The sequence below is a fragment of the Engystomops pustulosus genome, chromosome 7, assembly GCF_040894005.1.
Source record: "Engystomops pustulosus chromosome 7, aEngPut4.maternal, whole genome shotgun sequence".
Lineage (NCBI taxonomy): Eukaryota > Metazoa > Chordata > Amphibia > Anura > Leptodactylidae > Engystomops > Engystomops pustulosus.
Window position 1 is genome coordinate 144136356 of NC_092417.1, and position 110832 is coordinate 144247187.

General features: G+C 41.8%; 3 protein-coding genes across 13 annotated transcripts; 2 read left to right on the forward strand and 1 right to left on the reverse strand.

Moving 5' to 3' along the window:
- Window positions 1-7059: 7059 nt before the first annotated feature.
- On the forward strand, window positions 7060-64962 carry LSP1 (lymphocyte specific protein 1). 2 transcript variants are annotated; one of them, XM_072118096.1, is made up of 13 exons: window positions 7060-7424; window positions 46897-47043; window positions 49127-49373; window positions 49588-49685; window positions 49832-49949; window positions 51967-52041; window positions 52626-52669; window positions 53268-53349; window positions 55054-55188; window positions 55973-56071; window positions 56152-56226; window positions 58672-58750; window positions 63401-64962. In XM_072118096.1, the coding sequence occupies exons 1-12, from the start codon at window positions 7345-7347 to the stop codon at window positions 58744-58746; spliced, it is 1275 nt and encodes a 424-aa protein (XP_071974197.1). In that variant the 5' UTR covers window positions 7060-7344; the 3' UTR covers window positions 58747-58750; window positions 63401-64962. The 2 variants fall into 2 exon arrangements, with proteins under 2 accessions (XP_071974197.1, XP_071974198.1); XM_072118097.1 differs by lacking the exon at window positions 7060-7424 and adding an exon at window positions 41712-42065.
- On the reverse strand, window positions 60410-68889 carry PRR33 (proline rich 33). The gene is made up of 2 exons (XM_072118095.1): window positions 68750-68889; window positions 60410-62117 (listed from the first exon to the last, which is right to left on the reverse strand). The coding sequence occupies exon 2, from the start codon at window positions 62107-62109 to the stop codon at window positions 60484-60486; it is 1626 nt and encodes a 541-aa protein (XP_071974196.1). The 5' UTR covers window positions 62110-62117; window positions 68750-68889; the 3' UTR covers window positions 60410-60483.
- Window positions 68890-69611: 722 nt separating this feature from the next.
- On the forward strand, window positions 69612-104257 carry TNNT3 (troponin T3, fast skeletal type). 10 transcript variants are annotated; one of them, XM_072118100.1, is made up of 17 exons: window positions 69612-69764; window positions 72260-72295; window positions 73080-73093; window positions 74680-74694; window positions 76912-76926; window positions 77843-77869; window positions 79938-80003; window positions 80579-80599; window positions 95650-95668; window positions 96073-96118; window positions 96875-96991; window positions 97631-97708; window positions 97813-97926; window positions 98066-98175; window positions 98654-98744; window positions 100855-100895; window positions 103993-104257. In XM_072118100.1, exons 2-17 carry the CDS (start codon window positions 72276-72278, stop codon window positions 104042-104044), a joined length of 846 nt encoding a protein of 281 aa, XP_071974201.1. In that variant the 5' UTR covers window positions 69612-69764; window positions 72260-72275; the 3' UTR covers window positions 104045-104257. The 10 variants fall into 10 exon arrangements, with proteins under 10 accessions (XP_071974201.1, XP_071974200.1, XP_071974202.1 ...); XM_072118099.1 differs by lacking the exon at window positions 100855-100895 and adding an exon at window positions 102296-102336 and having other exon boundaries at window positions 69613-69764; XM_072118101.1 differs by lacking the exon at window positions 100855-100895 and adding an exon at window positions 102296-102336 and having other exon boundaries at window positions 69613-69764; window positions 79941-80003.
- Window positions 104258-110832: the final 6575 nt, after the last annotated feature.

Consider the following 110832-nt stretch of genomic DNA (forward strand, 5'->3'; position numbering starts at 1 on the left):
ATAAGAGACTTCTCCTTTGATAAGAGGGTGAAAAATTGGGCACAGTTAGGCTGCTGAACTTAAGCACAGTAGATGTATTCGATTCTTTCATTGTACACAGTTGCAAAAATTGTGGCAAATTTGCAAAAATTACTTAGCACATATAAATGTTCAAAGGATGTGAAGAAAGTAATCAAGCACCAGCCTTGATGGATGATTTAAAACATGACTTATGACTTTATTGAAAAAAACATTTACAAAGAAGCATCGGTTCAGGAGTAACCACTAGATTGCAGGAAAGCAAAAAAGAAAACAGCAAACCCATGTGTTTCAAGCTCTTACTCTAATATATAAAGCTGAGTGTATGTGTGTGTGTATGTATGTATGTCTGCTAAAGGAATCTGTACCGTCGCATTTACAATCACCACATTTTCCTCAGCTGTTGCCTGTGACTCAGGAAACGTCTTAGACCAGGTTTTGAGATGAAATTTTCACCCCGTGCTTACCAAAACCCACTTATTACCCCCCCATATACAGGAGCCATTGTCTGCTGCTGTGGCAGTTGGAAGCTGAGCCGTGATTGGTTGCTGTTCTACCACAGGCCATTAATATGAGCTCTGAGCTGTGATTGGTTACAGGGACAGACATACAGTCACTGAAAGAGACTGCCGGCAACAGACAGACAGTCACTGGAAGAGACTGCTGGTGAGAGACACAGTCTGAGACAATCTATAGAAACATATAAAATATTTTTTGTTAACCCATTCTATTTTGTTGAAGCTAAAAGTAGTTATTTACTATCCTGGGCAATGCCGGGAGCTACAGCTAGTATATCATATAAACATTGTATATATCATATAAATGATCCACTGCACAACACCACATATTTTCTCCCGCCCCCCCCCAAAAAAAATTGAGGTGTATGCTGGATTGTCATTGTGTGAAATTATGTGGAGCCTTAAAGGAAATCTACCATTTGTTTTTATGCATTGTGAAAAAACATACCTTGAGAATGCTGTAGCGACACTGATGCAGAACCACATCTTGTTTAATCCGCAAACTGAGTGGTTTTGCTCAAAACACAATTATAAAATTCAGGACCTTGGGGAAGCTGGGTTCTGTCTGGCTGCCGTACATAAATACATTACTTCCACATGCCTTAACTGTCCAAACAGGACTAATCAACCTGAGCTGGATGACTCCTACACAGCAGCTGGGGGATGGTGCAGTGATTGATTACTTCTTCCTGTCAGGGACAACACAGTGATTACCTATTCTCATCAGGACAAAGCTGAAGGAGTGCATTATTAGGGTGAGGAGAAATGCAGGAGTAGGAGTGACAGAGCCTCTTTAGCATAATTTTATAATAGTTTTTTCAGCAAAACCAATCCGTTCAGGGATCAAACAAGATATGTTTCAGTATCAGTGTATCTACAGCATTGTACGTTTGGTTCACAATGCATAAAAACAAATGGTAGATTACCTTCAAGATGTTCCTGTGACCTGAACTGCAGTATTGACACCGATACATATAGGAGATCAGGGGGTGGGAAGTCAGCAGTAAGTAAGGAGGAAATGGAGGTGAAATAGATAAAGTTTTCTTAGCTTTGTGGTCAGTAGCGATAGTATCCACATGACTCAGAGAATGAAATGTGTGAAGAGTATTCTGCTGCGTATTCTGCACAATCTACAAAGGAAGTACCAGACACCAGTGATGCTACAGTAAACCTGAACTTAAATGTCAAATGTTTAAAACATATATTTATGGTGTTAGTCGTAGTATATACATAGTATGCTCTACCAGCACAGAACTAGACTGGATAAGACCAAATTGACTTGGAAGATCTGTAGACAGTTTTAATGTGTTGATGTTTGCTTCAAAACATGTAATGCGTTGTGGAGCAAATATGTCAAACCTCTTTCTTCTAAACTACACCACTACTTGTAATACCTAAACTTGCCATGATAAAGAGGGGGGTACCACTTGAAACATGTTAGCAGTATTATATCTACCAGTATATGATGTTTTGAAAAAAGCATAAATAAAGACTCATCTTTTCATAAGAGGTGCGGAATCCAAACTTCTTTAGATAAATAAGATTGGAAGCCCAATATTGGGAGGGATCAGAGATATCTGTATGTTATATAATGCTGTAATGATGTAGATCGGCGGTCCCCAACCACCAAGCCATGATCCAAGACTGGGCCGTGGAACACTCAGTCCCGGGCCGCAGCCAAAAGAAATATAAATAAAGAACTGCATACTCTCCTTCGATGCTCCTCTTTGCCCCACGGCTTCCCACCAGACAACCACAGGCACATCTATGCGCGCTGCCAGTGCGCACACACTATGACGCACCCATTTACATAACAGTGAGTGCGCACTGGCAGTGTGCATAGACATGCCTCTGGTCGTGCGCCAGGAAGCGAAGAGGAACCTGGAGCTGCAGGAAGAAGAGGCGCGTCAGAGGTAAGTATACAGTTTTTTATTTTTAAGGGTACTGCGATGGGGACATTTCTTTGGCGGCCAGGAAGGGGACGTTTCTATGGGGGCTGCCAGGGAGACATTACTATGGGGGCTGCAATGGGACATTACTTTGGGGGCCGGAGAGGGGAGATTACTGTGGGGGCTGCAATCGGGACATTACTTTGGGGGCTGGGCAGGGAAGATTACTGTTGGGGATGCAATGGGGACATTACTATGGGAGCCAGGCAAAGGGAATTGCTATGCGGGCTGTGATGGGGACATTTCTATGGGAGCTGGGCAGGGGACATTACTATTTGTGGCTGTGCCTTTTTGAGGAGGCCCTGCTTTGGACATTTCGTTAGAGAATAGCAACTGCATTTTCCACCCTAGGCTTATACTCAGACAAGTCAATAAGTTTCCCAGTTTATTTTGTGTGTAGAATTAGGTGCCTCAGCTTTGATCAGGTCGACTTATACTTGTGTATATGTGGTATAAAAAGCGGGACCAAGGTTCCGGTCCCGTTAAAAATGTTAGGTTCAGCCAGTCCCGAATACCAAAAAGTTGGGGATCACTGCTGTAGATGATTCACACAATAAGTCATGTGTCTTATAATAAAAGTTGTAGTCTGTTAGAAGTGTTGAGCTTGCTTCCACACTTTCAGTTCCTGATTTGTTAGGATAGGGATGGGTCAGTCTGGATCCTACTGTCATGGGTTTGACTTTTGGCACTAACCTGAATAAACTACAACCACAGCTCAGATCAGTCATGTTCCATACCTAAAGTTTTAGCTTTTGAGAGATATAGCCTTCACTGAGCTTTGGTAGTTAACCCTCAGTGATGGATATATTGCTGAGCCGATGCCGGTTCAGCTCGTCACCAGAGCTGAGCAGGCATCATGAAACACAGGGTGTAAGCCGACTGTGAGTCTTTAACCTTTTAAATGCCTCCTGGTGCCCCCCCCCCCCAGCCACAATTGTTGCAATGGCGGCCCTGAGATATGATCAGGACCCCAGGACTGTCCACAGTCACAGTGTCAGTCTAAGCGTGTGCATACTGCTTAGGGTAGGATAGGCAATTAGGAAGAGACAGCTGGGCGGTCTAGTTTTAGGACTGTCCGTGTTTACCTTCCTGTCTGTTCCCTTACAGCAGTTTTTATTAAAAAAAGAAAAATTATTGACCACTTATAGATCTTAGGTCATGTTGAATCTAAAGAGTTAAGCCCTTTTTGCATTTAACCACTGAATTAGTCCTTGGTCTCAGCCGTCATGTGCCTTTTATGCATAAGAGACGTACACAAGTGGTGGGTAAAGTAGGGATAGGGCACAATTTTATTGAACATATGTTGAAACTTGTCTAACTACACATAAAATTTGCAACCTGCTGAGATGGCTTAATAGTAATGTGTGATGGCACACAAATAATTTTCTGTTCATGTTGCAACCTTGACAGGGCCGGATTAAGATTGGTGGGGACCCCTGGGCGCAAAATCTGGTGGAGATCCCCACTGAGTGTAGCACACATACGCGTCCTCCTGCTTCCTTTCCACTATCCCAGCAGTAACACTGCTACATACAGCCGCCTTGCCCCCAGTAACACAGCTACATACTGCCCCCTCGCCCACTGTAACACAGCTACATACAGCCACCTCGCCCCTAGTAACATAGCTACATACAGCCGCCTCGCCCCCAGGGGGGGTTTCAAGCAGGGTTGCTTGTTCGGGCGAGCCAGTGGGGGGTTGGTGGCTCGGCCATGCATGGCGGGGGATGGGTGGGGCAGGAGGCGGTTACCTGTGCCTGGGGGGGGGAGGCGGAGTCTCCTGTGCCATGCGGGGCGGGCAGCAATGGGCGGGCGGCTCCGCCATGCAGCAGTATGGATGGGTGGGATAGGCCATGCAGGGGGATGGGCAAGCTGGGAAGCAGTTATCTGTGCCTGGAGGGGCGGTTGCAGAGGTGGAGTCACCTGTGCCGTGCGGGGCGGGCTGCGATGGGTGGGCGGCTCCGCCATGCAGCGGTATGGACGGGTGGGGAGGCCATGCAGGATGATGGACGAGCTGGGAGGCGGTCACCTGTGCAGGGAGATGGGCGGGGAGGCGGTCACCTGTGTCTAGGGGCCTGGGGTGGTGGGCTCTTCAGGAGGGGGTGCGCGGGAGGAGCGGGGGGGAAGGGGTGAGGTACCGGGGCTCGAGCAAAAATGGCAAAACACAGAGATTGCACAATATAACCAGAGAAATAGCCATATAGCCATACTTCCATCAGTAAAGGGCTCCCTCATTTATACAACTAAGTAATCCAGCAAGGCAGTTTTTTATTCTTTGTATAGTGAATAATTATATGATTGTGTAATATTTTTGCTGAACTTTTTGGAATATCTATTTCAATATCAAAATGTCAGAATATATTTACACACAAAACCCAAAACCATCTAAGGCCCAGTTAATTTTTTTTTTTTTTCTGTATCGTCTGGGAACTTGGGTAGGGGAAGGTAAAAAATATTAATAATTATTATTTATTTATATAGCGCCTACGGATTCTGCAGCGCTGCACAGAGCTTGCCAAATTAGTCTCTGTCCCCAATGGGGCTCACAACCTACCAGTATGTTTTGGACTGTGGGAGGAAAAAATGGAATACCCGGAGGAAACCCACGCAAACATGGAGAGAACATACAAACTCTTTGCAGATGTTAACCTGGGTAGGCCTTGAACCCAGGACTCCAGCACTGCAAGGCAGAAGTGCCCTAATTAATTAACCTGAGCTTATACAATTTGATCAAAATGTAACTCAGAACCTTGCGTTTGGTTTAATAATGTAACCTAGCGGCTATAGATCGTTGTATAATGTGTGGATTTGCGGTCCAGATCTTTTTCTTTCCAAATTTTGGCATGTTAAAAAAGTAGCATGCACTTCCCAATCTGAAGGCCTATTACACTACCTGGTGTCTAGCATCATTTGGTGGGTGTATTGCACTACATTACACTAGCCAATGCAGAGTACATGGTTAGAGGAGCAATGCTCTTGAGATCCAATGTACATTGACTGTATCGCACCAATGGTGAAGAAACCAATAATAGCTATGGGGCCCAGACTCTCGTAGTTACGCCCCTGGGGTTATTATAAGGCTTTGGTTGTGAGCAGATATGACTGCAGAGGGGTGGCAGGTTAGATGTCCTTAGAGAAAAAATAATAGGTGGATTTGATATGTTTTATGCATATGGGTGATTTCATGAGGAGGGTGGTTGTATATAGTTGACATCTGTAAGGAGGCTTAGTGCCCCTCAACAGATGTTGAATATGAGCAGAATGGTGTCAGATTTTGAAATCTCCTGCCACACGGGATATTTAAATTAGAAATATTTAGAAAATTGATATATTTGTGTTTTTATGCTTGAATAGCTTTAGTTAGGTCTATTTTTGCTAATTGGTTTACATTGCAGCCAATGAAATCCAATTCTAGTGTTGGTGTCTAAAGAGTCACCGTCATTTCAAAAAACTTTTGATATGTTGTAGTGCAGGTAATTTTAAGCCCTTTTGCATTTGGATTAGTTACCCAAATCTTGCTCCTTCCTCTTGTATTCTGCAGCCTTCCTCCTGATATCAGTGGCTCCTTAGATAGCTGTTGCTAGGCACATTCCGTCTTCACTGAGGAGCAGACTGTGGAGGGAGAATGAGACACCCCCACTCTCCTCTCTCTGCTCTCAGCTGATTACCTCATGGCTCAGTGCTCCAGCACTCAGTCATGTGCTGCCAGGAGGACTAACTAATGTAGTAACAAAACAACTACACTTATCTCTCCCTCAGCTTCCCCTACACTTGTATATAAACAAATAATCCATACAGACACAAGATGCAGCCCTCCCCTTTCCCATCCCCTCACACTCCACAGCAGGAAATGGCAGGAGAGACTCTCCAAGTCTTCAAGCTGTCCCCTCATGTGCTGTGCTTTTGTTTTAGATAGGTAGGTAGGCAGGTACATAGATAGATAGGTAGATAGATACATAGATACATAGATAGATGATAGATAGATAGCTATGGTGTCATTGGTCAGCAGCAGGTGCTTGTGATGAGGTGACAGGAGGCAGGCCCTGTGTGATTCCTGCCCGCTGTAGATAACAACATGGACCTCCCCTACCAGCATCTGCCTGGGGATCCATCACCACACATACTTCTATCCAGCCACTCAGGTACCAAGGGATCCAGCTGCCCTCACACTGCAGCCCTGGTGGGGGCACGTTGCATTATCAGCATATTTTATGACGTGACTTTTTCGCACCAGCTCTTCAAATGAAAATTCAGAACATAAAGCTATAGTATATAGAGACAGGAAATGATAATAATGTTCAGCGCTGACCCTGTGCAGACTGCCGGTATACGTGTACTCACAGCATGCATGACATGCCCCTGCTATGTAAAATCAGCAGAAGGAATCAAGATGAAGCACAACTACAGATAATATTATATAAAAAATCTGCACAGAATTCTCCGGCTCTGAACCGGTTCTGTGCATCTGGCTGATTTACATCCTGTGTGAGCTGTGCAATATGAAATACAGAAGTGTAATATGTCCACAAACCACATCCTGTACAATGGTACGATGGTGGGGGGAGAAGGAGACAACACAGTGTGACACAACACAGGAAAGAAGACGGGAGAGATTTGCACTGTGGCATTAGTCAACGCATACACTTACAAGTATCTTTAGAAAAGAATCAAGGAGTAAGACAATCTACCCAGCGCTCAGTCTAGCACGGCTATACAATAGGCACACCCCACTGCAAAATCACATCTGCAAACACCCATATCACAGACATCTGGATCATATTGTGAGACGCGTGCACCCTGCCACACCCTCACACACAGCCTAACACTGCTACACAGCGGCACGCTGACTGTGACACGACAAGATGTCAGACAATGAGGACACACAAGGACAAGATGCTTGCGAGGAGCAGACATTCAATGAAACATTGGAGGAGACCCAAAGGTGAGGAAAAAAGACTTTGACCCCTTTGTGCCACAGCCATTGATAAGATTCATGAACTGATGCAGAGCACAGCTGCCGTCTCTTTACATCAGATGGAGCAGAGATGAATTTGTCAGTTAACTCTTAAATGAAGCCCTGCAACCACAGGATACATATTGTGATACAATGTTTACTGAACTGAATGAATAAAGCAAACTCAGCTCTGCTACATCTGTGTATGGACTTTTAGGCCTGAGGCTGATTCTGTGCCATATTTAGTGGATCTGCATCCAGACAATTATAATCTGGATGTGACGGATGTTAGATGACAGAGGAATGAGAGCAATTCCAAAAGCTCTTGATGCAAAGCGCCAACGCACAGATCCACCACAAGCACAGACTTCTGCCACTTGTTTATGGAACAGCTGTGCTCAATGTGATACTTCCATGTGGTCCTAACAAAACAAGAAACTTGTCCAAAATATTCAGCTATAATGGAAGCTCTTTTTTTTACTCATGGGAAAAGGGATGTAGTGCATTACAAAGCTATTTAATCTATATGTGATAGGAATTAATGTATAACTAGTACTGAGAAGCTTCTTTTATTATGTTCGCTATTCCATTTATTTCTTGCAGCCTTTGGATTTTAGGTATAAATAGAAAGTCACAAACTATGATAACATTCCATCAACAGGTGCTTCCAAGAATTCAGGCAGAGCTAGACGTAGGGTGCTACTATGTTCCTCAAATGTCAAAATGTGTATTAAGTGGTGAGGGTGCGTTCACACGTTGCAGTTAAAACTGCATCGCAATTAGTTTTGGGTTGGTTTTAGGTGGTATTACTTATTTTAACAAGTGAAAGACATCACATCAAGAGGTGAATGACATTTGTGGAACAGCTTTCTCCTTCAAAATCAAATTCACCCGTTCAGTTCATGTCTTTCACCTGTGAAATTGAGAAAACTGCACCTAAAACCACTTCAAAACTGATCACAAGATGAAAATCCAAGGTAGCACTGTGTCTTGTTAACCCAATGAGGGGGAGTGCAAAGTCCACAGGTTTTTTGTTAAAAACTACTGAATACAATTGTAGAGAGCTCAAAAGTTTCAGATATAATCCAAGGTGTTTATTTCAAGTGTGGTGACGTTTTGTCAAGTGCATCTGTTTCAAATTTGAAAAAGGTCTTCTTCACCAAAACGTTGCCACAGTAGAAATAAACTTCACCTTGGGTTTTATCTGAACCTCTAGAGCAGGGGTCTCAAACTCAATTTACCTGGGGGCCGTTGGAGGTAGATTCTGGGTAAGGCTGGGCCGCATCAAGTTTTCCACACAAAATGCGCTTACAAAATATCATTATTCAGATTCAAATGTCACGGCGTCTCCCAGCGCAAGGAAAGCCCCAAGCTGGGAGACGTGTTTTCTCTATGAACGGTCCTGTGCACCGAGGGGTCCCAAGCTCCTACCGCACTGAGCCCAGTCAGGGACACTCCATTCCCCCCCCCCACCCGGTACTTGCCTCCCCGTGTCCCTCCCATCGAAGAAGATGAAGTCGCCGCTCTGACCTGCACCAAGTGCGTTCAGAGCGGCGACTTCATCTTCTTCAAGTACCGGAGGGAAGGGGATTAACCGGTTACGGGCCCTTTCCTGTTTTTTCATGTCCATTTTTCACTCCCCACCTTCAAAAAACTATAACTTTTTTATTTTTACACGTAAAGAGCTGTGTGATGGATTGTTTTCTGCGTAACAAATTGCACTTCATAATGATGGTATTAAATATTCCATGCCATGTACTCGGAAGCGGGAAAAAAATTCCAAATGCAATGAAAATGCATTTGCGCCATTTTCTTGTGGGCTTGGATATTACGTCTTTCACTGAGCGCCCCAAATGACATGTCTACTTTATTTTTTGGGTCGGTACGATTAAGGGGATACCAAATTTGTATAGGTTTTATAATGTTTTCATACATTTACAAAAATTAAAACCTACTGTACAAAAATATTTTTTTTTATTTTGCCAAATTCTGGCGCTAATAACTTTTTTATACTATGGTGTACGGAGCTGTGGGTGGTGTCATTTTTTGTGAAATTTGATAATATGTTCAATGATATCATTTTTAGGACTGTACAACCTTGCCCGTGAGCCCTCTCCATGCAGCGCGACCAGGTGGGGGCCGCAAAATATTGTCCCGCGGGCCGCAGTTGGCCCGCGGGCCGCGAGTTTGAGACCCCTGCTCTAGAGTGTTGCCTGTTTCTCTACAATTTTATACATCTATCAATATACCTATATATATCTATATATATCGATCATCTATCTTATTTATTTATCTATCATCTGCAATGTGTTTATTATATGATCTACGATTGATTTCAAGAATTGAAATGTAGACATAGCTTGACTCTGGCACCTGTCAAGCTTCTCCATCCATATTTACCTCCCATTTCCCGTCCTTCCTTCAGCTACTGTGACCCTTCACTCTTTATCCTCACCTCCCACCACCTCTATGTACACAAAATTACACGGACACCAGTTTTCTCGGTGGATAAATTTTGGCCAAAGCAGGCATTTTATTAATAAACAACAAATATATAACAACATTGATTACCAATATAAATATATATTCCATATATATATTTGACCCTGTATGAACATTATCCCGCGTAGGAAGTCCTTGAAGCTACAAAACATTACTGCCAATCTGCAAACAATATCTCCCTTTACCCTTACCACTACCACAGGTTCAAAGACACTTTATCAACCCACAATTGGCTGTATATGTACACATATCATTTTCCACCACTCCCCAAGACATCACCCAGCAGGTGCCCAAATATCCATACCATAAATTGTACACCTTTACAGGATGTATGTAGAACAGGCCACCCTGTTCCCCAGTTTTCCATATCACCACCAACTCCAAGGACCTCCTAACCTGCCATAGATGTCGTGGCGTTGACGCCACCAAACTGCCATCCCCGGTTATAGAGCAGGAGGACCATCAACAAAATTGAACAAACTAAGGCTGCATTCACACTACAGTATGGGGGACGTATATGTGGCCGATATACGTCCCCCATACACTTCTATGGGCTCGCGGCGCCCTACGGGAGTGGTACGGTGCCGCACACGTGCGGCACCATACCGCTGCATAGCCCGGGAAAAGATAGGACATGTCCTATCTTTTCCCGTATTACAGCGCCGCTGCCCTACATCGCTATGGAGAGGGGCGGGGGTGAGCTGCGCTCACCTCCTCCTCCTCTCCCCGCGCTGCTGTGTGCCCACCGTGCCACGGTGCGGCGGGCTCACGGCAGTGTGAATATAGCCTAAGATAGGGAGACAGATAGTAATGTATTGGTCATGCCGCATTAGTATACTGTAATTGTGTTCATCCCTATGTGATTTAATACCATATATCTTGTTGGTAAATATTGAATGAAATCTATTGTTCATCTCTCCAAAAGACAACATTGTCTTGTGTCCCCTCTGGGGTGGGATCATTTTGTAACCAGTTTCTCACTTTGTTACAATAAAGTACTTATTTTTGGAGCTGAGCAAATTGAAGTGAGAAAACAATGTTCAAAAGTAAAAAAAATAGTGCATGGGTCTAAGGAACCTAGCAAAACAATGCACACAGAACATATTGCAGCACATGGCAGTGACAATTGTTTTATGTCTGTGGGGTATTCATTTTCTTTTTGCAAGACATGTTTTGAAGATTTTAAGATAGCTGACAATAGCCTCACCTGTGAAATATCATGAGCTTACCGTACATCTGCTTCTACACAAGAGCCACCAACAAATATCACAGAGGTGGATAACACTTTTCTGCTGACATCTACATTTTTAACATAATTTCAAAAGATCTTAAAGGAAACCTACCACCACAAATCTACCTATAAAGGTAGATCGGGTGGTAGGTGAATCAATGGGACGTGAGGATAGCCCTTTTAAGGGCTAATCCTCACGTCCCCGCACTGTTTTATAAACTTTTATTACCCTAATATGTTAATTTACTTATGCGGCTACTGGGGCGTGGAGTAGCCGCATCTGAGGTTACACGAGGCGGCTACTCCACGCCCCGGTAGCCACATTACCCCTCCTACTCACCATGTTCGGCGCGCAGCTGCTCGTAGCTGCGCGCCCTCGTCCGCCGATCCTGCCGTCTGCGCATGCGCAGAACAGCAGGCCCGCGCCTGCGCAGCCCCGGCTTCAGAGCAGTGACCGCGCAGGCGCGGGCCTGCTGTTCTGCGCATGCGCAGACGGCAGGATCGGCGGACGAGGGCGCGCAGCTACGAGCAGCTGCGCGCCGAACATGGTGAGTAGGAGGGGTAATGTGGCTACCGGGGCGTGGAGTAGCCGCCTCGTGTAACCTCAGATGCGGCTACTCCACGCCCCAGTAGCCGCATAAGTAAATTAACATATTAGGGTAATAAAAGTTTATAAAACAGTGCGGGGACGTGAGGATTAGCCCTTAAAAGGGCTATCCTCACGTCCCATTGATTCACCTACCACCCGATCTACCTTTATAGGTAGATTTGTGGTGGTAGGTGCCCTTTAAAGGAAGTGAACCCTTTCCTGCCTCCCTACGAGGTTACTCAGGATCCTATTTCTACCAGGATCCTATAATTAACACCACGTTGTTCACTGTGAGTCAGGAAAGGGTTACAGACAGTTCTTACAAGAACTAAAAGGATCAAAATACTAAATTATGATTAAAAAAATTGGGATACATTTGTGTCATTTTTTACAAATATAAAAAATTGGGTACAAAACCAAGACAAAAACCAGCTTTAACGTTAATAACTCAAACCTGGTTAAAGTAAATCTATCACCAGGATGAAGGATGGTAAACCAAGCACAAGTATGCTTGGTTTACAATCCTTCATCTAAGTAGTAGCTTCCTTTAAAAGTTCAACATTTCACCACAATAACCCAAAAGTATTTTCAACCCAGTATTTCTATTTTGTGAATACATTCATCAAAATCTAAATAACAAAAAAAAACTTCAGTGTATTCAATAGAAAATCAAAAATCTTTAATAGAAATATGGTCATGCCCTTGCTCCTACCACTAAACACTACCAATAGAATTGTGCCAGCTACATGATAATTCTCATGATATAGTCGAAGTAACTTCTGCTATGACAGTGCCAGGAATTATGCTCATGCATTGTGGCCCTATAGCCCATTGGAGATATTTGCTATAAAAAGTTATCAATTTTAATGGATTGGTGAACACATGACTGAAGGGAGGCCTAACACAAACATTTTGGATGGTATTGTGGTCGAGAACTAAGATCCTTACGGAGACTTTGCCAATTACAGCCACCTTGCAGCCGTGTGCCGACTTATAGCCATTGATGCTCCACTAGGGGATTCTGGAAAAACGGCAAATATTTTTCCCAGATGGGATAAGGAAAAAATTGCATTATCTAACATTCCAAAACCTATTATATGTTCTATTTCGTGTCTTTAGCGAGATATGGCAGACATGAAGTATCATCCAGATGAGCGCTGTTGCTTTGTGCGTGATATAACAAATACAAGAGAAGGTCAATCTGAGATTTGGTCAAAGATAACCCCATAAGAGATAGAACTATCATGATGTATACATATATAATATCAGCTGTAATGTTTCTTTGCCGGATGTCTGCACAGTTTATCTTTGTGAGATAAACTTTACTAAACTGATATCTAGAATGACGGATGTGAGTGCAATGAGAGTAATAATAGGGCTAAAATGAATGAAGAATGTAAATTACAGGAAATGTTAATTACACAATGCACTTTTCTCATAAGGAACATAGGCAGGGGACCAGTGCTGTAACTAGAAGCTGATGGGCCCCAGTGCAAAGTCTGTGCCGGGCCCCCACTATAATGTATGGCTTATACTACTAGTCTTCTCATGTGGGAAAGTGACACCTTAAGGGCCCCCTAAACCTCTTGGGCCCAGGTGCGATCACAACCTCTGCACCCCCTAAAGTTACGCCCCTGCAGGGGACTTTGCCTGCTGAATAGGTTTATGCTCTACAAGGACGCATTGAGTTACACTCCCCCAGAAACCTTTGAGAGATCCAACTCATTCAATAGTTCATACTACAACTAAATTCCCACCTCCACTGACATCAATGGGAAGAAAAATATTAAGAGAGGCACATGACACGGATAACATAAAATCCTAAATGCATTCCCGTTACTCATCAATGGACAGTGAATACTGACAGACAAATGCTGTAAGCGCTAATAATGGTATAATGAAACAGAAACATGTGACTGCAAGTTCATTCAATGTCATGCTCTGTTCCAGGTATATATAATAACCCTTAAATATAGTACAAAATTGTTATCTCCTCCATCCCCCACACAGAACTGCTTCTCACATGGCATTAAGTCTGTGCCATCATACCCATTGTAGGTAGCCACCAGTGGCGTAACTAGAAGCTGATGGGCCCCAGTGTAAAGTGTGTGCCGGGCCCCCGACTATAATGTATGGTTTATAGTAATAGCTTCTTATACGGGAAAGTGACACCATAAGGTCCCCCTAAACCTCTTGGGCCCGGGTGCGACCGCAACCTCTGCACCCCCTCAAGTTATGCCCCTGGTAGCCACACACGTGGGACAGCTATCGTTTAAGAGCCAGATATTCTTCCCCACCCCTATGGTACATAGGGTGCCCCTATCATAAAAGCACATGTTCTGAAAAGGAAAGGGTTGTAAGCCCCAGCCAGACACCTCCATTGCTTATTTTCACTGGAAACAAACAGATCAGGCGTGTAGAATTTGACGTGTCCAATCCTGGGACACCATAATATCTGTAAGATAAGCAACAGTAATCCAATGTCTATGGACACCTTTATTCTCTCATCTGTTAAAGACTCTGTATAGGGAATCAGTGAATGTGTATTTTGTGCTTAAAGGGCGATCCTGTAGTCACACCCACTGTAGCAAAGCCACACCCAATGAACATGTAACCACAACCCCTTTTCATGCAATGTTTAAAAAGTGTTTAGAACATTTGATATCTATTGTGCAAGGTAATTGTATGCAATGTGATTCTATAATAGAACGGACAGTCGTATTTTAGCAAAGAATTGTTCCCCTCAGATTTCCATATGTTCAACTTTATAATTTTACCTGTTATCCAAGGATTTCTATGGCGAGTCAAGGTGGGCATGGCCTCCTCTGGCTGAATGCAACAGTAATGTCATATGACCAGGGTGACATCATCGCAGGTTCCTTAGCCTCCCCACATATGCAAACTGTATACCAAGTATATATCTCATGAAATCACATCATATCACATGAAGCCTCTATGGAGAGAAGCAGAAGTCCATACAGGCTGCTGTGATATTGTTTGTGGTCAGATATTGTGCATAAGGAACAACATTTGCTAATATTAAGAGAATAAAGAACTTGTAGTGATGTCATCCTGGTTGACCCTGGTCAACATTAGGCCATGCCCTTCGACTCACTCTATAGATCCCTGCATACCAGGCAAGTTTATAACTTTTATGGGGTTCTGAGGTAAGCAATTTTTAGATAAAAAAGACAGATAGCTACTAGGGCTCTATATGAAAAAACATCCACACACCCCTCCAGGCACTGATATGGGATTGGTTATAATGGGGGTCGTGCAGACAGCAATGGTTGCGCCACCACCCTCCACTGTCCGGAACGCTGCAGGACACGGAATGTCACAAGAAATCACAAGTCCTGCTGCCCAGAGGGGGTCAAGGGACCCGCAGCTCTTATGGACGACAGAGAAACTTAACCAGGGGGGTATAATATGGGTGACCCTATTAGGATCTTATACTTACCCTGGTAATTTATATTTTCATTTTTATGCTAAAAAGGAGCACTGCAGTTCACAACACACAAAGTTGTTAGCAAAAACTGAAAAAGCTGAAAACTACTTTGTAGACATTTTCCACCACTTGTCTCCTGGCATTGTTCTCAGCCTACGCCTGGTCCATCAACACATTGTACGCCTTAGGGATGTATAAGTGTGATCTAATAAAATGTAAAGTAATTAGAATTTGTAATGGTAAAAGCTAATGAATTCATGAGAGGCTTCACATCCACACAAGTGTCCACAGGTATGTAAGCCAGTAGTGAGATCATACATGTGATGGGACCCTGGAAATGTGCATGCGTCCCGGGTCAGTGGATAAACTTTATTATCATAAGCGGATTGGATCAGTGCTATGTGATATATAACAGGATGAGCAGAGGAGGATAGTGTTGGATGTACAAGCCACATGCACACATCTGGAGCCTCCACCCTGCACACAATGACTTCATCCATGACCTCACTGACTCAGCTGTCGAATTAACTCGCTCAGTCAGCTTCCTTATAGACTCAGCTATGCACGCAGGCTATCATGTTCTGCTTCATGTAACCCATTCTGTACCAGAAAAGGCTTCTACACGTTTCAGTTTCAAATTACATTATTGCAAGTACAGCAGAGGGTCCGTCCCTTTTTTTTTTTACCTAGGTCTGTCCCAAAATGTATTTTGATAGTGATCAATAGCTTCCTATCAACACATAAGTACAGTATGTACAAAACAAATTTCCGCTGAGCCAATGCCCCTGCTTTAGTGTTTTTTTCCAGACCTACATTGATAATGTGATGAGAATTATTTGTGTGACCACTGCACATCTCCCAGCTTTCATAGGAGGGAAAGAGGGACAAAATATGTGGTGTGTGTAGTGTGGCGCAGAATTTTTTTAAATCCTAAGCCACACCTTTTTCTCTACCCCTCACTGCAACCCCGCACAGTTTAATTTCTCCCTTAGTGACCTCTATCTCCCCCTCACATCCCCCTTTCTTCTTCTACTCATATTGTATCCGCCCAATATTGTGCCCCCCAGAAACCACTCACATTAGAGTCCATCATATTGTGCCCTCCCAGAAGCTACCCCACTTCTTTGATCCACCGCTTATTTTGACCTCTCCAGAAACTTCTGCTCAAATTATGCCACCAGTCAGCAGCTCCCACTTATATTATATCCCCATAGCTGCTCCCCCTGATATTATATCCCTCCAGCTGACCCCCCCCCTCCCATATTGTGGTCACCTCCTTCTTCCCTTGTTGCTGCTTGATGAAAAAAATAATGCACATGGTTACTCACCTCTCCCCATTTCCCCACAGCAGCTCCTCTCTCCTTCACTGTTACTTTGTGTAATGATGAAGCCAGAAGGCAGATGATATCATCACATAGCGCCTGTCGGCTCTGCTACACACAGCAGTAGCAAAAGCATAGAGCTAAAGCACAGAGCTGATGGCTATCTGCATTATTTCTGTATTCCACTCTATCAGCATCTGGAGGATGCAACAGAGTAGATGTCCCAGGACATACCTCCACGAGAAGGTACAGAGCCGAAAACCAGGTCTTGTCCTATTGGATCTGGAACATTTGGGAGGAATGATTCATCACATATTATACTTGCAAGCATCACATATGAGGCCAATTCTTTGCGAAAGTGATCATATGGATGTATGCAATGCAACATTCCCCACTAGGGTCTAGCCTTTTCTTGTGGCCTGGAGGCAGCAGGGGCCCAGAACACTAAAGTGGCTTCCTAGTGCGGCCTTGGGCACGCTGGGGTCACGGTGCTTGGTACAGCCTGGCAAGTCTCTAGTAGGTGGTATGTGTAATAAAGTAGTGTAACTAGTAGGCTGGGGCAACCCCTAAGGTGTCTGTAGGATGAGTCCCTGGGTGATGGATGGGGAAGCCCTAGGTGGTAAGCAGCCTGTATCCAGGGATCAGATGTAGGCAACATTATGCACATCAACTTAGAGTTCTTTATTAAACAGCAGGCAATGGCCAAATGGCTAACAGCAGATTTCTAAGCTGGAAGAGTCATGGAGAGCCAGTCCAGAGGAAGATTATGCGCAGCCTGATAGTAGATGCAGGCTGGGCTGGTGCAGATTGAACTGAGTTCGGATGGTGGAGCTGCAGTTCTGGGCTTCAGTCTCCGGACTTGCCCTGTGTGCTAGGCAGTAGGCCTGAGGCACTAGAATTTCCTGGGATGAGGACACCAGCTGTGGCAGACAGACCCTGAGGTCCGGTTCTGTCTGCAGACTAAGACCTAAGAACAGACTGACTCCAAGATGGAGCCTCTCACTCTGACCATGTGCTTCCACCGAGCAGGGGTTTAAAGGAAACCTACCACTTGTAGTGGCAGGTTTCCGATGGCAATATCGGGCACCAGCTCAGGGTGAGCTGGTGCCGGAGCTTATTTTAGTTAGTGTTTTAAACCGCGGTATCGCGGTTTAAAACACTTTTTAAACGTTGTAGCCGGCGCAGGCAGGTACGCGCTCGGCGCTTACCGTGCACGCGGCTACATAGGAAGTGAATGAGAGCCGCGTGCACGGTAAGCGCCGAGCGCGTACCTGCCTGCGCCGGCTACAACGTTTAAAAAGTGTTTTAAACCGCGATACCGCGGTTTAAAACACTAACTAAAATAAGCTCCGGCACCAGCTCACCCTGAGCTGGTGCCCGATATTGCCATCGGAAACCTGCCACTACAAGTGGTAGGTTTCCTTTAAATACTCTGCTGGTCAGGTGGTAGCACCTCTCCAATTACCTTCAAGCTCGTGTAACAGAAACATCATTGGACAATTACATATCACAATGTAAACTGTTGCCTTGCCAGGCAGTAGCTACAGCTGCAATTACACAATATACTAGGTTCTAGAACCATCCTAGCGAGTGGTTCATGACTCCCCCTAAGGGCACATTCACATGGCCGTCTGCAGGGACGTACATGCGGCCGCAAATTTGTGGCCGCATGTACGTCCCCATAGACGGCAATAGCGGCGCGGCGCAGATACGGTGCCACACATGTGTGGCCACCGATCCGGGCTGCACACCGCAAAAAGATAGAGCATGCTCCGTGCGCCGCTATTCTCTATGGAGGGAGGAGGGGCCACCTCCTCCTCCTCTCCAGCACACGGCGGTATGCCTGCACGGTGGGTATACCGCGTGTGAATGGACCCTAACAGTTCCTGACCTGGAGAGGGCACTATTCGCAAGTACCGGCCTGCCTATGCATTGGCAGGGGTGTTGCATAAGACTGAAAGGTACTTCAAATGTGGTGGGGTTACTCTGGCTCCTCGATATTTTATACTATTTCATGCTCTACAATCCGTGTTAAAATCCCTCTCCAACTGAAAACAATGGGAGGCCTTAGGTCTTTTTATCACAGTAAAAAGAGCAGCACGGTGTCCTGCATAGTAAGCAGTTTTAACCCAAGATATGATTTTTCATCATGTCAAAGAGAATTCTAGATTTCCAAACACTCTAATTATGCAATATTAAAAGTTGTATTTAAAATGTGTAAGAAATTCTGTATAAGATATTATAACAAAATCTGCTGTTACAAATTTACATTTACATTTAGAGTAACCCATTTTTAATGAAAAGTGAGTCAGTAAAATATACTGTTTTTTCACGTTTGCTTTATAGGAAAGTAGTAATTTATAATACTGACTGTTCCTTGGGCTCTTTCTCACTTTCACCCATTCAATAACACCAAATTACACCTGGGCCCTCCACCTTACAGCCACTGACAAGTTTCTTTACCTCTTTCCTAAAATTATGATCATGTATCATCATTATGTATCTAAAAAATCTTATTATTCCATTGAATCATCTTTTTATACTCTTTTTATGATTGTGTGATCTATGGACTACCTGGGTGTCTACTGGAAATCATTCACAAATGTGGTAAATTCTGGTAGGACAGAGCAGGTCAGCAGTAATTTGTGAAGATGGACCCTGTGCAATATCTGTTCCAGGATTACAACTAATTTTGTATTATGCAATAACATAGTGTAGGTATAACAAAACATTCCTGAGTAACCTCTGTATTTTCAGGTGGGATTCACCTTGCCCTCTGCCCCCGTCTGGTGGATCCTGGACTGTTTCTAGGAGTCCTGTGACAATAAGAGAGGTTGATGGAGAACATATGGTTCATTCCCCAGACCTAAATCATATTGATTATAGCGTATTGCTGCCACCCTGCAGCTATGTCTAATATGACGTTATGTAATGCTGTGTTTATAAAGTTGTTTTTAAATGATTCTGTAGTCCAGAAGTTAGTAAAAAGGTTCCTCCCTGGGTCTGGTGTGGAGTCTACCTGAGCTCAGCCTGCTACCAGAAAAAGTTCCTGCTCTACTATTTTACTGCAGTTTGATTCCATTATTGGAATAAATGATTGTGAGCTGTATTCACCTCTCACCGGGGGTGTCCATAGGATAACTGCATTTACCATTGTGGGCTTCCCTTATACCATCAGCCTTGGGCTGTTACCAGTGGGGAGAGTCGCAGGGGCATTCTTACAGCCACTACTTATAGGCCGACAGGTGTGGCAATAGTAACAGCAACCAGGAGGGGCCACCGTAACCTCTATGCTAGGCCTCAAAACCAAGGCCACTCTACTCGTTGACTATAACTCCCCATTCCCTGTTAGGTCCTAGCATTCTCCCCTCATAATAGGAAGAGACACGTATGGGCCCACTAGGGCTTCTGGGCCTGGATGTAACTTCCATTCACTTTATTAGAAGCTACAGTCACTACACTGTAGCCATCTCTCTTGAACTAAACCTTCACCTTGGTTTACAGTGAATCTCTGGAGTGCTGCCTGTTACTCTACACTTATTAGTAAGAGTTTTGTGTCAGAAACCTGCTGCCTACAGACGGTCCCCTACTTAAGAACACCCAACTTACATACGACCCCTAGTTACAAAGGGACCTCTGGATGTTGGTAATTTACTGTACTTTAGCCTTAGGCTACAATGATCAGCTGTAACAGTTATCACAGGTGTCTGCAATTAAGGTTTATTGTTAATCCTGGTTCTTATGACAACCCAACATTTTTAAAATCCAAACCTACAGACCCTATCTTGTATCCGGGCACTGCCTGTATTTCTATCTTTTTACCTACACATCAGTGCTTGTTTAGATAAAGCTACTACTTTGCAGCAATGCAGTTTGTGGCTCCTTCTGTCTTCTCCCACAGAACTGTCTTCTTAGTAATTTCCTCTACTGGGCGTTATTTTGAAACAAAATTTGCCAGTCGGGGAGCCATAAACTTCCTAGTGGCAGCACTGGCCACAATTAACATGGTTAATTGACACAAACCAATGCGTTTCAAGCATACATGAATATGGTGGATTGTCTTTAATGGGTGCTGGATCAGACTTTTTTCTACTGTTGTAGTTTGTAGTCTATGTTTGGGTCGTCAAACTTTATTACACTTTTGATGAATCAGCCTCAATATGTATAAATAAGACCTCCTGTTATACATGCGCTATATAAAATGTGTATACATATTCTATGTACTATATAATATATGTTTGTATATTCACTGAATTAAAAAGAAAACAATTCCAAACATTGAGAGCTGCTTGTTACAAGAGGCTCGAAGTCTCCTAATCCAGAATGCATCATCCCCAGAGCTTGTTATGATCTCCCTGATGTTAAACTTAGTAACTTCTCTCCTAAGGCCTGTGTGGAGTTTTTGGAAGGGGCAGTTTAAGGAGATGCTGCGATTAGGGACATATGCGTCTTGTGGTGACGGACAGTGACACAAGGGCCGGCTGCAGGGGTATCTTGCCAGCTCTGCAGATCTTAGCTCTGAGGCCTTACAAGGAGAGGGCATGGAGGGGGGGCTGGGAGGAATGGCAGGTGATATAGTGGAGCAGAGGGATCCATGCATGTTTTAGGTGACGTGTAAGGCTCCAAAATATCCTTCCACACACCATCATTCACTGCTGCTAGCAATCATCCGTTTAAATGCAAAGAAATGATAAGCATTCAATTGTAAGCTCTGCTGGCACAAACTCTTAAAGAGACCACATAATCCTTCAGGAGACAGACAACACGTTGACGTCACCTAACGGATCCCAATCCAGATGGTGTGTCCGGCTTGTGAAGGGTTAATAGGGCCTGGCCATTCTTTTGCCCCAACAGATGGTAATGTTTAAAAAAGAATAAAGCAGACAGTAATATATCACTTTCTAAGAGCAGCTGTCCTGGCGGCTGGGGGTGGCGCGGTGATCCTTTATAACTCTCCAGCGCTGGCAACTTTATACATTTTTCTCACTAATGACTAAATTAATACTTAGTAAAAATAATATTTGCTTTCTGAAATTCAGTTCTGGTGGAATCATGAAATCTCTATATACTATCCTGCAACTAGCAAGTTTCAGGAACCCATAAAGGGATATTACGGTCATTTAAGGTTATCTCCTATGTACTTTGTAGGAAACAGTTTAGAGAGTAGGGGTCCCTTGTACCCCTGAATGAAGGGAGTAGCTGCTTGCATACGTGGGGCTTCTCCACTCACTTTTGTTGGACCGGCTAGTGCCTGGCTATGTCTAGTAGTCACATAGAGAGTAAATGTAAATCAGTAAATTAGCAACAAGCTACATTCAGATGGGAAAATGGGTCCCATTCCCCTGATCAGTTGGGGTATCATCATTCATCATCATTTACCCGCTATCTAACATCCATTTTCTACACATCTCTTGCGCAACTAAGTGTAATCTTTTTCTCCCTGTTGTCAGCCAATGTAGAGGAATATTGTAGTATTCGTTAATGGGATTACCCCCCCCCCCTTCCAAAACTCCCTTTTTAGACATGTCATCCAGTAACCGTGCTCTTTACTGATGATTAATTGTTAATAAGCAGATGGATGTCCTTGGTTTGGCTGGCTCATTTGCATATTTTGATTCCCATGGAGCATTGCCTAAAACACAAGTCCATGTAGTGCTGTGTCTCTCCAATGATAATCAGTAAAGCTTTGAAAAGGAAGTCTAGAAAATTGCAGCCCTCCTTTATCTCAGAAATCTCTAGTTCTGAGAAATTCGGGGGAGAAAAATCTAATTTTTTAAAAAATTCTGAACGTACAAATTTGTTTTCATAAACATATCAATTGCTGCATCAAGATGGATATGAAATTATTATAAAATGCATTAATAACTTCTAACTCGTAAAATCACAAACAAATGTATTAGGTGACATTACATGTTGCAGCCACTGGGTGGAGCACTTGTCAAGCCTTGTCACCACTGCCCAGGTACAAGCAGAGCTATTTGCCATATGACATAGAGCAGATCAGCTACTGAATATCTGCAAATACCAAATGATGGGGGGAGTGATAAAATACTGTGCGAACTGATACTGTAACCAGCACTCCAAGGGTAAAGGAGGCTGACATCCTGGACTTGTAATAGGGAACAGATGTTAACAAGAGGGGCTGTTAGGATAAACACAGGCTTCCAGCTAAGCTGATTCTGTGTCATTCAGCTGTAGATGTGTCATTGCATGGATTCTTCATCTGGCCACAGATCTAATGACTTTTTGGCAACAGTTAAATGGCATTAAAAGAATCTATGTTGTGTGGACAGTATATTTGTATGGCTTTAAATGTGGGACCTTATCCCAAATGTGGACTAATATGTTACCCCGCAAACACCTTCCACAAATCTCGTTGAGGTCTTCATTCTTTTACACTTGATTATTATTTCTTTGGACTATAAAGAAGTCATTTGATATGTTCATTCTGCCATGCCCTAAAGTCAGAGAGATATGGGTCATGATGATATAAAATGGGTCCTCATTAGCAAAGGGATGGGAGAAGGCTCTGGATGCCGTTACCAAGGTGTAAGGCCAGTGGCACATGACAGTGGTCACTCCGTGAATCACAGACTGTGCGCCAGACAGATTTCACAGAATGTCTACAGTGCAGAGATAGGGACTTCTTGCATCATAGTGATAATTTAAATTAAGCAGAGAGACGCTTCTTCTCTACAAAACAGTAGCTCTAAGGCCGAATTCACACAACCGTAAGGGGACATTTATACAGCCACAGTATATATATAGGCTGGCAATGGGAGCACAGCACTGTATGTAGCGGCACCGCACCATTCCGTTCCCGGGAAAAGATAGGACACCATGCGCGATATATCTCTCTCTATATATAGAGAAGGGAGGGAAGGACAGCAATCCAAATCCTGCACGATAGTTCATATAGTTTGGTGCTCGCAGCAGAAGATCCTGGTACATGAATCTTTACTTCAGAACATCGATGGAGGGAGCCACAGCACGCGAAAGTTTCCAAAAGTATAAAGGCTTTATTTAAGGCATAGAATACGCGACGTTTCGATTCGCAATGAAACTTTTTCAAGCATTGGCTCCCTCCATCGATATCTCTCTATATATATACACTCACCGGCCACTTTATTAGGTACACCTGTCAAACTGCTCGTTAACACTTAATTTCTAATCAGCCAATCACATGGCGGCAACTCAGTGAATTTAGGCATGTAGACATGGTCAAGACAATCTCCTGCAGTTCAAACCGAGCATCAGTATGGGGAAGAAAGGTGATTTGAGTGCCTTTGAACGTGGCATGGTTGTTGGTGCCAGAAGGGCTGGTCTGAGTATTTCAGAAACTGCTGATCTACTGGGATTTTCACGCACAACCATCTCTAGGGTTTACAGAGAATGGTCCGAAAAAGAAAAAACATCCAGTGAGCGGCAGTTCTGTGGGCGGAAATGCCTTGTTGATGCCAGAGGTCAGAGGAGAATGGGCAGACTGGTTCGAGCTGATAGAAAGGCAACAGTGACTCAAATCGCCACCCGTTACAACCAAGGTAGGCAGAAGAGCATCTCTGAACGCACAGTACGTCGAGCTTTGAGGCAGATGGGCTACAGCAGCAGAAGACCACACCGGGTGCCACTCCTTTCAGCTAAGAACAGGAAACTGAGGCTACAATTTGCACAAGCTCATCGAAATTGGACAGTAGAAGGTTGGAAAAACGTTGCTTGGTCTGATGAGTCTCGATTTCTGCTGCGACATTCGGATGGTAGGGTCAGAATTTGGCATTAACAACATGAAAGCATGGATCCATCCTGCCTTGTATCAACGGTTCAGGCTGGTGGTGGTGGTGTCATGGTGTGGGGAATATTTTTTTGGCACTCTTTGGGCCCCTTGGTACAACGCCACAGCCTACCTGAGTATTGTTGCTGACCATGTCCATCCCTTTATGACCACAATGTACCCAACATCTGATGGCTACTTTCAACAGGATAATGCGCCATGTCATAAAGCTGGAATAATCTCAGACTGGTTGAACATGACAATGAGTTCACTGTACTCAAATGGCCTCCACAGTCACCCGATCTCAATCCAATAGAGCATCTTTGGGATGTGGTGGAACGGGAGATTCACATCATGGATGTGCAGCCGACAAATCTGCGGCAACTGTGTGATGCCATCATGTCAATATGGACCAAAATCTCTGAGGAATGCTTCCAGCACCTTGTTGAATCTATGCCACGAAGAATTGAGGCAGTTCTGAAGGCAAAAGGGGGTCCAACACGTTACTAGCATGGTGTACCTAATAAAGTGGCCGGTGAGTGTATATCTCTATGGAGAGGGGCAGGGGTGAGAAGCGCTCACCCCCTCCTCATCGCCCGTGCACTGCTGTGTGCCTGCCCTGCTACGGTACGGCAGACACAAGTCACTGTAAATTCACCCTAAACTGTATTCATACTACCCATGCATAGTATAATTTCCCCCTTAGTCCCCTCCATCCTACCCTCACATTGTGTCCCCAGCTCTGTCACATTGTAGCACCCTCTTATTGTGCCCACAGCAGCTCCCCCTTTTCCCCCCATCTAATTTTACCCCCCTCTCACTGTGCCCCTACCAGGAACTCCCCCCCAGTGGCTTCCTCTCTTGTTTTGCCCCTTCCAACAGCTCCCCCTCTTATTGTGCCCCCACAGTAAAAATAATAGACACATAAACTCACCTTTCTCTGTTCCCATGCAGCAGCTCTTCTCTCCTTTGCTCCTGCTGTATGTAGCTCTAAAGCCGGCAGATAGATGACATTACCACATCGCATTTGCCGGCTCTGCTACACACAGCAGAAGCAGAGGCACTGGGGTAATGCAGGGAGCTGCCAGATCTCTGTATTATCACTGTCATCAGTTATGTCGGTGTCCAGAGGATGGATCCGGGACAGTAGGGAGGATTGATTTAGTGAATCCTGTCCTTTGCACTGTGGTCAGTCTGTGAAATACAGCTAGGGTACGTGGACCGACCACTTCCTGGTGGAGCGGCACTTCCGGGGTAAGCTTCTTACTTCATTTATTATTCTATACCCACAACATTGTTAAAAATACATATTCATGATGGGGAGGGAAGGGCGACAGGACATCACAAATTTGATTTCCTCAACAATTTGTGATATCCTGTTGTCCTTCCCTCCCCATCATGAATATGTATTTTTAACAATGTTGTGGGTATAGAATAATAAATGACATAAGAAGCCTATCTGAGTGCAACTCCACATTTTTCTATGATTTTTTTCTGTTGAGTAAACTTAGTAATTGCGGCTGGAACCACTACCTGGGAGGATAAGAGTTAACATATCAATTGTATGTAACCAATGATATGATGTGTTGTTTTTGTAAAGCAAGCTGGAAGCTGATTGGAGGGTGCCGCCACCTCACTAGCAGAGTATTAAAACCCCTTGTGGGTGGGAGCACATAGCCTGAGGGTTAAGTCAGCATTTGAGAAGCAAGTCCAGTGTGCAGCTACTGCAGAGCTGCCACCCAAACACAGTACCAGGAAGCAAAGGTGTCTCAGGCCAGCTGCCTGACACCTGTAGCCAGTCAGGAGACTAAGCCCCAGAGCAGAGATCCACTGCCTAGACTTGGATCCATCTACCTTCCCAGCCTGAAGTTACTACCAGGCTGTGAGCAACTCTTCCTGCACACCAGTTATCTCCTACCAGCTTTCCAGCCTGCTAACCCTGCTGCTGTTAGGCTGTTGCCTGCTGTTTCAGTTCAAAGAACTGTGAGTTGATTTGCACAATGTGCCTCCATGTGATGGCTGGATCAGGCTGCTTCACCATCAGATGTGACAGTGCAGATGTAGCAGTGGTGATGTGACAGTGATGATGTAGCAGTGCTGATGTGACAGTGATGATGTAGCAGTGCTGATGTCACAGTGCTGATGTGACAGTGATGATGTGACAGTGCAGATATAGCAGTGCTGATGTGATGGTGCTAATGTAGCGTTACTGATGTAACAGTGTAGAAGTAGCAGTGCTGATGTAACAGTGTAGAAGTAGCAGTGATGATGTAGCAGTGCTGATGTAGCAGTGCTGATGTGACAGTGATGATGTAGCAGTGCTGATGTAGCAGTGCTGATGTGACTGTCCTTGACAGTTTTTTCTGGTAGTTGAATTTTGGTCCTGGAAGGCAGTCACCAGCATGTTCTTTACTCACACTATACACTATAATACACTATATAATACACTATAATAACACTGTTAAGTGATCACCCAGAATATGTTACTGTTTAGTAGTAACTGACCAGGATGCAAATACTTCATGTATAAAACTTTAATTCCAAGGTCACTGTGCTAAGACTACACAAGAAGTACATAAGTGGTATGTATGGGAATGCTAACAACTGCTTGTTGGATGCACGTATTATAGATGAGCTGTGCAGAAAGTGTGTGATATCCCAACTGCTGCATGCCACACATTACAATCATATACTGTATAGCAGCAGAGCTGACTACAGACAGCAGATGAGCACAGATAAAAGCACATACAGATATGCAGATGACTAGCATTTAGTAAAGGGTTTAACCAGTGTTTACAGACCCTTCTCATATTGTGGGAGCCCCCCTAGAAGCTGACCCCTGGGAATTTCACTGCCAGGAGGCAGCCAATCCGCTGAGGGCTAATGCTTATTTTTCCTGCATTCCATTTCCTCCCAACGGTGTTCAATGAGGTTAAGGTCAGGTCTCTGAATATTAATCAGGTCCCCAGACTGACCAAATCAATATTTATGGACATTGTTGTAAGCACACATATATTGTCATACTGAAACAGGGGACATAGATTATTATTATACATTACAGCAGCATCTAGTGTTTTACTGTCACTATGTTAATTTGCATATACAACAAATAATCTAAAAATCTATATACAAAAGGGGTTGGTTTTCCCTTTAAATTAACAAAAAATCAAGTACATTTATTAAACAATGTCATATCTTTTAGTCAAATGATCAATATTTCAAAACACATATCAGTAATACCGATCACTATTGGTGGACGCTCTTGTGTGTAGGTTGAACAAATAATCTATGTCTTCAAGTAGTAAACCCTGCTTACAACCTTGCAACCTTATATCCGAAAATTATAGGGACTTGAAATCTTTCCTGATCAGGGGCAGATTAAGACCACCATGGGCCCTGGGCTGTATGAATATTACAACCCCTACAAGTCTGGAATCACTTCCTACATATGGTACTAGAATCAAACTTTTTGGGAATGGAGGATGTGGCCCTTCTGTCTGCTTTCAATCTGGTTTCAGGACCTTTGAAGGACTTTTTATCTTAAGCACACATGTATTGACTCCCAATTAATAAGTATGGTGGCAGACTGGAGTGTTTTCTCAAGGTTTTGTCAAACAGACCATTTAGTAGTTTCTGCCTCACCACGTTGGAATGAAATCAGTCTTCAGCTATAATCTTAAGTAAAATATATAGAAAACACTTGGCTTCAGGGATACAGCACTCTGTTAAATTCATGAGTGACAAATGTACATTGCGTGGTAGAAGCCGCTGCATTATTCATTGGTATAAACTCTCAGCGTTAGTAGCAGATGAGAACCATTTGGCCCACCCAGTCGGTCTAATCCTGTCTATCCTAAACGAGTCCCAGCTACCTCACATATAGAAATACGTCTTTCATGACAACGTTTTAGTTGAATTAAAACTCTGAAAATACTCTGAAAAAACAATCTAGCCATAGAAATATAGCTTCTAAGTCTGGTTCAGATGTGAGTAGGCCAATAAACTCAACTCATATACAACACTCATAGACTGTAAGCTCTTGTGTCACTCTTCATCCTCAGACGGTGAGCTCTTGTGTTATCCCCTCATCCTCATAGACTGTAAGCTCTTGTGTCCACCCTCATCCTCATAGACTGTAAGCTCTTGTGTCACCCCCTCATCCTCATAGACTGTAAGCTCTTGTATCACCCCCTCATCCTCATAGACTGTAAGCTCTTGTGTCACCCCCTCATCCTCATAGACTGTAAGCTCTTGTGTCCCCCCCTCATCTTCATACACTGTAAGCTCTTGTGTCACCACCTCATCCTCATACACTGTAAGCTCTTGTGTCACCCCCATCTTCTCCTGTGTTATCTCCTCATCCTCATAGACTGTAAGCTCTTGTGTCCCCCTCATCCTCATAGACTGTAAGCTCTTGTGTCCCCCTCATCCTCATAGACTGTAAGCTCCTGTGTTATCCCCTCATCCTCATAGACTGTAGGCTCTTGTGTCCCCCTCATCCTCATAGACTGTTAGCTTTTGTGTCACCCCCTCATCCTCATAGACTGTAAGCTCTTGTGCCCCCCCCCTCATTCTCATAGACTGTAAGCTCTTGTGTCCCCCCTCATCCTCATAGACTGTAAGCCCTTGTGTCCCCCTCATCCTCATAGACTGTAAGCTCTTGTGTCACCCCCTCATTCTCATAGACTGTAAGCTCTAGTGTCGTCCCTTCATACTCATAGACTGTAAGCTCTTGTGTCACCCTCTCATTCTCATAGACTGTAAGTTCTTGTGTCACCCCCTCACCCTCATAGAGTGCAAGCTCTTGTGTCACCCCCTCATCCTCATAGACTGTAAATTCTTGTGTCATCCCCTTATCCTCATAGTCTGTAAGCTCTTGTGTCACCCCTCATCCTCATAGACTGTAAGCTCTTGTGTCACCCCCTCATCCTCATAGACTGTAAGCTCTTGTGCCCCTTCACCCTCATACACTGTAAGCTCTTGTGTCACCCCCTCATCCTCATAGACTGTAAGTTCTTGTGTCATCCCCTTATCCTCATAGATTGTAAGCTCTTGTGTCACCCCCTCATCCTAATAGACTGTAAGCTCTTGTGTCACCCCCTCATCCTCATAGACTGTAAGCTCTTGTGTCTCCCCCTCATCCTCATAGACTGTAAGCTCTTATGTCATCCCCCTCATCCTCATAGACTGGAATCTCTTGGGACACCCCTCATCCTCATAGACTGTAAGCTCTTGTGTCACCCTCTCATCCTTACAGACTGTAAGCTCTTGTGTCATCCCCCTCATCCTCATAGACTGTAATCTCTTGGGTCACCCGTCATCCTCATAGACTGTAAGCTCTTGTGTTACCCCCTTCATCCTCATAGTCTGTAAGCTCTTGTGTCACCACCTTATCCTCATAGACTGTAAGCTCTTGTGTAATCCCCTCATCCTCAGAATGTAAGCTCTTGTGTCATCCCTCATCCTCATAGACTGTAAGCTCTTGTGTCATCCCCTCATCCTCATAGACTGTAAGCTCTTGTGTCACCCCCTCATCCTCATAGACTGTAAGCTCTTGTGTCACCCCCTCATCCTCATAGACTGTAAGCTCGTGTGCCACCCCCTCATCCTCATAGACTGTAAGCTCTTGTGTCACCCCCTCATCCTCATAGACTGTAAGCTCTTGTGTCGTCCCTTCATCCTCATAGATTGTAAACTCTTGTGTCACCCCCTCATCCTCATAGACTGTAAGTTCTTGTGTCCAACCTTCTTTCTCATAGACAGTAAGCTCTTGTGTTACCCCTCATCCTCATAGACTGTAAGCTCTTGTGTCACCCCCTCATCCTCATAGACTGTAAGCTCTTGTATCACCCCCTCATCCTCATAGACTGTAAGCTCTTGTATCACCCCCTCATTCTCATAGACTGTAAGCTCTTGTGTCACCCGCTCATCCTCATAGACTGTAAGCTCTTGTGTCACCCCCTTATTCTCATAGACTGTAAGCTCTTGTATCACCCCCTCATCCTCATAGACTAAGCTCTTGTGTCATTCCCTCATCCTCATAGACTGTAAGCTCTTGTGTCACCCCCTCATCCTCATAGACTGTAAGCTCTTGTGTCACCCCCTCATCCTCATAGACTGTAAGCTCTTGTGTCACCCCCTCATCTTCATAGACTGTAAGCTCTTGTGTCACCCCCTCATCCTCATAGACTAAGCTCTTGTGTCACCCCCTCATCCTCATAGACTGTAAGCTCTTGTGTGACCCCCTCATCCTCATAGACTGTAAGCTCTTGTATCACCCCCTCATTCTCATAGACTGTAAGCTCTTGTGTCACCCGCTCATCCTCATAGACTGTAAGCTCTTGTGTCACCCCCTTATTCTCATAGACTGTAAGCTCTTGTATCACCCCCTCATTCTCATAGACTGTAAGCTCTTGTGTCACCCGCTCATCCTCATAGACTGTAAGCTCTTGTGTCACCCCCTTATTCTCATAGACTGTAAGCTCTTGTGAGCAGGGTCTTCACTCCTATCGTTCCATATGACTGTTTGGACTCTGTAATGTAATATTATATTTGTATATGTCCACTGAGATTTATAAAGTGTTACAGAACATGATGGTGCTGTATAAATGAAAATTATTATTGTTAACACTTTGACCTATGACTTTATAAGCATCATAAATCCTTCAACCTTATTCTGTACACTAGCATCATGCCCATTCCCCCTGGAGACCATTCTGCTTTTCATGTGAAAAGCAGCAGTAAGTCAGTATTTAGGCAAGTAATGAAGCTATAGAGAAATATATATACAAACACAGGATTCAGCTCACTCAGATTACAGTAGTCTGCTCACCTTAATCCCTCTCAGGTGCATGGTACTATGCCTAGAAGATCCATGTACTTGCTGTACATGTAACTTGTGATTTCGCACTGTAGAGAAATATTCAGCGGCAAGAGTTGCATTCTTCTCCTTATTCTCTATTCTCACTACATTCAGAGAAGACATCTTGAGAGTGTAATCACTGGGTAAAGCTGGTACACAACCAATCCTAACTCTATCTCATATCTGAGCTACTCTATCGAAGAACCATCATTATGTAGGAATCCACCTTACATGGAGTCAGGCTGCTGTATCTAAGCATCAATGGATCATGTTAGCTGGTAAAAGTTACTGACAGGCCTAAGGATAAGATGCTTGGGGGCCCCACGTGAAACATTTGTCCTGGGGCCCATGATTCTTATGCCCTTGACTACAGCTGATCACTATTATGGCATGAGACTGCTGAGGTTAGTGTCTTTCTACTTCGGTGATGTATAGACCACTGATTCTTTACTGCTGAAACCATGTTAATAAATTTCACTAGGGAGGACCAAGTGGTCCGTTTATATAACTTCAACAGCCCCTTTAAATAATTTATCTTTATCTCAGTAAAAAGAGGTATTTTCTAGTTACAAGGCAAATGTGCTGTAGTGTTTCTCAATCTCCCATAGATGTGAATGTGTGCTACAGGAACAGTGTTCATCGCTCCACTATTTTGTTATTGTAACATCCTTTCTCTATAATAATAATTCCTTTATTTATATAGTGCACACAGATTACGCAGCGCTGCACAGAACTTGTCATTCAGTCCCTGTCCCCAATGGTGCTCACAATGTAATCAACCTACCAGTACGGGTTTTTTTGGAGTATGGGAGGAAACCGGAGGACCCGGAGGAAACCCACGCAAACACGGAGAGAACATACAAATTCTCTGCAGATGCTGACCTGGATGGAACTATTATGGGTGTTACAGAAATAACATAACTGTTCCTATAACTCCCATCCACCAGGGGTATTCACATCATGTACTATAAAACAGTGCTTAAGTCATCATTGGAGGGAGAACAGCCAGGATTAGATAAAACCTCAACTCCAGCTTATTATTTGTGTTGCAAGGACTTTTTTTAGGCGCAAGAACTGTGTGGTCTATTAGACTGATTTTGCATTGTGATGCATGGGCTTTATAAAATGGCTCACTGCCGAAAGCATCTGAAATTACTCTACATTCAAGAGGGAGAAACAGAGCTCAGTAGACTTGAGTCTAAATGTGCCACAAAAAATATGCCAAACTAAAGAAACTAGATGAGAAGGAAAAGTGTCGGGATTCACAAGTTCAGCCAAAATTGAGCAACTAAAAAAAAAATAGGGTTGAAACAGAATTTAATTTGTGGCACCAACAAATCATAAATAAGACACACGTGGTGCAGCAAAAAGAAAAATGGCCGCCAAATAACTTGCAGAAGTCCTATAAAATGTGATCTGCAATATGTTTAGTGGCCCCATCAATGTCCAGATACACACCTAAATCAGATCTAGGAATTGTCAACTAAAATCAGGTCACTATCTCTTTAGAAGTAAGTTGTTCTGTTACTAAAGACATTTTCAGCTTCCTCAGTTACTTTGTTGTTACCCGTTGCCTGGTGTTTTAGTATTAGTTTGGGATATAAATATCATGGGGAAGTTAAACTACACATATCCTGCTGATGCCTTGGAAAAACATTGCACATCCATGAGATCACTAAAACTCAATGGGGCAATGTATCACTGCTTCTACACCAGTTTTCAAAGTGCATGAACTGGTGCACCATTTCTTATTCTGGTGCACTTGGTTTAAGGGACGTGCAACACATTTATGTCAAATTTACAACATCAATGTTGGCGGCCGGTCCCTTACTGCCCGCAGGATTGTGTTGTGGCGTGCATAGTGCAGCCGTGACACAATACTGGCGGAAACACTTCATAAATACATCTGCGTCCAGTCTGTACATGTATTTATGTGCAGTCTATGGCAGAATTTTGGGACCAATACATAATAAATGTGACCCAGTGAGTTGCACCTTGTGTGACTCTTTCTCCGTCAGAAAGTAGAGAGGTCCCGCTAAATGATCGGCAGTTAGCAAACACTGAGATATAGGGGGAGATGTATTATTATCGTATCTGCGCCTAAAAAATGCTGAGATATTTTATTTTTTTGGGCGCAGAATTGTTGCGGATCATTTATAATGAGTTTGCGCCAGAAAGAAAAGATGTTTCCGACTATCCTGACTCCTCTGTCTTTTTTTGTTGGCGCAAGTGGGCATGGCCTAACTATTCCACATTATCCGTCACATTTATGTGTATTTTGTCGGCATTTTCATGCGCAATTTTTGGCGCACAATAGACCAGGAAAAAAATGGTCAGAGAGCAAAATTAAGGCGCAGTCCATGTAAGATTTTGGCGCACATCTCATTGATTTTTATGGCGCCCGACTGATTATTACCGTCTACCCATTATTTGCTTACAGCCGTGCGCCACTTTAATACATCGGGCTGTGCTTTCCGGAGACTGATCTCCGATGCCGACAGCCGCGCTTGTGCCAGAATTAGTAAATCCTCCCCATAGGCTCATTTGGTGAATATAGCACACGGGAGGCACACTGGGGCACATTTACTAAGGGCTTTGTGCCAGTTTCTGAGAGACTTTGCATGTTCTTTTCGGTGTAAACTGCTTGCACAGGTATTTGAGAAGTTTCTGCACCACAAATGTGGTTCCGGCATGTTGCACGCCCTATGTTAAAGGTGCACCACATAAAAGTTGGTGAACTCTGTTGGGCCACTGCAGGGAAGCGCCACATTCATGATTTCTTGCACACGTTCTTAATCTGTCGCACTGAGCATTATACACGGGCAGAGCACTTTTACTGCAGTTTCCCACATTCTTAGTAAATGTGCCCTACTGGCTCATAGTGTTCTTTCCATTTTTTCTACTCCATTTAGGGCACTGGAAATACACAAAGGCAAGATGTCAATATTTCTTATCTATAACTTATATTTAAGTATGTTATTCTTCCTACCAACATTTAGCAAAAATTCTGGAGAGAACCTGCCCCGGGCAACTGATCAGGTTCCAATGCGCATAATTTTCGAGGGGGTTCATCTTAGCCTCTATGCTTGCTGCTGCCTGCTTTAGCTACTAATATTCTGTGTAATATACAGAGTCTGGGATCCAAGTCACAAGTGCAACAATGTTAGTTTCCTGAGTACAAATGTATTAATGTACATATGAATGTGCATACATATAAGGTTATGACCAGCAGGGGACGCACTACTGCTGATAGTAAAGGAACCAGAACCTGTACTAACTGGTCAGTGTCTTTACTGCAGAATGTGGCACATGTAATTCAGTATATTAATAAGTCGTTTGAATGTGGTTATTTCTATTACCCCTATTCCACCAGTCCATAGGATTATTTACTGGGTTACATATACATATTATTGGATAAGATTCTTCTTATAAGACCAATCTTTATAGGTAACTGTATGTCCACCATGTACATAGAGAGCGCTAGGGCACAGGCTCTCCTATTCCCCCACACCGGAGAGCTCCACGGATATAAGGGATGTATCTAACTCTGTACATAATTACTCCAGACATGAAAGCACTAACAGATAAGATCTAGTTACCAGACCTCAGGGGTGAAACATCTGGTGCTTTTCTAGAGAAACACTTTTTCGTGTATGGTTCTATGATATTATGCAACCAGTCAGTTCTTAGAAATGAGAAACTATGGTTAAAGGGGTTTGCCCAAACTTAAATATAAGCCCTTGATATTTTTTCTTTCAGAGAAAGAGAAGAGATTTATAGTGAATGTGTTCCCAATTTTAATTTTGAATCATAAAAACCTGATAAACAGCACGAACTGCACTATGTGTAGTTTGCCTGTGTAATGTGCAGGGGGCGCCAGATTCAGGAGTTCTGGCACACGTTCTTATTTTTGGCGCACCTTTAACATGGGGCGTGCGACACACTTCTGTCAGACTTTGCATGTTAAATGTGGCGCACGGTCAAGCTAAGCACTGGAACACCCCCTTCAGAGCAGAAATTTGGGTCACATGATGACTAGTGCAGGCGTGACACAAAAGGGTAAAAAATTTGGTGCTGGCACTACTTAATTATCTGTGCAAGCAGTTTGCACTAGAAAGAATGTGCAAAGTACGACAGAAAACTGGTGCACGGCCCCTTTATACATTCTACTCTGCATTTCCAGCTTTATGACATGCTGCCTGCAAATAAGACACTACAATCTACTCAGCTTCTACTACTTTATAATATACTGCCTGCGGATAGGACACCAGATGCAATCTACTCAGCTCCTCCTGCTCTATAACATACTGCCTGCAGATAGGACACCAGATGCAATCTACTCAGCTCCTCCTGCTCTATAACATACTGCCTGCGGATAGGACACCAGATGCAATCTACTCAGCTCCTCCTGCTCTTTAACATACTGCCTGTGGATAGGATACCATGAGCAATCTACTCAGCTCCTCCTGCTCTTAAAACATACTGCCTGCGGATAGGACACCAGATGCAATCTACTCAGCTGCTCCTGCTCTATAACATACTGCCTGCAGATAAGACACCAGGTGCAATCTACTCAGCTCCTCCTGCTCTATAACATACTGCCTGCGGATAGGACACCAGATGCAATCTACTCAGCTCCTCCTGCTCTATAACATACTGCCTGCGGATAGGACACCAGATGCAATCTACTCAGCTCCTCCTGCTCTATAACATACTGCCTGCGGATAGGACACCAGATGCAATCTATTCATCTGCTCCTGCTCTATAACATGCTGCCTGTGGATAAGATACCATGAGCAATCTACTCATCTCCTCCTGCTCTATAACATGCTGCCTGCGGATAAGATACCATGAGCAATCTACTCAGCTCCTCCTGCTCTATAGCATACTGCCTGTGGATATGACACCATGTGCAATCTACTAAGCTCCTCCTGCTCTATAACATGCTGCCTGCAGATAGGAAACCATGTGCAATCTACTCCGCTGATGGGGCACATGTATCAAACTTTTGGCTTGCCTTTTTCATTTTGTTGTGACTTTTCATGGTGCATGTACTCATCTGCAACTTTTATGGCAGAGACAGTCTGCACTGTGATCTCCTGAATCCAGATGTGACTTTTGTGACTATTTAAAAATAACTTTGGCCCTAATCTAAGGCTGCCCCTGACGGGGTGTAGAAATTAGCTTAAAGCTAATTGAGACTTTTTGGGACTTTTGATTTAAAAAGTGGTATCAATATAATAAGTGTATCAATAAGGAAAATCGCTAAGATATATCTGACCAGCAGAATAGCCAAGTTAAAAAACAGGTGGGCAAAGCAAAAACATTGATACAATTTCATTCATTATTAACTCCTTAACGCTTCATGATGTATCGGTCATGAAGCTGTTGTGGAAGTATGAAGAGGGCTCACGGGTTGAGCCCTCGTCATACAGACACAGGGTTTATTGCATATTGCAGTGTTAACCCTTTGATTGCCGACAAAGAAGCAGCCAGTGGACTTTGAAAGATGACCCCATCTCTGTTGTGATGGTCGCTCCCCGTGATGTCATCAGGGAGCATAGATCTGTTGCCATGACAGCCTCAGGTCATACCAAGATACTGGCTGTCTCGTTTCAGCCTATCTATAACTATGTGCGATTTAGAAAATCCCCATATACTACCACACTTTAGTATAGCAGCAGATGGTAGGATCAATCAGACAAACTAGGGTTAAAATACCCTAGGGGGTCTGAAAAATAGTTTAAAAAGTTAAAAACAAATAATAAAACCTAAAGTGATATAAAAATAAATAAACAAGTTAAATCATAGACATATAATGTATCACCATTTCCCAAAATGTCCGGTCTATAAACATATAATAACAGTTATTCCCAGTGTTGAACCAGTTACAGAAAATAGCATCCAAATATCCCAAATGCCTCTTTTTCGCCATTTTGCAACATATAAAAAAATGTAACAAAAAGTGCTAAAAAGGTCGTACAGTCCTCAAAATGGTAGAAATCAAACCGTCATCTCATTTCGCAAAAACACCTTACACATCTGCACAAAAAAGTATGAAAAAGTTATTAGCGTCAGCTAATAAATCCTGTATAAATTTAGTTTCCCCATGATCTTACCAAACGAAAGACTATAGTAGATGTGTTATTTGGAGCTCACTGTGAAAGTGGCAAAAACCGAGGCCACAAGAAAATGGTGCAAATGCGTTATTTTCACAGATTTCATCGCATTTGGAATGTTTTTCCTGCTTTCCAGTAAAAGGTATGAAATAATAAATACCATCACAAGGCAAAGGGCAAAGGGCAATTTGTTATGTAAAAATATGTCCTCATACAGCTCTGTACATGGAAAAATTTTAAAGCTATATATTTTTGAAGGCAGGGAGCGGATAATGAACGAAAAAAAGGCTGTGTCCTTTTAATGGTTAAATGAAGGTCCCTGGAGTACCCAAAATTAAGCGAAATTAAGCGAATTAAGGCTCCCATGTTATTACACAGCCTGAATGGCACAATTTAAAGGGGCACTGCTCAGGACCTTCTGAGACATATTGGGGCTCATTTACTAACGGTCCGCGGAGCGCATTTTCGCCGGGTTTCCCGTCGATTTCTGATTAGCGCTGCATTTAACAGGGGTTTTTGGTGCACGCGACCGGATTTTGGCGCATTGGCGCTGGCTTTCACGCGACACAAATCGGGGGCGGACGTCAGATGATCCGATAGATTCGGACAACCCGCAGGATTTAACATCTTAAATTGTGTCGCAAGACACGCACTTACAAGCATCGGGAAGAAGAAGGTGGTGAACTCCGGCGGACCTCAGTGGGGAAAGTGAGAGATGAAGGATCATGGGCGCACGATGTTGGTGAATCGCACCGGACTTCATCTTCGTCGGACCGCCCGGATCGGGGATCGCAACAGGACCAGGTAAGTAAATTTGCCCCATTGTGTCATGCTGCCTTCTGGCTGATGGAGGGGGACACACAGACATTGCACATCCAGTGACCTCCAGTCACAACCATGGAAGTGCATGGATTTGCACACCAATCTAACATGTGCTATGGGAGTGGTTGTGACTGGAGGCATGTAGGCAATGCAGCCTGAAGGCAGTAGGATAGGGAACCTCACAGGAAGTGCTGAGTCCTGCTGCTCGTGGTCACGTGAACTGTCGGTCTCGGCAGCTTTATACAAACTTTACCAAAGTAAATACTATATGGGTGACCCAATTATAGTCTTGTACTTTCTCTGGTAAAGTTTTGAGTCAAGTTTTGTTTTAGCACATAAAAGGTCATCCTGATAATGATCACCTATCCATAAAATAGGTCCTAAATGTCAGATAAGTGTTGGTCCTGCACTCGGTATTCCCACTGACCAACATATTTGTACCTAGAGAATAAAGATAGATTTTATTAGTCCAGTGTTGGGAGTCAGCTGGTCCTTATACATTGATCCTTATGGCAAAGTCATGAATTTTTTTTTACTATGAACAATAACATATTTAGTGAGAAATCTAATCCATTTACTGATAGAGGCTTTATACAATTGTACTTCACCACTCAATGATCTCTAAGATTAGATACTTAACTATGAGAGAATTGATTATGTAGAGTATTAAGCTACGTCAGATGGCCCCCAGATGGTGCACGTTCTTCACTTTTTGTCCCCCTCTAAAGTTACATTTCTATGTAATAATACAGACTGGTCAAACCCGGAATTTTCTTGAACAGTACAGTAGATATCCAGACAGCCGTAGTAAAGCTTTCAAGCTTGAGAAGTCAGTGTCTCGCTATGACGGTCTGATAGATGTATCTCATCATATTCATCCCGTACGGTAATATAGGTTCATAGCAATACATATTGCACTGTAAATCATAATGACATGACATGAATCATCGCTCTATCCAGCTGTTTTTCTAGTGATTTCGACCCTGAGGAAAAATCTTCGAAATGTGTCGGGCTCGAAAGTGATGTCAGGGACTATGTCTGACAGGGTTGATCTCACTACTAATCACTTGTCTTGGAATGTAAGATCACAGAGTGTATTACACAATAAAGGCAGTCCCCAAATTGAGGACACCCAACTTACAGATGACACTTAGTTACAGATGGACGTCTTTGACCACTGTGACCTCTGGTGAAACTCTCTGGCTGCAATGATCAACTGTAAGGTGTCTGTAATGAAGCTTTATTGATAATCCCTGTTCACATGACTTTTTTGAAAATCTAATAGTCATTGGGACAAAAAATTTCTTTCCTAAAATATACCTGTTCCAACTTACATACACATTCAACTCAAGAACAAATCTAAAGAATTTATCCTGTACGTAACCCCGGGACTGCCTGTATAACTTACTGGAGTGTTCTCATTTATAATATTAGATTAGGGAAGTGCTTTTTAATCAATTTCCTAATATATTCTCAATTAAACACAACATGCAATTCACTATTGTAAATTCTCAGATATTCTTCCTATAATACATGTAGAAACGGCATAAAATGCCATATGTTAATATAAGGTTGGATTTGATACAAGGATGGGTCACAATTTTCATCAGTATCTGTCAATGACATAAGTTTAGTATACTCTGCTGTAAGATTCAATGGGGCACATTTACTTTCCCGGTCCATTCGCGATCCCGCGGCGCGTTGTCCGACGTGGATTAGCGCCTGCCAGGATTCACAGGTCGTGCATCCGATATCCAGCAGGTGTTGCTGCTGCGCTGAGGTCCACCGGAGTTCACCTTCTTCTTCCCGGTGCATGTAAGTGCGTGTCAAGCGACACTAATTCTTTTTTAAATATCTGAATCCTTCGAATCCTTGATCCTTGGGCTTTTTCCGATGGCCACGCCCCCCGATTTCCGTCACATGCAAGCCGGCGCTGATGCGACACAATCCGATCGCGTGCGCCAAAATCCCAGGGCAATTCAGGGAAAAACGGCACAAAACGGTAATATTCGGGAAACCCGGCGATTCGGCCCCTTAGTAAATGAGCCCCATTGTAGTCTTAAGGAATTTAAGTGTACAAGCATAGGAACGTGTGCTGGTCTTGGGCTGCGAATCCATTTTTGCTGTTCATGGGTCATCATTGTGCAATCCATTGCCGAGCCACATGTCTGAAATAAATGGTCCATTTGTCAGCTGTATGTCATCCCAAAACTTTGAAGGATCACATGATTGTGTTCACACATTCACACAGCATCTAAATTTTTTTGTTATCCGTATTTTTCTCAGTCCCATAGGCTTCTATGGGAAGCCCTGAGTTGCACAGAGGACCAGCAATAGGACCTGCTCTGAGTTTTCTATAAACCTCCCATTTATCTGTGATAAAAACATTCACCTGCATGGGTTCATTGAAAGTATTGGGGCACATTTACTTACCCGGTCCTGTCGCGATCCAGCGGCGCGTTCTCCGTCGAGGATTCGGGTCTAAAGTCTATTCACTAAAGTCATGCACCGGTTTTTCCGAATCCGCTGGGTTTTCCGACGGCCACGCCCCCGATATCCGTTGCATGCATGCCGCCACCAATGCGCCTCAATCCGATCTCGTGCGCCAAAAACCTGGGGTAATTCGTCACAAACCAGCAATTTTCGGTAAGACCGACGAAAAAGAGCGATTTGGACCCTTAGTAAATATGCCCCAATGTGTTAGTTCTTATTCACATGGTCGTAATTGTGTCCGTGATTAAGCCGTACAAATTGCGGCTAGATCGCAGCCTGAATAGAAGTTGGGACTTCAGCACCCAGCCACGGTGCTGTGACTGAGCCAGGGGGCCGCAAGATATAAGCCATGTCCGATATTTGGGTGAATTTAAGGCACAGCCACTTGGATTTCAGTGGAGTACTGTACTTGGTTGTGTGAACAAGGCCTTAGTGTGACATAATTTTAAAAAAGGATAGTACATGGATGCACATATAGCCTAAACGATTTTATTCCCTATCCTAGATTACAAGTATATGTAACTGAGAGTGCATCTAGTAGAGTCAGGAAGAATCTATGAACATTTATCTAAAAGTATGGGAACCTTTTATATTAAAAAAATCTGATTGAATTGATGATAACATGAATAGACAACGATACAAGCTAGCACTAAGTATGTAGTATAGTAGCGCTATCAACATTATTGTCACAAATATGTACCGTCATTTTCTATTCCAAAATATAACAAAATTCATTGGTAATTCAATTGTGTGGATTCTAACGGAGAAAAAAAATGTACAAAGAAGAAATTTATTCTAAATGACATAAAAGAAAGAAGCAATAATATCATAAATAATCGAGCACAACCACATGGTAAATCCAGGCAATAAAGCACGCCTGACAGAAAGTGGAAAAACTGAGAGAAATTGCAGTAAAAAGAGACAATATTAAGCAGAGAAATGAGAATCCTTCACAGCCAGAGCAATGGCCAAGGATCTAGGAAAATACAGTTGCTGAGATACAGGGACTCCCCCTGAGAGTGTCTGAGGGGGAGATACAGAGACATATTGTCACCCCCCTCCCTCCCCTTCCCCAAACACAGGGGCAGGGAGGGTCCTGCTTCCTCTTACCTCATATCATCTCCCCCTGACTTCCCAACACAGGAGGAGGGGGAGAGAAAGAGAGAGCAAGCCTGGAAAACAAAAGGAGGGCAAGCAGCTGCTAAAACTTCCTGAGAAAGGGAGACAGGAGCACAGGACTAGAGAGAGGGACTGAAGAACAATGAACCCAGATAGTCTCATAAACTGATAAGAGAGCCATTGATCATACAGGGGCTGATAGCAGGAAGGTGTGGAGTGGGAGGGGTGTCTTGGTGCTCTGGATACAAAGGATAAGCTGAGAAAGACAATTAGGAACACATTGGATTGAGCAAGAATGTCCACATCACTCCTGAGAAGAGATTCCAGCAAGAAGAACCTACAGAATCTACTGAAGTGAGTAATTCTATTCATCATGTCCATCTCTCTTATGATACAATCAATGAGCTTTGCAAATAATAATTGTATCAGACTAAGCTCTAAAATTGTATCACTCATGGTGACAGTCAAACCTATAAACTAATCAGTCTACAACTGTATCGCCTATGGTAACGTTCCATCATGTAAATTCATTGTCTGTGGTATGAAGGTAGTCTTTCATTGTATTGTGTATGGTATTATATAGGATTTTCATAATTTAGCTTTATTGATATTTGTATAGTTATCACAGTCCAATGACTCATTGGACTATAATACTCAAATCAGTGGTGATTTATTCCGAGGAACGTCAATCACAATAGTCAAGGATTCTTAGTGGACAATTGAACAGGTCGTAAAATGCTACAAAATTATCCTTCATTGGTTAGTCCATTGATTATCAGAAAATCAATTGATTCTGGAAGATCAATCTACCAGAATTGTACAGGGCATATTGGTTCTAATGCTTAGGTCAAAGCCGCGAAACTGGATATCTGATGAGTTAATGGAAGAGATTTCAGGTAAAGTAGAATAGAACAATGCCCCCCTGGAGAACATAGCGTTACTGTGCGGTGTGCTATTGTATGTAATGAAGTGGCTGCAGTTCATTCACAGCAGGGGGAGAATGAATGGGCAGAGGAGGAATTTAGCTGTGAGCTTGGGAAACAACATGTTGTTAGAGATAATAAGGAAATACAAGCGTGGAGGAAGGAAGAATACAAGTGTAGAGACGTGAGGAGGATGTAAAGGAATTCGAGGTGGTGGTCATGTGCCAAGGCTTGGACATATATGTAGGTAGATTTAAAGATACTGTACAGAATCGCGTCATAGGGTGAGGGCTTCTAATAATTGTTTGGTTGTAGGATGAAGATAAGTGATGACTGTCAAGGTTCTACCCATCCATCTGTTCCGCTATTTATTTCATATGGTTCATCATCATGTTCTGGAATCTTTCAGTGATGATGGGATTGCTGGAGAGAGATGGAGTGACACTGGAGGGTCTGTTTAGACAGCTATAATCTCTTTGTCAACCATCAAAGATTTCAATGATAAATGTGTTGGAACTGCTCCATCCATCCGCTCAGCCCTGCACACTGTAACGGAGTGAGGACTAAGATTACGAGCTGCATGATCGTATGTATCCTCTCAATTTGAAATATTTAGTAATAGTAAGAAAATATACAAATCCTTTGAGTATCTTAACATACAACATCATCACGATAAGCTCATCCAAGTATTTCTATGTATAACCTACTACTAGTGCTACTCGATCTACTGATCTAAATCTCACTGTTCATGTGAGGATTCTGTTACATACAAACACAAAAAGATAGATCCAACAATCCAAATAGTTTTTCCTTGGAAAGTGGATTGGAAACAATGACATATTATATTATATATTAAGATTAGACACTAACTTACTTTGCAGCTGGTACTTTTCAAGTGAATGTGTTTATGTGGGACATGGGCCAGTGACAATACTGGATGATATGGGTGGGGTGTCATCAGGAACAGACGGACAGTCCTCTCTGCGATTATGGTCAGCATTAATGTTACCCTATAAATCTGAGTTGTCACATATTTTGGCATCAGATGGAATACTAATCACATTTATGCTTCTAACAGTCCCAATGAGGGGCATTTATTATTGACTTTCCGGTGGTTTTTTTCCCCATTTGCTGTGTCAGTTGCGCCTTATTTATGAAGTGTTGGCGCCACTATATTTGTACTATTCCGACGCTCATGCCTTCGCTCTTTGGGTGCACAACTTGGGCACAACTTTGAAATCCTGACACCTTTCCTCTGCTTCTAGTTTTTCAACACTTTTTTGGAGCAATTTTCTTCCGCACACTTAAAGCTGATCTATGAAGTTCTATTCACCTTTATGAATGTGGAGACAATTCTAAACCTTTTCGATACTGGGTCAATTCATTAACCCCTTATGCCACAAACTTTCATCCCTGTGTAAATTATAGCACAATTTGTGAGCCAAAAACATGGACCCTGCGTCGCAATTGATAAATGTCCCCCAATATGCCTTGTATATAAAGGTGGTGTGAAATATCCTATAGGAAACTTGTAAGAAGGTTGGAGGTGTCGCAGTATAACTTTAAAGGGGTCCTTTTAGTTTACATGACATGTCTCTTTCAATTTCAGGGGCTATAAATGTATGGTCCAACCTTTTGCGTAAAAACAGGCAAGCAAAAGTTTGGTGGTTTTTCAAAACAACGCAGGCACGGGGCAGGAATTCCCCCGTAACCACCAACTCCACCAGCCGCGGTGCCCCTCTATGCCACGGAGGTGGCGTATTTGCTATTTAATCGGGAATTCATGCAATGCTCAAAAATATACAATTGTTTCATAAAAGCAGTGATAAATCTCCCCCTATGACTAGAGAATAGAGATGAAATTTGGGAAGTTCGGTCTAGCAACTATGATTGGCCAGGAGTGTCCCCTTATCCATTCACAGCCATGGCTAGTAGCTATGGGCCTAAAGTTTAGTGATGGGTCATTCGCGAACGAGCCAGCACAAAGAGCAGGACTGGAGTGAGCCCCCTTAAGTGAGCCGATGTCTCTATTAACCCCCCCCCCCCTAAATGTCTCATCATGCCCCCTTTAACCTGATAAAATTGGGTTAAAAGTGGAGTGGTGTGGGGTGGCCTGAGGCTCTCTATTATATATTATTTAATAGCCGGCTCTTCTTAGTGAGCGGAGCCTAATGATCCTAATGACTTCCTTCACTAATAAAGTTGCCAAAAATGTACGAGTTGCACAGGGCTCACCTGATCCCAAGTTTGAATCTACTCATCTCTAATTATTACTGACCTAGTGGTGATGTGGTTGAAGACCAGATGGGTTGGCTCTCAGGAGACCTGTGTTCTTGCAGGACAATATCATACATTTTTATACTGCGGGAGCAAGTATGGCACTACTGAATGTAGATTACCACGCTTTGTTATCTTCCAGGGCGGAATGAAGCAGCTGCATACATTTTTCAATGCTACACAATGGGATAGGGAGCCCCCTTGTTCTATTGATCCTAGAGAGACCTTGTGGTCAGACCTCCATTGATCACCTAATCTATGCTCTCTAAATACAAAGTAAACATTGTCACTCCTAACAGTGCAGACGCTAAACTTCCTGGCCTTATTGATGCTTTCATAACTGGGCCAATTTATAGAATTAGAACCTAGGCATATTGCAGGGTTCTCTAGGCCTCTTGTGGGGCAACCCAACACTATGCCCATTATAAAACTGCATAAAAGCCTATTATTTTGTGAAGGCTATAGCGGCCGTCTTGTCAATCCTTCTCCTTAGCCATTTCCTTTGTTAGAATGGGATTCCACAGGCTGAAAGCTATCAATCCTTGTCTGTGCGCAAACCACGAACCCTCCTACTTTCCTCGCAACAGCGATCACTACGCCTGTCTGTCAGCGAGCCCTGAAGATTAACACATCCTTTCAGATCAATGCCAAGTTTTTTGTCAGATGTGGACTGTGATCCGCTGGCAAGACTCCATGGGCAAGAACAATAATCTATTAATCCTCTTGATGAAATAAATGAAGTAGTGTAGATTATAATAATATACAGATGTAGCAGAGCCGAGGCTGTCTCTCTGGGACTGCTTATTTATACAATGTGATACCTCTTTGTAAAACAGAACGCAAAAAGTTTTCCAATTGTTTTGTTTAAATGTGTAAATAATACATTGTAATATCCTGAGGAGTGTCATATGACAAGCTTCTGCATCTTACACACCCGGGTCTGCTACATTTACCATAAATGCTGTGTATTCCCGTTGGACGCAGAAGCATGATATCATTATAGGGTTGTATAAACCACCCCTTATGTTCTGGTCAGAGGTCAGCAGGATGCAGAATCATGAGAAGACATATGTGTGCAATGCCAGGAGTCGCACATTCCTGGGAGTGGATAGGGCGTGGTAGGGGCACATCTTATGTCACTGCTGTCTTACTGCCAATCTGAATTGCCTATTTCCACAGCTACTATTGGGAACTTTAGGTCAAAACTAAAGGAGGATGTCCAATTTTGGATTTGCAGCTTGAAAAAACATCTTTGTTTTTTGGATTTATACCATGTGTGAAGAATGTTGCTGCTAGTACTCCCTAACCCCTTGCAAATAGAGTATGTAGTATACAGCCTATGAGTAATCCGTAAAGCGGGTCTGACTTAGACATGAATGGAATTACTGGGGTGGATATTGATCCATTAAAAAGTATAGCATTTAGTGCAGCCGTGTACTGACTACTTAAAAATGGGTCAGTTTTCACTCCTATGTGCATCTACCTTCAGTGACCTGTAACCGAGTATAAAAATCTGAGTGACATACATCCTTTTATTCACACTATGCCCCTGACCAATTTGGGGTTTCTATCCACCTGTTCACAACATGTGGTCCCCAGAAGTTCATAAGAGAGTAAAATTATTTCTATTTCCTGTTTCTAATGGAAAATTATTTCTATTTCCTGTTTTCAAATGGAAAATTATTTCTATTTCCTGTTTTCTAATGGAAAATTTACTGCTCCATATTGCTAAGTATGAGCTAATTCACATATGAACTGCACAGGTGAAAAAAACCTCACAGAACTGACAACAAAAATCAAATTAATTAAATGAATCAGTATTTTTTACTTGGAATAGAACTATTTTAATGAGCATTATCTCTTTGAGTCCTCGGCTCTTCTCCTACAAGACCTCCATGTTATATGTATTGATTGAATGTTGTATGCAAAGTCCTGTGATCAATATTCAGATTATTAATCCTTGTGTTCTTAATTTTATTTTCCAGACTGACCACACAATGGAGTGTGGAAGATGAAGAGGAGGCTGCCAGAGAGAGGCGCAGGAGGGAGAGGCAGCAACAGGACCAACTGGGCAGTGAGGGACAGTCTCCAGAGGACGCCAATGAAGATTCCTGCTCTCCATCAGATGAGCAGTAAGACTCTTGTACCAATAGACTCTGCTGAAATCTGCGTAATTCCTGGCACAAGACCAGGAATTGCTCCTATTTTCCTTACAACACCACCACACCAAGGGGGCATGGAGGGTCATGAAGGGGGAGCAGCCGGCAGTGGTGTGTGCTGGTGTAGGGTGTTCCTAGCCTGCGCACAAACTATATAGGCTGATTTGGCATAGAAATGACATCTGCCCCACAGATTTATCAGGAGGCCGGGGATAACATCATCCACTGGCGCACTGGGCATATCTGGGCAAGTTCCCGGGCCCAGTGGGTCGGTGGGGCCCACATAAGGCTGTACATAAGGAATCCGTAGGGTGAGGGGATCTTATATAAAATTACTATGAAGGGGCTGTTTTAGTTTTTGAATTTGTAATGCCGCCACTTGAGTTCACTGCAAAGGGGCCTACTGAGGCTCTTTCATTCAGGGGCCTACTGAAACCTGGAGCTGACCCTGGCTGTGTATGTTAATTGAAATGAGAATTTGAGGCAACATTTACAAAAAAAATAGGGAAAATAAATCTACTTTCATGATTCTGAGAATGTTTCTGATGGTACTGGAGATGAGTATTTCCCAACCATTTACCATGGGAGAACCTACTGTTGCTTTCATCCAGGATCCAATGGACATTATGGTTCCTCCACATGTATGGTTGGGAAACTTTTGGGCGATTTCCACATAGTGGAGAAAAATATTATTACCCCTTTAAGCAGATGGTGCCATCTGGATGATAGACAGGGGGTGCTCTATGCCCTGGTACAGTTATTAAGTATTTATTAATATACATAATTATAGGTTATTTTTCCAGGAGAACATATTCTTACATATTTTTTCACCTGACAGCACCTGTTACTAAGCCCATGTTAAGTTCAGAATGTGACCTGAGGCCGGGTCTTATGTTCTTCATGTCAAGAAACGCTGTATTTAGACCATGAATCAAACACGTTTCTGACTAGTGTCGCAATAATTATATCTATTTAGACGGTAATTCATCTCACATATTTCGTCATACAAATAGAAATGTGTCTACAAAAAGATAAAATGGAGAGTAAAAGAAATGTAATAGATATTAACTTCACAGGAAAAAATCAAGAAAGTAATTTTTCTACTGAATTTGGCATCTTATTTGTTTAGTGGATTATTAAAGCGAGTATATGTATACATTATGCATGATACATTGGCCTACATTTACTAAGAACAGTGCAGAGTGTACTAAGTGCGGTTCGCCTGCCAGTGCAGGGTGCGCCAGTTTCAGGATTTCTGGTGCCCGTTCTGCATGAATCTGGCGCCCTCTGCACTGCCCCGACAGAGTGTAACACTTTCTTCTTTGTGCACCATGGGGTGTCTGGCTCCTAAAGTTTTAGAATAGTTGGACAACCCTTTTAGGACTCGATGCATTTGTGTGCAACTCGAAGTGGATCATATTTTAGTGTTGCCATTGATTTAAGTCAGTCCTTCATAGTCAAGACATTGAAGATCACTGTGTTACAACCTCTTACATTGTATGCATTGTAGAAGAATATAAGACTGGATATTTATAATTAGAGGGGAAATTTGTCATTAGGAGGCTCTCTGTTATAGTTCTAAGACTTCCTTTGGAGCTCTTCTGCTTTTCAGATTTATTAAAGTGGTGTAGGCCCATTAATAAATCTCTCTGGGATTTTTAAAAAATAAACACAAAATAGCCGCAAGCAGAGTAAAATAATTGCAACATCAATACACCAGTAGCGAAGTGACGTGACCTTGTGACTTTTTTTTTGCAATTAGTTTAAAAAATCGCAAATCACAAATCTTGCTTTGCATGGTGTTGCACTAGTAGTGGTTCTATGTTTAAGCCACTATTTCTGAGTAGCGGGAAAAAGGCCCTTGTGGTTTTTTGGCTCCTAAAAAATAGCAAAAAAAACCTCTTTGCAATTTTTTTTGCCATTTTTTACACCAAAAAGTCTACGATAACTCTCCCCCAGTGTTACTAAGGTCTACATATACAAAATACTTATACAATATATAAGTATAATGACAAAAGGTTTTCTTCTCCATAATGGCTTTGTTATGTGATTTTAGTGCAGGACTAAAGCCGGCTGGACCCTGGGAGACCGAGGAAGATGAGGGATTTAGTGACTGGTCACAGAAATTGGAGCAGAGGAAGCAGAAAGGCGCCGCTCAAGCCACAGAAGAAAGAGAGGAGGTCACACCCACAGAAGAAGAGCAGAGCAGAATTGTAGGAACTACAGAGGATGAGGTTCAAGATCTACAGCCAAAAGCAGAAGAGGAAGAAGATGAAGGGACTTCTCGCTTTGAAGCAGTTGAGGTATTTCTGCCAACGTCTCAACAGAGGCACTCCTGTCCAGGATAGGGGACGACTTTCTGACCATTGGAGGTCCCAGTGGTGGATAAAGAGATCAGGGGTTCAATTTTAGATCTGAGCACTATATTTCCAGAGTATCTTTACTATATATCAGCAAGGTATCTTTGTATCTTACCAAATATGATAACTATTTCATTTCCTGCTTTATTTTCATCAGTCGAATGAGGAAGCAGATCCCTGCAATTATGAACACAGCAGCTACGAGACCAGTTCATCAGAGGCACCGATCACCGCATCCAACCAATGGGAAACAAGGTACAAGTCTCTCTCTCTCATATATATATATATATATTAGTGGTAGGGGCTATGCCATGGTTAGCAGATTTAGGATTTAAGTTATTTTACAAATATTATTTGTCTTTGTCACCTCAAACCCCATTATAATTTCTTTGGTTTTTCAGAGAAACTATTGATAATGAAGAAGAGGACAGAAGATCAAGCCCATACCCAAGAGAAGAAGCTGAAAACTTTGAGCAAAGAAGAGAAAAAGAATATTCATATGAGACATACAATGATGAGGTAGGTCCAAAAACAAGTGGGCCTTGTTCCCAATCAAAGCAAAGACTGGTCTTGTTATATACTACCATAAGCATTGCTGTTACTAGAAAAAAGAAAGCTAAAGTTTAGTTGTCTTCAATCATCCCCGTGCACAGATCTGTTATGTAAAATTATGTCTACTGCGAATTTAGGGTTTACAGTGAATTATTACTGCAGTGAAGTAATCAACCCTTGCACTGGTTACTGTATATACTCGAGTATAAGCGACACGATTATTAGCTGAGGTGCCTAATTTTAACACAAAAAACTGGAAAAACTATTGACTCAAGTATAAGCCGAGGGTAGGAAATGCATTTTACCCAGCCTACCCGAAGTATATAGCTAGCCATCACATGCCCCCCAGTATATAGCCTGCAGCCCCTGCCCCCCAAATATATAGCCTGCAGCCCCTGCCCCCCCAGTATATAGTCTGCAGCCCCTGCTCCCAGTATAAAGCCTGCTGCCCCCTGCCCCTCCACTCTATAGCCTGCAGCCCCTTGCCCCCCAGTATATAACTTGCAGTCCCTGCCCCCCAATATACAGCCTGCAGCCCCCTGTCCACAGTTTACAGCCTGCAGCCCCCTGTCCACAGTATACAGCCTGCAGCCCCCTGTCCCCAGTATACAGCCTGCAGCCCCCTGTCCACAGTATACAGCCTGCAGCCTCCTGTCCAAAGTATACAGCCTGCAGAATACAGCCTGCAGCCCCTGCCCCCCAGTATACTGCTCTTGCCCCCCAGTATACAGCCTGCAGCCCCCTGTCCACAGTATACAGCCTGCAGTCCCCTGTCCACAGTATACAGCCTGCAGCCCATGCCCCCACTATACAGCCAGCAGCCCCCTGCCCCTAGTATGCAGCCAGCAGCTCCCTGTCCCTAGTATACAGCCTGCAGTCCCTGCCCACCACTATACAGCCAGCTGCCCCCTGTCCTTAGTATACAGCCTGCAGCCCCTGCCCCCACTATACAGCCAGCAGCCCCCTGCCCCTAGTATGCAGCCAGCAGCTCCCTGTCCCTAGTATTCAGCCTGCAGCCCCTGCCCACCACTATACAGCCTGCAGCCCCCTGTCCCTAGTATACAGCCTGCAGCCCCCTGTCCACAGTATACAGCTTGCAGCACCCTGTCCCTAGTATACAGCCTGCATTCCCCTGTCCACAGTATACAGCTTGCAGCACCCTGTCCCCAGTATACAGCCTGCAGCCCCTGCCCACCACTATACAGCCAGCAGCCCCCTGTCCCTAGTATACAGCCTGCAGCCCCCTGTCCCTCCGGGAGGTCCTCTTCTAGCCATCGATGTTCTGGATTCCTGTCTCCGTGCGGTGCTGTCACTCTAGTCATGACATCAGACGAATGCTAACATCACGGCGGTGCACACAGTAGAATGGCACCGCATGGAGACAGGGAGCTGGATCTGAATGATGAGATCTTTAATATGACACATATGACACAATATGAAGCATCTTTCTAGGGGCCATAGAACAAAAGATGATGGTGTCTGAAGGGATACCACCTCTGTAACCACTAATTTTGACTCCTCTCATGTGAAAATGAGGCGAGACAAGTCATATTTGCCTCACTTTGGGGGAGATTTTGCATTAAAAAAATCAGAAAGCAGTGAAATTTGCAAAAACGTATTTGTGCCGTATTGTGGGCTTGGATTTTACGGCTTTCACTGTATGCCCCAAATTACATGTCTCCTTTATTATTTGGGTCAGTGCGATCACAGGGATATCAAATTTATATAGGTTTTATAATGTTTTCATACATTTACAAAATTAAAACCTCCTGTACAAAAAAAAAAATTCTTCATTTTGCCATGTTTTGGTGCTAATAATTTTTTCATACTTAGGTGTATGCCATTTTTTATATTTTTCAAAATGGCAACCTAACATGCTAATGATTTTTACTGTTTATTTATATTTCTATGAGTTCTAGGGAAAGGGGGAGTGACTTGAATTCTTAGGTTTTTTTAATGACATGTTTGTTGCATTGTGATACAGAGAGAGTCTGGAGATGTGAAAAGACAGTCAGTGAGCAGCGATGGAGAGGACAGTGAAGCCAATATTACTGTGAAGGTGAGTTCTGATCACACTTTGACAGATGTCACACCAGAGACATGCAGAATCATCAGCGGCACCTGATTTTTCTTGCTGTGAATTTAAAAACATTGGCAAAGCGCAGGAGAAAAATATATAAATAAAACATCAATTCACCCACAAACCCTGTCACCTACCTAACAAGCAGCATAAACATTATTGGTTAGGGACTTCTGGTTGACAATCACTTTCACTGCACAGGAAAGATGACCAAACACAGAGGGACAAACAATAGATAATAGTAAAGGGGTCATCAGAAGAGAGGAACGAATGATGTTTACAAACTGTAAAAGGTGGAAAAGGTGACCATAGCATCACAGTTAGAGAAAGGGAATTGGATCAGTTGCACTAGTTGGGCTTGTACTTCTGTAGCCTAGAAGAATCACCATGAAGGATCCTCAATTCTGTATTCATAAAAAACATATAAAGGACAACTAGATAAAGCGTTACAATAGGAATCACAAGGTAATACATGCTTCGAATTAGTATTGTGTATCTTGTTTCTCAGTATGTAAAATGTTTTACAAATATTTCACACATTTTTTTGTTTTATGGATATGTAGGTTACTGAGAGAGCAGAGGTTCTGAATCGCTCCATCCAGAAGAGGTAAATTCTAACTATTAAAAAAAAACTATATTGTTACATTTCCAGAAATTAAACGGGTTTTCCCACGAAAGAAAATTCTGTGAATAATTCCTAGAATTTAGGAGTATTTTATGACATTCCTTCTTTTACATATTGTTATAGTTATCATTTATCTCTTTTATAGAGATTTTTTGTTACATTTAAATATTTTTTATTGTCAAGATATCTGGTAATAGTTGGGTTAAATTACAGTCGGAAGACAATAGTGACAGCTGTAGTAGTCTCTATATTGTAAGCTATCATACAGAGAAATAGGTAGAGGCAGGGGAGCATTCATTCCAGACAGGCCAGGATTCATGCACCGCAGTTCTGTCATGGTTTGGCCCATGTATGTGGTCCATTGTGTCTCTTCCACATACAAACAAACCAGAACTACCAATTATTCATTATAGTTGCTGAGCACTGGAAGGTATGTTTTACACTATCCTCTATATATACATTTTTGACCTTAACTCATGTTACATATACATATTAGCTTAGTCCATTGATATAGGGAATGTCTTACTTATGCCCCCCCCCCCCATCTTATCCTTATTTTGAATTATGATCTTACCTACAGCAATAGTATGAAGAGAAGTGAGCCACCTCTCCCAATAAACAAGATTGATGAGCGTCTGGAACAGTACACACATGCTATAGAGGTATGGAGATACTTTTTAGTCTTCTAATGCTTTTTACATGGGCCAGTTATTAGTAATGGACTAGTAATGGGTGGTCTTTACCAATAACTGGACACCCCTTTGCTAGAGTTAAAGGGCTATTCCCATATTCCCAATTTAATTCACCTGCCATCTACATACATTTCTTCAATCGAATTAAAAAATGTAATTTCCCATAAATGTAGCCATATTGTACATTAGAAACAACATGGCTACATTTCTGGGAAATTATCTTTACTTGGGTAATTTTTTTAAAATAACATCCATTTAAAGAAATGTTTATATATAACAGATAAATGCAATTTTATGTAAATGCCTTGATAGGAGCATCCCTTTAAATGCAGTTATCTTTGCTACTGTGTGGGGATGACTTAATCCTATACAGGTAACATTTAAGGACAGTGCAGGAACTCCAATGATAATCCAGCTTGTTCCTACCTTCTCACAGTCCAAAATGCCTAAAATGTGTTGCTTTGAAATAGCGCTGAGCATAGCACACTCGAGAACTTGCAAAAAAATGGGTCAGAGGATAATGGTGACAACATCTGAAACTGTAAATCAAGATCAAAACAGATGGAAAGACAGATGTTATATTGAAATATGCTTTATTTAAATGTGATCAAACAACAATATAAAATCAATTAAAATTCCCACGAAGGGGGAAAGAACAATAGTACCCCCAGTGTACAGCCTCAGTATAGAATATATAGCAGATGTAACAGACAGTAATACATAAATATAGGCAAAAGTATAAAGTGCTTAGTTAGAGAAATGTAAGTCACATTACCAAATGACGAATGCCAGGCTGGAGAGACCGGGGGTTCACAGGTGCCCCACGCGTATCGTCCCACGCGTATCGCCTGAGGAAGCCCGCTTGACGGGCGATACGCGTGGGGCACCTGTGACCCCCCGGTCTCTCCAGCCTGGCATTCGTCATTTGGTAATGTGACTTACATTTCTCTAACTAAGCACTTTATACTTTTGCCTATATTTATGTATTACTGTCTGTTACATCTGCTATATATTCTATACTGAGGCTGTAGACTGGGGGTACTATTGTTCCTTCCCCCTTCGTGGGAATTTTAATTGATTTTATATTGTTGTTTGATCACATTCAAATAAAGCATATTTCAATATAACATCTGTCTTTCCATCTGTTTTGATCTTGAGCATAGCAAACTCTGGGCTGTTTGTCCTATCTGGCAAACTTTGATCTAGTGAGATGGCACTCAGAGCCCTCTCTGTGGGCACATGGGCATCGCCCTAGCCCAGAGTTAATAAGATAGGACAGACAACCCAGGATGTGCTATGCTCAGCGCTATTTCAAAGCAACACATTTTGGGCATTTTGGACTGCGAGAAGGTGAGAAGGGGCTGGATTATCATTGGAGTTCTTGCTTTGGACGTCACTATTCTTATTGTTCAGGAAGGCCTCGGAGGGATGCTACAATGATAATCTGGATTTCTCCTTCTTTAACTGGCATTCATATCCTAATTGTGGCAGAGCCTGGGGCAATAAGTTACTGGTTAAATTGTCTTGTTGGCACTTTGTAATAAATAAGTGGGCTTTGGTTGTAGTTTTGGCACTCGGTCTCGTAGAGTTTCCCCATCACTGTATACCTATTATACAAGTTGCTGTGCCCTTATATCACACCAGGTTGTTTATACTCTGATATTTCCTGTACAGTCATCATCTAAAACAGGACGCCTGGTTCGTCAGCCATCTCTAGAACTGCTAAGTCCGGCAGATGCAGTGTCTAGCAAGAAGAATATGTGGGAGTCTGGGGAGGTCACCACAGCATCAAAGCTATCCCCTTGCAAGGTAAGACCTTAATAACATGCATTGTGTTCCTGTTTAAAGGGGCACATAGATATTAGACTAATATTGACTCAACCTGTTCATTTAAGCAGGACTGACCTACTGTATGTGTATTGTGGTGTCTTGATGTCAGGGAAATGAAGGATGAGGCCTTCTGATGAATATTTTTTTTCTTGGTAGAGATAATCTACTGTTGGAAGTGGCTTACTCCTCTCTCCTCATAAAGACATATATCTTAACTCTTTCAACAAACAGGGAATGATTGCATCCAGAAATGTTTGTGAAATGTTATATGGGCCTTCCCCTTTTTAGGATGAACTTACCTTAGTTTAGGCTTTTAAGGATCAATATCGTGACGTTCCTTCTACTTTTAAGATTTGTGCGATCAGAAGATTGTTTAGTCAATAATTCAATTTTCACCTTCAGACCACCATAGAAAGCAAGATCAGATTACTTGGGCTTTCAGCCTAACCATTATAGTTTGTAATCCTTTACCTTGTCAAGCTTCAGTTGATCAAATATTCAATCAGTTTGAGTGTGAATCGTGTTTAGAAGACCTGCCCTCTTTGTAAAAGGTGCTATAAAGCAATGCAGAATCCCAATCGTTCCATATAGGTGTCTCCATTCTAACTTTAGGTCATTATGTGTATGGTCTACCATGTGGTGCCGCTCTAGACAAGAGTTTAACAAATCTGCTGTTTCCATGTCATCTCTGTCGTGGATAGTCTATGCCCCATAAGGTTCACCATCATGTTACAACTGTAATGATATATCTTATATTACACAGGACACAGAAGGCATAAGCATTGGCGTATCGGACATGATCCACCAGTGGGGTAAAGGGAAATCTGAACCAGACGGCAATGCAGCATCTCCAAAAGTCCCAGTAAGTTTGTTTTCTGTGATATCAAGGTATATATGTTAAAAAAAAATTTGCCTGGCTAAACATTTGTGTTTCTATTGTAGGAGGTTAGGCCAGGAGAGGTTCTGAGCAAAAAGAGCCTATGGGAGCAGAACTCCAAGTCAGTGCAGAGTAATAAGGTAAACTTTCCATTCTAATGTCTTTATATTATAAGCCATTTGGTATATTGGTAAGCATATATTCACACAACCGGACTGGTTCATGGCAAATCACAGGGTTTGGTGAAGAAAGGATAGGGAGCGGGCGTTCCTCACTTATTCCATCTGCATTTGAAGATGAGAAACTCTGTGCTCACCGCAGTGTGACCGGGTGCCATAGACCTCAGTTGGGGTGTCAACTGGCCACAAATTGTGCAGCCAGATCACGGCCCCCATTATGGTCATCTGAATAAGGCTTCAAATGATAAATATCCAGGAGCAGGCATTTCTGGATCCTCAAGCAAAATTATGCATGTGTGTCCTCCTAATTCTGCTGTGAATAGCAAGGAGCATATTGCTCTATGTTCTGCCTAAGGTCTAAACAGTACCGGCATCCTGTGGTCTCCCTGTTTTCTGGAATCAGTTTTGACTAAATCTCACCACTGTATGGTTCTTTGGACCCCAAACTTTTTTGTACATCACTTGTGCCAAATAATGTAGTTGTAGCTTGGCATGTGCTTTGTGCACCTGGTACGAAGAGTGTCTGACACTTGAGGTAGTTCAACACTGTTTGGTTGTACTTTCCACCTTCTGTTAGATGAAAATCTGCATGTTTTTTGTTCCAAATTAGGCCAAGCCCCCAAGGACATGCGACTATTACTGGAGACATGCCCCTTTTGTACAAGTTTCAAAAGTTTCTGAAACATTCTGATAAATGTGGTGCAAGGTGTTTTATCTGCCCCATCAATTATAGGAGGGATTGCTCAGAGCTTGTGCCAGTTCCCAGTGTACAACCAGAAGCTGAGCCTATTTCCACACTTATGCCACCTCCACGTCAAGTGGGCGTGGAGGTGTGTTAAGGGGATGTGACCAGTGGCTCAAAGGGCTGTCGTGGGAACTTCCTGTCCCGTTTCTGCCCCAGGCCTAACTACACTACACAAAAACTGGCACAAGTGAAGGTCGGACAAGGGGTGGGGATTGTATCTTAAGCTGCAGTACCCCGTGCCAGCGTATGATGAATGCCCACCAGGGTCTTCTTTTTACTGTCCTGGTGCCTGCTAACCAAGGGTCATTATGACCCATTATAAAACCAATGTCCATTATAAGACCTTCTGTAGTAACTACATGCATGTTGCTAAATTTGGTAACTGAGTTGTATTATGAAATCAAAGACATAGTTTACAAAAGTCTCATCTTATGAATGTGACCTCAAATAGAACAAATTCATGCAATATACAAATTACTTACTGTTACGTATTATTTCTTAAAAAACAACAACATAAAAACAGACTTGGTTAGTTTTTTTTTGATAAACAATGTTGTTGAGTAGGAAAAAAAAACAGAGGTTATATCTACTTCCCAATCTTGAGGGTTGGCCCAAGCAAAGAAGAGGTCTAATTGGGTTTTATTAGCGTTATTACCTGCATTATTAACTTATTTTTGTACTAATTTTGAAGAATTCTTTCCCGTCACCAACAGTATATAGTGGTTGTATATTTTGCAGAGCTGTACAGATATCGCCATTGCCATCATCATGTGTGTTTAAGACCACTAAATGTCTGGTTACCAGAATTATTTCCTCAAACGCCTTATCCATTTTATGATTTATTATTATTAATGTGGCAATTATTCACAACATTTATTATTATAATTAATAATGTAGTTATTGTAAGAAGTATAATTAATAGGGGCTTCAGAAGTCTCCGTAATTGGGACAATGGAAGATTTTTGATTTGGACTTCATTTCATAACCATATGCTCTACATGGTTTCTACTGCTTGCAAAATCTATAGGGTTGCAGAGAACCTTAATATGGAGAACATATGTTATTACAACTAGTATAATGGCTTATTTTACAGCTTTTCCTGATACAACAAGGCCTTCAAGTGTACACAAATGTGGAAAAAATATGTGAACTGAGGTCTAGGCAAGGTGAAATAAATAGAATAGAGGAGGTATCTTTGCAGTTATCAAAACGGTCTCCCAGTACTAGTTCCTGTTACCCAGAAATAAAGTTTAATTCCCTTTTCACAATTTGGCCTTGTTTCTGACCCATGTATTCACTTACCATGTGTTTCATATGGAGACCGATATGTATCGGTTCCAGTTACTTAAAAGCAAACAGGGTGGTAAAATCAAGCACTGGGCCTCGTCTCTCCCAGGGTCTCAAAGAAACAGAAGGGTCATTCCACATAAATGCTTACATCAAATGAGGTTTCACAAGACCACAATGTGGGTGGTTTACTATTACCTATTAAAGGATACTTCTGAACCCCCCTTTTATTTTATAATTTTACAATAAAAGCCAATTCAGTCTGTGGTTGTGTGGTCACTGGTGGATAATATCTGTCGATTACTACACAATAAAGCATTGGAGAACAAAACATTCATTTCCAGACTGACCTTTAACCTGGTCTTTTTCCGCAGAGTGTGACACCGAAATACAAATTTGTTCCAACTGGACATGGAAAATATGAGAAGGTCAGGGTGGATGAGCCTTGATGAGGTAATCTAAAAATCCCCTCTGTGCATCTTTCATTTCATTCCTTCTATGTAACTCTCACTCATTTACTTAACTCTCTTTCCTCGTTCCTTCTTGTATCCTGTTTCAGTAATGGGCAACCTTCAGCAATCTAGTAGCTGAGCCCCATGAAGAGCGTAGAAAGGTCTTGTGGTTTATGGTATATCTACAAAGGGTCAACCAATATCTACAGGAGGGTTGGCGTCTCCTTTGGAACCCATGTTTACTGACACACATAAGAAGTCACTGTCACTACTTGCTTTTACTATAGCTCTTTAGGTTTCTATAGATGCCCACACATGTAAAATTAGTAGCCGCTTTATATCAAATAAGATGTTTAATCTCTGCACACACTGTACAAAAGTTACCTTGTTTGCCCTGGAAATGGAGCCACTACTTGGAAGAGTCACAGTCAGTTAGTCCTTATACCACCCCCCCTCCCCCCAGTGAAGCTGGGAGTACTAGTATCGACTTAATTGTGGATCACCACTACAAAAGGGTAACAGGTTTAGAATAACCTTGGGATGATGTACCACACCCTCAGATTCATAAATCACACTAGACTAGGTCTCAGCTTCCATGACTCTTCTATGAAGTGACTCCATGCCTCCACATCCATGACCTCTGCAAAGTCTTTTAAATACAGGGCATTCAGAGATTAAGCTTCTTATTTTCCATAAAACACATTCAAAGATTACAATATAAGGCCACCTTTTGAAACCCTAAGAGCCATAATAAAAGCAAGTTGTGGCTCTTTTTAAAGGAAACCTACCATGAGGAATCTACTATCAGAAGTAGATCTGATGGTAGATTCCTCCTGCCTGTCTCTGCCCTATTCTGTAATTTAATAATCCTGGAACATAACCTAACTTGTTAAAACCTTTATTTTAGTAATATGTAAATTTACTGCATGGGCTGCTGGGGCATGCAGTGCCCGGCCAGGCAAGTACACGCCCCATTAGCCTCTGAAGTTAATCTACCTATTACTAAAATAAAGTTTTTAACAAGTTAGGTTATGTTCCAGGATTATTAAATTACAGAATATGACAGAGGCAGGTAGGAGGAATCTATCAGATCCAGTAGATTCCTCATGGTAGGTTTGCTTTAAGGTTTGTGGTTTTTATGACTTTAGATCTTGTTCTGACCACATTATGCCTCTACTTTATGCAAGGTCATAACAGGGTTATCACTGTAGTGAAGAGAGCCTTTAGTATCCCTACATGTGTCTTCAATCTCAGATCTCAGATTTTTATCCATCTACTTTTGTCCAACAGAAACATATTCTGGTATTCTGCATAGTATTCTGTCTCATCATCAACACCTAAAGAGTCTGCACAGTAGCTCATGGAGGTCATATGTTCTGTATTAGGGGGTTACACGGCTTCCATGTGCTGCTACACTAGGTCTGTGCCTTTCACTGAAGAAATACACTGGACTGAAGTGTGTGGTGTTGCCTTCTACTAAGTGATGTGCACTTTCACACCTTCTTACAGTTAGGTTTATGTACTGTCACCATCATATTTTTAGTAGAACCTGCCATGCCAGAGAAAGTGAACTGTTAATATGAACTTATGAGTTATATGGGAACCAATACACAGCCACAGCAAGAACATTACATAAAGCAGTACAGAAATACAAAAGAGCAAAGGTAGAACATTATTTATATAGAAGGCATTGTGTATTCATAAGGTCGGGGTAGTCCTAAGGAAGATCTTCCCTCACTGTTTCATATCCCCATCGACTACTTTCTTCTCATCTTCCTGCTCAGCATTTTCCCCTCGGATGCTCCACCCGGATGCAGTCCTGTTAAAACTGCTTGGTGTTTCTTTCTCTGCGACTCTCCTATGAAAGAAGGCGGTCACTCTACGCAGGGGACGTGATGCAGCCTCTTTAAGCTTTCGGGCATCAAACCGAGGTCGGTGCAAGAGAAGGGGCAAACGAGAACGGAAAAAAGGAAGTGCTTGGGGAGCTGTGGGCCCTGGCTTCTCCTGCTCCTTATTTGTTGCAGCCATGTGGTAGAGTAATGCATCCCACATCTTGTTGGCACGGTTTGATTTGCTCGCTTGAGTCCCTTCAGTGGTGTCCTTTTTCTCCTCTGATGATTGCTCAGGTTTGCCCTCTGCTTTTCCTTGCTCAGGAAATTTTGGTTCTTCTGACTCAACCACAAGGTGCTTGACAAGTCTTGCCCATCCTCCACCTGGCTTCTTTCTAGGTGGTTTAGGTTTCTCAGGTGCCTTCAAGAGGGTTATCTCCTCTATGGGAACCATGTCTGATTTGGTTAAAATGTCTTTACTTGTGGTTACATTGATAGTTTCAATTGGTGGAGAAATTGTGACATTAACATGAACAGGCTTAACAGTGACTTTTGAGTCTCCATCAGGATAATCTGTGGAGCTGACAGCAGATACAGCCTTCTCTATACTTGTTGGCCTCAAATCTGTGGTTGATTTATTGTGTGTAATGTCACCAACAGTGGAAAGTTCATGTATAGTGTCCTTTTTATCTGTTATCTTTGAAGTTGTTGTATTAGATTCTGGCTGCGTTGGTTTATCATCTGGATCATGACTATAACCATTGGGTGTGAATGTAGACTCCTGATGATCAGGTATTGGCCTGGGACAGCTGAAAACCTTTGTAGATTTTGTGTCTTCACATTTTGGGGGGAAAAATTCACCTCTCTGAATTTTGTTCACCTTTGTCTCATCTTTATTTGGAGAAAGAGGTTGTGTGTTGTCTCCATTTGTCTCCTGTACAATTATTTCTGGAGGAGACACAATCTGAATGTGAGGCACTGTTGATTGGTTTTGAGGTGCTTCTACAGCCTTTGGCGTGCAAGGTCTGGGACTGCTATTAGCAATGGTCCTCGGTGATAAACGATCTGGGTTGTTGCCTCCTTGTGGATGTAAGAAAAAAATATTTGGAGAGGTGGGTCTAAAAGGTAGAGGTGATGGTGAATCATGAACTGGGCTAGGACTCAGATACTGGTTCAGACTTTGTTGCTCAGATACAGTGAATGTGAACTTCTGTTTTGGGTAAGGAGAAGGAGCGCGATGGGTTACTCCTTTGATTTGAAATCGTGGGGGCAAGATAATGGAAGGCGGTTTTTTATGTTTTTGCGGAGTTGTTGATTCAATACTTTCCAAATCCGCTTCACTGACTGGAGAAAGAGTTGAACGGAAGGATTTAGTGGTCAATGTTGGAGAAGCTTGTACAGCACTTTTCTTTGCAGCTTTACGGAGAAGGCGCTGAAGCTTTGCATTGTCTTTACGTGGCTTAGGGGGTGTTGGAGGAGGTACAGGAGAAGGAGGGCCTGGATTTTCTAATGGCGTCACTGTTAGCAGCATGGTGGAACCTGGTGGGATAAAAAACAAAGACAGTGTCTGTTTCTTTCAGTTTTATCCAATATATTTGCAGTGTGCTTACAAAACATGAAAGAATGATGTAGGGGCATCACAAGCAACGAAAATAAGGAGTTCATGATCCAGCCAGGCTCCAAACACCAAAAGTTTCTTTATTTCATAGCAAGTACAAAAATTTTTTAAAATCCACTCGCCATGACTAAGGACAGAGCTACTGTCCGAAACGCGTAGGCACTGATGTCTGTCTGAGTGGATTTTAAAACATTTTTGTACTTGCTATGAAATAAAGAAACTTTTGGTGTTTGGAGCCTGGCTGGATCATGAACTCCTTATTTTCGTGCCATTGATGTCCCCCGGGCAGAAGGGGAGGTCCGTGCCGTACTCGACACCGAAGGGGGAGGTGAGCTGGCATTTCTTTTTTGCATCACAAGCAACCCACTAAGGGATGTTCATTGAAAATCTTGGTTATCACAAGAAAGAACATCACAAACTAAGGCTGCATTCACACAACCGCAAGGGGGACGTATATACGGCCGATATACGTCCCCCATAGACGGCAATGGGCGTGCGGCGCCCTAAGGGAGCGGTACTGCTCCGTGCCCCGTGAAAAAATAGGACATGTCCTATTTTTTCACGGGGCACGGAGCAGTACCGCTCCCTTAGGGCGCCGTGCGCCATATATCCCTATGGAGATATAGGGATCTCCTCCTCTCCCCGCACGCTGCCGTGTGCCCGCCGTGCTACGGTACGGCGGGCACCGGTCGTGTGAATGCAGCCTAACAATGACTACAGCACCACCAAAAATTATTCTACTTCTCATAAAAGACAATATTATGCCAAAAAAGGCAAAATCAAAAATATTTGCAATAGTTCTCCTCTTTATTCCTATTTGCTCATATATGTAGTGTGAATAACATCCAAAGAAGATTATACTCTATTATATGGATTAATCTAACTTTCGATACTGTTTAAGCTCTCCTGCTCTCAGGCTTTCACAATATATTATAATCTACATTATGCCTAGCTACAACATGGCATATATTATACATAATGGTCCACAGTTGACATCCAGACAGGGAATACCCTTGCTACTCTTTGCATGCCTAGTATAGGAACTGCGGGGGTGGTACATGACACAGAGATTTATGCAGAAAAGGCACTTCCTGTGTCATGCTCCACCCCCTCAGAGCCTGTAGTAGGCATTTAAGTGTTCCTGAAGTTAATAATAGAATTGCATGAATAAGTAATAACATGTTTCTTTCTGATTCTTTTCTAGAACCCTGGATTAAAAACGGATCAGACTCGTCTTTCTAATGCTGAACTGTGGAGTCCTGCTGCCTTCTCTCAAACTGGATATGCATTAACTCCACCCTCTGAGCTTTTGCGCTGTGTTCTTTCATAGTTGTGTGTTAAGCTAGGGCTACACATCGACATGCAGGCTGCAACATAAAATGGCGATGTATCACTACCACATCATAACTAATGAAAGTGGACAAGGTCCCGTTGCTACATGCATTCTGCTGCAACCTGGTAGTCATCAGAAATTTAACCAACCGCATTCATTAGTTGTGATTGACAGTATGACAGTTGTGATTGTATTGTAAAACAGCAAAAATTGCTGCACAGCTATAGCCTTAAAGGAAAACTACCATTTGCTTTTATGCATTATGAACCAAATATATCTTGAGAATGCTGTAGATACACTGATGCAGAAACATATCTTGTTTAAACCCTGAACTGAATGGTTTTGCTGAAAAAAACTATTATAAAATTATGATAATGAGGCACTGTTGCTCCTGTGGCTGCCCCGGCTCTCTCACTATTATCCTAATTATGTACTAATCAAGCCTTGTCCTACCCAGCATAATACGTCATCACTGTGTTGTCCCTGACAGGCAGAAGTAATCAATCACTGTACCATCCCCCAGCTGTTATGTATGAGTTATCCAGCTCAGGTTGATAGGATGCACATTGCACAGTTCAAGCAGCTTCTGTGTATAAGGAAATAATGGCGCACATTTACTAAGGGTCGCGCGTTGCACTTTTGTTGGACTGTGCACGTTCCTCATGGCTAAAACGGCTTGCGCAGGTTATTTCAGGTGCACGATCTTCGTGAATAGCGGCACGCAGCATTATAGACGGACAGTGCACTTTCAGTGAACTCGAGTGACCGAGTTAGTAAATGTGCCCCAATGTGTTTATGTACAACAGCCAGCTTACACCCAGCTTTCCCAATGTCCTGAATTTTATAATAGTTTTTTGAGCAAAACAACTCCGTTCAGGGATTGAACAAGATATGTTTCTGTATCAGAGGCGCTACAGCATTCTCAAGGTATGTTTGGTTCACAATGTATAAAAACAAATGGTAGATTTCCTTTACTGTGCTACTAGTCATAACACGACTTCACAAACCATTGTGCCTAAATACTACAAACATAACTAAAATCATAATTTGTAACTGCTAGGCCTGTATTCAAAGATCCTCATTGTCCGTGCCCGCAGTCAGCGGTTTACTTTTCAATTAAGTAGCTTCAGATGTCCGTTTCTACTTTTTTATGTGCTGCTTAAGCTTTTAATGGTATTGAACTTCCTGCCCTCTTATATAGTACAACAGTGAAATCCAATCCAAGTTAAAATTGGGTCCATATTTGCTGGTACAAACTGGACTTAGGCACAACATCAACAATGTATAGCACACACTAGTATACAGTCCGTTTACTAAGTAAAAAAAAACAAAAAACAGCAAGTCACATGATGTCCAAACCACCCAATTACAATGGGTCTTTTTTTGTAACAACTTTTTTATGCTTTATAAATAAAATACAGACGTATATGTAATACTGTGTGTGCGTTATTTATTGTTTTTTATGAAAAAATTTGGACAAGTTTTATCACAGCTCATAAACAAACCCAAAAACAAATGCGTTATAAAATAAGCCCATAGTGCCTACTGTTTTTGTGGAAGCATATTTTTTATGTGAGTTGAAATTAAGGTTGTGGGTAGTCACATTCTAGGAATCCGAGAGAACCATGTGGGAGCAGGGGGAAGGGGTAGCAAAAAATGCTTAAAATGGGTATTCTCATCTGGGCATTGACATTTAATTTAATTCATGTGCCATATGTAAACATTTCTTCAACTTGATGTTGTTACAAAAATTTACCTGTGGGAAGATAATTTCCCATACTGTAATAATGTTGCTGCTTATAAACAAGATTGTCTTCCTTGGATACGACAACCGCTGCTGGAGGGATAGCACAAAAAAACAACTTTTTGTATTTAATATGGCCAGGAGTTGCGGCATGTCCCACAGCCGTTCTATGGTAATGAACGCTGTATCCAGGTGGTCAGACGGGGCTCAATAGCACATGTGTGGCCACCACTGTCAGATCGTGGGGTGGTCATATCCAAGGACAGCTATTTTGTCTCTAACTGACAACATGGCAACATTAATGGGAAATTATTTACACACAGGTACATTCTTTTAATAACATCCAATTGAAGAAATGTAAATATATGGAAAATTAAAATAAATGTGAATGCCCAGTTGAGAATAACTTATCAAAAGGGGTTTTCCTTTTTAAGCACATTACAGCATATAATTAATATTGTTTTTGTAATGAAAAGTTATTCAATTTTCCAATATATTTTCGGTATCAATTCTAGATCTCTGCTTGCTGTCATTCTACAGAAGGCTTCATTGGTTACATCCTGTAGATAAACACCGGTCCATGGTCATGTGATGTTGCACAGGTGCGCGGCTCGTTAGCAAGAGCTTTGAGTATAGTGTGTGTTATACTGTGCACTTGTGTGACATCACATGACCATGGACCGGTGTTTATTTACTGGAAGTAAACAATGAAGCTTCCTGTTGAATAATAGCAAGAAGACAGCAAGCAGAGATCTAGACAATTGTGAAGAATTGAAACAAAAAGTATTTTGGAAAATGTATAACTTTTGATTATACAAATAATTTTAATTATTTGCAGGAATGTTGTAAAAGTGGGCAATACTTTTAAGTTCTCGCAGCCAAGTTGTCAGTGCCAGAGGCCAGAAGACTTGCACGATGCAGGAACTGGGAGCTGGAGCAGGGTAAGTACACTTTGGGCCACATTTATCAAACAGTAGTGCAATCTGCATTAAGTGCATTTTGCTTGTGCAGTGTGCAGAGTGCTCCAGATTGATCAAAAGTCTGCATTAATCTGGCACCCCCTGCACTGCTCGGGAAGTGTGCACCAACTTTAACATGGAGGGTGCAATACAGTTCTGTTAAGTCGCAGTAATAAATGTTGTGCAAGGTCTGCTGCTGCACCAGAGCACCCCTTAAGGTGCAGAATTTAGTGGCAGTGCAGCCGCCACACAACACTTCCACAAACACTTCAAAAATACATGTGTAAGCAGTTTGCACGTTCATTTCAGTGCAGACAGAAAACTGGCTTTAATAAATGTGGGCCTTCATCTGTAATCAGAACCACAGCAGAAAGGGTGCATTTACACACGGCATGCCCGCCGGGTGGGCATACCGCCGTGCACTGGAGAGGAGGAGGTGGCCCCTCCTCCCTCCATAGGAAACAGCGTTGGACGGCCGCACACCAGGGAAAAGATAGAGCATGTTCTATCTTATCCCGGTGTGCAAGGCGGAATGGTGCCACACATGTGTGGCACCGTACCGCCGCTGTGCCACCATTGCCATCTATGGGGACGTATAAGAGGCCGCAGATTTGTGGCCGCATGTACGTCCCCGCAGACGGAGGTGTGAATGAACCCTTACCTCGCTTTGTGGTGCATATAAAAGGGATGGCCTTTTTTGGCTTCTATTTTGAGGTAGATGACCTCAAAATAACATTATGGTTAATTAACATGCAAACTATGTACAGAAGGCTGGTGAAATAATGCATTGTCTATGCACTAAAATAAGCAGCTCCTAGTGCTTGAACAAACGCCGCAGTTTTACCGGAGGTATCAAACACTGCGGCGGGGTACAGTGTAATTGTCGGACAGCTCGCAAAGCTGTCCAACGTATTCATGAGGGGGTGGGGTGGTGTTGAGGCGTGGCTAGGGGCGGTGACTGTGGCCTGGCGCGCGGCAGTCACTGGTGGCCTATGGAGCGAGTGGGAGGTCCGGGGAAGAGGAAGCGCCTCGGACCACCCCCTCATGAATAATCGGACCGCTTTGTGAGCGGTCCGATGATTACACTGTACCCCGCGGCGTTTGTTCAGTAAGCAGCTCCTAGTGCCGAAAATGTGGGTTACAGGTCCTCTTTAAGTACAATACTACAATGGGGAACACTTGTTACAAGTGTCTGAGGGCAGAACTGTTCTAGTTGCCCATGGAAACCAATCAAAGCTCAGCTTTAATTTAATGAACGGCTATGTGAAAATGAAAGCTGAGCTCTGATTGGTTGCCCAAACCAGCATGTTAAAATGGAAATAAACATAAATCTCTCCCACTTTCATATCATTTATTTCATCCATCCATCACCAGAGCATGTGATAACACTTTCAATCATTACAAGTGCCTGGAGTCATGTATTTTCTGTACATGACTCCCTTAATCTAGTGACATGAAACTCATTTAGCAACTGTAGCTATTGGAAAGGAAACCTGGCGTCACCCGCCTATATTCTACACATTAAACTTAGTGACAACCAAAATGGCCGCCGCTCAATATAGGAGGTGTTGATAGAGAGAGATGACCATATTGGTTGTAATTCACCAAGGATACAATTTTTCACTAATGCTAAAAATCATTGTTTTTAGTTAAAACTGAATTGTAGGGAAATGATTAATTATACAAATGTGTTTCATTTAAAACATTATATATACAGTACATACATATATATATATATATAGCTACACAGTGAAACATTAGGAGGCACATCCCATGGGGCATTAAATAGATTAGCACGCTGTAACCTAATCTCCGTCTTCTATGTTAAGAGACGTGAAAATAGTACCTAGACCTATGATCACGTGATCAACAGCGCCCCTGATTGGTCCTGACTAGTATGGCCTCTTGTAATTTGGAGCAGTTCCCAGTCAGAGCTATTAGGTGATATCCAAATCTAAAAAGCTGACGCAAATTAAGCTCTTAGGAAGATAAATACTGGATATTTAGGATTTTTAAGTCCAGTCATAGCAACGTCATTCACTAAGTAGTTAACAGAGTGCAGGAATGTAGTCCGAGATTACTTCAGTCTGTAGAGGGGGTTGATAATCTGTGGGATTATCTTCAAACTAACACTCCAATACCATACACAGCTCCAGTCCAGCAAGAGCAAGACTATGTCCATTTCAAATAAATACATGTAGTATACAAAATGTAGCAGAGTTGAGTTTGCAGTTTAACATTACGGCACTAGGAGTTATAGTTCTCGGTTGAGATAATGCAGTAAATTTAGAGGGATCCTCATGTAATATCACAGTCTGATTGCAAATAGTGACAAGAAGCTCAGTGCAGGTGCATATATATGTATATATATATATATATATATATATATATATATATATATATTAGACACTTTACTCCTTACACAAACTACATAACTACATTATTTGTAATAATTCAACTCTTTCTGCACAAGCAAAAATCGGAATTTTGCAAATTAATTCACATTTATTTATTTACCTGTACAGAGACGTTAGCAGGTGTCCAGCAGCTGTGGCCAGCTCCCTTCTTCCGTCTGCGGCTGGAAGAAAACGACCCCCATACCTGGGGCAGCAAAACTCAGAACCTGGGGGGAAGAAGGGGGGGCTCGCCAAAGGTCAAGGGGAGGGGAACACCCACTGTTTAAAGTGGGACTCTGGCCCCCCCTACTGTCTGGAAAACTTCACAGGTCACCTCGGATATGTGTCAATGCCAAATCTCTATTTCTTTGAATCGGTGCTATAGAGCTAGCACTCCAAATTGAATATGTATTTACATACATTGATGTATATAACACATATATTTCTTCTATCAAACAATTGTACCATGTATCCTAAATAATGGGCCGATGCAGTTTAATTACATAATTTAATGTATAAGATATATATAAGATCACCTTTTTTTTATCTTCAGGCATATTCTATTATTTATGGCTGGTATAAGAAATTTTCACTGAGAACTGATATTCAATATAATTTTAAATATACCCCAAAATACAAATATACTGCATTTTTTAAACAATTTTAGTTGTTCTCATGGTAAAGAATTATTTTCCCTTCGACAATTGTGAGACATCTTCATGATTGTGTATTCTGGATTTTCTGTAGATTCAAGACAAATCTAATGATGGAATTCAGCTAAAATGAAGCCTGTCGCCCACCCCCCACTATGAAGGTGGTCTTCCTAATTTTATCAGCACACACACACACAAGGGAACATCTCCAAATTCTGCTGTCCTGCTTGGTCTATAATTAGTGAGTAAGTTGAGCTAAGACCCAAGTGTGCCCCCTCCCCTATAACCTGTGTTAAGCAGCTGTTCGTACACTTGTCCTGCCCCTTGTGCCTGCCACTCCTCACCCCCCTAAAGAGTGTCCAATCCCGTCGGGGTGCAGATCACATTTCGGTATAATTGCAAGACATAACCAGGCCGGGGGGTGATTGAAAAGTCTCACAACTGCTCCGACCCCCAGTGCTGCTCTCTGCTCTCCTGCCTCAGGTAAGAGAAGGGTGAGGGGGGGCTTAAAGGATACCCCTCAACCATGGGAAGGATACCCCAACACCATGTCTAAAGATTAGGAAGACAATACTCAAAGGACTGCAAAGTTTATTGGGTCTTTGTAATGCTTAAGGCACCAATATATATAAAACTCAATAGCCAAGGTCATAGTCTGGAGAGTATTTGAACTAACAGACCCCTGGGCTTGTAGGAAAGAAAAGATTTAGGAGAATGACTCTGTAATACTTTACGTTATTAGTGAGATCCCTCTTTTAATCCCATGGCACAAAACTGCTCAGAACTGCAGAGAGCAAGAATCCGGGATAAGCCAGGGACTGGCGAGACTGATGTCATAAATGTCACCCTGGCAGAAGTCCAGCATTGTGCTGTAGGTCACCTCAGAGTGCCGCCTAATAAACTGCCTTGAGTAGAAATATATTATTTAGAATTGGGTAGCTGGTCCTTTAAAAAAAAAACTTGTCTTTCCTTATTTTTCTATGCATTTTGTCTATTTATAGAATAATTCAATGTATTAATTTATACCCCAAAGCATGTAAAAAAATTTGTATTTTCCATGTGACCAAGTTTTTGCCTAACTATTGGAAAAAGAAACTTTGGTACCTACATTTTTAAATTGAATTAGAGTATTTCCCTTCTTGTTACTTTGTTACTCCAAGAAGGGAAATATTGTAATTCAATTAGTATTGGCCCCATATAATTTTTATTCAGTACTACTGTTTATCAATATATATAACCTTCACCTATATAATGTCTATCTATGTAATCTCTCTCTATCCATGTACCTATGCGATAAATATATATATATAAATATATACACACACACATATATATATATATATATAGATATATATATATATATATATATATTACTACTTTTCCCTGTCTAATGAACAAAAGGGAAGGACAGACGTGTGGCTACACCAGAGGTCATGGGCTGAGTATGTGTGTCATTTATAAAAATAGCCTCCATTGCACATATGTATTGGATATACAGTAGCGGCATGTACAGTAGGGAATGCTAGTGGTGGCATGTGAGGGTTGTCTACACAAGACAGGTGCCATTGTTTGTCATCACATTCTATATTTATTGGTAGGATCATGTATTACCAGCTGTTTTATGTGACCTGGATGCCTGGAAGGTTGATGTATGGAGCACAGGTTGATTGAAAGTAATGTCTACCAGCTGTCTTTGTGTCAGTGACAGAAGGGATCTTCTGGCCTTCAGAAATGTTCATAGTCTAAGCCCTTACCTTGAAGATTTAGAAAATAATTATGACTAGACATCAGTAAATGCAAACTTCTGTAGAAATTACTAGACTCTGTGAATGGATATTGCATACTGCAAATGCTTCTAAAATTGGCTAACCCGGAGAAAGATAAGACCAGGGCTGTAAAATGTCTCAAAAATGGCTCCCCTGTCAGGTCCAAATCACCTTTAAAGGACATTCCCAGGGTTCCTAAAATAGACAAGAATGCCCAGTTGTCCCCTGCCTGGTATCAGCCCGCCTCTCTTTACCCTATCATGTAACGTCTGAGTCACGCAGGCAGCACTGCTGGCTTCCCAAGTTTTCCTTACAGGGTGGAAGCCTAAATTAAGCTATAGGGTGACATTATCATCTCGCCTTGCACTGTACTACTAATCTCTCCATGAAGTATGCTGAACCGTTCCCCTAAGAACTGAAAACAAAATTTAAGATTTTATTATAATATATACATGGTGCAAATTGTACGTGTACTTGGTGGTCTTGTCTATATCTATACATCACAATATATTGGGTTTTTATAGGTATAGTAAAGGTTATATAAAAGAAAAGCTAAGGTGAATAGCAGTTTAAAGACATCATTGTTAGTTGCATGTACATAAAACTGTTTACTAGTAAAGCACAGTCTCATGAGTGACGTGGTTATATGTATTTCACATATTGTGAGAAATATGTATGTTACACATGGAGACGGTGGCTCATACAAAAACAAAATGACACCAAAAAGATGTGTATCTTCTGTGCAAAAAAAAAACAAACATATATATAGTCCTGAAAAAACAGACAGCACACCAGGATATAGAGTAAAGCAGGGTGTCTTTATTCCAGGTGCGACGCTTCAGTGGATAACTACCTTTTTCCAGCCCTGGTTATCCACCGAAATGTCGCACCTGGAATAAAGACACCCTGCTTTATGCTATATCCTAGTGTGCTGTCTGTTTTTTCGGGACTGTCTACATAGGACCTGAACCTAAGGTCTAAGGATTTGCACCCTGAAATTTCTTCTATACTAATATATATATATATATATATATATATATAATATTTAATCTATTTTTTATCTATTCCATCTACACCTGTATTATTTCGGTCTGTCTATAGTTATATTTATCCAATAATGGGCATTGTAAACGTAGTGTAGACACTGGTTAAGTCAATGGTTAGGGCTTCTAAGTTCTCATAGTCCTAATTGATTTTTGTTTGTTTTTTCAGCCGACCAAAATCCACCATGTCTGACACAGAGGAAGTGTAAGTATCCAGAGAACAGGTGTCCCAGTCTACCCATAAGGCTACTGCCAATTCATGTTTTCTCATGTAAATAAGGGATTTGTCTATGATCCTAACACCCAAGGGTTAACAATAGGGGCCTGGATGACTTTCTGGAGAGAAAAAATATCAGGGGTTATGGGAAAAAAACATTTATTTAATTCTTAGAGGTTGGACTTGATGGACTTGCGTCTTTTTCCAGCCTTAGATACTATGATACTGTGATTATACCTAATACCTGTATAACTATCTACCTATGAAGAAAGTCCAAAAAATGGGTGCACGTTTCATGTGGACAGACTGATGTCCTCCCAATAAACAATTCAGTCCAGGTAGAAAAAATAATGGTTGTAACCCCATATTCAGTGCATATTCTAGCTGAGCCTTTTTTAACTCTTTTCAGCTTTAAAAAGGCTCAGCTACAGCCGAAACTTCACACTGGATATGGATCACAATCTATTTTTTGGAGTGCTGTTTTTTTTCTGGACTATCTATGTATCCATCTGTCTATCTATCATCTCTTTTTCTCTCTCTATAAGTCATTGTATAGGCTTATTAGTTCAGAATAAGCTCCTTCTGCCATTTGTGCATATTGAAACAGGAATGACAGTATCTACCACAAACACTTAGGAGACTTAGTTTACATTATTTGGGGAATATGGATGATATTTATTACAAAATGTCACTAGAAGATGTTTTGTGTAATTCAGGTAATAAAAAATAGTGAACTAACAAATATTTTTTTATTTGTTCCCTTTTCCGTCAGTGATCAGGTGGAGGGTGAGTACAGCACTGAACCAATTTATTTCATGTAACTATGTCATACGATTATATGTCACAGCACCCAAAATCGCTGCTTACATTAAATACGAGATGGTCTGTCTATGGTCTGTATCTGGCATTGCAGCTCAGACCCCAAACCCCCCCAGCCTTACATACTGAGGGTCACTAGATAAATTAGATTTTTTGTAATACTTATTCAAACATTTTGGGTGAAGGAACCCTTTACCTGTGTAGATCGCCACTGATCCATCAATAAACTATAGTAATAATTGTTGAATCCTTACACTGTATCAATTAATGTGAAAGGTTCTCAGACCTTCCCTGTATATTGCAACCAATCAGGTCCCTGTTTTCAGTACATTCCATGCATTAGAAATGGGAACTGGAATCTGACTGGACACTGTGGGTAATACATGTATTGTCTTCACACCAGGCATGTGTCTAACACTATTTCCACACAATAATTTTCTATTAACATTGTCTTGTTTTATACTTCTTAATTATTACAGATGTGGCAGAGCTGAATATATCATTTAGTGTGACTTAATGTCTAGTAAACCATATACACTACGTACAAATGACGGGCACAGCTCTGCTACATCCGTATTTCATCACAATCTTCTATGCTGGAAGGATAACAATAACCTTGGCTCTGTCCTTGATTCTCACACTTTCTAACTCTATTCATTGTCTTATTCCAAATCTTGCATAACCATATTCATCCAATCAGTGACCAATGACCGCTCATCCCCTTCTCTTCTCATCTATTTAATATCTCTACTTTTGCCTACTGATCAACATAACTTTTTTCTAGCAAGGTCACCCGTGCCCATGAATATAAAGATATCTGCAGTATACTGGGACATTGACTCTAGAACTCACTCTAACTAACAGGATCCCTACTGCCACCTGCTGGCCTGTGTGTTAAATAACCATTGTTGACCATTACTTAGGTTCCAAATGCAGCAGAAGATCTTTCTTGCCATTGAAATGCTACAAAGTCATTATCATTTGAATATATATGTTCCATGTTCCTGCGGTAAGATGAATTAAGCTATAAATAAAAGCAATACAGCCACACAACTGAGCCTACTGATCTGCCACTATGTAGTGATCAGTTTTGCTATAGGTATTAATACTATTTTTTTTCTCATATAGAACAGATCATTTCATGAATAAAATTATAATTATAAAAAAAATATTTAATCCATGTTTGCTATTCAAAAAAATACATCATGCTTGTGTAATACACAAAGAAATGGTCCTCAAATGTGTAACAGTTTCTATATCTGCATACACCTCTTCTGTATCTGTTTACACTTATCTAAATCAGACATCCCCTTTAATAGTACAGCTGATCACAAGTGAGACCTTTGTATATTGATTTTGCAACCTTCACATTAGTTTACTTCCTCTTAAGCAGCCAGGTTCCTCTTCTGGTAGTTATGTTTTTATGTTGTCATGCATTTCCATGTTATGTAACCGAGATGACATTACTCGGTGGCATTGCTGTTTATGTTGCTTGTTGTGTTTGTCTTTGTTCACATAACTTTTTATTTTCTTTTATATCCACACACAAACAGAAGAATACGAAGAAGGTAAATTGGTGAACTCATTCGCCTCCTCACATCCTTGAGCCTAACCCTGTAATATGGATTCTCTATAATAATGTCACTAATGTTTCTTACTTCTTTACTTTAAAACATAGTCCCAGGTTATATTATAAAATATACAAAATGTATATTGTAACAATAGTAGTTCTGCTGTGAAGGGGTTACATAACACAGGAGCTTTAACAGTAAACTCTATAAAAAGCTCAATCTTTTTACATCACTGTTACTCCACTGATTCTGGCACAGTTAGAAATTTTTCTGTAGCCCCTCCAATCATTCAGTGTCACTCAATATCCCAAAATTTGCCTCCCTATTGTCAAGTAGGCGGTCCTGAGCTGGAGCAGACAGCCTGGCACAACCAACCTGACAATAGTGAACCTAACTGGTATATTGGGTGCAATAATGGCACTGATTGCTCAGAAATGGTGTAGGCTAAAAAAAACTAAATCCAACTGATCCAAAATCAGTGCAAAAGAGTTACAGTTGCCAAAAGGGAACCTGTCATCAAGCTTATGATTACTAAACCACAAGTAGAATCAAATCCCAAAAGGATCCCTTATGATGATGAGCCAATTTCTACTCATATGGGACCTTAAAATCTCAAGTTTTCTGCAGTCTGAAGCTCATGACAGGTTCCCTTTAATTGACTTTCTAGTCACATTTGTGAGTGTGCAGTGTAATTCACCCCATCAAATCCTCAGTTTCACGTAAACATTGTCATAATGATATTTATATATACATTTTTTTAGTTTTCACACCAGAATATTATTTATGAATCACCCAGGATAGGAGTTGAATGTTTATGTGCTGTGTTGGGGAGTGTAATATAAAAAACATGCACGTTCAAGGTAGTGCAAGTTCCTGCCCCACACTGTTCTCCTTTGCCGCCGCCCGCCCCCCTTCGCAGCCCTATGTTGCCCACTTGGCATGGAGATGGCTTGAAGGGGACATAATTGCAAATGCTGAAATAATTGTAATTATTTCAAGGCTGCTCTGCCATAGAAGCCCTCATCAATGTCCTACTGTATTTGTTTCCCATAGGAACCAATCACGGCACCGCTTTTATTTTGCATTCTGCTGCTGAAAAAAATCAAAGCTGTACTGTGATTGGTCCCTGTGTATTACACAGGAAAGGATACATTTAAAAAGTTGTCTAAGTGAAACAAAGAGAAAAAAAGAAAAAAATTAGCAACCAATCACAGCTCAGCTTTTATTTTCCACTATGGTAAAGGGAAATCTGTAGTGCGGTTTCTTTGGGTTACATACTTTCTTTTTCTCTTTGCCTCATATTTCTGCTTAAGTTTTTTTTATAACAGTGCCTTTTTTGCATTGTGGGTATTTGGCGCAGCTTGTGGATCGGGTGTGTTTTAATCCTTTCCACAGTGTTGCTAACATAATAGGCCCATTGGTTAGTGACCAGAGATTTCTCCGCAGTTAATCCGTAGGCAGACTTTTCCAAGGAGAAAGTCAAGGGGTGGTACCAAGCTTACATGTTAACGCGTATCCACAGGATAGGGGTTAACAGGGTCATCGGTGAAGGTCCAACTGATGAAGAACAGAGAATGGGATCCCGCTATCACTGATAGGTGAAGTGGTGGCTCACGTACGCGTCCTGCTTCTCCATTCATTATGGATAGCATAGCACAGCGCACGGCTATCAGCCGCTCCACCATTTATTAAAAATTCAATTTACTACTACAGACATTAGTCAATTATTGGAGGTTAGAACTTGCAGATTCCACCATCTGTGTGTTCTAACTCTGCGACATGTTGAAGGATCCCACTCATACCTACTGAGTAAATATCATTATGGCATTGGGTGTGACTGAGGATTTTTCTAGCATGATGCGTCCAGTGACACTTCCCATAACATCTATAATTACATTTCCTTCTGATAACAAGAGATTTACAATAATCAGGTTCAATGTAAACATTCACAATAAGAGTGCATGTCAAGCAGTCCATATGTTACTATATGGACCCCTCTTTCTGTACATTCACAACAATATGGATGTGCTGGAGGAAAGAATATCCATGTTTACCAGTATTTTGCTTGTAGTGTGTTACATTACTTATCGCTATAGTGTTGTATTGTAGCTGTGACTTCTGTACTGCATAGGTCCTTGTTGTGGGCTAACGTCTTTTGCTTTGTTTTCTTGCATCTCCTTCGTGCTCTTGCCGCAATGTCATAATGTCTGGCAGAAGAAGCCCAAGAAGGTATGTCTCAGTCTCTTAGACTAGGTCATATATGGGGTAATGGGTGGGAATTTCTGTGCCATTCAATCATATTCTCCTCTACTGCTGTGCCTCTGGTGTGTTTGGTGGGGTTTTTTAACATAAAAGAATGTCCACCCCCTATAAATTAAAGATCTGATCCCCAGACGTTTATATGTGAATTAGCGCCAAGGGGGCGGGGATTTTTACGAAAAAAACCCCACAAAAAAACCATCAAATTCTCCAGGCCACAACAGCAATCAAATAAGTATGTCATTCATCAACTGTACATGGTGACAGGACTTCTTTCAGTACAGTTTGGGAAATTTACATGTTATTTGCATAAAGCTGAATAATAAATTCTAACTCAGATAGGTCACTTTTAATAGCATGTTAGAGGAAACTTTTCATTATACTGTAGCCAACAAATGAGTCAGCTTAATGAAGTTGTTTCAGATTATTAACAAAGAAAGGTGCAAAGTCTTAAAGGGGTTACATGTGATTAGGAGGAAAAAAAAAGTTTTCCATGAAAGAGCGCCCCCCTTTGTTCATAGCTTGTGTTTGGTATTGCATTCTAATGAATGGACCGAGGCTGCAATACCAGACTCTACCAGTGAACAGATGTGGCACTGTTTCTAGAAAAAAAATACACATTTTTCTAATCACATAAAATACTTTTAAGCTTTTAGCCCTAAAAATGAGGCATGAAAGGCGCATGGGTAAAATTAACTCCACTAAGTTTGATGTCACATTGCATCATAAACAGTAGACTGACTCTTAGATGCATCAGGCGTAAAAGTGCTAAGTGTTATGTGGTAGAGGCACACATCCCATTGTGTTATGTAGTCTTGCGGCTTGGTGTCTCGATAGCTTATATGTCCTTTCTTTCCTCCTGTCTACTATTCCTCTCCTATTTAAGAAACAGTAGAAGAACCCCAAGAAGAAGGTATGTGATCTATTCATCCTCCTCACCAAGAAAAATATGGTGAACCCCATGCTCCATTTTTTCCAAATTTCCAAATAGAATTCCGCAGACTTAAGGAGATTGAATACAGGGGAACCGGATTTTGTCAGATATACATTTCAATGTAGTCAGGTGGACTTTGCCGGCTGCCACCAGTGATCATAGAAATTTACCGCATTGGGATGAGATGTGCTTGCTGGTATCTGTGCTGCATGAGGCACGCTGTGGCCTTGAGATCATATGATAAACATCATGTCTGCGTCTTCTAGCCAATGCTGGAACAAGGCACTAACATTCACATTTCAATGTACACAAAATACTCTTCTCATTAAAGGGGTATTCCAAGAATATGAACTTCTGATACAAAAGCCCAATAAGCTATTAATAAATGAATAGAGCAAAACTCAATGTCCTTAATCACAAAATGGAGCCTAAATAGTTTAAGATGGCTGACACAGGATACTACATCTCCCATGATCCCTCAGTTATTAGAAACAGTTCATCCCTCTCATCCTCTGCTCCCAGTGGTGATCTAACAGACTTTCTTGCTCTGTTACTATTGTAATGATGTGTGTAACTGCCATCACTGCACATTGCATCACTGAGATGACGTCTCACCCCAACACTGGCCATACTGGATGCACTAGAAGCAACCGATTACCGGCAAACATAGTGATGATCACTTCACACGTGATGTGGACGTGTGACCAGCAGCCATCTTCTGTCCTGTGTCTTCTCCACCATAATTCTTTATTATAGTCTATGCCCATAATATTTTTCTAAGGGGAGCTAAATTTACATATACTTTAATGACCCATTTGAATAAGATTTATCCTTATTCCTGGAATACCCCTTTAAGTAAATACAGAGATGATGGGAGAATGGTTTGATGCAGTTTAGCATTAAACAACAGTGAAGACTGTGCCAGCATTAGCTCCTATGTAGATGGGCATTTAGTACCCATGTTTATATTTTAGAGGTACATCAAGACCACCCATATCTATTGAAATGGACCTACAACACTATAAATAATTTCTATGGTGCTCTAGGCATTATGTGGACAGAGAAACAAGTGTACAATCTGCTCATCTGAATTAGGTATTAGAGATAAGTTCACACATGCATTTTTATTCTGTATGTTTTTGATTGTGATCGACCCATAAATGATAACAATTAGTCATCATTCCATCACATTTAGTCTGTTACATGGGTTGAAAAGCCCTTCTCATCTCCCATTTTAATTTACATTGGAAGGTGAAAAAGGAGTTGTCCAGGTTTTGTAAAACATGGCTTTCTCCTAAAACAGATCCATACCTGACCGTGGTTGGTGCATGGTTTTGCTACTGAGCTCTATTTCGTTTTATGTGCATATGAGCTGCAAAACCAGCCTAAACCAGCCATAGTCTGGTGTGGAGCTGATTTTGGAACAAAGCATAATGTTTTTTAACATTTAAAGTGAACCAGTTGTGCAGTCAATGAGGTCAAAAAGCCTTAGGAGGCAGTGACGTAACTGATGGGCCCCAGTGCAAGGTCTGTGCCGGGCCTTGACTATAATGTATGGATTATAGTACTAGTCTTCTCATATGGGAAAGTGGCACCTTATGCCTCTTGGGCCCAGCTGCGACCACACCCTCTGAACCCCCTCAAGTTATGCCCCCTATTAGGGGCCCATAAGATGTCTTTACACCATATAAGGACAGCATTACTATTTATAGTTGGGCCCAGCAACTTTGAGTTACCCCTCCAGTGCCTCCAGTGCAATTTTAAAAAGGCACATGCAGAGCAAATAAACATACTGTTTAACAAATGCAAGTGTGAAACCAGTCAGTAAAAAGGATGACTCTGGCATGAAGATCTCAAAACTGACGGCTCAATCAATGCACTTTCTTGATTTACGACAGAAACGATGGTCTGCCTCTTCCTACATTGTTATGCCTTGGCTTTTATGTTGCACTTTCTCCTTTCTTCTATCTGCCTTGCTTTCTAACCTTTGACTACCTGTACCCCAATCTGGCTATTGCGTTACTGCTTTTTGCCTTGGCAACTTAAGAAGAACCTCAAGATGAGGAGGAAGCAGTTCACGAGGAGCAAAGTTATGAGGAGGCTGAGGAGGAAGGTAAGACTTATTAACTGTCCTTCCTCATGGGTCCATTCTTCATCTATGGCCTCCTACACCATATCTTCATTCCATTTCATCCATTCATGTACATGAGTATTGTACACAAAAATGACTAAAGGTTTATAGATGATTTTACGTCTCTGGGACAAGAGAATACTGCTCTCCCTCCGTCATAAGATGTAAGACGTAAACTAGTCATTATGTCTGGTTCCTACTGATCTAGAAAGTTCTGAATGCAGGAATGGTTGGTAATGTGTTTTGCCTATGCCTGTCTGAATGCTGGTATTGCACGGCTAATGCATTTATCAGGTTACATCCTCCATCATTGTTATTAGCAGGTGGCATCATCTGTGTGCTCGCCAATGATGAGTTAGTGGTGTTTTTAAACAAGACGGTTGTTGCAATTCACTTGTTGTAAGAAATTCCATGGGACCAATGTGATCCAGTCATGAGTTCTGTGCATGAAGAGCCTGGTGGTTTGAAGCTCTGTAAATTACTGTTTGGTTGATGTCATAAGTTGCTCTCTAAGAAAACCAGACACAAAAGAGCTAACAATTTCTTTTCATTTACAGAACACGGAGAAGAATATGATGGTATTTCATTTCCACTTTTTTTTCCTTAATTTCTTCCCGATACATGTTAAGTCTCTCCCTTCCTGTATACGTTTGTAGGCTGGGCCAAGACTGCTGGTCAGTGGTGGGCAATCGTAGGGGTCAGAAGCATGGGTTGCACCATGACTACTTTGAATTTCAGGTTTCTAAGGAAGCCCAATGTAAATTGACCTATTCATAGCCTCTAATATGGCTGAATTATGGTAGAATATATAATTTTAAGATGCTTGGTCCTTTATTGCCTACCTCTACCATGAAACTGGAACAAACCTTATAGTTACTTAGTCATTTCAAATCCGTCAATTGGAAGGGATTTGATATATATATGGACCAAATGATACAACCTAAAGCAACAATAAAGCTGTAGACTGCATCTGGCATTTATCCGAAATGGAAATAAGTGAGGGATGGTGTGAGAGGAACCCTACGTAGAGACATCTACGGTACTCTCAGCCAATCATCATTAGACCTCACACACACAAATGTAGTTTGGAGGCATGTGCTAGCCATTGTTTCAATGGCTAGCACATCTCCTCATGTTTCCAAAGCCCCAAGTGGTTTCCTCTGCCCAAGCCACAAAACTCAGAGCAGTTCCTATTCCTACTGGTGTTTTCAGCTCATGAACCACATGTCCATTGTTTGCTGTCCATGATATGCAAACGTTTTTTTGTACATGAGGCCTTACTCTCCCAGGGTTCCCCATTGGTTGGAACCCACTAACAGATTTCTCCTTGACATCTTTCTTAAGTGCCAGCTACAGTTTAGAGCCTAACACATCAGTGCTTTTTTTAATATTGTATCAGTCGGGTCGACCATATATAAAGTACATATTAAACTAATGTCATTCTATGTCTGTTCCAGAAGGGTTGGCTCAGCCTTAATTTATCTTTCGTTATCCCCTTGTTAACTAAATATATTTTCCCCCTTTCCCTTTCTCCTTGTGATTGAACTGATGGATAATCTGCGGATGTGGCACGTTTTAAATTTCCTATTTATTTCCAACAGCCTTATTTCCAGTGTTCTCTGGATATGAAGCCCATTCTTCCTCATGTTGTTCCTTTCTTTCATACCTTCCCTCTCTCTCTCCCATTTCTACCACGCCTTTAAGCTCTACATTGTTGTCCGCTACTTTAACGTATCCGTAACTATTCTTGCTTTTCCATTAACTGGATACATTTTAAGCCCTCATGCATACAACCGTGTGCACATTCTGGGCCACAAACAATGGGCAGTGTGACATTGTTTGCGGCACATCTGATATCGGCTTGTAAGCAACGCTCACTCTGCCGATGTCAACAGAAAATGACTGCCCTGCAGTGCATGCACCGTGCCCCGAACTATTATCTAGCTGTAAAAATGCGGCCCCATTTCACAGTCATGTGCATGAGGCTTAACTTGTATCTACTACATACAGAATCACTTAAACATCTTCATACAGCTGCCCTCCTTTTATCCACTATTACATCTGCATGCTGCTCCTCTTATCCATTTACTAGCAGATACACTTTCCCTATCTATCTATCTATCTATCTATCTATCTATCTATCTATCTATCTATTTGTCTCTACTTCTAATCTCGTTTGTGTCCACCTATAGCTCTACTCTCTTATCTATCAACAAGTAATTTCACTTTCCTATCTATCTGGAAATAGCTTTACTCTTCTGTAGATCCGTCTATGGAGCAGTTTCTGCTTATAGCCTTGTCCTGAAAGTTGCTCCATGTTTCTGAACATCCTCCTATACATCTGCATTGAACTTCCCTTCTATATATTATCCCCACTGGCTTATCTAAATGTAGTTCAATTCTTCTACCTAGCTCTTATAAGATTCATCTGTAGCTCTACTCTCCTGACCATCTGTCTGTTTCTCTGCTTCATATGCATACACACTGCTTTTTAACTTTCATTGTCACTTCTTTTTCAAAGCAAATTTTCACTCTCATTCTCATATCAATCTTACCTCCTATCTATCCACATGTATCTACGCTTTCCAATTTATCTGTATGTTGTTCCACTTTCCTATCTATTCTCCTGAAGTAATTCTTTCTATCCAGCCACCTGCACCTCCCTGCCTCTAAACTTCTGTCACTTTTCCCTATCCACCTATGTGTAACTCCTTTCTCCTTTCCACCTGCATATTCCTAACCATCTCTGGAAAGCTCCACTCTCCTATCTATCTACCTGTTGCTCTTTTCTCCTATCTATTCAGTTGTAGGTGCACTCTAGATTATGCCTGTAACCTCACGCTTCTATCAATCCATCTCTACTATCCAATCCATCAGCATGTAGTTCCTATTTATCCATTTAACACTGGGCTATTTTATCTAGCTTCTTGCTGCTCCACATTTCTGATCTATTTGCCTGAAAGTCCACTCTCCTATCCCCATATAGCTCCACTTATCTCTATTCTCTTGGCATGGTACTGTACACTACTATGTGCCTGTAGTAATTTGCTCCTATGTTTACTACCTTTCCAAGTCCACCTCCGTTCTCTTTTATATCAATTGTTGGCTTCACTCTCTGCCAGATTTAGACTCCACTATCTATTCACCTGTAGATTCACTTTCCTGTGTATCTTCCTTACTTTATGCATTTAGATTGACTTCCCTATCCCATTGGCTGTAGTTCTATCTATTTACCTGATGTATAATTCTCCTAACCACTTGCCTGTAGCTTTACTGTCCTATCCAATTGCCTGTAGCTCTACTGTCCTATCCATCTACCTGTAGGTCTACTGTCCTATCTATCTACCTGTAGCTCTACTGTCCTATCTATCTTACTGTAGCTCAGTTTTCCTATCCATCTGCCTGTAGCTCTACTGTCCTATCCATCTACCTGTAGCTCTACTGTCCTATCTATCTTACTGTAGCTCAGTTTTCCTATCTATCTGCCTGTAGCTCTACTGTCCTATTCATCTGCCTGTAGCTCTACTGTCCTATCCATCTACCTGTAGCTCTACTGTCCTATCTATCTTACTGTAGCTCTACTGTCCTATCCATCTGCCTGTAGCTCTACTGTCCTATCCATCTACCTCTAGCTCTACTGTTCTATCTATCTTACTGTAGATCAGTTTTCCTATCCATCTACCTGTAGCTCTACTGTCATATCCATCTACCTGTAGCTCTACTGTCCTATCTATCTTACTGTAGCTGAGTTTTCCTATCCATCTGCCTGTAGCTCTACTGTCCTATCTATCTTACTGTAGCTCAGTTTTCCTATCCATCTACCTGTAGCTCTACTGTCCTATCTATCTTACTGTAGCTCTACTGTCCTATCCATCTGCCTGTAGCTCTACTGCCCTATCCATCTGCCTGTAGCTCTACTGTCCTATCCATCTGCCTGTAGCTCTACTGTCCTATCTATTTTACTGTAGCTAAGTTTCCTACACATTAACCTGTAGCTATACTGCCCTATCTATCTTACGGTAGCTCAGTTTTCCTATCCATCTGCCTGTAGCTCTACTGTCCTATCCATCTACCTCTAGCTCTACTGTTCTATCTATCTTACTGTAGATCAGTTTTCCTATCCATCTACCTCTAGCTCTACTGTCATATCCATCTACCTGTAGCTCTACTGTCCTATCTATCTTACTGTAGCTGAGTTTTCCTATCAATCTGCCTGTAGCTCAACTGTCCTATCCATCTGCCTGTAGCTCTACTGTCCTATCTATCTTACTGTAGCTCTACTGTCCTATCCATCTGCCTGTAGCTCTACTGTCCTATCCATCTGCCTGTAGCTCTACTGTCCTATCTATTTTACTGTAGCTAAGTTTCCTACACATTAACCTGTAGCTATACTGCCCTATCTATCTTACGGTAGCTCAGTTTTCCCATCCATCTGCCTGTAGCTCTACTGTCCTATCCATCTACCTCTAGCTCTACTGTTCTATCTATCTTACTGTAGATCAGTTTTCCTATCCATCTACCTGTAGCTCTACTGTCCTATCTATCTTACTGTAGCGCAGTTTTCCTATCCATCTGCCTGTAGCTCTACTGTCCTATCCATCTGCCTGTAACTCTACTGTCCTATCTTTCTGTAGCTCTACTGTCCTATCCATCTGCCTGTAGCTCAGTTTTCTTATGTATCTGCCTGTAGCTCTACTGTCCTATCTATCTTACTGTAGCTCAGTTTTCCTATCCACCTGCCTGTAGCTCTACTGTCCTATCCATCTGCCTGTAGCTCTACTGTCCTATCTATCTACCTGTAGCTCTACTGTCCTATCTATCGTACTGTAGCTCAGTTTTCCTATGTATCTGCCTGTAGCTCAGTTTTCCTATCCATCTGCCTGTAGCTCAGTTTTCTTATGTATCTGCCTGTAGCTCTACTGTCCTATCTATCTTACTGTAGCTCAGTTTTCCTATCTATCTGCCTGTAGCTCTACTGTCCTATCCATCTGCCTGTAGCTCTACTGTCCTATCCATCTACCTGTAGCTCTACTGTCCTATCTATCGTACTGTAGCTCAGTTTTCCTATGTATCTGCCTGTAGCTCAGTTTTCCTATCCATCTGCCTGTAGCTCTACTGTCCTATCAATTTTACTATAGATCATTTTTCCTATCCATCTGCCTGTTGCTCTACTGTCCTCTCTATCTTACTGTAGCTCAGTTTTCCTATCCATCGGCCTGTAGCTCTACTGTCCTATCCATCTGCCTGTAGCTCTACTGTCCTCTCAATTTTACTGTAGCTCAGTTTTCCTATCCATCTGCCTGTAGCTCTACTGTTCTATCCATCTGCCTGTAGCTCTACTGTCCTATCTATCTTACTGTAGCTCAGTTTTCCTATCTATCTGCCTGTAGCTCTACTGTCCTATCCATCTGCCTTTAGCTCTACTGTCCTATCCATCTACCTGTAGCTCTACTGTCCTATCTATTATACTGTAGCTCAGTTTTCCTATTCATCTGCCTGTAGCTCTACTGTCCTATCCATCTCCCTGTAACTCTACTGTCCTATCAATTTTACTGTAGATAATTTTTCCTATCCATCTGCCTGTTGCTCTACTGTCCTCTCTATCTTACTGTAGCTCAGTTTTCCTATCCATCGGCCTGTAGCTCTACTGTCCTATCTATCTTTCTGTAGTTCTACTATCCTATCCATCTACCTGTAGCTCTACTGTCCTATCCATCTGCCTGTAGCTCTACTGTCCTATCCACCTGCCTGTAGCTCTACTGTCCTATCCACCTGCCTGTAGCTCTACTGTCCTATATATTTTACTGTAGCTCAGTTTTCCTATCTATTTGCCTGTAGCCCTACTATCCTATCTATCGTACTGTAGCTCAGTTTTCCTATCCATTTGCCTGTAGCTCTACTGTCCTATCCATCTGCCTGTAGCTCTTCTGTTCTATCTTTCTGTCGCTCTACTGTCCTATGCATCTGCCTGTAGCTCTAATGTCCTATCCATCTGCCTGTAGCTCTACTGTCCTATCTATCTTACTGTAGCTCAGTTTTCCTATCCATCTGCCTGTAGCTCTACTGTCCTATCTATTTTCCTGTTGCTCTACTGTTCTATCCATCTGCCTGTAGCTCTACTGCCCTATCTATCTTACTGTAGCTCTACTGTCCTATCCATCTGCCTGTAGCTCTACTGCCCTATCCATCTGCCTGTAGCTCTACTGTCCTATCCATCAGCCTGTAGCTCTACTGCCCTATCTATTTTCACCTCAAGCTTCTGTAGCTCATTTTTTCTAACCATCAGCCTGTAGCTCTACTGTCCTATCATTCTGCCTGTAGCTTCATTGTCCTATCCTGTCTGAAGCTCAATTTTCCTATCCATCTGCCTGAAGCTTTATTGCCTATCCTATCTGCCTGTTGCTCCATTTGCCTTTCACATGCTTGTAGCTTTGCTGCCCTATTTGACTGTAGCTCAATTTTCTATACATCTTTCTGTAGGTCTACTTTCCCACCTGTAACAGTTTTCTTATCAATCTGCCTATAGCTCATTTTTCTTGTAGTTTAATTTTCCTAACCATTTTCCTGTAGCTCTATAGTCTGAGGTATCTGCATATAGCTCAATATTCTTCTTTATCTGCCTGCAGCTCAATTTTCCAATGTGCCAAAAGTTTAATCTTCTTATACATCTGCCTGTAGCTCTGCTGTCCTATTTATCTGCCAGTAGCCTAATTATATATCCATCTATCTTCTGTCCTATCTACCTGCCTGTAGCTCAATCTACCTGCCTGTAGCTCAATTTTCTGTACAATCTGCCTGTAGCCCTACTGTCTTATCTGCCTGTAGCTCATGTTTTCTATCAATCTACCTTTAGCTCACTTTTTCTATCCACCCGTCTGTAGATACATTTTTCTATCCATCTGCCTGTTGCTAAATTGTACTCTCCATCTGCCTTTAGCTGTACTGTACTTTCTGCCTACAGCTCAATATTCCTCAATGTCAGCCTGTATATCTCCTGTTCTGCTTATATACCTGAAGTTCAATTTACTTATACATCTGACTGTAGCTCTATTGTCTGCTCTGCTTGTATCTCAGTTTTTCTATACATCTCTACCTGTAGCTCCACCCTCTTTCTATCTGACTGTAGCTCAGTTTTTCTATACATACATACATCTGGCTGTAGCTCTACTGTATCATACTATTAATTTGCCTGTTGTTTATTTTTTCCTATTTATTGTCTTATAGCTCTGTTGACCTATCTTCCTGTAGCTCTATTGTCCTATCTATATGCATGTAGCTATATTTTCTTATCCATCTGCCAGTAGATCCACTATCTATCTGCCTGTAGCTCTAATGTCTTATCGATCTGCAGCTCAAGCTTCCTATGCATCTTCCTGTAGTTTTTAGGCCCCTTCCTCACTTGCGAGTGTGATGCGATGAACTCGCATCACACTCCCAGCGCGTGCTGCCGGGACCTCCCGGCCCGAGAGCTACAAACCGGTTTGCATGCTTAGGGTCGGGAGATGCTGGCAGCGCGCGTTGCGAATGTGATGTAAGTTCATCGGATCACACTTGCAAAGGGCCTAATTCTCCTTTCCTACCTGCCAGTAGCTCTATTGTCCTATTTATCTGCCCAAAGCTACACTTTCCTATCCATCTGCCTGTAATTCTACTATCTTATTCATCTTCCTGAAGCTCAGTTTTCCTATCCATCTGCCTGTAGCCCTACGGTGCTATCTGCCTGTAGCTCATTTTTTCCTATCCTTCTGCCTGTAGCACTGATGTCCTATCTATCTGCAGCTCAAGCTTCCTATGCATCTGCCTGTAGCTCAATTTTACTATCCTATCGGCCGGTAACTCTACTATCCTATCTATCTGACTGGAGCTAAATTTTCCTATCCATCTGCTAGTAGCTGTTCTATCCAGCAATTTTCTTATCCATCTGCCTGTAGATCTACCTTTCTATCAATATGCCTGTAGTTTTATTGTCCTATCTCTCTGCCTTTAGCTCAATTTCCCTATCCATCAGTCTGTACCTCTGTTGGCCTACATGCATGTAGCTCAATTTTCTCACCATCTGCCTGTAGCTCCACTGTCCTATACATAATTTCCCTATCCATCTGCCTGTAAATCTACTTTCCTATTAATATGCCTTTAGCTGAATTTTTAAATCCATCTGCTTGTAGATCTATCTAGCAAAAGGAATATGCTCCTAGCACTGAAATTAATATACTCCTAGTCTTCTTCATTCATATATTATTGTATTAGTTTGCACTTTAACAAAAAAATAAAACAATTTAGGAAATAAAAAGGCGATGCTAGGAGTATATTCCTTTTACTTGTTCCCATTTTTGTCTATATTCGTGGGAGGACTGGAGTTTTTTTAATCTGCCTGTCCGTTTTCCAATTCATCTGCCTACTGTCCTATCTATCTATCTGCCTGTATTTCTACTCCTATCTATCTGCCTGTGGCACTACTGTCCTATCTATCTGCCTGTAGCGCTATTGTTCTATCTATATACCTTTAGCTTTATATTTAAGCCTGTAGATTAATAACCCTTCAATATGCCTGTAGCTCAGTTTTCCTATCCATCTGCCTGTAGCCCTACTGTCCTATGTTTTCGTCTGTAGCTGTATTGTGAGCACCCTTGATCCAATGGGGAAAAAAATTAACATCCAAGGGCAGGTAATTTTTTTGTCTTCAATAAAAACAATGTGGAAATAGGAATGTGGGAACAACTGATCCTTATCTGGACATATGGAATTGTTGCTGCCTATCCCTCATCAGAATTCCATTGCTTGGTCCGATTTTAAATGGAGTGGGTAAGAATGTGGAAAAAGTGACACATATATACATATGCTGGGGTTTATGCATATAAGTATATATGTTGGCGCTCGACTCCCAAAGGAAATAGAAAGGTAGGTCTCATCAAGACATTTTTTTCATTCCAATAGTAAAGTGTAGCTCTACTGTACGATTCAAATGCCTGTAACTAAATTTTCCTATTCATCTACCTGTAGCTCTACTGTTCTGTCAATATACCTGTAGCTTATTTATCCTATTCATCTGCATGTAGATCTACTGTCCTAGTATATAACTGTAGCTCTACTCTCCTATCCATCTGCCTGCAGATCCATTTTTCTAACCATCTGCCTGTAGTTCTACTATCCTACTCATCGGCCTGAAACTCAATTTTTCTATTCATCTATCTATAGCTCTACTATCCTATCTATGTACTTGTAGCTCCATTTCCCAATATATGTCCGCATAAGGCTAAATTTTCTTATATATCTACCTGGAGCTGAAGTATCTTGTATATCTGCCTCTAGCTGTACTGTCCTATCCATCAGCCTGTAGCTGTACTGTCCTATATATCTGCATGTAACTTAATTTTCCTATTCAACTGCCTATAACAATACTATCCTATCTATATACTTGTAGCTCACTTTTCCTATATATCTGCCTGTAGCTACATTTTTTTATCCATCTGCCTGAAGCTCAATTTCCCTATTAATCTAGCTGTAGCTCTACTGCCCTCTGCATCTACCTGTAATCTGTAATCTGCCTGTAACTCAATTTTCCTTTTTATCAGCCTTTAGTTCTAGTGTTGTATCTTTATACCTGTAACTCCATTTTTACACCTATCTGCCTGTAACTAAATTTCCCAATTCATAAGCCTGTAGCTCTACTGTACTATCTATATGCATGTACTTCAGTTTTCCTATTTATCTACCTGTAGCCCTGCTGTCTTATCCATCTGCCTGTAACTCAATTTTCCTATCATCTAGTAGTAGCTCTAATTTCCTAAATATCTTCCCAAAGCTAAGTTTTCCTATCCAGATGCTTGAAGCTCTTCTGTCCTACCCATATCCTTGTAGCTCAATTTCCCCATTCATCTACTTGTAGTTTTACTATCCTATCTATATGTCTGTAGCTCCACTGTCCTATCCATCTGCCTGTACTCAATTTTCCTTTTCATTTTCCTGTAGTTCTAGTCCTATATAACTGCCTGCAACTCCATTTTCCGATCTATTTGCTTGTAGCTCAGTTTCTTATTCATCTACCTGTAGCTTTCCTGTCCTATAAATCTGCCTGTAACTCAATTTCCCTATCATCTGCGTGGTGTTCTACTGTTCTAAGTATATGCCTTTAGCTAAGTTTTTCCTATCCATCTGCCTGTAGCTCTAGTGTCCTAGCTATATACTTGTAGTTCTATCTTCCTTTGTATCTGTCTGTAGCTTTAGTGTCCTAGCTATATACTTGTAGTTCTACCTTCCTTTGTATCTGCCTGTAGCTCTACTGTCCTAGCTATATACTTGTAGTTCTACCTTCCTTTGTATCTGCCTGTAGCTCTACTGTCCTAGCTATATACTTGTAGTTCTATCTTCCTTTGTATCTGCCTGTAGCTCTACTGTCCTAGCTATATACTTGTAGTTCTATCTTCCTTTGTATCTGCCTGTAGCTCTAGTGTCCTAGCTATATACTTGTAGTTCTACCTTCCTTTGTATCTGCCTGTAGCTCTAGTGTCCTAGCTATATACTTGTAGTTCTACCTTCCTTTGTATCTGCCTGTAGCTCTAGTGTCCTAGCTATATACTTGTAGTTCTACCTTCCTTTGTATCTGCCTGTAGCTCTACTGTCCTAGCTATATACTTGTAGTTCTACCTTCCTTTGTATCTGCCTGTAGCTCTAGTGTCCTAGCTATATACTTGTAGTTCTATCTTCCTTTGTATCTGCCTGTAGCTTTAGTGTCCTAGCTATATACTTGTAGTTCTACCTTCCTTTGTATCTGCCTGTAGCTCTACTGTCCTAGCTATATACTTGTAGTTCTACCTTCCTTTGTATCTGCCTGTAGCTCTACTGTCCTAGCGATATACTTGTAGTTCTATCTTCCTTTGTATCTGCCTGTAGCTCTACTGTCCTAGCTATATACTTGTAGTTCTATCTTCCTTTGTATCTGCCTGTAGCTCTAGTGTCCTAGCTATATACTTGTAGTTCTACCTTCCTTTGTATCTGCCTGTAGCTCTAGTGTCCTAGCTATATACTTGTAGTTCTACCTTCCTTTGTATCTGCCTGTAGCTCTAGTGTCCTAGCTATATACTTGTAGTTCTACCTTCCTTTGTATCTGCCTGTAGCTCTACTGTCCTAGCTATATACTTGTAGTTCTACCTTCCTTTGTATCTGCCTGTAGCTCTAGTGTCCTAGCTATATACTTGTAGTTCTATCTTCCTTTGTATCTGCCTGTAGCTCTAGTGTCCTAGCTATATACTTGTAGTTCTACCTTCCTTTGTTTCTGCCTGTAGCTCTAGTGTCCTAGCTATATACTTGTAGTTCTACCTTCCTTTGTATCTGCCTGTAGCTCTAGTGTCCTAGCTATATACTTGTAGTTCTATCTTCCTTTGCATCTGCCTGTAGCTCTAGTGTCCTAGCTATATACTTGTAGTTCTACCTTCCTTTGTATCTGCCTGTAGCTCTAGTGTCCTAGCTATATACTTGTAGTTCTACCTTCCTTTGTATCTGCCTGTGGCTCTAGTGTCCTAGCTATATACTTGTAGTTCTACCTTCCTTTGTATCTGCCTGTAGCTCTAGTGTCCTAGCTATATACTTGTAGTTCTACCTTCCTTTGTATCTGCCTGTAGCTCTAGTGTCCTAGCTATATACTTGTAGTTCTATCTTCCTTTGCATCTGCCTGTAGCTCTAGTGTCCTAGCTATATACTTGTAGTTCTACCTTCCTTTGTATCTGCCTGTAGCTCTAGTGTCCTAGCTATATACTTGTAGTTCTACCTTCCTTTGTATGTGCCTGTGGCTCTAGTGTCCTAGCTATATACTTGTAGTTCTACCTTCCTTTGTATCTGCCTGTAGCTCTAGTGTCCTAGCTATATACGTGTAGTTCTATCTTCATTTGTATCTGCCTGTAGCTAAATTGCTTGGAGCCTGAAGCTCAACTGTCCTGAATATCTGCCTATAGCTCAGTTTTACTATCCATCTGTCTATAGCTTAATATAGATGTCTGCATTTCCCCATTGTTTAGCCCCATTTAGCCCCATCTATATCTCCTTTATAGCACTGCTCTACTACCTATCTGCTTTGCCTTCCTATCCAGCTACGTGCATCTCCATCCTTTACAACACTATAAGGCTATTCTATCATTAGTCACAACTATCAATTCATAATCTCCCTACCTATATTATCTCTCTTCTATCTTATTTTTAAATTGACTTGACCTTTATTGTATATTTATGTCCATGGAAATTAAAACACATCTCATGCATTTGTTCCGCTCTCTAGACCTCTCTATACTGTTTCCTTTTTCTTTCTTCCTTTCCATATTTCCTTTCTCCTTGCCCCTATTTGTTCTCTTATCCTTCATATTTCCTTCTCTTTCTCCATGATCCCTCATCCCATTTTGGAGGTTTCCTCTCTTTCTTTATATTTCCACCAACTTTTTCGCTTAAAGGGGTTTTCCACTAAACATGTTAGCTTGGTGATTGGTGAGGGTCTCAGTGATGGGACCCCCACATATCATGAGAATGGGGGTCCGTTGGGGGCCATCAGCTCCATAGAGATGAACGGGGCAATCGGACCATGCACGATCGGCTGCTCTGGTTGTCTCATCAATGAGACCTCCTCCGAACAGCAACTTATGCCCTGTCCTAGGGATAGGGTCTAACTTGTTTATTGGGAAAACCCCTTTAACTTCTTTTTCTCCAGGCCCTCTCTCTTCTCTTTACACTTTTCATCACTTCAACTTCTGTACAATATCTTCCCTCCTTTTTGTTTATCATTCTCATCCTTTATCCTCTTTCTACATGATTTCTCTCTTCCTTTCTCTTTCCAAAATACTTCACTTCCTTTCTATTTTATCCCCTCTTTCTCCCTGCTTTCTCTCTTACCATCTCTTTCTGTATTCTTCCTCTCTCCTCTTTCCCATTAATCTCTTCCTTTCTTTCTTTCTTTCTTTCTCGAACACCTCCTCTCTTCCTTTTTATCCATGCTTTCTCTTTTCCCTTTTCTTTCTTCAACATTTTACTCTTCTATTCTCGGTCTCCTTAATTATCCTTATTACATTATCTTTCTCCTTGCTTTCTCTTTTACAATCTACTTCTTCCTTGCTTTGTCTCTATTCCTCTAGTTGTTCCATACTTCCTCTTTTTCAATGCTTGCTCTACTTCCTTTTTCATTCATACCTTTTTTCCATCATGCTTCCTGTCTTTTAATACTTTTTCAATGCTCCCTCTCTTTTCCTGCATTTATTTCATACTTCCTCTCTTTCCCCATGCTTCATCTCTTCCTTTCTTAAACACCTCTGCTTTAACTTTTTTATCCATGCTTTCTCTCTTCCATTTCTTTACAATTTCCCTCTGCTATTCTATTTCTCCTTGATCCTCCTTTTTTACATCCTCTTTCTCCTTGCTTTCTCTATCACCATTTCTTTCTTTATGTTTCCTCTTCCCATTTGTTATACTTTCATTTTCCTCCTCTTATTCCTTGCTTTCTCTCTTTTTCTCCTCTTATTCCATGCTTTCTCTTCCCTTTTTTCATTAATTCTCCTTTTCCCCGCTTCTTCCATGCTTCCGGTCTTTTAAACCTCATCCGCAATGCTTTCTCTATTTCCTCCTCTTTTCCCATACTTCCACTCTTTTAATCCTCTTCTTCTATGCTTCCTTTCTTTTCTGCCTCTTCTTCTATGCATCCTTTGTTTTAATCCTCTTCTTTGATGTTTCCTCTGTTTTCTCTCTCTTCTTCCATGCTTCCTTCCTTGGTACTCCCTTTTCCCTATGTTTCATCTCTTCCTTTCTTTCTTGAACCCCTCCTCTCTTCCTTTTTATTCATGCTTTCTCTCTCCCCTTTCTTTTCTTAACATTTTCGCTCTGCTCTTTCTCATTAATCCTCCTTATTACATCCACTTTCTCCTTGATTACCGTTTCTTTCTATATGATTCCTTTCTCCAATTTTATGCTCTCCTCTTATTCCTTGCTTACTCTTTCCTCTTCTTTTGCCATGCTACCTCTACCCCTTTTCATGAATTCTCTTTACCAACTCTTCTTCCTGTGTTTTAATCCTCTTCAACCATGCTTTACCTCTTTCTTCCTCTTTTTCATACTTTCTCTCTTTTAATCCTCTTCTGTGCTTCCTCTCTTTTCTCCCTCTTTTTTCATGCTTCCTTTCTTTTAACCCTCTACTTCCTTGCATCCTTTATTTTTCCCAACTTTTTCCATGCTTCCACTCTATTTCCCCTCTTCTTCTTTGCTTCCCTCCATGCTTTTTATACCCCATTCACATGCTTTAACTTTTCCCATTCTTCTTCTCTAATGCTTCCTCTTTTCTACATCTTCTTCCATGCTTTCTGTTTTTTAATCCTCTCCTTCCATGCTTACACTACTTCCACCTCTTTTCCCACATTTCATATCTTCTGCTATTTCTCAAACACCTCCTCTCTTCCTTCTTTATACATGCTTCCTCTCTTCCTTTTTCTTTCTTCAAAATTAGCTTCTTTGATCTGCTCTTCTCATTCTCATTTCGCCTCCTTATTACACCCTCTTTCTACTTGCTCTGTATTAGCATCTCTTTCTCATGCTTCCTCCCCTCTTCTTCCTTGATGCTACCCTTTTCTCTTCTTTCTCTATGCTTTAACCCTGCTTTCTCATTTCTTCTTTCTCACTTTTTCTATACTTTCTGTCTTTTAATCCTGTTTTTCCATGTTTTCTCTCCTTCCTCCTCTTTCCCCATGCTTCATTTATTTTCTCCTCTTCTTCCATGCTTCCTGTCTTTTAATCCTTGTCTTCCCAGCTTCTCTCTTTCCTCCTTTTTCCCCATGCTTTATCTCTTTCCTTCTTTATTTCAAATTCTGCTCTATTCTCCTATTTATCGAGGCTTCCTTTCATCCATCACATCCCACCTTAATCTTCCACTTAATTATAGTTTCCACTTTTCCTTTCTTTATCTGTCCACTTTCTCACTACATCATACTTTCTCTTTTCCCTCTTCTTTCTGCATTATATTAACCCTTCGTCCCTTCTCTATCCTCTCATTTTGTCTTTTCTATATATAATTTGCACTTTATCTCCCTCACATTCCATTTTTGTCTCTAGATCCTGAAGTAACCAGTTGTTTTCCATTAACGTATCATTGACTGTCTGTGGACTGTGCTTTTTATTTTACAATTCCTACACTGCTGGTCTAGAAGCTTTAGTTATTTCTAGGACAGGGGATACTGTGGGGTATTTTCTTGGATCTTAACAGATATTGTACAATGAGGATTTCTATGGAACAGTAAAGCAAAGTACAAAATCTTGCTTGACATTCAGTCAGATATAGGTTTAATATTGTTATCTAATTTAGCTATTATATACATCCATCAATATAAACTCATCTGTCCTGGTAGTAATAAACTGGAAATGCATAACAGTTTTGTGTGTGGAATTGTAGACGCATACAGAAGATTAGAAAAAAAACTACATACGTCACCAGTTCTACTAAATCATATTGGGTTCCTATATACATTTTCTAAAGGATTGTCTTCACTCAGAATGCTATTTTGCTGTGCATTTCCTTCCCTTATAATCTCATAGTTATATATATATGTAGTCATCTTCCTAAACTCACATTTTTTTTTCTCTTCTTTCCCTCTACTCTTTTTCACTAAAGAGGAGAAGCCAAAACCCAAGTAAGTAAAATGCATCATTAGACTTGATGGGAAAAATTTGGCTCAAGTTAACCCTTTCTATCCATATTATAAGAAGTTCATGGCTTGTTTTTCACACATATAAATGGTTACCAAAATGAATGGAATTAAAATGTAAATCCTGTTTTTTCATTAAAAAAATGAAAAAAAATCTCCAGAATTTATAAAGAAACTTTGAAAAATATTAAGTACATTCAGGAAAGCAAGAATGAAAGAGCATGATCATACTCTACACAAATATGAAGAATCATGTTGGTTGAGAATTACAACTTCCTACATAATTTAGGAGATCAATTCTACTAATTCAGGCCCAAACTAGACACAAGGGTTAAAATATTTGGGATGTTCTTGAGAGACCTCCAGTAATGCAATAAACTTTCTTTCAGGCTTACTGCACCTAAAATCCCAGAAGGAGAGAAAGTAGACTTTGATGTAAGTATATTGATCTAGACATAAAGGAGGTATGATAGCCCAACCAGGCTCTACCTGGCTGTAAATTTTCATGTATGCAAATGCACAAGCAAAAGGACAGGAACACCCCGTGCCGACCCACTCCCAGCTGGCCGCACCGACCCCCTGGCCATCCGCACCCACTCCCAGCCGGGGGCGCCCGCCCCCTGGCCAGGCACACCCACCCTTAATGCTCCTCCACGTGTGTGGGTGATGGAAAATGGTATGGTGAAAAATGCCCTTAATTATCCCTCAAAAAGTAGATGAAATGTATGATATGGAATAGGGATTCTGTTGTAACTCTAGGTATGTCCTCATTTTGACATTTATTTTGGATGTTATATCATAGAGATATTCTTACCTAGAAGCATTTTCGTAGGTTTGTAGGACCCTAGCATGAATATGGCAGACAAACTTTGCAAATTTCAATAAGTTTGCCTGACCATCTAATGTGTATTGGCCGATCTCCCACCTTTCCTGTACTGGCAGATGTCTAGGGATATAAGGATCAGGCAGATTGTACCTGCCCAATGCCATTCTCAGGGGTGGGGGAGAGTACATCAGGAAGGAGTTGTCAGCTTGTAATATGAATGGCTGGTTTACTTTTTACTTGACTTGCCGAACCTCTATGTAAAAGAAATTTAACTGAAGATTGAGCCATGTGTTAATAATCTTATAGTTAAATATATTACCCTGGGGTTTTCACTGACAGAATATGTTTGGAAATTTTGTCTACAGGATATCCAGAAGAAAAGACAGAACAAGGACTTGATTGAGTTGCAGTCTCTGATTGACCAACATTTTGAGGGCCGCAAGAAGGAAGAAGAAGAACTTATTGGATTGAAAGAAAGAATTGTGAGTTACTCCTCAATCTGAGCTGGATTTCATAATAGTTATGTGTGATTTTTCCTAATCTGTAGTGTAGGAAGTGTGTCCTATATGTAGGATATATATATATACGTATATACACATGTAAGGGCTCATTCATATGGCCGTCTGGGGGAATGTACATGCGGCTGCATGTACGTCCCCATAGACGGCAATAGCGGCACGACGGCAATACGGTGCCACACAGTGTGTGAGTGTGCGCCCGTGCGCCGCTGTTTTCTATGGAGGGAGAAGGGGTCACCTCCTCTTCAGCACATGGCGGTATGCCCGCACGGTGGGCATACTGCATGTGAATGCACCCTAAAGTTGTTCTCTGACCTGGGGAGGGGGCTGTAAAAACAAAAAAAAAATTCTAATGCTTTCCTTATCCTGTTCTTAATATGGGCAAAAAGTTGATCTTCACAACAACTGTTTTTGTATTTGATTATCTAAGAACCTTTGATCATGGCATCCTACCGGAGGTGCTAGTACTTTGACTTATTGGATAAGATTGGATAAGATTTGCTTTTACTTTCCTTATATACATGCTGTTAGATTCTCCTTGTTTTATCTGATCAATACATACATGCCAAATGACAAATGACAAAATTCTATTACTGTTCTCAGGAGAAACGTAGGGCTGAGAGATCTGAACAGCAGAGAATCAGAGCAGAGAAAGAGAAGGAGCGTCAGAACAGACTTGCTGTAAGTACCTTATCATACTCATTCTTCACCACTCTACATTTACATCCATCACTATTTGTGTACATGTGATATATTCAACTAAATCCAAACCATGCTTTCAACAGGAGGAGAAAGCAAGAAGAGAGGAACAAGATGCCATGAGACGTGCTGAAGATGATATGAAGAAGAAGAAGGCTCTGTCCTCCATGGGAGCCTCATACAGCAGCTACCTGGCTAAGGTAGGAGAGACTACAAGAAAAGTCAAGAAGTCTTGAGTGAAATCTTAATGGTTCATTATACTTTCTCTATTTTACTGTGAGACTATTACAACCTAATAAAATCTTGCAGAAAATTACCAGTAAAGTTTTTTCTCCATAGGCTGACCAGAAGAGAGGCAAGAAGCAAACAGCCCGTGAGCAGAAGAAGAAGATTCTTGCAGACCGTCGCAAGCCCCTAAATGTTGACCACATGAGTGAGGACAAACTCAGGTAGACAATGGATTTTTATATATAATAGGCAAAATAACCATATAATAGATCTCACAATTTCTTGTGTCCTCCATCTTCACTAAAAGCCCCCCTAATGTTTGTAGAACTGAGGACCATAATCATATGGGGGGATTGCATTCTGGACCTGATTTCTGAGGGGGCCCAAGGCTCCTTTGCTATATAACAAGACGACATAGGGATCTGTGAGCTAATAAAGCATCTTCCTCTCTTGGCCAGAGTGGACAATTGTTGAAGAAAGTCTTTTGCTCTGGAGTACCTGGCCTGTCCACCATTACATGGACATCCAACTGGAAGAACTGCAGGGAAAATAAACACTTGCTTCATCATAGATACACTACATAGGTTAATTGGGGGTTGAATCAGAGGGACAACCTATTGTTAGGATTTTTGAGGCGGAAAATAATTTTAATACAAGAACCTACCGAACAGAATAGATTTAACTATTGGTCTCTAATAGGGACAAGGCTAAGGAGCTTTGGGACTGGCTGTACCAACTGGAGTCTGAGAAGTTTGAGCATGGAGAGAAGCTTAAGAGACAGAAATATGAGGTAAGTCAATTAAAGTTACTTATGGAAATGCATCATTTAAGGTGCCAGTTGCCTAAATTTGATTACCATAATGGTGCTCCTAAAGAGATATCTATTATTGGTCAATATACATTACAGGGACTATGGTTACTTCCTCTAATGTGATCATAAGTTTCATTGAATAATAAGCAAATGTATAGTCTGATATAACTCCATTTATACAGAGCACCAGATATGGAAGTGTTTTTTTTAATAACACTCAGGATTTTATGTTTTACATTCCATAATCAAAAGATTATATATACTATATATATATATTGGAACCTCCTGTTTTATAAGAACTTTCTACCTATATGTGATATAACAGTTATAGTTATAACATATTATACAAATTTGCTGTTTTCTTTTTAGCAGAACAAATTTTACCATGTTTTAAGTGTTGTTCAGTAAAAGAAAAAAGATTTTTTTTTCCTTTTTTAAAAGCATTTTTTATCCATTTTCAAACTTTTTTAAAAGCATTTTTTTCAGTTCACAGTTTGTGGCTGTGGCAGTAGCCCATCCCAATTTTAAGTGAAATGAACTAGGCAGCAATACTAAACAGAACCCATGAAAACTTTATAGTAGATAAAAGCTGCATTAGCTCTGACATTGTGATTATGATTTTATGCATCACAAATTAAATCTTTATGAAATTTCAATCCACATTTAATCCACATGCAAATGTTTCTATCAAGTCTTTGCAGGGTTGTGTCAAACTCTGCAATGGATTTCTCCAAATCTAAAATGATTTTATCTATAAAGGGTTATTATGGTCATTAGAAGCTATCTAATATTATATTAGAAGTTGATTGGTGGGGTATAAATCCTGGCAAAACCCACAAATAGCAAGGGTGGGGGTCCTAGTGTTTTCTTGAGAATATCCCATAGAATTTCTCAGAATAGCCTTTATATGATGCGGATTATGTAATTCTGCCCCTTTTTGGGTAGAACAATCCAAGTTTGTTGGGGTCATAATTGAGAATGTGGGACAATTCTGGCAAATTCTGGTGTGTTGGCACAACATATACAACACACCAGTTTTATCTTACAAAATAAGTCCCCCGGCTCATGACCATGCTTGGCCCACAGAAACAGACCTATCTGCAGGTCAAATCCCATGGACTGAGCACATTGCAGTGGATGGGAGTCCTTGCATCATGTGGAAATAGAATGCAAGGACTCCCTATGTGCTGGCTGTACAGGAACAGCAACACTGCGGAGTGCCAGCCTTAGCATATCTATTTAACCAATAAACAAAAAGTAATGGTCTAGTCCTGTGCCTCAAACTGGTGTAGAAGTTTAATTCACATAGACACATGGGGGAGATTTATCAGAAGTCTCTGAGGTAAAACTGACCATGAAAACCATTAAGAGTGCAGCTTTCATTTGATAAACAGCTGTGGGAAAATGAAAGCTGAGCTCTGATTGGTTGCCATGGGCAACTAGAACAGTTCTGCTTCCAGACACTTCTGATAACTCTCCCCCATGGAAACAAGCAAAGGCTGTATTTTTACATAGACTGAACACAAGACATATTCAGTTGGAGGATAACTTAATATTCAGCCTTCGAGGGTCATTTACTAAGGGGCCGAATCACACTTTTTCTTCGGGTTTCCCAAAAATTACCAATTTGTGGCGAATTGCCCCAGGTTTTTGTCGCATGTGATCGGATTGTGGCGCATCGGCGCCGACATGCACACGACGGAAATAGGGGGGCGGAAAACCTGACGGATTCGGAAAAAACACCGTATTTTTAAAAAATATTGTGTCGCTTGACACACGCTTACCTGCACCCAGCAACGGATGGTGAACTCCAATGGACTTCAGCGCGGCAGCGACAGCTGGTGGACATCGTGCACACTACCTTAGTGAATCGCCGGAAGACCTGAATCCTCGATGGAGAATGCGCTGCTGGATCGCGACAGGACCAGGTAAGTAAATCTTCCCCATTGTGTGCCAAAAGTACACATAACATCATCATGAAACCACATAGATCATATGATCGATGGATATCCAAGGAACAGCGGGGCAGACCGGCACACTATGCCACAACAACCACCATTATTCACATGATTATCTTGGTCTTTCTTAGATTACGACCCTGCACAGGAGAGTGGAAGAACTCTCTAAGTTGTAAGTAGAGATGCCGACTATGGCATTAACTTAGGGCTGCCTGCTCAGGCATGTATCAGGGTACAACTGGTACGACAGGGCTTGGTGTCAAAGCATTGGCATAAAGGAGATCACAGAAAAAAGGTAACAACACTGGGACTGCAAGCAGAAGCCATTCATGTACAGTCATGTAGTGGAAGGCTCCGGGTTGTTCTTAAGTTGAGTTTGTAAATAAGTCAGAACTGGTATACTTTGTAGGTGTAACTCCAGACAAAGTATTTTTGTCCCTGTGAAAAAAATTATTTTTTTCAAAATTTTGGGTTGTCATAAGAACAAGGATTAAGAATAAAGTTTTGTTGCAGACACATTTGATAAATTTAACATCTGATTATTGCAGCCTAGGGGCTGAAGTATAGTAAATTACCAACATTCAGAGAGTCATCTATAAGTCATCTGTTGTTAAGTCGGGGACTGCCTGTATTATGTTTTTCTACAATAGTATACACTGTGGGTCTTAAAGCCATAAAATGACCAATGATCAGCTAGTGAATGGTAAAAGTTTTGAAAAGTTTTGTAAAGATAAATCAAGCAAAAAATTTAACTAGATCATTAATAGATTTAGCTGCACGGCAAGTCTATCGTCTTCATACCTTGCCCCAACTCTAGAGGAAAGGGCCATAAAAACAGTGCACACATGAGCAATATTTCATCTACTTATCCACTATGATGTTTCGAGTGATGTCATCTTTTAGAAGCATTGTGCTAATTGTAGGAAAGTCAGGTGGTTTCATGTTTCATCTATAGTTGAAGCCAAGACCTCAAATCCTGCCAAAATGTAGACATATACATAGCGTCAATACGGTATATTGAAAAATATGTTAATTATTAAATATATATATTTCCATCAAGTTCCACCAAGGAAGGAGAACAAAGGGATGGGATCAGGAAGTGATGTAAGGAAAACCATTCTATATAATAATTTAACCATCAATATTATTTTGCTGTAAAAGAGCATCTAGGACCTTTATGAAGCTCTCTGCTCTCCCTGCTGTGACCAGCTCCTGAGCTCGGCTAATCCACAGATTCACAACTAGCATTGTAGAATGGCTTGCAGTCTTATTGTTTTTACATTCTTCAAGAAATTTTGGTTCAATAGAGGCCACTGCTAAAGACCTCAAGCCCTGGTGCAATGCAAAGGTAAGTTGTGTGTGTTCAGCAACTTCCAGGTATAGATGTGTGTATGTTAACAGACAGAGGCTGGACCCATCTGCAAGTCTTTTCTTACACATGTGGATTTCTACACTGGTAATGGAGGTAATAGGATCCTATGAGCCCTACAATGGCCCCGGATATAATACAGCTGGAGGTAAGCATCTGTACAGAACACCTGAGCATAAATGGGATGTGTGCTGTTTTAACAGGTTACAACTCTCAGGAACCGTATCGATCAGCTGCAGAAACAGTGAGTAGTCCCAGTCCTTCAAATCTCCTTCCAATCCCAACCTGCATCCGAAACTTTCCTCTAAACAATGGACCAAACATCTGTGCTTAGAACATTTCCTCTGATATCTCCTCTTAGTTCTAAGTGACAGATGAATTTTTGATGACTGTAGTGATACTACCCTTAGGCTTTTTTTATAGTTAATGCATGATATCCATAGATACTCAAGTAGACCACATTTTCTTAAGAATCGTAACTACCACAACCGATGTGTTCCTTTTTATTTAGAGATTCACTCATTTCATTCCATCATTTCATCTCATCAAATCAATATGTGCTTGTCAACGTGTCAGTTACAATAGATCATCAAACACAGTACAGCAGGCCATGAGACCCAGAGGCACAAGTGAAATATTAAGGGGGTTGCACAGGATTCCTAAAGCAACAGTGACATACTTGTCCACTTCTTGTGTCTGGTATCGCATCTTGGGCCAATTTAATTAAAAAACCAATATACCCATATATAGTCCGATGCATTATATCCTAAATGCATATATACCCTAGCTACTATTGTCTAAAATCATTCCTGAGATGAATACAATGGAATGTAATTCTATAAGTAGATGCATGAACTAATCACTGTGGTAAACCCATTACACACTACCATCCATAATGCCATCTCTAATGCTATACCTTGGTACACTGGAATCTTTCATCATAGTCAATGATATAGGCATTTACTGTGAACGGCCTAATATTTTGCCCATTATACCTTGCCGACTTTGACCTTTTACAACTTGGTTACTTGGGCTTCCCGTATCATGAAGGTTTCACAGACGCTATATTTCCAGTATACTCATGAAATGCGATGGTAAGATCCTACTGGTATTTAGAGATATTACAAGCCACTACTGACTGGCTGGATATCTCTAGCTTGTGATATCTCAAGTTCTAACCCTCAGTTATAACAAGTAAGTAATTCAAGACTTGCTAACCTACTTCTTCTGACCCTGTTATGTAAGGTACAGTATAAAGATTTGAGGAACTTGCTATGGCTCTGTCACCACTGACAATGTCCTATACCAGAGATGGCGCTCAGAGCCCTCTCTGTGGGCATGCAGGCTGTTGCCCGAGCACAGAGTTTACCAGACCGGACTCAAGGCAGCCTCCTGCTGTCCGTGTCTTTAACATGAAGATGTGGAGAAGGCTTGGTTATCATTGAAGCTGTTGAAGTTCCTGACTCCAGGCCCTGTGAATCATCATGCTTGAGAGGTCTTGGAGGAAAGCTACAATGATACCCCCTTCTTAGGTCCCTTGCCACCAAAGGCAGTGCTTGAATTGGTCCATATTTCGGGGCCTATCGGACAGTGTTGACAGAGTGATAGCAAGGTGACTCTATGATATCATGCATGACAAATGTGGGCATACGGCATGTAGGAGAATAGCTCAGTCTTACTCAAACTAACATGAAGAACATGGTAAGTGACTCTGCCCGAGTATGCCCACTGTGTGTATACAAGGATAACTTATGTATGCTCTGTCAACTCTTTCTTCTGCTTCTCATCCAGTCCTCATTCCCTCTCTGCCCTCTCTTCTGCCTTTAGCAACCCCTTTGCCTTTCTCTTGAAATTTTCTTTATGGATGTCCTGACCCTATTTTTTGTTTTGCCATTAACAGCAGCAAGAAGGCAGCTGGAGGCAAAGGAAAAGTTGGGGGCCGCTGGAAGTAAGCTCCCCCATTACCATCATCATCTCCTGACAGAGAGCAGCCCCTCTCCACCCTTCTTTCACCAAACCCAAACCTGCAGGAAGCTGGCTACACTGAGCGCCCCACAAGATAGTTGTCCTGTCTTACCCCGTGGGCCACCGTTTTCTCTCTGTGGACTGCTCTGTATTATCTCTTCTCTTTTGTAAATAAAGTGTGAAGCTTCTTACCCTTACAATCTTCTGTGTACTTGTCACATAGATTGTACTGAAGACAGAAGGGAATGTAATTTATCTCCAGATACCAGAAAATAAAGTTCTAAAGATGGTTCTTCAGCAATGTGCACGTTATATTGACATAGCTCTTTTAGAGTGGCCCTTGACTCGTTGTCATGAGCTCTCTGGACTATGGAGACAAAGATATTTTTTTGGAAGTTTATTTTAAAGTGTTTTGGGCTACAAAAAACATTATTTAAGTAGTCTTTTATTAAAAGTTTTAGACCTTTTGGCTGTTGCAGATTGGATTTATTATGATAAATAGCAGGTTTCAAGAACATTTAACACATTTGCAAACAAATTCAAGTTGCCAGCAGAGGTCGCATTAACGCCTCACCACGCGTCATAGACGCGTGATGAGGCGCCATTACCCCCCAAAATAATCGCCATGCGTAAAGTTACGCATGGCAATTATTCCGTGGAGCGCGCAGGCTGAGCGGCCCGGCGCGCTGCAAAAGAGGGAACTGTCACTAGCGCGAACACAGCGCGCGCCGGGCCGCTCAGCGGGGCACGTGACTAAGGGGCGTGCCGGAGAGACCCGGAGTGAGAGCACCGGCCACAGGGGAGACATGTGGACAGCGGGGATGCTGCTCCCCGTCCTGCTCCATCTCTGCCTGCCCGCAGCTGCCTGCGTGTTAATGTTATGCCGACGGGACTTAAGAGCAGTGCCGGGTGAGTGTAGTGTAGTGTAGTGTGGTGTGTGTGTGTGTAGTGTTGTGCTTGCTGTGTGTAGTGTTGTGCTTGCTGTGTGTAGTGTTGTGCTTGCTGTGTGTAGTGTTGTGCTTGCTGTGTGTAGTGTTGTGCTTGCTGTGTGTAGTGTAGTGTAGTGTTGTGCGTGCTGTGTGTAGTGTAGTGTAGTGTTGTGCTGTGGGAGTGTAGTGGAGTGTTGTGCGTGCTGTGTGTAGTGTAGTGTAGTGTTGTGCGTGCTGTGTGTAGTGTAGTGTTGTGCGTGCTGTGTGTAGTGTAGTGTAGTGTTGTGCGTGCTGTGTGTAGTGTAGTGTAGTGTTGTGCTGTGGGAGTGTAGTGGAGTGTTGTGCGTGCTGTGGGAGTGTAGTGGAGTGTTGTGCGTGCTGTGGGAGTGTAGTGGAGTGTTGTGCGTGCTGTGGGAGTGTAGTGGAGTGTTGTGCGTGCTGTGTGTAGTGTAGTGTTGTGCTGTGGGAGTGTAGTGGAGTGTTGTGCGTGCTGTGTGTAGTGTAGTGTAGTGTTGTGCGTGCTGTGTGTAGTGTAGTGTTGTGCGTGCTGTGTGTAGTGTAGTGTAGTGTAGTGTTGTGCGTGCTGTGTGTAGTGTAGTGTAGTGTTGTGCTGTGGGAGTGTAGTGGAGTGTTGTGCGTGCTGTGTGTAGTGTAGTGTAGTGTTGTGCGTGCTGTGTGTAGTGTAGTGTTGTGCGTGCTGTGTGTAGTGTAGTGTAGTGTTGTGCGTGCTGTGTGTAGTGTAGTGTAGTGTTGTGCTGTGGGAGTGTAGTGGAGTGTTGTGCGTGCTGTGGGAGTGTAGTGGAGTGTAGTGCGTGCTGTGGGAGTGTAGTGGAGTGTAGTGCGTGCTGTGGGAGTGTAGTGTAGTGCGTGCTGTGGGAGTGTAGAGTAGTGCGTGCTGTGGGAGTGTAGTGGAGTGTTGTGCGTGCTGTGGGAGTGTAGTGTAGTGCGTGCTGTGTGAGTGTAGTGCGTGCTGTGTGAGTGTAGTGCGTGCTGTGTGAGTGTAGTGCGTGCTGTGTGAGTGTAGTGCGTGCTGTGTGAGTGTAGTGCGTGCTGTGTGAGTGTAGTGCGTGCGTAGTGTGTGCTGTGTGTAGTGTAGTGTTGTGCTGTGGGAGTGTAGTGTAGTGCGTGCTGTGTGAGTGTAGTGCGTGCTGTGTGAGTGTAGTGCGTGCTGTGTGAGTGTAGTGCGTGCTGTGTGAGTGTAGTGCGTGCTGTGTGAGTGTAGTGCGTGCTGTGTGAGTGTAGTGCGTGCTGTGTGAGTGTAGTGCGTGCTGTGTGAGTGTGTGCTGTGTGTAGTGTAGTGTTGTGCGTGCTGTGTGTAGTGTAGTGTTGTGCGTGCTGTGTGTAGTGTAGTGTTGTGCGTGCTGAGTGTAGTGTAGTGCGTGCTGTGTGTAGTGTAGTGTAGTGCATGCTGCGTGTAGTGTAGTGTAGTGCATGCTGCGTGTAGTGTAGTGTTGTGCGTGCTGCGTGTAGTGTAGTGCGTGCTGTGTGTAGTGTAGTGTAGTGTTGTGCTGTGGGAGTGTAGTGGAGTGTTGTGCGTGCTGTGTGTAGTGTAGTTTAGTGTTGTGCGTGCTGTGGGAGTGTAGTGGAGTGTTGTGCGTGCTGTGGGAGTGTAGTGGAGTGTTGTGCGTGCTGTGGGAGTGTAGTGGAGTGTTGTGCGTGCACTATGTGTGCGGTGTTTTACTGAAATTTTCATACTCCTCCTCGGGTAAAAATACTCCTCAAAAATGGTGAGAGGAGTATTTTTACCCTTCTGGAAAAATGTTAGTGCGACCTCTGGTTGCCAGTGTATCAGATCAGAAGATATTTCAGAAGTAGAATGAGACACAGGAGAAGGCATAAATGAGTGGGGCCGGGCGAGCCACAGTACCATGTATGGCACTGGCCTTGGTAGTAGTGATGAGTGGAACTCAACTGCAATGTGGGTTCAGATCCACAGAATTTGGAAAGACTGGGTTCGGTTCATACCACCCCACTGCCAACGGTAACAACTGTGAACGGTGCTGGCAATTGCTGCCAGTGCATGCCCAACACCATTTTAGTGTAAAAAAGTGGCATGTAAAGGATAACACCAGCCATCTGTGCCAGCACCAGTGTTACCGGTAGTTGAGTGGTTAACCGCAATTCAGTCCGGGTTCACAAACCCACAAGACCCGCATACCAGCTGGGCTCTTAAGAAGCCACATTAGTCTATCTTAGTAGAAAATAATAAAACTTAAACCCCTTTGGGACCAGCCACAATTTTTTCCAGACTTGTTCTATGTAAGCAATGTCTTTCTGAATATGTAGGTTACGTCTCCAACACTGAATACAAAATTCCAGACCTGGTCTTAATTTCTTTATCTCTACGGTTATATAGCCAGCTTTCCCTACAATGCTGCCTAATGTCCTGGTTGCCAGCAATATGATACTAAAGCCACCTTCACATGACAGTATTCTGGTCAATATTCCGCTCAGTTACATTCTAAACCAAAGCTCAGAGAAAAAAAAAGATGTACAGATTTTCTTCTGTGTTTTTGGCCCATTCCAACTTTTGGTTTCCAAATACTGATGCAATATACTAAGGAGAATATATGTATCAGGGTGGAATTATGGTAATTATATTCAATACCTACATAAACATAAAGTCAGAAGAATACATCATCCAAAATAAGGTAAAATAATTAAGGCCATAATCATCCAAAGTCACTAATATACAGTTTATAATAATAATTTACAAATTTGGAAAACAAAAATTTCAAAAACATAATAACATCCAAAATGCTATCGCCAATGATATGGTGCTACCAAATGTGCGATACTGACGTGTATTGCATGGTCACTCGAGAGAAAAATTTATACAACTCCTCTTTACCTAGAATGCATATATAAATGAAAAAAAAAATAATAAAAATGAACTCTCTAATGAAAATAAAGGTCCAGATTTTGCCACACATAAAAATCACAGTGATGTGTGTATCTCACATCAAGAGAGCGATTATACATATAGATTATTAATAGACTTATTGGAGCTATAAATATTGGAGCTGCACAAAGCAAGCCAAGACAATGGGAAAGAAAAAAAAAATTTTTGGACTATATTAACATCTAAAGTATCCAAATATAATCTCACTGTGTCATCTGAGTTATTTTTTTACCTACGCTATGGACTTGGTTGATGTCCATTTTGTCGAGCCCTTTTCCCCACTGCTTACCCTTTGCTCCAAAAACAAATAAAAAATTAAAAATAATACAAGCTAAAATCTATGACTATACCTACATTTTACACAGTATAATAAACTATATAAATCATATTTGGTACATAAAGCTTTGACATATCTTTCACTGAGACGGCTGAGCCAATAGTTCATCTATGTCCACCTTAACGATTGTAGTTGACAGCTGCAGTGTTTGGAGGAGCGTTCTGTTTGATATGTTATTCCTCTATTTAGATTTCATATGATTTAAAGATCACGTGTCATACAAATTAACCAACCAAAATTAAAGGCTTCACTAAAAACTATGATTAAAAATTATTGCCCTTATGCCTAAACGGTTGCAGTGTTACAAAAATCAGTTTCTAAATTTATATGTAACTCACCTCATCCAATCACAATAAATGAGCCATGCATATTAAAATGTACTTGCATTGCCCTGTCTCCCTGTTCCTAATTGACAGGCCATGACATTCTGCTGTATGGAGATCTCTGTTACTTTGGGCACTCAAAGTCATGTGACCAGGACGACATCATCAAAGGCCCTGTTACATCTGCAATGTCTACTCCATGTATGTATCTTATCACATGAAATAACAGCATGTCTGTGTGATTTCATTTGATCAGATATATGCACGGTGTACAGTTTGCTAATGTTAAGAGGCTGAAGGACCTGTGATGATGTCACTTTATAGTAAAAACAAATCTTCAGATAGAGTATCCCTAGGCGCCTAGTTGGGTACACAAATACTGCAGAAATGATTGTGGCGAGGAGGTTTTTGCAGCGTCTAACCCCGTGCTGGATAATGGTCCTGTAAAATTAATACAGAGAAGGAGAAAAAAGGGGTCATTTCATAGATGTGCTGCATCCACTAAAGAAACAGTTTTGAATTATTGGATGTTTTTCAATGCATTGCATCTTCATCAGGTCAAATACACAAGGACTACATGTAATAATAAAAAGGAAAAAAGAAAAAAAAGCACAAAATTATGAAGTTAGTGAGGGTTAGTAAAACAGATGAATAAAACTAGGTGAAATAAAATCAGAGGGTGAAGTATCGATTGTTATAGTAATCATAATTACTGCATAGTTAATAAAATAATAGTTACTATTGCTTAATAGCTCCGGCTTCGTAGCCAAGTACGCGCAGCCGACAGCTCTGCATAGAGAGTCTATGCAGAGTACGGACGAGTGCTCGCAGCTACCAGGAGATCTCATAGTAGGAGGATCCAAAGAGACTACTGTGGCGTGGAGTAACCCCGCTGTGTAGCTTCAGCTCTGGCTACTCCACGCCCCAGTAGCTTCTTTCAGATATTTGCATATTAGATGATAAAAGATTTATAAAGTTACAGGCCACTCAGGGGTTAGCCCTAAAAAAGGGCTCCCATGTTATTCATAGGTTGAACCTGCCAGTGGATGTACCTTAATAGGTAGATCCGAGATGGTAGGTTCCTTTTAAAGGAGGTTGTCAGTTATTTAATAGAGCTGTATAGGAACCTGTCACTAGCTGTACTGTATATGTAAAAATCTGGTGACAGGTTCCCTCTAAGTCAGAATAAGGCCCCTTCCACACTTGCGTTGCAGATCACATCAGAGTCTGATCAGGGTGCGATCAGGGTTTGGTCAGCGAAAAACGCACATTTTTCATCAGAGTGCAATCAGTTTTCAGTCTGTTGTTCAGTTTGTTCAGTGTCTCAGTTTTTCACGCGCGTTTTCAATGCAATTTCAGTGCATTTTTCATTTTTCAGTGCAGGACTGAGCTCTATCTTTTCTATGGCAATTGATGTGTAAAAAACGCATTGCACTTGCAAGTGTCTCAGAGTGCAATGCGTTTTTGATGCATCTCCATTGACTTGTATGGTGCGTTTTTCACGCGCGTGACTTGCAAAAGTAGAGCATGTCGAGATTTAAACGCGTGTAAAAAAAATTTAAATGCAATGCAAGTTCTGCGCGTCAAAAGCACGCACAGAAAACGCACGTGAAAAACGCAAGTGTGAAAGGGGCCTAAGACTTTTAACAGATATAGGGGCCAAGCCTAGAGGCACATTTTACTCCCAGATTGAGTAAATTAGGAAAGCGCTTCTTATCAAAAAGCTTAAAGAAGGGCACCGCTACCTCTGCTGTATAAGTGTAGAAATGTATCAGTGCATTAATGTGGACGCATTAAGTGTAGAAATGTATGACAAATATATATATTTCCTAAGGGAGCAGATCCTATCCCGTAAGGTACTAGATGTCACTAACATCTGTGCCCCTGACTGACACTTACTAAGGGTCCGCACATGGCATTTCCATGGGGTTTCCCGACTACTCCGATTAGTGCCGCATTTAACAGGGGTTTTTGGCGCATGTGATCGGATTTTGCCGCAATCGCGCCGACCGGCTAAGTAAATGCGCCCCAGTATGTGTAGTGTAGGGAGCCAGTGACAATGGGGCACATTTACTTACAAGGTCACCCTAGTTCACTGAAAGTGCGTTGTCCGTCTATAATGCTCCGTCCGGCAATTCACTGCGTGCAACAGAAATCATGAATGTGGGGGTGGCTGATTGGGTAGCACTTCTGCCTTGCAGCAATGGGGGCCTGGGTTCGAATCCCACCCAGGTCAACATCTGCACGGAGTTTGTATGTTCTCTCTGTGTTTGTGTGGGTTTCC

Coding starts and splice junctions, on each gene's coding strand:
- LSP1 (XM_072118096.1), top strand. CDS start 7,345: ATGTCAGACAATGAGGACACACAAGGACAAGATGCTTGCGAGGAGCAG. Junction 49,950..51,966: donor ATGAGACATACAATGATGAG/GTAGGTCCAAAA, acceptor ATTGTGATACAG/AGAGAGTCTGGAGATGTGAA. Junction 56,227..58,671: donor AGTCAGTGCAGAGTAATAAG/GTAAACTTTCCA, acceptor CTTTTTCCGCAG/AGTGTGACACCGAAATACAA.
- PRR33 (XM_072118095.1), bottom strand. CDS start 62,109: ATGCTGCTAACAGTGACGCCATTAGAAAATCCAGGCCCTCCTTCTCCT.
- TNNT3 (XM_072118100.1), top strand. CDS start 72,276: ATGTCTGACACAGAGGAAGT. Junction 77,870..79,937: donor AGAAGAACCCCAAGAAGAAG/GTATGTGATCTA, acceptor TGGCAACTTAAG/AAGAACCTCAAGATGAGGAG. Junction 97,927..98,065: donor ACAGCAGCTACCTGGCTAAG/GTAGGAGAGACT, acceptor TTTTCTCCATAG/GCTGACCAGAAGAGAGGCAA.